The sequence below is a fragment of the Micrasema longulum genome, unplaced genomic scaffold (assembly GCF_059751315.1).
Source record: "Micrasema longulum isolate JH-2025_06_02 unplaced genomic scaffold, ASM5975131v1 h1tg000210l, whole genome shotgun sequence".
In the NCBI taxonomy this organism is placed as follows: domain Eukaryota; kingdom Metazoa; phylum Arthropoda; class Insecta; order Trichoptera; family Brachycentridae; genus Micrasema; species Micrasema longulum.
This window is the reverse complement of record NW_028277415.1, coordinates 860,368-1,004,546: the sequence shown is the minus strand read 5'-3', so window position 1 is coordinate 1,004,546 and position 144,179 is coordinate 860,368. Positions and strand designations below refer to the sequence as shown.

The following is a 144,179-nucleotide window of genomic DNA, read 5'->3' as shown; positions in this document are numbered from 1 at the left end:
TACTTACCGAAGAGAACTCGTCACGTCACGCGCGAAGTTATTTCAAAATTATAAAACTTAAAAAATCATAGCGCTAATAATACGATGCATAACGATATATATATTTTTTTAAATTTGGCAAGTTTTATAAGTCTATTAGCAAATAAAAAAATCTTAAAGAATCACTTAACACTTTTTTATTCAACTTATTTTATAAAATTTTGGAGGCACAATTCAATGCTTAACCATGCATTGAATGTTAGTAAATGGTCTATTTTGTAAAATTTACCGACTTTTCTATGCTTACCAGTTACGTCCTTAAATGCGGAGTGCGGTATGCGGTGGCAAGCTGTAGCATATGACATATTATATACATTTACTAAATAGATGATTTACGAAACTAGTTTAATTTAACCCATCACACCCTTAAAAAACATGCAAAAAAGTAGGTCATAAAAATAGATGTGCTTGATTACTTCAGTTAAGTTGCTAAAATAAGTTTTATTTGCTAAGCCTATATGGGATAGTATAGGGAGGAAAACCCCATTCTCATTTTACTCAATACAAAAAAGACCCATACTTTCCAGTCCTTATATACGTTGACTCTTGGATCTTTTATCATTCTCTTTACTAGTTTCTTGGCCATAGACACTGTATCATGAGACATTGCACCAGCTTCGGCCACATTAAACTGCGCAGCTTTATGAAACACGAGAGCGTCATTGAAGGAATAGCCGATTAAATTTGGATTAAAAACTTTTATTATGTTGGGTATCGTAAGGAAATCTCTCCACGTACCTTGGCCCCCTGTAATTCAAAAAAATAAATTACATAAATTATTGTAGTTGCAAAAAATATATGTTTTTAAATGGAAATGGGGGGATCTAGTCCCCGACACTAACCACGGGACCACAAACCAATTGAATCGGGTCCTGTGGCTACGGTCTCGGACTCACTGATCAAAGGTCCGAACCCCACTCTACCCTAACTTGATTACCATTTTATAATAATGAGTTTTAACTCAACTCGTTGATAATGGCCCTCAAAATAAAATATTTTGGTAAATCATAAGAACGCAAATATTTATTTTTAATAAAATAAATAAAAATGAAAGCTTTCATTTTGTTTTCTTTTCGGGAATCGAAACTGGGCCATAATTAATACTTTACTTCTGTACTATCTCTATCTACCTCGGTATGTTCAACCGACGTGTCATCTCGACATCCTACGATCGAATCCAACCATTGAATGACGCCGAAAATTTAGTTGATGTTCCTTACTTGATATTTTTTTTTAATAGTTCTCATTTATATTTTTAAAAAGGCATGAATTTAATTTTGTGATAAAAAGTGGCCCCTTCAAGGCGATTATAAACTCAAATCAATATTAATTTTTACGAAAAATGCTCGCTTGAATGTGATTTTTCTATAACTTAGCGGCCTCCGTGGTGTAGTGGTCAAGACGCTTGACTCACGCACGGAAGGTTCCGGATTCGATTCCCGGTGAGAACACAAAAATTAAAATGTGATTCTTCTCAAGCCTGGGTGTTCCGTGACGTAATTCACCACTGTAATTGGGCCTCCTGGCCTGTTGTGGTGCAAAAAAATAAATTATCAAATCATTAAATTATTAAATTAAAATTATTAATAACTTTTGACAATTTCCAAGGATTTTAAGAGAAAAACTGGCCACCTCAGAACGATTAAAAATTTAAAAAAATTGTTATTAAAGCAAAAACTGCTAGGCGGAACAAATTTTTAGTCACTTTTAATAAATTGAAACATGTACCGTGAGTTACTTGATTCCATATATATGATTGGCATACTAAATGGCATAATTTACGTTCCATCATTACTGGGACAAGTAAAATTCCATATTCCGACTCGTAGGTTGAGAAACAATGAAGTACTGTTCATCGATCAGCGTAGAACAAACCATGGCCTTAATTCTCCAATGACTCGTCCTTGTCGTATTGTTAACTCAAGACAAAATCTGGACTTTTTTAGTCTAATTTTACAGCGATTTAAATGAGCACTAAATGATCTTCTTACCCAGATCTATTCTTGATGTCCCTGGGCCCCGATTACAATGGGAAGTAACCATTTATCTTCAATTTTATCTACAAATTAAAATTCTTTGTGTAAAAAGTAGATGATGCATACATTATTTTCTTCTAAACATGTTCAATTACAGCTAACCGACGAAGATACTTTTAATGTTCATACAAATATACTAATTTTCATACACAAATATCGGTTTTTCTTTATAGACAGTCGAAGATAACTCTGTTAACTTCCCATTGTAATCGGGGCCCTGGTGTTTGTCAATGCTTCTTCTTTTTTATTTAAACGGTTTTTAACTATTATTTTATTGTATTACAATGTACAATGTATAAAAATGAGCTAATAAAATAAACATGAAGTTTTCCGAACACTCCAAAGACATTAGTTTTAATGTACTTACCAATAGACCAAGATGCTCCTCTGTTTTCAGTTCCAAGGTGCAAAATGTTAGACGCAGCGAGTCCATTCCCAGCTGTGATGGAGTCCCCTATGGCAGCAATGACGTCAATATCTCCTGGCCTCAGGGCGTGGACAGAAGTTGGTCGCTCTGTGGACCTTGCTCTTGGTAAGTTTTCTTCAAACACTTCATTCGACATCTGCCCGTCTCCAGAATAGTTCAGCCCGCTTTTCTCTAACCCAAAAAAGCGGCAAGGCAATTCGGTTGTTTCTGGTATAGCGTCTTGGAGTCTCTTTTATTTAAATTAATAGCAACATGTAACCACGTTATAAGTACCTAGATACTACAACAGCTAAAAAGCAATTATTTACTTTTAGTGGTTAAGTTATAGCACTAAAAATCAATGAGAAAGTTCAGCCCTACGGGGAGTAAGATATAAAAAATGTTTTCATACGCGCGGTAAAAATTAGAACACTAAATTGTACGGCAATCATCATCATTCCCTTTCCGTACCTAATGGTGCATAGAGCACTTCATTGGTACACCAATCACAGCGCATTTTGTTCATTTTTGTTCTATGAAAGTAAGATGATATCAGTTTTACGCTTCAGGTACCAGTCCAGGAACTATGAAATACTCTTTTAAATAAATATTTAATATTTACCATGTCTGGAATCGAACCCGAGACCTCTCGCATAGTAGGTAAATGCGCTGACTACTACGCCACGAGGCTTTGAATTGAGGAATTGCACGACGAAGTTTTTTGAAAATGAATTAAAATATCAATAAAATACAATAAAAAAAAAACGACCTACTTTAAATCAACAAATGATAAGAGAGTCGTGAAAGATTTCCGGTTTATGGTAAGTCAGCGAGCCAATCGGCAAAACTGACAGAGAAGAAGAGAACTTTGGAAGAAGGAGAAACGGAGTAATTTCAGAAACACAAAACTTTAAAAATATATTTTTTTTGATTTTTGTGTAGTGCTGATAATACAATACATGAAAATTAAAAAACAGAAATTTTGGCTTAGTTCAAAAATTTATTAACAAGTTAAAAAAATTAACAATTAGCAATCAGAAAATTATCATTTATTAAGTTGATTGCCCTTTTCATTTGTTATTATAATACCTTCTTTATTATATCCTAATAATGATTCAGATATTTAGCAATCCGGATGACTGGAGTTCAGAGAAATGGAAATACAGTTTTTTTATTTGTAATACTCACATCATATTTGGCTGCTTCTTGTAAAAGGTTTGGATCGTCAACTGTCCTTCCAGTCATGTTTGTATAGAACTCCCTGAGATATTGTGTCCAATTGAGAACTCTCCCATCACACATTTTAATGCTAACCATAATCCAAATGACAAACCATGACGAATAAGATATGTTTATCTGAAATAAATATTTATATTCAAAGTAAGCAAATATTCACATATTTTCAGTATCCTGATAGTTGTGACGTGGGAGGTGCGAGTATCAGGTACCTAAACATAAAGCTATTTTTCCACTCGTTTCTACCCCTATTTATTTAGATTTATACAAATAACATTAAAATAATTTATAAATAAACAATAACCATAATTTTTCCTTTCCTTTTTTGTTTAAATACATCGAACTCGTGACATTTCGAAGTACTCGTGTTGGCAATTTATTTGCGTAATTTTTTTATGAATTTTAGTACATGATTTCTATGGGTGGCGTTTTATCCGAAATAAATCAATTACTTTCATCATGTAAAAATCGTATTTTGTAGTGAAGTGAGGGGCTGTTTGCTGGAGGGTGTGATTCTATAAAATGCTGCGAACGCACAGTTGCATTCTACCGGTAGCACTACCAGCTAGTCCAACTCGTTAGCGTCCACGTCGCGAAACCTGGGCAAAGGTATCACACTCATAACAGTGGGATCACAGCAGATAACGGGAGTATGAAAGGCAAGTTTCTGGCGATTCAAAACTAACTAGCTAAGGGAAGGTAACCCCGAAAGAAAAATCCACCAGAAAAGGCAACGGGAAACCACTCTGGTCGTCTTTTCCCAGGAATCACAATGGCGTGTACATTCAATAAGCAGTTGTCCTGGCTGCGGAATATAAGAATAGCGCAGGACCAAAATGTTTTTGCCGTAGTGATCGCCAAAGTTGGAAAGCATCGCATGTAAAAACAACGGTGAAGTAAACATTTAAAAAACTTTTTTACGTTTAAGGTTATTTTTTACTATGTCTTTACATAAAGGTAAAGCCTATATTAGTTTTATCGATTCCCGTGGGTGCTATAATATATTCCAAAACTAAAATAATATGATGATGTACAAAAAATATGAAAGAAGCGTATCCTTGTCAGTTATTATGTAAATTACGACACACATCCTTATTTAAAAATACCGAAATGATAAAACATAAGACACTCAACACAAAGGCAACTCAGACAAATATAAACTTAAACGATTTTTGGTCAAAGGGGCTTTGAGTACTATGTTATTAAAACCTTTAACCTGGTTTCACCGTCTATTAAGACAATAAAGACGCAAGAAAACTTTCAAAGAGGCTATAAAAAATGGATAATAGAGGCGAGTATAATTAAGATGAATAATGTCATTCGACTATAAAATTAAAACTTTACATTAATTCAAACACGCATTTAAAAAATATACATAATTTTGAATCTATAAAAAAATGTCATAAAGTAGATGCTTACATAAATAATGAACGACTTACTGAAATTGAACATGTTAAATACTTAAGACTAACAATAGACAGACAATTGATATTGACAATTCATATCAACAATTTAATTAGCAAAGTGGCGACATTATCGAGTCTTTTTTTTTAAATCAAAAAATTTGTTCCAAAAACGGAAAAAATTCTAATGTATGAAGCCTATGTAAAAACTAAAATATGTTATACGCAACTACCATGGGAAACAGGATTTCAAAATGACATAAACAGACTAAAAAGACAAAAAAAAAATTATTAAAGTTAGTATATGACCTTCTCTATCGAACTGCAACAAGAGAACTTTTAAAACAAACTAAGCAATTATATAACTAAACTCTTACAACTAGAATCATGAAAATTTATCCATAAATTAGCCACTATTGTAATTGTAGACGAAGAACTAAAACTTGTAAAAATTGTAGTCAACATGGACTTTCTAAAACAAGACAAGGACAATCAAGACTAATAAACCAGAGACTGAAATTATACAATAAACTACCAGACAAAACTAAACAAAAGACTCGGACAAACTTTTCAAAAGATGTACTAAATATTATTTTGAACAACAGAGTATGAATAAAAAATGTTTATATTATTTTTGTAAAATGAATGTAATAATCCTTAAGGGTTTATAAATAAATTTTCAAATAAAAAAAAAAATTATAAATATTGTGTTATTTACTGCTTTGATATTTTAATAATAACTTACAAAATATACAGGAAATATAAAACAACGAATTTTAAAGCAAACCTTTTTTTATGTTATCAAGCAGTAAAAAAAATAAAGTGTATTCGGCACGGGTTATCCCAGTGAAGATTTATTATATTTTTACGTTTTATGCGTTTAAAAAATTGTAGCAATGAATGATATCAAAATGCTTTAAAAAAAATGTTGTAGTAATGTTTGAATAAATAAGTAATATTTACAAATAGGGTACTAACTTACCTTCATAATATAATATGTGTTCTGTAAGCAAGCCAATAAATTGGCTCCTGTTACCTTGGTTCAGATATGTTACGATTTATCCTTATTAAAACCGCAGTTTCCAATTTTTTCCAAGTTACGCCGGAACACACAACACCACACTTTTTTCCTTTACGTTTTTTTCACAAACTTTAAAAGCACGGCGTCTCGATACCTGTTATCTGTTTAGCAGGTGATATAAGAGTGATATAATTAAACGTGCACATTTTGTATACTTGACCTACAAGGGAGATAATTGTCCCATGTACGTTATGGGTCTTGTGTAAATTATGTACAATTATTTGCATTTTTATAATACTTACATGCATATATTACATTACTTAACAAACTTACGTGATTTCCATAATGCGACTCATTACACGTATTACAATTATTTACATATAAAATACCAAATTGCACATAAAAAAGTAATATAGAGGAATTTGCATTAAACAGTAAAATTTAATTCAGAAAACAATATTATTTATATTTATTTTTTCTACATGAATGAAATAACCCGTGTCGAGGCATTCATTTACATTATTTTGATATATTTTCTAGTACATAATAAAAAAATATAATATAATAAATAACACTGTTTGGATATAAACATAAATTATTAATAGCAGACATGCAACAATAATTCCGAGTTAAAATAGACTACTGTTTTGACTTTTTCGAGTCAGATTTCGGGACCCAAATTCAGAAGCTATTTTTTACCAAATAATTTGAATTTCTGTATATTTGTATTCATTTTAAAGCAAGAGGTAGAGTGATGTAAATTTTAAGAGCAATGTACATGTGGCTCCTCTGACCAAACGATGTTATCCATGTTAAGTGGCAGAAATGGTTGTCTCTTTTTTATCTTGTTTCATAGATTGTATAATATTTACTTCCACCATTTTTATGTGTGTGAACGAGAAGTGCCCAAATGTACAGTTGCCTGACGTCCAGAACACCTACTCGTTCAAACACCTCCGTTGTGGGTGTTCTGATAGGGACCCCGAGCAGAGCTTTGAGTACATACTTTTGTGCTATTTCCAAGGTATGCATAGCACTTTAGCTGGCTCCACCCCGTGCAATTATTCCGTAATCTATAATAGTTTGACACATTGAGTAGTATACCTGATTAAAAGTTTTTTTTCGGGAATATTTCTTACGGTATTAAATACATAAACAATTTGGTTAGTGAAAATTCTTGGTGGAAGCTAATTATAATTTATTATGGAAATAAAATTATACTCATACTTAAATTTGCGGTTTCAAGTTTCATTCGTTTTTTATTTATATATGTATATTTTTAATGTTTACCTATTTTTTTTTAAATTTTATGTATATACAATACAAACAGATTTTTTGAATTTTTTATTTATTTTTTATTTATTATTTTTTTATTTTTAAATACATATTATAAAGTAATGCCTAATAGGAGAAGGCCCGTGCTCAGGCAGACTAACATATATGTTTATTTATATATTACCATGTACATACACACACACGTGTGCACCCTTATAAACATTCATACAGGTGAAATGCTTATACATAGAGAGTATTTAAAAAAATACGTTTATTAATTGCAATTCAATAAAACGAAGGTTCAAACTTCCTAAAAAACAAAATAAGTAATTGAAACAATGATTCATATGAATAAAAATGAAATTTCTGATTCCCGGCGAGAACACTAAAATTTCGTGTGATTTTTCTCAAGTCTAGGTGTTCTGTGTTGTAATTTATCACTGTAAATGGGCCTCTAGGCTTATTGTGGTTTAAATAAATAAAAGAAATTGGCACTATACCAGGAAATATTGGTAAGGAAAAAGAAGTAAAGTTATGACGAGTGATGGAGGTTGAATGAAGGAAAATAGGAGAATAAAACAGCATTTGATTTGATGACGAGAAATAAAGAGCAAAAAAAAACAAAACGTCTATTCTCTGTTATTCTTAATCAAACTTGTGAGTTCTCTTATGTAGCTATTATATGAAGTGTTAAATATATTATTTTGGATATTTGTAAAACTTATTTTGTGGATCATTGTTATATTTTTGAGATAGGTATAAATAAAAAAGCTTTGTTTTATGAAAATATTTTTATTGACACAGCCAACTAGTTTTGTCTCACCCTTAAAAGTGAAAGTCTAACCCTACCTTAAACATAATTACCCCCTCCCTTACCTTATAAACACAATTACCAGGGGGTCCTCAATCCTTATCAACACCCACTAATCTGTTCACTGCTTCTTTTACATATTGTTTATGTTTAGTTATTATATAACCATAACCCTGAAGAGAGCAACGTGTAGTTGCTGAAAGTAATGTGTTGTGTAATAAATATACGAATATTTGTGGTTGTGTCAATAAAAAGTGGTTAATAAAACCAACATTTTTTTTTTTACATCCTAAAAAATAAGTTGAGTATATCTAGACCATTAAAATTCTTGTTAAATATTTTACATGTACGAGGGATGGTAAAATGTTTCCGATGGTTAGTTTAAATGTTAGGAATAAAGATATACACTATCATTATATTTATCGCGCATCAATGTTTAAAAAGAAAATCTTCTACAATGAGTTTTTATTCTCACATACTAAAATATGTTTAAATTGAAAAGATGTGAAGTTCCTATGAACATTTCCTTGCCATTTTACATTATTCAATTGGCTTAGCTCACTTTATACTATTAACGCTTATTTTATTAATGTTTTTGTATTGCAAGTTAATTATATGTGGTTTGTTTGCCAATAAACACCTTAATTCTGCGCTAAAACTGAAACATTGTTTCCCCAATAAAAGCTGGCTAGTTTGCTTTTTTTATTCAATGTTTTGATTTGTTTATTGTAATGTAAATAATTCATTTTTCTTTTGCTGTTTGGAGAAATAAAATGATTTAAAAAAATTTAAGGTGTATTTATCTATAATGTTAAATATGATTACCATATTATTTATATTTAAAGCATTAACTTTGTGGCCAAATATTTTACTAAATGTTATCAAATATTTGTATATAACCACGCACCTGTCTCTTCTCCCGCCCTTTACTAATAATAAAGATACAAATAGTTTCTTAAATAATTCAGGTGCTTACCAATGGAAATGCAATTCTTGTCCTTCTGTTTACGCTGGAAGAACATCAAGAAATTTTGATATTCTTGTCAAAAGAACATATGAAGTGTTTTCACAATAACAATTTCTCCGAATTCGCTAATCAATTTTAATCATGACTTTAATAATAATACTCTAGTTAATACGATCGGGTTGTGGTCCTGTGGCTAGTGTCTCGGACTCACGGACCAAAGGTCTGTGGTTCGAATCCCACTCTACCCCAACTTGATTCCATTTTCTAATAGTGAGTTATTTACAACTCGTTGAAAATGGCCCTCAAAATTAAATATTTGGGTAAATCATAAGAACGCAAATATTTCTTTTAAAAAAAAAAAAAATAATAATAATAATAAAGGGTTAAAAGTTAATAATAATATTCATAATCTAACCAGTACCTGTTTGTCCTAATCAATGCATGTGCTTATTAAAAATGCATGCCATTTCGGTTTTATATTTTTGTGCAACAACTATGATGAAAGTGTATGGTGGGTTTTGCATGTTGGTTTAATTGGTGTCCTGACAAAGAGACGGGCACCGTCTCGAAACCGATAGACGTAGAAAAGTCGGTAAGTGGTTATATACAAATATATATAATGTATTTTATATATTGTGTTCAATACAAGTATAAGTATTTTCCCATGAAAGTTAATTTTTAAACGACAAGTATATGGATTATGTGCCTCACCTACCTTAAGAATTTCAATATCACACAATTAAAATTCATGAGCTCCTTTAACCAAACTGGTTATTTCGTAAACTGTTACTTGATTTTATGGTAACTATCTTTGTACAATATTTACCGTGTTTATTATTATAATTTTAGCTGTATTTATTTATTTATTTATATGTGCGCCCAATGGGCATTTTTATGAACACATTTATAAATAGAAAATTATTATAACAAAATTAGAAAGACTCAATGGTTTATAGAACACTTTGTGGTAGTGGAAGCGGGAGAGAGGTGTTTATAATTTAATTTGATTCAGTGATCGTTTTAAAGAAGACAACTTGTTATCAAAGAAATCAAGACTGGTATGTTTGTTGGCAGACCTAAGAATTTTGAGCATAGGGAAATGAAAACCATAGTTAGTTCTATGGTTATCGGTATAAAAGAGTAAGTTTTGTCTAAGGTTTCTAGTTGGGATTTTTAATTTTATTAAGCCCAATAGTTCAGGCGCATCAAAGAATGAGTCGAGAATTTCAAATAGGACTATAAGGTCGGATTTATTTCGACGGTCTTGAAGAGAAGATATATTCAAAGTAGTTTCTTACTCATTATACGTATATAGGTCTCTGGATAAACCCAACCTCCAGCCTATTTTTCTTAAAAATCGATGTTGAACTGATTCAATATTCTTGATGTGAACATCATAATATTGAGACCAGATAACAGAAGAATACTATAGGTGCGGGCAAACTAGGGAACAGAAGCGAGTTTTAAGGGTATTGATATTTTTGAAGTCAGCTGTGCTTCTGTTAATAAACCCAAGAAGTTTTAAGGATTTATTGATAACATGTTCAATATGAATTGTAAAAGAAAGTTTAGTGTCAAGTATAATACCTAAATCTCGTATACTAGACACAGATGATAATATTTCATCGTTCAGGGAGTATTCGTATATGATTGGATTTTCCAGACGAAAAAATCTCATAACCTTGCACTTACTTAAGTTGAGATGTAAATTATTGGATGAGCACCAGGTGCTAAAAGACACTAAGTCAGATTGTAATAGTGAACAATCGGAAGGGCTGTCAATATGTTTGAGAATTTAAGTGTCATCAGCAAACAGCCAAATTGATGAAGTAGGAAAAGCACTTTTTATATCATTGATGAACAGATTAAATAGCAAAGGAGCAAGGTGAGCACCCTTTGGTACACCCGAAGATACATTAATGCTGTTTTAGATGGAATTATTTACCCTTATAAACTGTTTCTTTTCACTAAGATATGACTTAAAAAAAGATAACAATGGATTACGAATTCCAAACGAAGACAGTTTGGTCAACAGTATTTGGTGATCGACCTTGTCCAAAGCTTTAGAAAAATCGGTATAAATCACATCGAATTGTTTATTGTATAAAATTTTAACAGTTTGTACAATTCGGAATAACGAGGGTGGGTCAGAGAAAAAAATCCTTGCATTACGGGATGCCAGACAATTTTTAATAATAGGAGAATAGGTATTTGAACATTCTTTCTCTGTCACTCTCTCGCAAATTCCTCCCCGATACTGTGCGAAAAAAACAACTGCATGTCGGACTGATTATGCATAATTAAAATCGACGTTTCGTAGTCCCTGATCATATTTTATTGTGGTTAAAGGGTGTGAGAATTAACATATATTTTTTAATACCTTTTGCGTTTTTCAAAAATAGTTCCATATTTTTTTGCCGTATATTCGAAGACAAATCATAAAACTGGGCTCTTTTGAAGGTTTTTAGATGGTTCTAGTTCCCATAGTAAACTATTTTTTATACTGATGTAATAACTAATATTTACATATAAGTTTTTAATATACTTGGTACACTTCCACTTATTTATTTGACCAATTACCCCTTTACCCTCTAATGAGCATCTTCAGATTGGTGAATATTATACAGTGTGAGGATAATTGATATAAAACTAAATATTATCTTAAGTTTTATACATTTTTTCATCTTAAAAATGTTTTCCCTCTCTGTTGCAGCAAATCTAATTATATTATGTTCTTTATTTTATTTTTTACTAATAAATCAACTGTGTGATTGTTTGTTTAAATATTTTGTAACGCCACCTGTAGGCTAACAATTATTCAAATATTGTGTATCTAACCAGTCGTGAATATAAATATTGCATAAATACATAGATGTCACTATGCCTCATACCATTAACCTAACAGCATCGTCGAGTTTTTTTAACCACATCGTGGTTCAAAGCTACACAAGCTTTTTTATCAAGGCATACTAAACTAATGAATTATATCTTTATTTTATTTAAAACTTAAAGTACAAAGAATAAGTACTTTGGCGTTCTTATTGCTAACATCAATATCTTTCAGCCAACCAACAAACAGACTATTCAAAAGAAGAGTTGATCAAAATTTTGTACTAAAAAAACACCAATATATATCAAAAGACACAAACATAAAATAAAAATAACCTAATTAATTCAAACTAACGGCTGTTTTTCAATTGGGAGAGAAGGCTTGCACATATTAACTTTTTTGTAAAGTAGGTACATTGTTCTATACATATTAAAAGATGAGGAATGTGGAATTAAATAATGAGTTTGAAGAGAGAAGATGAACCAAAGATAAAAAAAGTGTTAAAAATATGTATTAAAAAAAAACGGTAAAATTTACAGTTTAGCTTAGGATATACTTTCGTAATTAAAAGAGCTTGTAACCACCAAATCTCTTCGTAATTCTTCTTATTATTATTTTGTTGTGTTTATTTACATTTTCCTTTGAATGCATTTGTGAAACAATTTTGGATCGACAGTTCAATAAAGATCTCACCCCTGATGAAAGGAGCTATAATGCCGGCAGTTTTTAGGGTAGTATAGTGGGTGAGTAAGCATCCACTACCCTCCATCTTATACCTCACCATTTATGTAAATGTAACTTTCATATTTTTATAACGTGGTCACCCTATACATATTAAACTCACTCCCCTCCCTTTATCCCCTCCCTCTTTTTTCAACTATTTCTCCAACAACAAAAAATATTCTAATAACCTAATCAGTGTATGTAAGGGATGCTTATTAAAATGCATAGCATGTTGGTTTTATAATTTTGCTCAACAACCATGGTGATGGTGTATAGTGGGTTTTGCATGTTTGTTTAATTGGTGTCCTGACGAAGAGACGGGTACGTCTCGAAACCGGTGGACATTTAAAAGTCAGTATGTGGTTATATATAAATATTTCATAACATTGAGTAAAAATTCTAACCACAAAGTTAATACTTAAAATAGATATTGATAAAATTTATATCTTAATAATTTATTTACATTTTTCTATATAACTTATCATCAGACTAGTATCAACGTAAAACTGATTGGCATACACTGCTGTAACAATTCAGTGCTCTATGGACCATAAGATGTAGCTAAAGGATTGCAATGATGATTATATACTCCTTCCTAGATTCGTTTTTAACTTGTCACCATTTAAAATAAAAATTTAACATTTTCAATGTTTTTGCTTCGTAAAAATTTAAAACACCTTTCTAAAAAAAAAAGAGTAATTATGAAGTAAGAAAACAAATACTGCATCAGTAAAAGATATTTATTTTAATGGCAATTTTTTAAGGTTAATTGTGCACTTACTATCTACAATAAATAATTTTGATTGAATTATTTTTTTGGTGATCAACATTAATTAATGGGCAAATTAACTAAGTTTTAGGACACCGACTTTTATATATAACTCTTCCGCTTAAACCTACATTTGACAGTTAATATGTTTTTGTGTGAATACAATATTACTTGCTATGTAACGTTAAAAATAATATTACTGATAAAAAAATATACATCGGCAAATATTTTGTGTATTAAAATAATAATTACGAGACATATATATTTTTTTATGTGTGCACTGATATCAATGTTTTTTTTATTTAATTTTCCTGAATTTCTCTTCCCTTTTAAATGATTTTTCTTCTTTATTTACATAAGTTTATCAAACAGATTTCTTTTTATAAATTGTTCATGTTAAAAAATCTTAAAGCTCATTAAAATCGAAAAAACCTTTATCTAAGGCCCATTCAAATCATCAATAACCTCTGCTTCATATGTCGGTAGTCAGATGGCAGAAGGGACCATCTGTATTTTTGTCTATGTTTTAATTTTCAAAAGTTTTGATTAATATTTCAGTACATACACGCAGAAAGAAAAAAAAATCAGCGTCATTTAGAATGGTGATTTATTATTAAAAAGCAAAACCAAAATATTTTAGTGGATTAAAGCTTTGAAATTCAGCTTTTCCTGGACATTTTTGAAAATTACAGATGGTCCCTTCTGCCATCTTAATACCGATGTGCGTTACAATAAATTATTGTATAAATCATTATAGTGTACTCGATAACATAAAATAAATTTGTATACTAATTTAGTTCACCGACTAACACATTAACATAGGGTTATTAAACATTTGAACGCACTGTACATAGTAAAATAAAATGTTAACCTATTAATTAATCTAAAAACTAAAAGTAATCCATCAGTCTCAGTATATTAAAATATCAAATACTCGATTTTAATTCACAGATATAAATCATCACCCTAACTTGTAAAGCTCGTAGATCCACAAATGGTAAAAATTAAATTCTGGCGTCTTCTGTTCAATTATCTTTATGTGTGTAAAGCTTGTAAATTAATTTTTTATTAATAAAACAATACATGTACATATGGCAAAAAAAATCGCTGCTAAAGTAAAAACTGTTTTTACCCCCCCCCCTGACAAAAGTTTAGAACTTAAGAGTTCTACATGTTAGGCTGACGAAATCTAATCCATTTAAAATAAAAGGATCTTTAAAATGAGGAAGTTCAGTTAATTGTATTTTTTTCAAATAATTTGTTAATAGACTATTAAACTAAGCCACGAAAATATATTTTTATAATTTTTGTGTATTATCAGCGCCATAATTTTTAAAAGTTTTATACCTATTTTTGAAATCACAACACGTGTGACGTCTCAAGTCATCTTCCCATTCTTCTCGGTAAGTTCAGCTAATTGGTCAGTTGAATTGCCGTAAACCGGAAATCTACCGCAGTTATCTTATCATTGGCTGATTCAAAAGATGTAGTAGTGTCATTAAAAGTAGTTCGTTTTTTTTCTAATTCATCAACTATACTTTATTTAATGCTCCTATTTTTACGGCGCGCAACAATACATTTTTAATATACGATTTCTTGTGGGGCTGAACTTTCTCATCCAGCCACATTTTTCTTTGATCTGACGCAATTCGGGATATAAATTGAAAAATTTTGGCATAGCTATGTCTAACTTGAAAAATCAAGCTTTTCCAGAAGAAATTTCTGGAAAACGTAATTAAATGGCAAGAACTGTATATAATTATTTATCGACACAAGAAAAATAAATAAAAGCGCACTGCTATTTCCAACTAACATATTTTTTCAATTTTCTGCCAATTAGTTTCATCGTGGAATAGAGTATGATATATTCGAAGAATTGGTGAATCCTTTGGCATTTTTCAACGTGTAAATGTAGGGGAATTCGGTTTTTGGACACACAAACTTCTTAAAAGCTTCATTCCAATTACGTTGTTTCTCTCCAGGTGGTTGAAGCATGTTGTTCCATAGCGCATTTGCGGCTAAAAATAAACAAAAAAATTATTTATTCTTTTGTGGCTGTGATGTCACACTAATCTACATACGATATAAGACGCAATATATCACTCTTTTTTTTAAATGATGAAGTTGTATTTTTTGTAATCTCCAAATGTAATAAAATTCGTATAACTGCTGGATTTTAATACAATAAATATTTGACCTTGCTACCCGAAAAATGATGTTCGCAAATACAGCAATTCATCTGTACTAGAGAGAGCACGAATATAGAACACATAACAAAGAAGACAGAGACCGTGTTCTGTAGCTAGTGTTGCGTGAAACAAATTCAGTCGGTTGTTAACAGTGATGGGACGCACGCGTGAATTATGAGCGGCGAATTTATAATTGTTATTTTTTGCTATAACAGGGATAAATTGTACATTTATTTTTATAAATTACGGAAAAGGATTTTATTAAACTGTATCTCTGTGTTTTTTCTTTCCAATGTCTGAGTTTTAGAATATTTCGTATTTTGCTTGTGGTAACACGATGTTACATCACCGCGCGCTAAGGAATTATTTATCACAGTCTTTCAAGAGTTAACAATGTTTTGAGCATATCCGAATTTTCGTAGACATGCTGGATAGGGAATTATTGAGGTCTAAATTTGTTGCATCAGAGGGGAAATTTTTTTTGAAAAGGGAATGTGGAAGTCTAGGCATTTACAGAACCCATGACCTGTCATTGACTGGTTTGAAGTGTTCACTTTACACACTGTGTAACATTTACCATTCTGCTTATATTTGCACATCTACATTCCTTCGATTCTTACATCTGTTGAAGTTTGTGAAGTTAAAGAGCTAAAATTTATTTTGATGCGAGTGAGATTCAGCGGAATAAATTATTTCACCTTCATACCAGCAACTCCTGAAAACATTGTTCAATTTTTATGTTTTTTCTTGGACTTATCAACAATGTTTTGAGTTTGTCTAAATTTTGTAGACATGAACTAGATTCAATCCCTTAGGAAGCTGTTAAAATTAACATATAACAACAGAAATCAATAACATTTTAAAGAAAATCATGTATAAGTCTAGCCCCATTTACAGGGCCTGTCATTTGCCGATTCATTCCTGCACATCCAAATGCGTCTTGCAGCTACGAAGCGCATAGGCAGTTCGTATTCTAATTAAAGTAAATTTAAATTATAGTAAGATAATAACTTGCAACTGCTTGCTTACTCGAACCCGAAATGTTCCTACATTAAGCAAACGTTTCAGTCATTGAGCCACGCGACCCATTTTATGGTTTTTATGATATACTTAGTTGCAAGTTTATCTAAGGATTAAATAAATATTTTGATGGATATACATAAATGTGCCAGAAAACAGGAATCAAGTAGTGGATGAATGTGGACATATTTTTTTATCAGAGACTACATAAATTACCGCGAAACCAACACACAATTTCTAAATATTAGTTCCTGACAAAAAAGTGCTTATAAAGTTTTATAAAATAGGTTTGTATATTTTAATTTCTGCTGAAATTTGCTATCAAAAATATTTCATTTTTAAACCTTGTCTTCAAATTGGTATTATTTTTATTGTAAGTTAGTTTTACGTTTTAAAAATAAGCATTTATTACCTTTATTAATAATGCATATGAATATTGTGATGATAAATAATGAAAGGAAATTTGAGATGTTTGAATTAATATTTTGAAAATTAGTTCAGTTAGAATAATTAAATATCAAAGAGTATGTTTGGGAAACATAAATAATATATATAACACTTACTCCATGAATACGCTTTTTGACTGAAATGAAAACAGTCTGTTGATAAAAATGAAAAATCGGTAACACCGTTTTTTAGTGGAAATGAAAGGTTTACATCAAATGGTTGAACAACCACAGCAAAATCGTCTCGATCATTAAACTCGGGAGCATTTTCCAGCTGAAAATAAAACATCGCATTTAGAAAATAAATTCATGTTTAACATGTTTGCTAAAAATTATTTCAAAACATCGTTTTTCGAGGCAAGCAACTAATTTTCAATTATTACGTCACAGGTCTAATGCAGGATGTCAGTAGACAATAATTGATTTCTAAACGCTACCAAACTTGTAGTGCAGTTTACCATAATGTTATGTTAAATAGGCTGAATGGTATGCAAAAATTTACGTAATGACCTACAGCTATTGCTAAGAATAGATAGTATCGAGTATTTTTTTGTTTCATCGTTATACCATACAAAATCGGGATTTCCGCAGGGCTCTAACTTGGGTCCATTAATGTTTATTGTTTTTTTTTGTAAAACGAAGAGAAAGAAAAGAGATTTTGTATCGAAAAAACTACTAAAATAATACATTGATTGCTATTTGCTATTTACATCTTTCAGCCCTGAATGAATTCCTGTGGATACATATATTTTTCTGCATTTACTAATGAAATAATTTGATTTTGTTTTGTATTTTTAATGTTTTTTTATCTTTTATACTTTAGAAATTATTAAAGGATTATTTTTATAAACAGTAGGTTTCAAACTGATAATAAATTAACTGAATTAATTTGGAATGTGTTATTATCTTACAATATTCATATGTTAATTCGATCAAATGAATTTAATTTTCCAAAAATATGTTTAAAACTTGCCTTACATGTTATATATAAAGACGACAGAAATTTGCTCAATAATAAATAAACCAGTCAAAAGCCATCTGTCAAAGCTGTTAACTTTTTTTTCTGTGTAATGTTGATTGCCGACGTGTACATAAAATATAGACAAACTTGGGGATGAATGAACAAGAGTAGAAAATCTTTGTATTCAATGGTTGAAAAGTCAATATTTAAGCAAATAAATAAATAAACAGAAATGTGTAATAAACGGTTATGATTTTAATATCAAACGAGTAATAAACTTTATGTCATATCTAAAAAGGCCCACTTATGAAGTATTGATTTCAATCATTTTATGGCATTAATACTGATCATACTAGAAATAAAAAATACGTTTCAGCGATTCAAATGTGTCTTTAAAAAATCAAATACGTTTTAATCAGTCATTGGTTTCCCAGTCATCAACATTTTTTTATATTTTTTCACGCCTGTTGCCCTTCAACTGAACGGAAGATTAAACTAATTTTTAATGACTAACTATGTATTTTAAATTCGAGATATTCCTGAGGTTTATGGTCGCCTTCAATTAAGGTACACATATATGGAAAAGCTAATAAAAGCAATCAAAATGTGATTACATTAAGATATAAACTATGCACAAATATTTCGAGTCTTTACTGTCAGAATGCATTAAGTCATTAAAACAAGTTACGATAGTCGCATTTAAAGTTTTTTTATTCTTTCAACGCATTATTTCTCCGACAATTTTTTTAAAGATTTAAAAGTGTAATTTTTTTTTTTTTCATGCACAAAATACACAATTTTATCATGGAGCACAATTATGATTTTTTATATCCCGACTTGTTAGAAAATTCCGCGTTAAGTCGGGACTCTTCTATATATAAATCAAAAACACTGATTATCATATTATACAATATACAAAATAATAATAGAAAAATATAAATGATAAAAAATTATACATGCCGAAAAATGGAATGCAGAATTGTTATATATTATATGGCAAAATGTAATTACTAATTTATAGTAATTTTATAATTTAATTCGGTAATTAATTGATAGTTAAAATAAATACAAAATAATACAATAAAGTAAAAATAGTAACACATCTACATATTTGGTAGAATATGTAATTTAATAAACATAATAATAAAGTAAAAAAATTTATTTACAAATAATTATTATCGCTATTAAGATGATAAACATATATACGTTTATGGATAATATAATGAAGACAGCATCGATATTATATATTTATTCCCGAAGCAATATTATACAGTGGTCGCTCGATAAAATCCAATTATGGATCTTCATCTTAAATATAGACGTTGTTTTGGAAAACTTAATATGTTCGTCTTGGACATAACATTCTTGGAGCTATGTAAATCTTTATTCTCATCATCATTCCTTTTCCACGCCTAATGGTGCACAGGGCACTGCATTGGTGCACCAATCGCAGCGTATCTTAGCAAACGTAAAAAAAAACACATTAAATAATAATGTTTTAATTAATTTCAATAAAACCACTTAATATTACACTCAGGCTTATTCATAGAAAGTCGGATAAAAAATCCGACCACCCTGGCAATACTAACAAAATGTCCACGTACTTTTATTTAACGATCTGACAGATGGTAAAATAATCGAATTATCAAATAATGTTACCTGTGAATTCGCTTCTTACACATTAAATGAAATCCTAATTTATTCCCTTTTAATTCCAGCAGTATTTTGACACTTGCAAACGACACAAAATGACATAATTCAAATCGGCAGTTGCGTACTAAGCGACGTTTACAGAGTACCTAATGACCAACACGTAAAACTACAAATTCGTGAGTAGTTTAGTCGAATTCAGTTTGATGCGCGTATGCGGTTTCTAAACTATTCTAATTCTATGACATGTATTATAGAATATATTATAATAATAATAATCTTTATTGGGCACTAAGAAAAAAATCACATTTACATAATAAAAATAATATTAATACAATCTCAGGTCTCATGCATACTTAAACTAAAAAATATTCATACATAATCCCTAAGATTATAATGTTCTCTGTACATTTCCAATATTATTCTTTTTTCTTGCATCTATCTATGTAGGTAAACCCGTACAAAGATAGATGCAAGCTGTATCATTATGGTGTGGTAACGGTAGGGTATCGCACCCGCTGGCAGCACAGCAAGAAGCAACAGCAAGGCGATTTACGGTCACTCGCTTAAATATTTTTGTATTCACTCGAATGACAGCGGACCACCCCGCTATCACCGCTCACTAAACCTCCCACAAGTACATAATCATATATACGTATCTGCATTTAAAAAATATATATTAATAAAACACTATATTTTAAGGTCATTGTGCCCATATATATTTTATTTATATCTAATATTTTCAAGTAAAATATTCCTTTCTGTACTTACGTCAATATCAATATTTTGCCATCTCCTCATTATGTCACTAATTTCTCCATATCTATGCTTATTTGGTTCTCCAAACAGACAAGGGCACTCTGCTAGGTGAGTCAACTCGCATAATGGCGGCTTCCCAGTAAAATCCTTAAGAATTTGAAGGTCTAAGCAAAAACAAAAACGCATCTTAGCATTATCCTTCTTAAAATAAATTACTAAGTAAAGCATTGTCAATTCGGATTTTTCACGCTGTATTTATATGAAGACGTAAAGATCGAGCCAGCGCATCCCGTAAAAATTAAATATATATTATTCATCAACGTTTGAGTTTGTCCAAACTTTTGTAGACAAGGACTGGATTCATTCCCCTAGGAAGCTGTTAATATTAACACACTACAACAGAGATGAATATTTTTTTTGAAAAGGAAATATAGAAGTCTAGACATTGTTAATAAATCCACTTGGTCCAAGAAGAAGTATAAAAATTGAAAAATGTTTTCAGGCGTTGCCTAGTATGTAGGTGAAATAATTCAATCATATTTATTTATTTATTTAATTGAGGGACTTATGCAGTCCATTCTGAATCTCACCCACAACAATAAGGATTTCGGCTGTTCAACTTCACAAACAGATGGAAGAATCGAAGGAATATTGATGTTAAAATAAAGGCAAAATGGTAAATGTTACACAGTGTGTAAAGTGGCCACTTAAATCAGCCAACGACAGGACATAAGCCCTGTGGATGCTTAAACTTCTGTTTTCCCTTCTCAAAAAAGTTATTCATCTTTGTTGCAATGTGTTAATTTATTATTCAGTAATAATCAATTCGTTAATGCCTAGGTTTTAACATGTATTTTTCGGTATATTTTTTTGTGTATTTTAAATAATGAGTTAACTGCTTCAAAATGAAAAATACGCTATAATTTTGCAATTATGTATTTTTTAATAGTACTGAGTATACACATTTTTTTTAGTTCCACTAAGGGTTGTATAAAGGATTAAAAAATGTATTTTTTTCAATCTACTCGTATTTTAACTATGCCATGGTTTAGAAACGGATGCGCCTTAAATTAAAGTAACAAGATTTCTCAAATCAATATAGATCATTGACAGTATTGGCACTAAAGGTTACTCTGTTTCTAACATGGGTAAAAGTAATTCCTCACGCGGTCTTTTCATTAAACTCTTTTCATGTTGCATTTTCTTATTTAGTTATTACCAAATGGTACATGATTAATCCCCTGCAGATATTTTTAATGTAATGATTATAATAAAGCAATACTGTGTGTTTTTTAAAGGTCCACTGGAAGTGGTAAACATAACACAAAACAATATTTCATTACTTTTATTTCACTGGGAATCAAACCCTAAACCCTTCATGTGTAATATACGCGTCTTAGCCTTACACTACAAGGGCCGCAACAAACATAATTTCTCTTCAGGAACAGTGTCATAATGACTTACACAGTCGGTATTATTAATTTAAAAAATTCTCAGACACCTTTAAATATTAAATTCTGCTATGGTTCTTATTTTACCTATACACTCTTGGTAATATAGATTTAAAATTTGAATTGTTTTCTTTAAATGCAGTATTTTCATTATTATTACTAATATTATCATACGTGGAGCTGGAACTAGGTTCACGAATGTTCTTGGAAGATTGTTTTTGAGAATCAAGAGCGCTTCAACAAGCTCCTGCCTGTGTCTCTCGGGAGCGTTTTGAGGATTTTTCAGATAGCAGACATCCAAGCAGAAATCGTTCGGTCCAATCATAACTGTAACAAGCTAAAAATAAAGTTTAAATACTGTTTTTTGCATAACCTTTTATTATTTGATCAAATACAAGCAATTCTTGCGTTAAAATGAACGCATCGTTCTTGAGAAAAAACTATCAATAAACTTTGGTTTAAGTATTTCAAATTTCATTTTTTAACAAATTTACGGACAAAGCCTATGTTAAATACCGACTCCTTCAATAAAACTTACATATTTTATTTTTATCGACAAGCATAATATTATTTATGTTGTATGCCTTTAAGTCTAAAAGCCTTCATCACTAAATAATCATGATGACTTAATGTGACTACGAAAAATACCTCATCTAATATGTTAATTAATCACTAACTGAAATTTTTGCTATAAATAAGTATGTACGGTATGTAACATAAATCAAGGATATAAAAGTTAATGCATCAAACGATCAATAAATGATTATTTAGTCATTAATACCTAATGTTAGATTTATAATATAGTACGTTCCCAGGGTATTGTTTCGACGCAATCTGTAAAACTTAACAAAAAGTAAAGGATACCGTGTAATATATTTATATTTTTCAACACTATCTAGTTATGTGCCTGTAATTTATTGAGTTTGAAAAGTTACCTTCCAATCCTTTTTAACGTTAACCCTCGGGTCTTTGGTTATTCTTTTCACCAGCTGTTTAGCCATGTAGACAATGTCTTGAGACATGGCACCGATTTCAGCTACATTGAATTGTGCTGATTTATGAAATCCATAACCATCACTCAGAGAGTACCCAATCAAATTTGGGTTAAAAACTTTGAATATGTTAGGGAGAGTCAGGTACTCTCTCCATGTTCCTTGGCCACCTGAAAAGAGTTCATTTAGATTTATAACTGCTGTATTTTTTTTTTTTATTATTTACATATAATAACATTTTTTTAATTTTTTTCAAACATTTTTTTTTACAGGTCTTACCAAGCCAATTAATATGACTTGTCGGTAAAGATCTTTAACATGAAAACATATGCTAACACTACATAGTTGTATAATAATAATTACTACTAACTTAAATATAAGGAGCGAAAAAAAAAAACATGTTATTTATGTTTTCAAATAATATTTAGAAAAATGCAAAGAAAAGTATATAATATCGTAATTATAAGATAAAAAATAAATTCAAAACCGGAATACAAAAATTTAAAACAAAAGCCTGCACACAATTAATAGGCATAAAGACTTTTAAAAAAAAAATCTTTACATATCTATATCCATAACTTTATCCAAATCTATATCTTTACCCGTACATGCACACATACATACACATACATATATATACACATATATAAATATCCATGACAATATTACATATTTATATTCCTGCCCTGTATATATATATATCTATATTTACAAATATTTAATTTTATTATAAATTTATTAAGTAGGAAACTTCTTGAAGATTTTAAAAATATTTCAGTTTGTTTTATGTAAATTAAAAGTTCGTCTTTGTTTGTCATTCTTAAATATATTGATTTGCCATATGTTGTTTTTTGGAGATGTTTCTTATTTTGCATAGTAGGTATTTATTTATTTAAAAAAAAATTGGGTACATTTGTTGCATTTTTTATTACATAATATGTCACTTTATTTATAAAAACAAAAAAAACCCACATACATAGTAAGTTTTGGTTGTGATATGTTGTTTAAGTTCATTGTTTGTCTCAACTCAAAACCGGAGTTTAGTTTCAAGGAGTTGGGTCTAATGGAGTCACTCCAGTTTGCATATTTTTCCATTTAAGTTACTTTCGTACTCAATAAGTAAATCTTATGTTTTGTCAATCTTATCTTTCTCGATATGAATTTCGAGTACTGAAATATTACTATCAACTCTTAAGCTAACTTTCCCGCATAAACCTCTTACAATTTTTTGAATTGAAGAAACTTGCTCATTATATTTAAAATAAGCGTTGTAAATAATTATGAAAATATCGTAACAAAATAACCTTCGACCTAGAACACCGCAAAACCTATCTTTTTAATACTGTATTCTAATATAAACTATTCATATTTGATACACAGAACTTTGGGCAGTTTGAAAACATACCTATGGACCAAGAAATTCCTCTGTTCTCTGATCCAACTTGTAGGATATTAGTAGCAGCTGCTCCATTTCCAGCAGTCAAAGAATCTCCCATCGCCGCTATGATGTCGATGTCTCCTGGTCTCAAAGCATGTACTGAAGATGGTCTCGTCGAAGATCTTGCTTGCGGCAAATCTTGGTCTAGTACTTCATTGGAAATCCCACTTCGCATTTTTCTATTTTTGGTACCATCTAAGCCAATGAATCGGCAAGGAAAATCGGTAGTCTGAGGGATCAGGGGTTGAATTTTCTAGAATACATTAATACACAGTTAACCATATACCATTATTAAGAATAATTACTTATAAATGAATAACAATTATCTTTCTCAACAGAAAATCAATTGCAGTGCCCCTGACGATTACAACACGGAGACACGTGAAAATTTGAAAATTTTAAAGCCTTTTAAAGTTTTACAGTGCTTTTTAAAAACCTACATCATCTTTAATAGCTTGTTGGAGAAGCCTTGGTTCATTAGACGTTCTTCCAATAATCTTCAAAGACCAGTTTCTAAACCAGTGAAATAAATCCAGATTTCTGCCATCGCAGTCTCTTGATGTGATGATAATAGTTAAAACTACTAGCCATTTCAAGCAATTTATGCTTACCTGAAAAATAAAATAAAAACTCATTTACAACTTCTCGCTATTTTCTTTTATAAAAAACACTTTTGCATCTTAAATGGATATATAAAAATACTTTTTATAGCCGTTTTATTACAAAAAGTGTCTACTTTATTAGGTTTCATCTTTTGAAAGAGTATGTAAACATTTATTTTACAAATAACTATAGGTTCACAGCACGACGCGTTGCGACGTTAGAGCAAAATAAAACAGATTAAAAATTATTTATTTTTCATTTATCTTATTCATTTTATATATTTAATAAAAAAAAATAATAAAAAAAACTTTTGCACCACAACAGGGCAGGTTGCCCAATTTCAGTAGTAAATTACATCACAGAAAACCCAGGCTTAAGAAAGATCACATTTGATTTTTGTGTTCTCACCGGGAATCGAACCCGAAACCTTCCATCTGTGAGTCAAGCGTCTTGACCACTACACCACAGAGGCCGCCTAATGATAACCTATAAAACGTTTCTGATGTACTTTTTTGAAGAATTATGGTACAGTGTTTTGTTAATACGTACATTAATGCGCAGGGCAATTTAGGTGTATGTAACATTATTTTTTTTTTCATTACCTAATGTCACATTTTTGTTGCCTTTATTGCGTTGTACACTAATGTATATAAAACTTTAAAAAAAAACAAAAAACAAAATATCAACCTGTAGACAAAAAAATATCGAGAGAATGACACCATAACGTCTGCAATACAATATACCAAATAAAAAATTCATTTAATTAAAAAAATAAATCAAAATGTAGTTATTATTCCGGGTAGTGAAATAAAAATGGGGTCATAAAGGTGATGTGTAATTTTACTGGAGTTATCCATAACGTGCAATAATAGTCCGGTTGTTACGTTTTTTACTTAACGTTTTAATGTAAAAAATGGCCGTGAGCAGGTGTCCATTTTCAGGCGGCCGGAAATAGGCTATAAATGCAACTTTATTATCATTAGCGTTGAATTTCCGACAAAAAAGACGGATGTCATAAAAAAATTGCCGTCGTTAAGAAGACAATCCCTTTTCTGAATCTATTGTGGATTTTCTTGTGTTTTAATACCCAGTAGTCTCCATGCAGTGTTGCTACTACATTGTTTTATTTATTCAAAAAAAATCAGCAACTTTGCATTTGAATTGTAAACAGATTTATGTCATTGCCAATCTTTCTGTTTTTTTAACATGAGCCAATCATTTATTTACGTTTTTAGTGCATTGATAATCATGAAAAATACCTGTTGCATTTTATTTTATATCACATGTGATTAAAAATCCTTAAATGCATTATCCCACCGAAGCAAGACAGCTCATTTCCTTTGTCTTCCCAGGTGCAGAACCAATTTACCTATTAAAATTAAGTTGTTGATGTAAGACTAATTAAACTACTAATTAGTCTTCCTTATAATGTTTACAAGGTTGAGCAGGATTGTTTATATGGAAAACTTTTTTTTTTTTAATTGCACAGTAAAGATTTTTTATTACGATTTCAATTTATTTATTTTATAAACGTTTATGTTCATTACAAAATATTTCAATGCATACATAACACGAAAAAATTAATACTAAAATTTAAATATACAAAAATGGTAAAATAAAAATACCCAGCAATTATAGAGAACGAATGCTATCCTCTCTAAACTTTTGTTCACTAATATGAAAGATGTCAATATCCGAAGAGATGTCAATATCCGAATAGATAGCCATGCATTCCCAGTATGAAGTCAGACGGGTACAACCACGGATAATATCCGCATATTGACGTAATGTATAGCTGTTAGGGGTTTATTTATGTAGTTCTGGTAACGTGAAGGTGTTATGACACTAAATGTGATGTCCGAAATTCACTCTGATAATTAGATGCTAGTTTTCTGAAATATTTATTCAACGATTTCAGACCGGATGTTTGTTGAAATGTGGTTCAAAAACACACAAACTTGAAGATTTATTTACTCCCGACTTGGAAAAAAAATTCCTCAGAACATGCAACTTTAACGCCTTCCCCCACCCTCTCTCACTACTTGTATTTAACTACATACATTTCTAGCTTCTTTCACTTTCATACATATTGTCATACATGCCCTTCGATTCTGTCTGCTTTTGAGATGACCAGACTTAAGATTTTGGTTTATCTGACCATGCCGCATCTTCCTTGGTCGTTCTCGTCTTACGTTACCGTTCATTTTTGCCCTTTATACTTGTTTTACCATTCTTTCATCGTCCATTCGTTCTACATGACCAAACCATCTCAGAGACCCTTTTTTAATGCTATCATTAAACCTAACTCAGATTTACACTCTCACCTGATTTCATCATTCGTAACCCTGTCACACATTGATTTCCCATACATTCGTCTAAGAGATCGCATTTTAACCGCGTTCACTCGGCTTTCATCCTTCCTCTAACAGTTCCATGTTTCACTTCCATACATAAGTGTTAGAACTAAAACTCCGTTGTGCACTGCCAGTTTAGCTTCGATTGACATATTTTTATTAGCGATTAATGTGCTTGGTGCGCGTTCATTTTGCTGCCCGCATTCCCTCTCCTTTTAACATCTGTTTCTACTCTCCCATATCTTGAAAACATCTTTCCGAGATACACAAATTCTTTTACTAAAGTTATTTAATATTAAATTATGAAATTTGCCACTGGACACCTTTTACTTACAGTAAATAAACGCAAAATATGTTTTTTTTCAGTTAAAATACTCTTAGCAATAAAAAAATAATGTTACTGGGCAATCAAAAATTTCGTTTACATACTAGTATAATATGTATTACTATTAATTATTATAAAAGGTTAAATCATAATAGTAATGACATGCTTAGCTATAACGCATACACATTTGACAGACAATATAAGATAATGTAAAAACATATATTAATTATGATTATCAATTTGATTAGATGAGTATTAAAAGGCGTTGACCTGGTTTTCTCATAATGTCAATCGACCTTGACTTCGACGCTGTCCCACACCATATGATGGATTGTGATTATTCTTTAATCCGATAACTTAAACAAAATAATTGACTATTGTAGTTCATCATCGTGGATTATTTAGCTTGTATCGTTGATTGGTTTAATTAACTTAAAACATTTATTTAAAAATAAATTATTTATTCGGCTATTTTAATTTTTTTATCATCTTGTCTCCGAGTAAATTATGAATAATTGTCGGAACTATCAATGTAGAGCCTTTTGCACAATTAGATATGGAATAAGTTCAATTAGTTCTGGTACCAACCCTAATGTATGGAAGCGAAGCATGGAGTTGGAAAAAAAGGGACGAAAGTAGACTGAATGCTGTTGAAATGCGATCCCTCAGGCGAATGTGCGGAAAAACAATGTATGATAGGTGCCCTAATGTCGAAATTAGAGCAGAATGCAATGCTGAGTTAAGCATTATCGACAAAATTAAGAAAGGTCTTTTGCGATGGTTCGGTCATGTGGAGCGAATGAATGATGAAAGAACGGCTAAAAAGATTTATGATGCGAATGTGTCTGGTTGTAGAAGTCGAGGAAGGCCGAGAAAGACATGGCATGATCAAGTACAACAAATTCTTGAAAGTGGTCATGTGAAAAGTCGGAATAATCGACGTGCGTGCATGAGAAGATGTATGAATGTGAAGGAAGCAAAGGAAGTGTGCCAGGACAGAGTGGTGTGGCGTTCTATCCTCTCTGCCTACCCCTCCGGGGAAATGGCGTGATGGTTAGTTAGTTAGATATGGAATAATGATGATCTTTTTTTAGAGGTTCTTTTTTAATCTCGTTTTCATTTTTAATAAAAATTCATCGCTGTTAATATACTCGCAGTGTTTTTGTTTTAGTAGGGATTGTAAAAAATACTTTAAATATTCATATTTCTAGTATTCTTATAAAAAAATATTTGAGAATATTTTACATAAAAAATAAATACCTATTCTTTAAAAAAATCTGGACCCTCTCCACCATAAGAGAGTACTTCAACTCACACGGTCCCCGAATCATCGAGCCACACTTCACAAGTCTTCTTGACACCAACGAGTTATAAAAAAATCTCAGTACTCGTGTATTACTAAAAACCCTGGCAGTACGCCAGACAAACTTCTACGAACTACTACAAACTGTTTTGATCTGATCATGAAATGTAAGGGAATTCACAAAAGTGATGAAGTCAACATAAGATTCTGGTCATTCATTTTATAGCGGATTAATGTTTAGTAATATATCATTGGCCCTAAATTTGATCTGAAGCGTAAGACTGATCACCATGCCTCCGTATATTTAATAATCAAGATACGCTGTTATTAGAGTACAAATGCATCTCCCTATTTAATACTGGGTGCAGTTTTTATATATTCAAACACACACAGCCATTTGGCAATAAGCCCGCCAATGTACAAATAACATTATGTACAAAAAGTTAAATAAAAAATATTAAAAAAAACAACCAGTTAGTACGAACTTATAAAATACAAAAACTTTAACCAAATTAACAAATAACAACAGAGATAAAAAATACCTCAAAGAAGGGAATATGGAAGCCTAGGCATTTACAGGGCCTTTGACATGAATTATTTCACATACTAGGCATTAAGGTATTCTCCTTCCCTGCTGTAATTTGCTAATCTTAATGACTCCCGAGGGGGTGAAATTCAGTCTTTTGTCTAAAAACATTTAGACAAACTCAAATATTGTAATAAAACCAACTGGTCAAAAAAGAGGTTTAAAAATTGGAAAATTGTTTTCGGGCGTTGCCTAGTATTTTAAATAATTCAGTCAGATGAATCTCTTCACAACAAAAAAAAGGTTTCAGCTCTTTTACTTCACTAAAATCAACAAATGGAAAAATTTAAGAAATATGGATGTTCAAATAAAGGCAAAATGGTTAATATTACACAGTGTGTAAAGTGGCCACTTAAACCAGCCAATGACAGGTCATAAACCCTGTTAATGCCTAGACTTCAATAAACCCTTCTTTAAGGTATTCTCCATCCCTGTTGTAATTTGTTAATCTTAATGACTCCCGAGGGGATGAAATCCAGTATTTTGTTTACAAACATTTGGAAAAACTCAAATATTGTAACTTTAACCAAAGGTCACTTCTTTAAAGGCCACGGACCACCAGACTTTTATATTTTAATATCAATGCTGTATCAAGTAAATTATGTATTATTTTGTTAAATTACCTACAATATTGCTACTTAAATGAACACTTGCAAATCAAGAGCCAAGGTTTTATGCGCTAAAAGCTCTAAGGTCTAAGTCAATGAGAATTACGACTGATTGCGCATATTAACTCATCCGGGCCTAAAGGGGTATCTACTAAGGTTCTCCGGGGGCATATTCTTTTGAACACCTTTTTTATTATTTATATCACTACAGAGATGTGTAGAATGTTTGTTTCAAGATTATGGATATTCGAGCGTTTACAGGGCTTATGACCTGTCATAGGTTGGGTTCAAGTGGCCACTTTTATGTAGAATTCTACAACATTCCCCATTCCGCTTATTAGCGAATATCCATATCGGTGACGTTTTTGGTTTTTGTATATATGTCATGAAACAAGGAAAGCTTTTGCTAGCGCGTTTGGAGCGCCATCTATGTATTTGATATTGAGGTTAAGTATTAAAGCAAATTACTTTATTTATGTAGCTAAGACTCTATCCGAGTTAAATTAATTACTAGTAATCGCCTGCAGATGACTCTGCAATTTATTTTTACTTAATTTTTGACCAGATCATGTTTACACAATATTATTTTTGGTATGTGTATATATATTTACATATTTATACACACACAATTCTGGGTTTTATCCCAAGGGGGAGTAGGTATATTATTATTTATATCCTACTCCCCCTTTATATATAAATAATAATATACCTACTCCCCCTTGGGATAAAACCCAGAATTGTGTGTGTATAAATATATAAATATATATACACATACCAAAAATAATATTGTGTAATACTTTTTTTGTTACATCGTAATGATTGAATTTTTTTCGTTATCTTACGTCATACGTTAAGAAAGTACACAAATTATTATAAAAGATTTTTTTAAACTTTTTGTACATAATGTTAATTGTATATTAGCGGGCTTATTTCCAAACGGCAAATTCTTCCAACTAATCAATTAAATAAAAGTTTTATTTTTATAATTCAAGTTACAAAACATATGCAATAGAAAATAAAAGCAAAAAATAAATTAAAATAGAAATAAATATATTTGTGGATAAATTATCTTTAATCAATACCATTTCTCAGTGGGAAAAGGGAAAAAAGAGGAAACAGGAAAGGAGTAGAGATAAAGGAAGAGAAAGGAGATGTTTCTTTAGACGTGATTTAAACAGAGACATGTAGTAACATCTTTGATGGTGGATGGGATATGATTCCTCAGTCGAGCCGCATGGACACTATATGAGTTAGAGAAGAATGAGGAATTGTGGATGGGTATTCAGAAAGTGCTTTGAGAATTAGAAAATCATGAACTGCAAACCATAAAAAACAACTTAGTGACAACGTAAAACAAATTAGTAAACCATGAACTGATAAGCGTTGAATTTTTTTACGGAGGTATATAGGAGCGTTAGGACTATGAAGTACAGTGAACAGAAGTGAGTGGGAGTGATAGTCTCTCCGCTGTCTAATTTTGAGCCATTTCAATTGCCTATGATAATCAGAAATGTGATCATATTTCTTTAGACCAAAAATAAACCTTATCCATGCATTCTGAACTCGTTCAAGTTTATGGAGTTGATCTTCTTTTCCCCGGTGCAAACAGCAAACATAACGATTCATCGCTCTACAGTTAATTAATATTTAATATGTTAGTCAGTTTGCACGAGTGCTTTTTGCTATCAAGTCGCCTTTTCTAGCCGTAACCACAATTAATTCAGATTTCATGCTTTACATGCTTTACATGCTTTCCCCCTTTTAATTTTTTTTTATTTACTTTTTTTCTTTTTTTAAAAATTATTTAATATTTTTTTTTACTATCGTATTTTTAAATTTGTTTTTATTCAGACTGTAAGAAATTGCTAGTAGCAATAAGCCCGCCATTGAAAAGTTTGAACGTTTGTTTTTTTATTTTTATGTTAGTTATCACATTGTACATGTATATATTATGGTTAGTAAAGATGTTGTATTTTTTTTATTTTGTATTACTTTTATTTTTAAGCAACTCCCCGATGTCATGCCCCCCTAATGCAAAGTGAAACTTTAGATCAGTGATGTTCAACGTGACACAGCAAGAGCAGCGCTATATCATATAATCTCCTCTCAGAACAGTATTTTATGAAAAAAAAAAAAATTACGCAGAAAACTTAAAATATTATGAAACAGTTTAATAAAGACTACCATAACAATCATAATTACAAATTGTAAATCGTATTATAGAATTTAAGCTGGGGTATTTTGGTACCCCCCTCGGGAACTCGCAATTTTTTTACACGCTTTGGTTCGGTAAGGTTAACAGCAGCGAAACGGTTCAGTTCGCAAAAAACTTGTTTAAAGCGACTGAGTTCCTGACTAAAATTAATAAATCTGTTTTTGGTTTGTTTGCAATAAGGGGACAATCACCTTTTCTTATATTTGTATTGAAATGCCTTTGGAAAATGTCAAGAGAAACAAGGTCAGTCAATCAAGTTTATAATACGTACGTAGTAACATGACCAAGCATAAAAAGTAATAAAACAGGAGTACTTATAAATCTATAACACATTGATAACGAACTCAAATTATTATTTTGGAACATTTATATACAGACAGACTTTTTACAGAATTTCCAGTCCTGGACATAAGCCAAATATACATAAAGACAATATTAAGACGCTTTCATCAAAAGCCTGCCAGACATAATGACGGACAAAAAATTTACAACACTAGGAAAAGACAAAAAAAATACATTTGCTACCAAAGAAAAAAAACCAATTACTTATAATTTTCTGGCCCCTAAGCTATACAACTTTTTAAGTATGGATATATCGGTAAGCAAAATGAAAATCAATGTTTTCAAAACTCCAGTCTATAAATGGATTACCAAAAGGACCAGACAGGAAGCTGAGGAATCTGTTTCATATATTATCAGAATATAATTTTAATTTCTTGAAGGTCCTTTCTCAATTTATTAATGAAGGTATGTTTTAAAATCTTTTTCAATATTTTTTTTTAATTTTTCATGTTTATTTTGAATTTTTACACAACAATTGATGTGAAAGTATGTACTATTATGTATAAAACAAATAATACACTGATACTCCGGAACGTCCTTGTGGGCCAGTGGAGTGGCTACATCCATAAATAAAAAGGAAATTATATTGATTGTACCTATTGTATAAACATTTTTTTGTAAACAATGTATTATAAATTGAATTAAATAAATAAATAAATATAGTGCAATTTTTTTTTAATCTCCTCGAAGGCGCTATACAATAAATATCCCGACTCGCCTCTCACCTACTCAGCGCATGGACGGTTTGTATTCTAGTTCCTCGTTTCCATCGAGGAAGTTCTTTTTTTTTGTCAATAGACTATCAAAATAAGCCAAAAAATTCTTATTTTTATTTTTATATATAGTATTTATATCGCTACTATTTTTTTAAGTTTTGTAATCACCAGTTCTCTTAGGTGAGTTGTCCTGATTGGTGGGTCTGCTTCCCGGAACCCAAAAATCTATTACAAGACTCTATTATTTGATTTGGAAGAACGTGTAATGTCATTTAAAGTAGTTTATTTTTTTTCATACATTCAATAAAAAAATTCGCCGTACAATTAAATGCTCTCATTTTCACCGCGTATAAAAAATATTTTTTTAAATCTTATTTCTCGTCACACAGAACTTACTCATTATTATAAAATTTAATGACAAATAGGATCTAGATTATTGTACGTTTTGCAGTTACAAAGCGCATGGACGGACGCGGACGGTAAGAAACCCAGCCCCCATTTACATTATTTTAAAATTGACTTTTTAGCGTTTTTATATATCTTTTAATCGTTTGCAAATAACAACCAGATAAAAACACACCTTGCAGCTACATAGCGCATAGACGGTTGGAATTCTCGACACTTTTTACGAAATTAAGGCATGAAATATTTTGATAGTTGATGAAATTTACACGTGGATCAGCTAGTCTATGCGGCTCAACGATAGAATTTACCCCATCCGATATCAACGTGTGTTTTTTCCTTTTATTTCCTCTTTCTTATTGTAGACTTGCATCGAATTAATTTGTTAATATACATATATTACTTGTTCTAATTTATTTTGTATTTTTTCGCGTACGTATTAAAACTAAATAAAAATATAGGCTGGTACCTATCGTTTATTTTATTGGTTGGTTATTATAATCATTAATCTCTGATTACGATTAAAAGTTTTTAAAACTACCAATTTGTCAACAGTGATAAAGAAATTTTCGGGAAATGTGTAAATTTAGGCATTTACTGTGCTTACGACCTGTAAATGAACCTGGCTGGTTTAAATGATCACTTCACTCGCTTTGAAGTTCACCATTCTCTCGAATGTTTGTGATTTCCACATCAACATAATTTTCTAATTGTATTTATCTTGTCAAAGTAGGCGTCCTTTCACATTATTTAACGTTTTTCCACAAACGACATCTGTTGACTTTTTGGTGAAGTTTTTTAAACAGAAATATTCACTATTTCTGATATCGATTGTTTTTTCAAATTAAGTTGCTTTCTGCTAAAGTGCGTTTGAGAGAATTATTATTTGGTTTTATAAATTTTATTCGAATTCTCATTTTAAATTTATATAATAATAATTGAGTGTCAAATTACACAAAGTAAATAAAATGGACGATAAGCATTTGCTACGTGCTTAAGGTTACTGTCAGGATAAGGACGTCCAAGGATAACGAATACACGAAGTCATTGCACCTTTTATTTTTACAAAATAAAACTGTTTAAAAACATAATATAAAATGAACAGTATAATGGTTTTCTGAATATTGCATTTCCTACATTATTTAGCCAATTTTTTTTTATTTATGCTAAAAATTTCAAATGGAATTAAAACTTATAAACAAACATGCATATAATTCATATTTGTGCCCATTTCTGTAAGATATCAAAGGTTACGTTGCTACCTGGAATTTACTTCTAATTAAACGATTGTATCAACGTAACTATAAGAGAATACGGAAATATCACATTTTACGAATACCGATAAAAATATATGAAAAGGCTTACGAATAATTAATAAATCAATATGGATATTGTGGAGAAATGTTTTTATACATAAATGTAAAAAAGAAATTTAATAAAAACATGTTGCTAGAAAAACGCGTCGTGTTTGGCCTTGGTTGTTGTGACGACAAGATTCGTGATAATGTTCTGAACAAATTTCAATGGCCAGGAACAAATAAACATGAATCGTGATGAATTAAGGGCGTGGCCAATGGAATGTCCGTTTTTGCGGGAATTTAAAATTACAAATTTAAAAATATTTTTTATTCCACTAATAATTAGCAAAAAAAATTTTTTTTACTGGACAATTTTTTAAAGACCTTTATTACTTTCAAATTTAATTTATTTTATTTATTTATTTTATTTTTAAAACAAATGATATTTCCTTACAGTACACCGCAGAAACATGTTTCAATAATTTATCACACTCTGTTTCATTGAAATATTACGTATTGTATTGCTTTCAACTTATTTTTAAATGTACCTACCCTTAAGATAATATTTTAATTTTATAAAAATCATCCTTACACTGTATAAAGTTTAACAGTCTGAAGATGCCCTTTAGAGGGTGAAAGCGCTTATTGGTCGAAAAAATAAGTGGAAGTGTACCAAGTATTTTTAATTAATAACTTATATGTTAGTTATTACATCATTACATTTACATAATCGTAGTTTAATATTCGTGGATTCAAAAATTAAATTAGCTTTCTCATACTTCCATCGGTTGTGCTGATATTGTGACATTTACATTACGTTATAATAATAAAAATACTTTTTACAATTTTTTTACCAGTGACCGGGTTTCGTCGTGACCGACATCGTCAGAAAAAATTATAAATAAAAGTGGAATAAAACTATAAAGTATTTTCATTATTATAATGAAAATGCAGTTCCACCAAGAAATGTCCGTAGAAAAACTCAATATATTTGTATTAGGCCTAATCTTTTTTGGTTTTTGCATGTATCTCCATAATATTTGATTATTATTTATCAAATCTAACTATGAATTTGATATGAAAAATGTGTTTAAATTAATTGACAATAAAACACGTTGCTGACTCTCTTGCAGAGGCACCTACATAATTCATCAAAATAAATTTGTAAGGAAGTTTTTTCAAGGGCGAAATACCTGAATTTTAATGAAAATAACATTTGTTAGACGTAATTTGACGCCCACTAATATTATTTCATATTATTAATAATTACGTTGAAATCCCATGACTTTGTCATAAATTATACGAGCCTTTCGTTTCTCAAAATACTTACCCGCTTTAGTTATATGTCCTTTTTTGTCAATCTTAAATTCGGTAGTTTTTTTAAGACACACTTTAAATACGTTTTATAGATATTCGTCGATACAATTCCACGTGCGTATACACGATGTTTCAGGGCCAGACCGCAATATCACCCATCATCCTTTTTTAAGAATATAGTTTGAAAATGGCGTTTATCTTTTGTTTTTCGAACTGGCATCCCTTTTACAAACACCTACTACTCTCCAATAAAAAAAACGGCTGGATAGGGGATAGATAGAGGTTTGCGGAAAGGATGCTAGTCAGAGAATTTGAGATTTTACTCCATTTTCAGGACATTAAAGTTTTTTTAAATCTTAACAAAAAAGTTCCTAGAAAAATATTAGTATTTTTAAAAATGTTCATTTGGAGGAATGTTTCTCTGAAGTTTTGCAGACTAGCCCTAAAACACTGTGTATATATATTTTCAATTACAGAGTAAATCAAATTACTTTTAACAATATTCTAAGTTTGTCCAAGTTTTTCTTGACAAGTCAACCCCTTGGGAGTTATCAATATTAATATATATTTTTTTTTAAATTTAAATCTTAAAGTAGGGCACACATATCATACATATTGTCATGTGTGTTCTAATAATAACATTACAAATATATTTAATTTATAAATTGTTTATCACATATGTCTTGACCATTATTTTAAATTTTGATATGTTTTTTTCTCCATAAATATTTTTTTCCATTTCGTAATACTTTTTAATTGCTTTAAATAAAATTGAAATATAATATTTATAATATTAATATTAATAGTAATATTTCAACAGAGAGAAGAGAATATAGAAGTATAGGCATTAACAGGGTTTATAACCTGTCATTAGCTGGTTTAATTAAACATAAACCCTGTAAATGTCTTGAGTTCTATACGCTATACAAAATGTTCTTCACCTCTGTTGTAATATATTTATTTTGATAACTCCCAAAGAGGATGGATCCTATTCCTGTCTACAAAAATTTGGGCAAACTTGAAATATTGTTAATAAAATCATCATCATCATTATTCACTGCATCAATATTGCAGCGTGTATTGATCATTTTTGTTACATAAAGGTAAGATGATCAGTCTTACGCTTCAGGTACCAGTCCAGGGACAATGAAATATTATTGTGTAAAAACACCCTTTAAAATAAATATTTCATATCAACCATGTCGGGAATTGAACCCAAGACCTGTTGCATGGTAAGCAAATGCGCTGACTATTACACCACGCCTTCATAAAACCAGCTGGTACAAAAAAAAAAAAAAAAGTTAAAAAGTTTCTTCTGGTGTTGCCTGAAATCATCCGCATCAACAAAGGTTACCTTCACAGCGATCAGTAGATAGAAGAATTGAAGGAATATAGATGTTCAAACATAGGCATAATGGCAAATATTACACAGGGCTGCAAGACGTCCTGTAATCTAGCTCCTATCTGTTATAATTTTTTATTGATCTTAATTAATAACGAGGAACTAGAGTCCCAACCGTCCATGCGCTCTGTAGCTGCAAGACGTACTGGGATATTTATTAATTGTACAGCGCTCTTGAGGGGATTTTCACAAAAATGGCGCTATATAAATTATCCAACTATATATATATATATATAGGGTGGAAAGTAGATGCCTAGACTTCTATATTCCTTTCGATAAAATGTTCTTCATCTCAGTTGGAAATACATTTTATTTTTTTGTATTTCGTTTATAAAATTTTCGATTCGCAGAACTAATGATCTGTAATTTGATATATTATGTGATATCTTTATATTTAATGGACATCTCAAAGTACATATATGCTTAGTTTTAAAATATTAAGAGTGGATAACATTATTTAATAATTCTTGGAATGGCACCTTAAGCCTTAGACTGATCATCTTACCTTCATGTTACCAAAATTGCTAAAAATAACCTGCAGTTACTGTATCAATGCAGTGCTTTGTACACCACTTGGTACTGAAAGATTTATTTCACTGTCCATGCGTAAGATTGATCATCGAGCTTCAATTTATCGAGTGATTAATATCAATTGTATATGCTGCAATTAGACTGATCATTAAATGCCCTATGCACCAATGGGTCCGAATAGATAAAGGACGATGACGATAAAGTTTTTAACAACTCAGTAACCTTATTTAAAACAAAAAAAAAATGTTTTCTACATATTAGGTGAATTTTCAATTATAATTTAACAAATACTGGGCAATTTTTTTTTAATTGTCTCAAAAAAACAAATATCTGATGCAGATATAATTTTTTCTCCTGAATTCAAATATGATATTGGTTTTTCTACATCGAAAAGGTTTCGAAGAAACCGGCGTTTATAATTGTTTCAAATATTTTAATATTCTTAACTGCTAGATATTCAAACATTTTGACTAACCTAGAAACTGTGAGAAACATTTTTGAATGCTTGCTAAGCTGCATTCTCCAGTGGATCCAATAGTTCTTCCACAAATAGTCCTTTGATTTTTGCATCACTTATTTTAAAAAACTTCTGTTAAAAGTTCAGAAAACAAGGAATATTGTCAATGGCTTTGACGGAACTCTGGGTGATGGAGAAATTCCGTATGCATATTTTAAAACAGGGTAAAAAAACTACATTAATTGCACCTGCGTTAGACAAAAATTGTGTTGACCAGTGCAATTAAAAAAATATCTGAGCACCTTTCTGTGAATGAATAAAACAGAAAATAAAACAAATCAGTACACTAATTTGATTCACTTATATACAATACATGTACACTGTTGATTTATATCTCAAACGGTTTCCTGTCAGATCAGAGTTTTGTATAAGGAAATAAAATGTATTGGTTCACAGTTCCGTACTTTATTATATCAATTGTTTTTAATTTATAGACAGTTCAATGCTACTAAAATAATAAATTCTTTATAAGAAGGACAAACATTGTTTTCGGTGAGAATTATTCGTAACAGCGTTTCGTGAATAATTGTCCCTTAAGACCAAAATTAATTCCTTTGGATTGGACTTGATGAAGTTGTATTTTTAGTAATCTCCAAATGGTCATTTTCCCACCTGGAAAGTAAAATTTGTATAACTATGCAGAATTTTAAAACAAAAAATATTCAACCTTGCTACATCACTTTATACAGCAATACATCTGTATTAGCGCTGAGGCACGAAGAAAGAACACATAACAAAGAAGACGGAGACCCTGTTCTATGGCCGTTGTTGTGTGAAACAAATTCAGTCAGTTATTGACAGTAATAGGGGGTGAATTGTGAGCGGCGAATTTATGTTTTTTTTTTGCTTTAACAGTGATAAATTGTGTGTTTATTTTTATTGATTAAAGAAAAAGATTTATGGACTGTATGTCTCGTGTTTTTTTTTTAATGTCTGAGCTCTAAAATATCCCGTCTTTTGCTTGTGGTAACACGATGTTACAACACCGCGCGCAAATGATTATTTACCACAGCCTTCAAAGAGTTTTTTAAATATTTTTAACGCCTAGTAGTTATCGAACTGATAAAAAATTAACTAAATTCATGAAAAGTAAGTTAACCTTTCTGAGCCTGAAGAAGAAAAAAAAACCCGAGTTCCTAAGGAGGGTACCTAGAATAAATAAGGCAAATTCCTTGAAAAAATGTTATGATTGTCTTGGTAATGTTTAGAAATCTGTTCCATTATATTTCAATTTTTCTGCAAAATTCTAACATCTTTTCAAACAATACTGTTGCGAGTGGATGCTGTATTACATCAAATTACTTTCGCTGTGATACATTGAACATCATTGATCTAAAGTCACACCACCCGTTAGCATGGCGGTACAGCAGGGAGTTGGAAGGGGGAATGCACGTAAATGTATTAACCAAAATCCGGAATTTTATGGTTACGGCTGGAAATATGCGCCCAAATAGCAAAAAGTACATGTGCAAACTGAGCAACATATTATTTATTTGCAAAACCACGAATTGTAATGTTTGATGTTTGCGAGGGAGAAAAAAAAAGAAAAGTGTAAATTATTTTTGAAAGAATTCGCCAGAATTTTTTTTTTTTTTTTTTTAATTTTATTATCTAGTTGGAAAATGCAAAAAATTAAATCAACTAAAAAAGTTATGGAAAAAGTTTGCTGCCTGGGGGATTTTCGATACGCCCCTTAAGGGAAGGGTCAATTTAACAATATATTTTATCTATTCGTATGAGTTTCATTTTAGTGAAATAAAATAAAAAGTTTTCTGCGAAATGCCGAATACAAATATAAGCAGAAAAAAAAAAAAAGGAATACAGAAATTAAAAATTACACTAACCACTTTTTAATTTCGGTAGGTACGTGAGAAAATAAATCTTAAATTTGGTGTACATTTAAATGAACAGCCGGGCTGAAAGGGTTCATAAATATTTGAATTTTATCTCTCAATTTTAACTTTTTAATTTTAATTCTTAACTTTTAATTTTAATTTAAATTTTAAACTTTTAATCTTACTTTTAACTTTTACCTTTGATTTTAATTTTTGATTTCAACTCTTAATTTATACTTATTCATATGTTCACTTACTACCTGCATCTAATTAATTATTGTTGGTTGTGAATTTTTACTAAGAAATATAAATGTTCATGGAAGCAGAGAGAGAGGGAGGAAAGTAGAGTTAGAGCTATACAATGTCTTCTCCCTTTTATGTAATTTTTGTTTAATATTTATATTTTTACTTTTTTGGATTTTTTTCCCCTCTCCTCCTGCATTCATAATAAATCAGTGTGAAATCTGTAATTAGTCTTAATTTTTTAATTGTTCTTTTGTACTTTGTATTTATATATATACGGTATAATTTCCTTAATAAATAAATAAAACTGATTTACGTCATGATTAAAAAAGCAATTTTTTTTAATTTTTTTGTTTTGTCCTCAAAACTATAGTATGACCCTTTAATCTATATTTGTTTCAAACAAATCTATCGAATGGAATAATTAAATATTTTATAACTGTATATTTATTTACATATATTATTACAACTGAGTCGGAGAAGATTTTAGAAAAGAGTCTAGGTATTTACCGGTCTTAGAGTTCTCATTGGCAGATTTTAGATGTCAATTACACACTACTTATAGCATTCACCATTCTGCCTATTTGAACATTTGCATTGCTTCAATTCTTACAAGTATTGATGTTTGTGATGTTAACAGCTGAAAAACTTAGTGATTAATTATTTCACCTGTATGTAAGGCAACAATTAAAAAAAACTTTTTTTCTTCTTGGACCAGTTGTTTTAATCAATAATATTTTGAGTGTGTTAAAATTTTCGTAGACGAAGAATGAATTTAACCTCCTACGGAGTTATCTAGATGATCAAAATTTATGAGAGTTGGAGAACATCTTTAAAAATAGGGCATGGATGTCTAGGCATTATGAACTGTCATTATCTGTTTTATGTTACTTTTATTTTATCTAAAAAAACAAAGTACCACTAGAAAGAAGCAATTAAGTAGTTAAGACGTTCGGCCGTCCAGGAAGGCCTTCGATGACGATCGTTCGGCTTCATACAGCGGAACTAAGGGACGCGGAATGCACGCGGGAGGAGGCGAGAGTGCTGGCTGGCGATAGGGTCTCCTGGAAGCGTATTGTGATGTCCACATGCTCCACTTCGGATGTGAAAAATAAGTTAAGAAATATAGTTTTAATCAAATGACGAAATAAAAATTATCGATGTCTTTTCAAAATTTAAACTAAAAGTAAAAATATTTCATAAAATAAATAAAACAGCTTTGTTTTTTACCACTAATTTTTATTTTTCACCGATCGGTTTCAAAGCAAACAAGCTTCTTTGTCAAGGTTTACGTAACTAATGAATTGATTACTTTTTATTTAATTTCTATCATGTTCACTAAATACTACACGTGGACCCAATAAATCAAGTGTTTTTTTCTTACACGGGTGGTAATTTGATATCATTATTTTTGAAGTAAGCCAGGAGAGGACTGAAAGAAATATTGTTTATTTGGTTATTAATTATTGTTTTCTTATTATGTTTCACCCGTGTCAGAAAAAAACACTTGATTCATTGGGTCCACGTGTAGTATTTAGTGAACATGATAGAAATAAAATAAAAAGGAATCAATTCATTAGTTACGTAAATCTTGACAAAGAAGCTTGTTTGCTTTGAAACCGGTCAGTGAAAAATAAAAATTAGTGGTTAAAAAAAAAGTTGTTTTATTTATTTTATTAAAATGAATAACCACAAACTTTGTGCTTCAAATTTAAACTTTATATATAAAGTAAAAATATTTGTTTATCAACCTCCTAAATTACATGTTGCTTTTTAACATTTAAATCATATTTAAGTTTTTTTTTTTTAAATTAAGGAAATGTGGTTTTTTCGTTTTTTTTAATGTATCTTTTTACAGTACTTAAAGTTATTTTGTTAAGTAACTTGAAAACCTTATTTTATAATTATCTTCACCGTGTTATAGTATGTATGTGGGTGAATGTGTGTGTGCGTGTGAATGAGATTGCGTGTGCGTGTATATGTGTGGATATTTATACATGCGTGCGCACGCATGCGCATTTGCATGCATATGTATGTGCAATTATTTTTTCAAGAATAATTTATTTACCTTTATTTATTTTTTGAAATATATGTGTATTTTGTACTTAAATTATTAATATTGTAATCCCACAGCAAGCACAAGGGGTTGCTTTTTTTTTGTGTGGTATTTATTTTCGTTTTTTTGTTTCTGTACTTTTGCTTTATTATGTATTTCTTTTTGTTAACTTGTAACTTTTTTATTATATTATATTAAATGAATGAATAAAATAATAAAATATATGGTCATGTCATATAGTCCGTCGGCGTGCATTACCGTCATTTTACATTTTGGACAAAAATGATTTTTACGTTTTAAGGAATTTTTAACACTTATTGGATGTTCCCTAATCATACGATATGCGTACGACCAATAGGAAGCGAACTTTTTAAAGAAGAGCAGTACCGAGGGTCGGAGTAAATAATTTGTTGGCATAGAATTATAATATACCAGAAGTCTCCTAGAATCAATTTTGCATACATCTGTAGGATTTAGGTTGTTGGGGGTTGGTTAGAGCTTCTACTCCAGTTAGAGATAGACAGAGAAGACACGAGGTTGCTGTTTAATGCGCATTCATTGCGTGGTGAATAAGATACAGCACTTGGTTGTGTAGCGCGAGCGTAGCGGCGATGATGGGTTGAAGAGACTGCACTTGAACTACATGCTGGAACTGAGGGACGTCGCACTGTGTTTTGACCCATACAAGCTACAAGATAAAAAGTCACTTTTGAATTCTTAAACGATGACGTCATGGGGGCATTACCAGATAGTTAGTGTGACGATTGTAAGCCTAATTGGGGTGATTAATGCTTAGGGTGATTCATACCAGAATATGAAAGTCGGATAATTGGTTTTTGAAAGCCTAATCACATTTATTTGCATTTTGGCGTCCGACGTGTAAAGGTTGTTTATCAAGTTTAAAGTTTTTTATTTCGATTTTTAAAAAAATGGAAGCTATTTAGGAAGGTATGTTGTATAGTTTTTTTTCTAATATTTTAATGTATTTCATTTAGGTATTTAAAAAAACAATAATTTAACTTATGTATTTTTCAGTAGTTATAAAAATATCAATTTCTAACTTCTCGAGAATTTATCTCGGAGAGTATATCAAAGTAGCAAAAAATTATTTTTATTTTTCAATAGACCAATTTATTGTTATTTCATTACAGTTTCGATATTTTACCGCACGAAGTTGCATCTATCTTATTTTGTTATTTTACAGGTACCAGATACGAGATTTCCAGGCAAGAATTGTACGTGATGTGGAAGAGTTTGACGAAGAAAGAAAGGCTTCAAGAAGTGTTAAATATTATTGTTAGTAAATTTGAAGTCGGTGAACTTGGTGCAAGTGGTGAAAAACTGATAAAAAATCAAATTAAGCTTATTTGTTTAAATATAAGCAGAAAATGGACCGAATCTGGCTGTAAACTAGATAGATTTGTTAAAAAAAAAATTGAGTGGCTCGACGGTAGTGAAAATATTTTGATATGTGAAAACTTTCGACAAAGTCCTTCAGTAGACATGAATGAACCATCTACGTCTACTGGAAGGCCCGCAAAGGATTTTGGGGTATGCAGTGATCAGTGCAAAAGGACAAAAGTGCGTAATTTAGTGAGTACGAAGACATCTGAAGAACTTTCGTTTGCCACGCAGGTATTTATTCGAGCATCAGAAAAACGCACAGTTGCCGATCTCCTAAAGAAAATTTTGAAAGCTACTCCCAATGAAGTAGCAAAAATACGTAGGGAACGTCAACAAGTGAACAAACAGCGGGCATTGTCAATTGAGGAAGCGCTAAGTTTATACGTTGACTGTAAATTATCTTCGCATTCCTACAAAGTTATGCGTAAAAATGCCATAAAAACCGGCCACAACATATATCCGGCATTTTATAGTTTAAGAAAAGCAAAAGAAGCATGATGCCTGAGCGAGGAATTTGTCAAAATAACGGAAACTAGTGCAGAAATCCAGCTACAAGCGATTTTAAATCATACGGTGGAACGATTGCTAAATGTAGAATCAGAAGTCTTAAAAGAAAGAGTTCCTTCAGGTTCTGTACTGACTCTTATATGCAAGTGCGGTGGAGATGGAAGCTCGGGACATAGTAATTATAAACAGAAATTTCACACAGAGCATGCAATAGATTAATTTTTATTTATTATGTCATTCGTTCCAATACAACTAAGGCTTAATGATGACCCTAATAAAGTAATTTGGCAAAATTTAAGCCCTTCCTCAACCTCTTATTGTCGTCCTATTAAATTTATTTTCGCCAAAGAAACTGATATTCTTACTAAGTCTGAAATCGAAAAACTTCAAGATGCAATTGAAAAACTTGAAAATTTAAATGTTAATATTGGAGGTGTAGTATTGTCCATAAAATTTAAAATGCTTTTAACAATGGTAGATGGTAAAATTTGCAACGTTTTGGCTAAAAATAAGTCAACCATGTCCTGTTATATTTGTGGCGCCAAACCCAGTGACATGAATTCTATTAGTATTAATAGAGTTTCTTGACAAGAATTTTATTCCTTTGGCTTATCTACATTACATGCTCTTATTATATTTCTCAAAATAAATCTATATGAAAATCACTTATAACAAATGTTTTATTTAAAGACCTTTAAGTTTTATCATCATCATACCATATCCGCTCCCTATGTGGAGCATATGGATTCCATAATCTGCCTCCGGCCAAGCGATCGACCTCCCGTACATCCTCCCAAGTTAAGTCCACGTACCGCAACTCTGACGCAAACTGCCCACAAATTGTCAACAGTGGACGACCAGGGCTGGTATTTCAAACAAAATTATAGCGCGGTATAGCGCGTTTTTACGTACTAAATATGCATTATAGCGCGCTATAATTTCGTTTGGAATACCAGCCCAGGACGCCGAGAACTTGATGCCTTGTAACATAGGCAAGCATGGTTAAGTCTCTCGGAAGGCATACGTAGTACATGGCCTTGCCAGCCAAAACGCCTTGGATGACAGTAGATACCAAGGGTTGCTGTGTCCGTTGCCTCACTTCTGTGTTCCTTACAATGTCAAACTTTTAAGTTTATTTAAACCCTTTGAGTTTTTATGTTTAACATAATAAAATCAGCTGTAAAATGGTTATTCTGACAAAACAAGTGAAGGCAGATTAGTTCTCTCGGGTGAAATCTTTATTTTATGCCTAAGTATCTAATATAATTTTCAATGATTTATTTTATAGGTTGACCGATTTATCAGTCAATAGAATTAAAGTAATAATTTCAATTATTTATGACCCTTAAATACATTATTGGATGCAGATATCAATTTCCAGAAAATTTATTTCGTTTATTAAATAACAAAATGTGACATATTTTTTATAAAACGAATTATTAATACATATTTAATAAAAAAAACATCTTTTTAGGATTAAATGAATCGCATACGTGAGTTAAAAGTACATTCAGAATTTTTAGTTTCTAGCTTGTATGAAACGAAACACTGTGCGTCGTCTCTTTATGGATTATGGACCCAACGCATCGCACTGTGTCCAATAGTCCAAATGCTCCCCACCCAATTTATTTTTCTTTAATTTTTTTGTCTATTGTTATAATCTAACAATATAATGTTCCTTTGAACTTTGTCTCAGTTTTTGGAATTGAGATTGTCATATTTCTTAGTTTTATTTTATTCATTAAATTTTCTATTTTTCATCTATGATTTTAATTTTGAGGGTTTTTATCTTTTTTGGATATACATAAGTAAATTTAAGAACAGATTTTAACAATCATGTAGATAATATTTTTAATTAAACAAAAACGTAAAATGTCAGCCTGTTGGCCTCGTGGTGTAATGGTTAGCGCGTTTGCCTACCATGCAGGTAGAGGTCTCGGGTTTGATTCCCGACATTGTTGACATGAAATATTTATTTAAAAAGGTTATTTTACACTAGAATATTACATAGTCACTAGATTGGTACCTGAAACGTAAAACTGATCATCTTACTTTCGTATAAAGTTACGTCTAGGCATAGTGGTTGAATAATAATGGGAATACCATCCTTATCATAGAGGTAGAATAAGGATTCTAAACCCACACTTATTTTACTGCCATACCTTGGCATAAATTTATACCAAGTTTATAAATTAGGCCCTTATAATAATAATGCGAATGAAATGGGGAATAAAATATATTTCAAATGTAATAATCTGTATAATTACATTTTGATTCCGACCTAGTACGTGAACATCGTCTATGCACCTGTGTACACACAATTTACATTCTTGTACAATCTCATGAAATAATGCTTTTAACGCAATTACAGTGGTATGTTCAATGCACCTATGTGCAGCTATGTAAAAGTAACGATCTGGGTAGCAAGCAGATAACATTGGTGCTAATGAATGTAAACGAAAGATTACGTTAAGTGCACTTCTGAGTCAATAAAAAAAAATCAAAGTATAAAAAATTCATTGCAATTATTACAGTGATTTATTTTTAACCTAGTTGACAAATTTTATGTATAAATTAAATTTATTTATAAATATTCAATTACATTACACTATTGTATCCGGGCGAATTAGGTATACAGCAGGGGCGAACCGTATATAGAAGCGATCATGCGCAGCTTACCATTATATTTGACTAACCATAATAATGTTTTATTGTAACTTTATTTACAGAAAAACAAATAAATAATTAACTATTATTTTAAATCATTTTCACCGTTTTCACCAAGAAACTAGCCGATTTTTCCAGCTTACTTTTCGTACAAAAAAGTATACTATACAATGAATGTATTAACCCCAGTGCGGGTTTTTTTTCCTAGATTAAACTTGCAGATTACACAAATTATTTGAAGATTCTTGATTTGGAAAACAGTATTTCAAACATTGTTTCTTGAGGACTATTTTTCTTTTAGATAGTAATTTTGACATAGGACCATAATTACTTTCATGCGGTATATTGCAGGACATTTAGCGCTCTACGCGGCCGTTTTTAGCACTTTTAATTACTAAAACAATTGCGGCCAGTTGACATTTCAACTGAATACCTAATAGCGACTGAATTCAAAGTGGTATTTTTTATTTATTTTTTAATGAATTATATATTAAAGTCATGGATAATTATCTATATAATATAATATATCACGAAGTTACGTCGTTTGAGTTGATTTCATGGATGAGAGTTGTTGTATCACACAGAACCACAGAAAAATATCAATTTATAGTATATATTACTTACATTATAGAGTAAAATTAAAAATGGATTAGTTGTTGTTTTATCACAATGGACAAAATGAAATTTTTCTTAAAACTTTTTTGGCGCAACCCATTTCGTTTATTTTGACGAAAACGCAACAAAAAGTATTCATATAGATATCTTGTATATTTCTTGATAAAACTCCATAGTTAATGATTAAGATAAAATTAAAAATAACAAAGAAAATTATAAACCTTTTAACAAATATTATAAAAGTTCAAAATGTTGTAAACAATTTACCAGTCCTGAAGATGTGAAAGCTAATTTTATTATTATAAAAAATATAATTTTATTTATATCTTTTTCTAAATCATTATTAAATAATGTTTCTGAAAAGACTTTTCAAATATTGTAGCTAACACCTAAAAAATATTTTTAGTGCTTGTTACAGTTAAGTTAAAAATGATTGAATATAAATCTTTCGAGCTCTAAGGTTGTAACGTAGTACATTTTTTAAATTATCAATTTTTTTTTTTAAATAAAATTTTTGGTAATTATTATATCATTATACATGGACAAATATGTTTAAGTACTTTGTCATATTTTTTTTGTGCTTGCGCTGGCAATACTTTTGGCGGTAGACTTTTCACGCCGTACGCTTCACTTCTAGAAACAGATCAAAATGGCGGACACGTAACACGACGTATATCGGCCGAGACAAGAGAGGGTTTGGGTAATCCGGTAAGAGCCTTAATAATGTGTAATTTTCATAATTAAAAACTAGTCTTGCGTCTATAATAATAACTTTTTGAATTCGACAGGGTCCCTTTCCATTATAATATATTTATTGAATACAACTGATATTTTATATGACCACGTGAGAAATTAATCTCTAAGCGTATCGAGCCGCCACTGTATGGAATGGCTGAACGCATTTTCATAACATATGCGTATTCCTTCAAGTCAAGGATACGATGTTTATCGGGTTATTAGACTCTTGATTTATTAATTCGGAAACTACCAACAGAATCTGTGTGAGAAATGCAGTTCATCGCCATATTGGTTCTTGACGAAAGTTTTGGTCTTGTGTTTTCAAATAATGGCATAGAAATAATACAAAGAACACGAGGAATCCACTTTTGTCCCTGTAAATCAAGACTCAGACTTTCTAACGAGATATTGGCGTTTTGTAAATTAATCTAAGAACCCGTATTATAGTAATTTTCCACTGGTATTTAAAAAAAATATATATTATTAAAATTGAATTGAATAAAAATGAATTAAATTATTTCCAATGATTTTAGGATATTAAATTGAGAAAGTGCTGCATAAGATTTTTACTTTTATTGTAAAAATCTAAAAGTATTTCAAATAGTTTGTAAATTGTAATAAGAAATCCTTGTTTAAGATTTTTACTTAAATTGTAAAAATCTAGAAATGTCATCAATAATCTTGGAAATTGAATTAATTAATATTGTGGTTTAAATCACCATACTTATATTCTTCGCATATTATTCGAATCAATAGGATATATTATATGGAAATGTCTGATTTGATATCAAGGAAGATTTTGTTTCCAGAGATATGTATTAAAAACGTTGGATTAAAATAGTATGAAGAATATAAATTTATGTCCTTTTGTAATTAATAAAGCAATAAGCTTTATCTACTGTACCTATATTGAAATGTTTCATTAAGAGGCAATCAGGGTTATTTAATGTTCATATAAATATTATTCAAATAAATTATATATTAGGGCTTTTCAAATTTGAATATAGCATTATGTTATCTATGTCTCTATCGAGATCTAGTGAGATTTTGTGAATATTAGAATAAAATAAGTTTGAATTTAAAAATGTGTTTCAATTCAAGGATTCGGGTGGTGCATAGGTCACTTCGGATGGAAAATATTTGTCTGGGTAAAAGGTTGTAATGGTCTCATGTTTTATTTGGCTCTGCTGGTCGGTGGATAAAAAGGTTCAGGTGGGTGCTTCGCCCCCCGGAACTTATTAACTACAGTGTTAAACTTAATTTTTACATTATATATGCCTTTATAATCTTATTTTTAGAGTACATAATGGGACATGTAAAAAACTTCAAGATTTAAAAGATAAAATATTAAGAAATGAAATAAAATTTTTGAAATCTTTATTACTGTGTAATTTTACCTGACATTAAACACCTTAAATTATCTAAAAGTGACACCATGATACAATTATTATTAAAAAAAAATCCTAAGTCAATTCGTGCATAAAAAATATAATTTTAATTTTTAAATAAATATATAAAATAGTAAAAATTAGAATACATACCATTTAATATTATTATACAACTTGATTGTTCAGTCATCGTAACTTGTTTTTCTCAATACGTCATTTATCTTCTAATAACCAATTAAAAATATTCGTGTTTCCGTAATAATATAATTGCAAATTATATTTAAGAATATTTTTAATATTATCTTTATGTTTACCCTTGTTTTGTGTTCATCGATCTTACTAAATAATTTATTTTTTCTTTACTGTTTCGCGAATGAATCTAGCAATCTAGCAATCTTTCTAAAAAATATTACTAACGTATATAAAAATGTTTTCTTTTAAATGACGTTGTTTGTGTATGTCATATGCTCCAACTAGACATCGAGCATAGAATGGTGGTGATATATTAATTATGTGGCCAGTTGAAAATATCAATAATACTTTTTAATACTTTTTTTTCTTAACCAAATTACGATGTTATTAAATGCGAATACCACGAAATTAAAATGACGTAACATTACTCTTATAGTTTAAAATATTCATATACACGTGCAACGTGGATGCTAATTAACATAATGTAAACAAAATGTCTTTGCAAATTATTAATGTATGAATTAACTTAATCAAATCCCAAATGTGTAAAAAACTATTAACTATTTTGCACGTACGTACGGCTTGAAAGAGACAAATTCCCTGACCATAATCAATATGTTAGTGTTTACACGATATTTTTTTTTTTTTTTTTTTAATTTATATTTATTATTTACGTACAATATTACAATTTTATTATTTTTTTAAAACATTTTTTTTTTACAGGACTCACCAAGCCTATTAATATGGCTTGTCGGTAAAGATCCTTTACATGAAAACATATAATAACACTACATAGTTGTATAGTTATAATTACTACTAACTTAAATATAAGGAGCGAAAAAAAAATATTTAATTTATTATTGGTAATTTATGTTTTCAAATAATATTTAGAAAAATGCAAAAAGTAGGTTTATGATATCGCAATTATAAGATAAAAAATAAATACAAAACCGAAATACCAAAATTTAATAATAAAGGTGTATTTGAACATGGCGAGTGAGAAACTATGACTTCGGCTGTTTTTTTTAAATATTTTTTTTAATTTATTTTATTAGGGAAATCAACAGTTCTACATACATATTTTTAGTAAACAAACAGATATAGTGTATAAACTCAGAACTAATAACAGATTTCCACATAGTATACAAAGTTAGTAAAGAAAATATATTACATATCAAATAAATACATACAATTTATACAAATAAAAATGTTATTTTCATGTACTCAATAATCAAAGATTTTTTTAATATTTATTTTAAGAACATTAAGTTACTGTAAATTGGGCGGGATAAGGACAAAAATGCTTGAAGAGAGGATAAGGAGGGGAGGGGAGATGTACATATTAAACCTATATAATTTTTAATTATTTACATGCTGATTATTTTTAAACACTTTTGATTAAAAATACTCATGTATTTAGTAGGTCTCTTATAAAAGATGTCGTCTTCCGAGAGATGAATCGAATAATATTTTTCATAAAAACATCAAATTAGTTGACAAAGACAGCCAAACCACTACAGAGAATAATCTATTTTTTTCATTTAAAATTTGATTTTTATTTATTTTTGCATACTTATGTTTGACGTACATAAAATATTGATTTGAAAAGTTGTTTAAACAGTAATGTTTCATTGTCTTTGGACTGGCGTCTGAAGCGTAAGACTTTAAATTCATTTTTGATTAAACAAATGTTTGAAATACGCTCATGATGATATTTTAATCTTAAATTTATTTTCCAATTAATTTAACCCTTGTTCGTGTGAATTTGACCATGATATATATTTAGAGGAAATAATTAATGTACTAATATGATAATCGATAATATATTCATACAATATAACCGCTGATATGTGATTAAGATTTAGTAAGACTTAACCTGTTTGCGCCTTTGCACGCCTTTGTATTGGCGTATTAAGTAAATTTGAAGTTCAAGGTGTGTCGAATGAATGAAATTATCTAGGAACTAAATTAAGCATTCCATTACAATATTCGATCGACTCCATTGATTGATTGTCTCGTAAAATAACGATCAGATATCTATGTATATACGACAGGCGCCGTGGCGCAATCGATTAGACGGCTAATTGTAAAACTAGTGTCTCGGGATTAATTACCACCAAACCAAAAAAAAAAATTTCTTGTTGTAACGTATTTTTCATAATTTTCATAATTTTCATCCATGTCCTTTATTTCCCCCCTGCTGACCAGCATGTAAAGATATCGTATGATTTCCTTACTTTTTTAATAGACTACAGCCTTAAGTAAAACAAGCTGTTTTATCAGCCTTCTCGGATTTACGGTACACCAATATTATAAATAATTTTGAAAAGCGTAAAAGATACTGACACATTGACACAAAATTTTATTTTTATACTCCTTATTAAAAAAATATATAATTCGATTTAGTCTGGGAAACGGGGCAGCGAAAGATCGAATTGACCATTTTAGTTTGGAATAATTACTTTTTTGCACAGTACCGGGGAGCCATTATTTCGCATCGAAACTATTCGTTAGACGTCTGTTTATTTATTTATTTTTAGTTCAAAAACAGTAAAATATATCACAATATAAATACAATTTATAAAATAAAAAATAATGAACACCAATAGTCACAAAAGAAAAATTAAAAATTGTATATATACCAAAATTTAGTTTTTATTATATGTTATTAAAGCAGTTTATTAGAATTTGTAAAAGATTAATTTTAATAATGTTTAAGTTAAGATAGATGCAATTCGTACAATCGAATATAATTTTACTAGATTATTAATAAAGTCTCGTAGTAGTAATAAGTTTTTTTTAAGTGTATATCAATAAATTATAGTAATTATAGTCACAATAAAATAAAATAAATAAAAAAACAATGCGTACTCTTATTTAGTGTATCCGTTTTTTAGTGTGTATGTTAGTTACGGTAAGTATATATATTATTTAGGATGTGTGAGGGTGTGTGTATATGTGTATGGGTGTGTGAGTACTGTGTGTATACGAGAATGTGAAGTGAATATAAGTGGACTTACTGATCAATGATTATTAAAAAAAAAACTGTTTTTTTTTTAAAACCTTAATGAGGAAACCTATCAACCACCTTATCGATCGATGTAAAATTGTTGAGATTTTTAAGAACGCTGTTGTTAAAAGTTAATTGTTGTTGTTAATTGTTGTTGTTGTTTAATTGTTAAAAGTCTGTTGTTAAACTAAAAATTTGGAAAGTTTCTGTTCTTTGCAATAAATCTAAAGGGCTTCTGTTTAAGCCGGGGCGAATGATTACACTCAGCAGTGCCAGACCCGATCAAGCGAAAAAAGGTAGATTCAGAAAAATAAATCGGTAGATTTTGGTAGATTCGGGAGAGGGGGTAGGAGGGGAGGAGGGGGCCAAAAATAAATTTGACAGTTGTTCGAAATTAAAGCGCTGTTTTGCTTGAGGCCGTTGCTTTAAATAGTTCAAAACATTTGGTAAATGAACAATTGAAAACCAAAAAGACTGCAATAAGTGAATCACCAAAATATAGTGATTTATAATATGTCTTCTTTTTCTTACAAAAAATGTAAATTACAATATTTCATTTCAATATTCATTTAAGAAAAGGAATATTTGAGTTGGTTCTTATAAAAAATAATAATATAATATATAGATTAAAATTCAAAATATTATTTGATTGAATAAATGACACGATTTTATCAAAATATATAGTATTTTCATTGTCAAACAAAGAAATAATTAACTTTCAGTGCAACTTAAAACTTAATAAAAACTGCTTACTGCTGAAGTACTGAACAAATTATTAAAACAATGATCAACTAAATTTAAATAGATATTTAACTGAAGATAAAACCATTTATATTTTTTTTTCATATGAAAAGTGATCCTTCTACATTTTACTTCATAAAATAGACATATTTACATTTCTCAATAATGTCGTAAAATTCTATGCCATGATTTATTTAACCACATTATATTCAACAATAAAAGCCAATTCCATAATTAATATATCATTAATTGTATACTTATGTACGATAGATAAGCAGTTTTTTTAAATAAGCAACTGATGGCAATCGAAGTGAGCAAACAAGCAATAAATTATTATAATATGAATTCGTTTTATTTGCATTGAAATTTTGTTCCTCGGAAAAAACAAGGAAATGTATAAAAATCGAAAGAATTTCAATCGAATTCGGTAGATCGGTAGATTGCTCCTAAAATCGGTAGATCTTCCGAAAAATCGGTAGATCTGACAACGCTGATTACACTGAGGAATTAACAGATCAATCAGTAGTAATACTAAGGTTGTCTTTTTAGTTTTGTGTACAGGGACAGAGAGGGCGCTACGAATTAAATGTACACTATTAAAAAGAAACCTTCATTTTTATTAAACCAAAATCCAAACATTTAGTGCTATATATATATAGTGTTGTAGGTACAGCAATTTGTCGAAGTTTACAAGTTATTCGAGCAATGGAGTTAAACCGAGAAAATTTGCACGCAATGACGTTTTACAAATTTCGAAGATAATTACCTCAACAATAATGCCTCTCCGAGTTGGTTTCTGCTTTCGGTATGGAGGAACCACATCAATCGACAATTTCACGTTGGTATGGCGAATCCAAACGTGGACAGCAGTCTTAGCGACGATCCAAGGTGCACCAAAAACGGCAGTTGCCTGGGAAGAACGGTTCTCTTCGCAAGCTCATCAAGAAAGATCGACATAAAACACATCGCAATATCGAACCATCATTGGGAATTTCAATGATGTTATTTTTTTTTTAAATACATTATCCCGTTGGATATTGCATCTGTTATCCAAATATCAGAAATAAACTACTGACAATTGGTGTCAAAAAAACTCTAGAACTCTTAAAATGTAAACAGTATTGTCACTGGTGATGAATCGCGGATTTGCTCATCTGAACACGAAAATTAACGCCAAACATCTGTTTGGATGTTTCAAGGTGAAGAAAAGCCGACAAAAGTCATTCGTTCTGGAAGTGTGTCCAAAAAGATGGTCGCAAGATTTGTCTCAAAAGCAGGGCATGCAGCAACAATACCTCTGCAAGATCAAAGAACTGTTACTGCTGATTGGTATACAATCATTTGTTTGCCGGAAGTCATCCTTGGGCCTCGAAAAACCAACCTCGATCGACGAATCATCCTCCACCAAGAAAATGCAAGTTCGCATACAGCTCGCAAGACCATTAAATTTTTAGAGGAACAAAACGTCGAATTGCTAAACCATCCTACGTCCAGTTCCGACCTAAATCTCATCGATTTTTTTACCTTTCCGAAAATTAAGAACGGACTTTGTTGTCAAAGGTTTCAGTCGCCAGATGAAGCAGTCGAAGCCCTCAAAAACACAATTTTGACAGTAATAACAAACTAGTGGAATAACTGCTTCCAAATTTGGTTTAAGCGCATGCTAAAATGTATTAATGTTTGTGAAGAATACTTTTAAAAACCAGAAAGTCTGTAAAAGTTATCAACTGTATTAGTCCAGCTCTATATGCAAAACTCAGTGATCTCGACAACCCTCGTAGTACTTCTGATAGAAGTGATGTTTCTACTAATTGACGCATAGCTTGTTTGGTGCAACTGAACCATCGTATCTTCTAGATATTCCTATATATTGTATAAGGACTGATAATTATTGTGACCTTGATTAGCAAAATTCATATAAAGACTAATAAAGTAGGTATGTAAGTATTTTATAAATAATCACCGATTAAATTAGCGTATCAAGTAAATAATAATGTACATAGAGATGAAATGATTTATTCAGAAGCCGCATCAAATTAATCTCATATGTTAAAATACTTAAATACTCGGACGATATATGAATGAGTAATATGGTGACATTGAAATATACATACGTATGAGAAACTGGTGAAAAAATTGGATACTGAGGAAGTTCAGTGCTACGGGGAATTGGATATAAAAAAATGTCATTGAAGGCAATGAACTAAAAAACAAAATTTAATGTAATATTCACAGACATAGTACGATAATAACAGACAATTTCACTTGCAGCATTTTAAACGAGACAACGACAATTGAAACTAATAAATCAAGGACTGAAATTATACAGTAAATTTCCCGACAAAACTAATCTAAAGACTCAGACAACCTTTTCAAAAGACGTTAAAAATGTTTTAATCAACTACAGAGCATGAATTAAAAATGCAAAATTAATTTAATAAACGAATGTAATAATCCGTAAGGGTTAGCAATTTATTTTTTTTAAATTTAATTATTTATACGTGATCAAAATAAAATCATTTGATGGTGCTGCAAAATTTATCGGAAATACATTAAAAGAAAAAAAAGTAACTACTTCACAACGTCAAATGTTAATGTGACCACTAGTTTGCAATAGACAATACATTTAAATGTTGCAATATAATTGTGACAATTGGCAACATTTTTGAGGTTTCCGGGTAAGCATGTTTTTTTTTACGTTGAACGTGCACAAATTATAACTGAACGGGGTTCAACTTTTAAATGTCAGAAACAAAACAAACTCTTTTTCGTTCCTACAAACTAACCAAAGCATGTCAAACGTTGTCGTAGAATGCTTGCAGCAGTTCGTACAATAAACTTCAGTTAAAACCATTTTTACTTTGTTTCTTGTCATCAGATGTGTGATTTGATCACTCACCGACCAGAACTCGTGGCGTCGCAGACGGAGTAATTTTAAAACCACATTTTAAAACCCTTGTATGTAATAAATTATGAGACATACATTTTTCTCCCCTTCATCTTATAATCATTATTTTTATATCTCTAAATTCGTGTGTAATGCATTTATGTAACATTATATTTTATTTGTTGCTTTACCGTAAGAAACCCCATGGTTTTATTTATTTATTTAAGATGACATGTGAGAAAACTAACTTTATTGTCTTTTCAGAGGTAAAACTTACTTGTGAAATGTCTTTAATGTTGATTATTTTCATGTTTTATTATCAGATTTGAAGATTCTACATAAAATAAACGGTATTTCCTTTTGAAAAACAATATAACTAAGAATTAAAATATGTTTTACCCATGAAAAATAAATTAGAAACGCAACCGTCTCATTAATGCGATAAAATATTTTATTTGTATTTGCAGCACTCGCAAATCTTTTACTTTATGACTAAATAGTCGGCCCCGTAGTGTAATGATCAGCGCATTTGCCTACCATGCAAGGGGTCTTGTGTTCGATTCCCGACATGGTTGAAAAGAAATATTTATTTTAAAAGGTGTTTTTACATTAGAATATTTCATAGTTCCTGGACTGGTACTTGACGCGTAAGACTGATCATCTTACCTTACAACGCTGCGATTGGTGTACCGATACAGTGTCCTATGCACAAGTAGGTGCGGAAAGCGAATGATGATGATGATGAAATATAATGTAAATCGATTATTTTATCGTGCATAAAAAACTAAGAAATAAAGTGGTTTGATAACCTTGAAATTAAACATACAAAAATTTATAAGGAAAAAGTGGATTGACGTATGTTTTAAATGAAAATAATTCATTTCCGTTTTGTTGTATTGTACAAAATATTAAAGAGGTTAAATATCTCTATTATCTTTCTCTCTTTTTTTAATGTAAAAAATCTTACACACCACTCACATATAAAACACATCATTATTATTCAAGCAACCTTCGTACAATGAAAAAGTTACTTACCATTATTTTGATTTTTTAAAATCCCAATATGCATATAAACTAACACCACTGAACTAAAAATATCTAAAAGAGTATTTTTTTTCTAATTTGAAAATAGTGGTACTAATCACATTCTTGGAAAATTTACCTATTTTTCAAATTTAAACACATTTAATTCGCAAATTCACCCCTCAGAGTTCAGCCAAGATTGCTACCTCTCTAGCAGGTGATACACGAATGATATAACACGCTAAACTTGACCCAGGCAAAAATCACTACCCAGACCATATCAAGTGTGTGCGTAAACATACTACCTACATCCATTTCATATAATATAGTCTGTTCGGTAGCGAAGTGCCACAATCAAAATAAATAAATGTAATAAGTCATAAGGACGTATCGCATGAGGTAATATCATACATGGTAAAAATAGTAAAAGTAATTGTTGAAATAAATAAAAATAGGACACAAAATGCCGAACTCTCTCGAAGTGGAAAGGAAGGTTAGTTAATGCCTGTCAATAGTCCAGCTTCTCCTAAATGAGTTTTCTGTGGTTTCGTCTTTTTAAAACAAATGTGGAGAAGTTCCTTAAGGAAGAAGGAACATACATTTTGCAGTAAATATAAGCCTTGTACATAACAAGCAAGGCAAAAAATAAGCAACTCGTATATATATATATATATATATATTTATATTATGTGTTTAATAAGTTTATGTTCCTTTAAACATATTTATTTAATTATAATATCAAAATTTTGAATTGGTCAACTATATAATAAAAATCCCTCTCCTCCACTCTATTTCCTCATCCCTTAACCTTCTTAAGAGCTCTTTTTTTTCTCATGTCTTATATAATATATTATTTTTCTCTTTACTGTGTAACGTGTTCTCTCTTTACATTTGTGAAAAACTTTAACTGGATGTATGTACTATTTTTTTATATTTTGTATTCTTATAAAACAACTGTTGTTTTTTCTTAATAAAAAAATAGTATTTTAAAAAATAATTAAAAAAAACAAAATGAATGTCCTTTTAAAACACAAATACATCTGTAAATAATTTATTTTGTTTATCTCACAAAAAACTTTTATTTTTTTATTTTCTCTATGAACGCCTTACCGGGCATAACCCGTATCGAGGCATTCGTTTATTATTACTTTTTTATTCTGTTAGTTGGTATTTATAATAATATATGCGCATATATACACACATAAACGTAAACATAGTCATGTATAAATAAATAGTAAAAGTAATAACAAAAAATCTAAAGAAGTTATACAAATAAGCACTGCACATAGGTACTGTGGAGATATTGAACCGAAAAGCATGCCACCGTCGCGGGCTATTTGGCTTCTCTATATTGGCCAGCTCTCGGTCCTCTAACATCCGAACAAATACCCATATACATATACAAAAATGTTTTATATTTTAGTCAAAACACTATGTGAATATAAATATAAATTATAAATAGCAGACACGCAACAATACGTTGGAGTTCAAATATACTCCTATTTTGGTCGGGTGACCATCTCAAGGCAGTTTTCGGTGAATTACTATTTGTGCATAGAATTACTGTCCCTTAAGTTTTCCATTAAAATACTTAAATGTAATTTCACATTTTATTATTTACTTTTTTTTCTTCCTCTTTTCTACATCTAATGTGGAGCATGTGGACGCTTGACGCCTCTAGGAGACCCTATTGCCTGCCAACACTCTCGTATCCTTCAACGTTATTTCCGAATCCCTTAGTTTCGCCGAATAAAGACAAAAAATTGTCATCAATGGCCTCCCAGGACGGTAGGATTCCGTAGGTGTAAAGAAGAAGCAACTTGGATTTAGGTTCTTTTGAGGCATGTGCAAGCCATGTTCACGACGAAAATACATATTATTGTTTAACGTTGTTGCTAGTGGATTAAGCGAATCATAGTATAAAACACAATAATTTGTAGATTTTTGAGTTGATTCGTCTTATTATATTTCTTTGCTCACTTTTTTCAATAAGTATTTTATATGTTTGGTAAAGTCTAAAAGTAATTGTTAGTATCAAACAAACAAGGTGAGGTGGTCGAATGTACACATTTTTATGACACGACAGTACATATCATAATATTGACCGAAAAGCAAGTTTTTTATTTAATCACTTGGAATTTATTAAGATCGATAGATGTTCTAGAAATATTTATGTTACTTGGATCTAAAAGGAAAGGGCTAATGTCGTAAATCGTAATATTACAGGAAAATAATTATTTAGCCATTTTGTGGCGTTTCAATGAACTCTTTGCCTTTTTCATAATGAATATGAATAAAAAAATATTACCACATATAAAGTGCATATAAAGTAGTTAATTATTTAAGTAAATATTTTAATTGACATCGATCATCATCAAAACGTTGTCAAGAAAAATATGAAATGTGACATTGGCCATTTCATATTATCCAATCTGTATTTATGAAATATTTCATTTTGTAAACAGTTTTTTTTTATAAAAGATTAGTAGTAAACTAAAGTAGAATCAGTTTTTTTTTTATTACACATATTTGCATTTGGATGCTGCCTGTTTGATCATAACATTAGTTTTGTATAAAATGACATCGAGAAATGTTCTTAAAGTTTTTGCTAAGTAAACGTACTTAAAATTCAGAAAAAAACACAGTCTTTGCGCATGTGTAACACGATGTGTTTTGGGCACAAAAGTGCCATGCAAATGGAATGAGAATCAACTTATTATGAAGTGAAATTATGAGAACGTACTATACCCACGGATGCGGTTGTCAGAACCGAGACATACCAGAAATCCTTGGGTGCTGCAGTAGTTAAATACACATTCTAGGTGATCACTACTTATTGTTGGTATCTACTTACTCCTGGCTGCACTGGCCAGGTAATGGGTAGATAATATATGTACTTGATGGGGAAGTAGGTGCAAGTACTGAGTATAACAGGAGAGTACACAGTAGTCTTCTCCGCGTTCGGAAGTATGAATAATATATGTGATAAGCTGCCAGAATTTTTCGAAACGCTTTCGTCAAGTAAATATCCTGAAAACGAAAGACTGAGTGTGCATACGTTCACTTTGTAGTGTAAAAGATTACGTTTTCACATACCGTTGTAGAGATCTTGAGTCCTGAATACGATTCATTCTAAGGTCGGCCCATTTTCGCTTTTTACCCTCGCGCTCAACACGCGGCGTTGAATGTGATGAAGAAAGGGATTCAAACTAAAGATATGAATTATAATAATAAAAACACTTTATAGTTTTATTCCACTTTATTATTTATTTTATTATTTATATAAATAAAAGTGGAATAAAACTATAAAGTATTTTTATTATTATAATTAAAATGCAGTTCCACCAAGAAATGTCAGTAGAAAAACTCAATATAAAAAGATATGAACTCTTTTTTTCTACGATTTATTTTGTTGCCCTTTAATAATAAGGAACATTTTTGTGTTTTTTTTTTAAATATTTTTCCTTTCCTTTTTTAATAACAATAAAAAAAAATGAGACATAATCTTTTACGGAATATTTTACATTTTCTTTCTTATGTTACACAAAAATTATAACTGTCCATTATTTATTATAGGAGCCAAAATTCATTAACATTTTCTTATATACCCACGAACAGGCCATGCCTTTGTGGGATTTTTTGTTTACTTTTTTACTATTAATATGTATTTCATTGCTATGTAATTATGCTTTATTTTTTGAATACTCTGTTTTATCACTTGTGTTTATTGTAAAAAAAAAAAAGAACAATAATAAAAACACTCTTAAGTAAAAACACTCCCTCCATATACTCGAAAACCGTGTTAAAGGCAAAGGTTTTCCTATTAGCTTCGTTAATTATTTTTTTAGTTGCTTTTTATAATTTCAACATCATGAACCACTATTGTAATTGAATAAAACTTTTATTGCCTTTTTCGCTGAGAGTGACCATATTGCAATTACACGAACAGTAGGGAAAATTGTGTTCAGTGACGATTGGCAAAGACGTTGGAACTTCTAAATGAAGTGGTTTTTTTTTTCATACTCAATTTCCTCGGCCAGAGCAGTTGTAGTCACAGTTTTAGGAGGGAATCCATCATCAGGATCCACCTTCATTTGCCACCGTCCACCACATTTGAAAAGCATCTATTTTTTTAACACAGGTTGGGAACCTTCGGTCTTATGTGACACCTTCAATAAAAGTAATTAATTAATTGTTTTATTTTGCGCTAAGTAAAACGTAATTATTACGGCAATTATGTAATTAGTAAGATTTGTAGTCCTGTGGTCATAAAGTGTTGTTTATATTGAAGGTCTGAGTTTAATTATAAATTGACAGTTGAATGTAAATTTTAAAATACTGTAATTGTCATAAAATTGACAGATATATACTTATAGATGAAGAAACTCTTTGAAATAGACAGGTAATAAACCTTATAAATGCCCAAACCTCAATATATATCCGTCATTCCTCCTTAAAACAGGTTTACCTAGAGAAGGGGACTCTTAAAAAGTATCTTTTTTTTTTTTTTAATCTACCTATAAAAGAATCTGTTAATCTTGAAATACGTTTTTTTAAAGAGAGAAATAACCCGCTTAACCTCTATTTAGAGGTTTGTCAGCAGGTGGGATAGAGGGGATATGGAAGGAGGTAATGGAAAATACACCACAACACCCAGACCAATTGAGAAAAAAATATTTCTTTGATTTTTTTCTGCAGCTGGCGGGAATCGAACCCGCGACGCCAGTTTTACAGTTAGCCGTCTTACCAACTGCACCACGGTGTCTGTTTTTTAAATCCGATATGATATAAGACAAACTCAAACTCAAAACATTTACGTAATTTATAATTTTAGGGGTGCAATTTTTAACCTCACGGGGGTAGGGAACGCTTTATTAGCGCGTAATTAGTATGTAAATTACGTGTAAGTGAAGCGATGTTTACCTTCGCGAAAACTTACAGAATACAAGCCCAGAAGGAGTAGCTAATAATTTTAGTTACAGGGCTAATTAATCACAATTTTTTTCTCAATATAACTGGTGAATTTGCTATTTTTAACAAAAATTACACGAAAAATATAACTAGGTACTAAATATTTTATGTTTTCTACATTAATAATTAGAAATTGTTCAAATGTTTAGATTTCAAAAATTTCAATTTTAAGACATAACTATTAGAGCAAAATTGACACAATTATTAATCAAATAATATTTTAAATGTGTTAAATTATTAAGTATTTCACTCTGCACACATTTTGCAAGAAGCAGCACTAAGCTTCCTCATAATTTATAACTGCCTTCTCCTTGCACATTTATTTCAAATAAGGAAAACATTTATAAAATATAAGGAACTTAGACAACAAACAAATATAGCGAATAACACACGGTTATTACATTGTTCAACTGAAGATATAAAACTTTAAAAAACTTGATTATGTTGAATAACCTCGGTCCCATAGAGAATACTAATGTTTTATGCTAATGAAACATTTGATTTTATTTCCTTATTTATTACATCTTTTAATCGCCTTAACTTATTTATTTTATTTGGACAGCACAATAAATAAATAAAAAATGATATAAATGTTTTCAATTTTAAAACTTGAGTTTTTTATTGAATTTTTTAAATCATTTAACCTTTTTTACTTTTAGGTACGGTATTATATATATGTTTACTAAAGTAGCTGATAGAAATTCGTCATGCTGGAATAAATATTTTATTCTTTATTCTTATAATGATTTAATCTGTCCGCTATGTTAGTTAAGCCATATGTATTCACCAATCTCTCGCGTAATTGTAATTGCAGTAGTTTATTCTGGCTATAAATTGCTATCCTTCCGACTTATTAGCCTTGTTAGTAATATTCAACTTAAAAATAATAATATCCGCGTCTCTTCTAAAATAACGAGAATATACTTACAATTAAAAACAAAGAAGAAAGGTAGAATTACAGTGTCTTGTTATGTTGTGATGTGTTGGGAGCTATCTGGCGCATATGGCTTCATTGGATATTGTATGGACATAATTACATCTCTCTGGTGTGGTGTATCGTGACATCGTGAAGCGCACGACACACCACAAGTTATCCGTAATGTAATTCTGTTCCTTCAATATCTTTAGAAGTGAAATGCGCCAGATAGCTCCCAACACGCAACAACACAACACGACACAATAATGTAATCCTACCATATAGCATTTGCCTAAATCGTTTATTTCTGTCTAGGAATTGTTTCATAATTATTTCCAGTGATATTATGCTAACTTGCTAATCGGCATTACGCTGGTAATATAAAATTAAGACAAGTGTAATAACTTGATGGTGGCTAAAGAAAATATGGTTATTGGAGAGAGAGAGTTCGATATAAAGAAGTACGTGCATGTTGCACGTGGCTCCACCCACTCCCATGTTACATGACTAGCATATAAGCGACATCTATAACAAGCTAATGTTACTACTTCACTATATTTCATAACATGTTTTAATTTGAAAAGGATTTTTTTTTAAAACAGTGAATCTTTTTTAAACATTCATAATCATGTATTTAGTAAAAAAATATTTAAAAAAAAATAAATGTATAGTTTAGTTGGGATTTTTTTGCTCTTTTTTAGCAAAGTAATTCAAATCAACTGAAATACCTCTAAATAGTATAACAACACAAAAATATTTCAAATATAGTTGAAAAGGTTAAGTGCTTTGCTAGATTATTTGGACATAGTACACTAATGCATTAAAATGATAAATATTATTGCGGAAGATTTTTTTTAAAGGAGTATTGCAGTTAAACTCCCCGCAAATCTTATTTTTTTTACTTTTTGCAAAGTTTATGAGCCCAATGGTTACATGTTTTAGGATTAAAGTTGTTATGCACATTATCACAAAATTTCAATTATTTATGGAGCTGAGACACTGTTAAGTTTATTTATTATATATTTTAATACATCTGTTTACCAAGAGAAAACCATAAGTTTTTAAGAGTAATCCTTTGTAGAATTGAAAAGGGGTGTTTTTTAAATACAATGAATAATATAAGTCAAAACTTCATTTTTTTAGTTATCCCTCTATAGAGCTGAGCTATCGAAACGATCATAATATTTTATTTTAAAATTTCCATAATATAAAGAACAACCTTTGTTGCTGATATTATTTTCTATGTCCAACTGTGGTACGTGCATCGTTTGTATCTACACTTTGTTAACTGGTCATGGCAAAATATTTTACATACAAGAAGACCTAGAATTCAAATAACCTTAATACATAATAATATTTATGAATGAAATATTATGTAGTTATAATAAGGAAATATATAAAAAGTAATATGGGGTCTTTGAAATACTGTCCAGTAGAAAATAAAGTTTGCTGGTTAGTAGCATAAAAAATATTTTTTAAATTTGTAATTTTGAATTTCCGCTAAAATGATTTCGTTGGCCACGCCCCTAATACGTCACGATTCATGTTCAATTTCAACTTTGTTCCAAACCATTCAAGTTTTTTTTTCAACATCGTCGCGATTCCTCACGTCACAACTATCAATGCCAAACACGTCGCGTTTATCCAGTGAATTTTTTTTATTTTTTTTATTTTTTAAAGTTATATATGAAAACATTTCTCCACAATATCCATATTGATTTTGAAAATAAAATGAATTATTTTTAATCTTTTTCATATATTTGTATCGGTATTCTTAGAACGTGAAATTTCCCTATTGTCTTGTCTGTGTCCAGGCGATTGAACAATACCGTTCTGTGTGTAAAATATAACTATTTGCGAATCCTGGACTAGTGCTTCCGACTCGATGACCACTCCCAGATAAAAATCCTGATAAACGAAATTTAGCGGAGATAAGTCCGCCACAAAGTGTAGTGGTTAACGTGTTCGCCCACCATGCTTGAGGTTCCGGACTCGATTCCTGGGAAAGTCGAGAAACAATTTTCATTTGAAATGTGGATTTACAATGAAATATTTGAATGAAAGAATGCAGTGCCTTTTGCACCATCAATTTCTCATAGGAAGTATGATGACAATGAATAATAGTTTTACATAAAAAAACCATAGTAACAAATCGTCGGGATCGTAGAATAACGACGGATGTGCGAAAAATGTGACATTGACTTTCTTTTATATTTGATACTAAAAAAGTTATAGAATTTTTTTTTCCAGGGTTGAAAATATATATATAGCTCAAGTAACAAATGAATTTTTTTTCACTTATCAAGTTGTGACATAAAGTGTAAACTTTAAACGGCCTTCACGTAAAGAAGAAGAAAATCACATGCGACGTTGTTCTACGATCCCGACTAAATGCCAAAATAAAGAAATATTTCTCTTTTTTGTAATTTTGTTTTCTTAGAAAACGACTAAACATTAAAAAAATTAATGAAAACTTCAATCATGTAAATCCTATTAATTGAGGTTTCAGCACATTCGTGAATTGACCATTAAGAATGAAATAAATATGGATATCTTAACATGGGTAGAGTATAAAGTGGCCACTATTACCAGCCAATAACCGATCATAAGCAAATGTAAATGTCTAAACATTTTTTTTTTCTTCTACATGGTAATCCAGTTCTAGTCTACAAAAAAATGGACATACTAAAAAATTTAGTGATTATTTTAAATAAAAATTTCCGTTTTGTCGACGTCAATGAAAATGTATATTAAATTAATTATTTTCTAAAAAAATAAAAAGCTTAAACCTTTATTGTTGTGGCGTGGCCCTAGTATGTGAAATAATTCAGTCAGATGAATCTCTTCACAACAATAAAGGTTTCAGCTCTTTAACTTCACTAAAATCAACAAATGAAAGAATTGAAGAAATATGGATGTTCAAACATATGCAAAATGGTGAATATTACACCGTGTGTAAAGCGGCCACTTAAACCAGCCAATGACAGGTCATAAGCCCTGTTAATGCCTAGACTTCCATATTCCCTTATTTTAGGTATTCTCTATCCCTGCTGTAATTTGTTAATCTTAATGACTCCCGAGGGGGTGAAATCCAGTCTTTTGTCTGTAAACATTTGGATAAACTCAAATATTGTAATTTTGTTTTATTTGTTTTATTTTGAAATATTGACTGTAATGAGTCTTCCGCGTTTAGTTTGAAGCAAATGTACACAATTTAAATAATTATGGAGTGAACATTTATACCATGGTGAATAAAATAGGTAATATTCATTGCAGCATTCTAAATGGCCATAATTTATATCGTTTGGAAGCCACAAGAATATAAATTTTGTCTTATTACCGGGTGCAGTGTATCAACAAGGTTAGGAACATTAAAAAACTGGTACTGTAAACAAGCATTGCAATGAAAAATACGTTTTGATAAAACACTTATTAAAAGAGCTTTTTTGATCAGTTATTTTTTTTTTTCATAAAAACATACAGCTTTACAATATTTTTTAGTGTCAGAGTAAAAACGCGCTACCGCTTATAGAGACACCCATAAACACACAAATTGATATTGGATTATCAATTACGAAATTAGCTTCAGATTGCAATAAAACAATGGGCCGTAGGTATTCAGGTCGAAAAACATACAGTTCTACAATATTTTTTAGTGTCAGAGTAAAAACGCGCTACCGCTTATAGAGACACCCATAAACACACAAATTGATATTGGATTATCAATTACGAAATTAGCTTCTGATTGCAATAAAACAATGGGCCGTAGGTATTCAGGTCAAAAATTGCTTCACTAAAATTAACAGATGGAAGAATTTAAGAAATATGGATGTTCAAACATAGGCAAAATGGTGAATGGTACACAGTGTGTAAAGTGGTCACTTAAACCAGCCAATGACAGGTCATAAGCCCTGTAAATGCCTTGACTTCCATATTCCCTTATTTAAGGTATTCTCCATCCCTGTTGTAATTTGATAGTCTTAATGACCCCCGAGGGGGTGAAATACAGTCTTTTGTCTATGAACATTTGGACAAACTCAAGTATTGATATATATTTGCATTTTTTAAATCTTTTAATGAAAACTATGTTTTTATTTCCATAAAAGGCAAAGTGTCTCCTTTGACACCTTTGATACTACTGCAACCAAACATACTTAAACTAATTATTGTGAATTTTTCATTATTATAATTTATGAGCAAAGCCAAACACATCTACAAATGCATCCGTTGCACGTCCAAGTCAAACCAAACAATAATGGCCGCCAGCAGAATGAAGTTGTCATAAGTTGTAAGTTGAAATTTGTTGAGAACATTATCACAAAACTTGACGTCACAACAACCAAGGCCAAACACCTCGCGTTATTCTAGCAACGTATTTTTATTAAATTTCTTTTTTACATTTATGTATGAAAACATTTCTCCACAAAATCCATATTGATTTTGAAAATACAATTAATTATTCTAAGTCCATTTTATATTTTTTTGTCGGCATTCGCGGTTATTGATATTTCCTATTACTTTACTACGAAATAGACTTATCTCCAGTCAGTTCCCTTTTTTTACCTGAGTGCTGCAATCGAGTCGAAAACACTCGTCCAGCGTTGTGCCTCTATTTCACACACTTGTATGTAAAATAAAAATAGTAAAATGAATTAATTTAAGTAGTACCATCATCCATCTACCAGGGGCGAATCGTGTATTGAAGCGATTATGCGTAGTTTACCATTATATTTGGCTATCCATAATAATGTTTTACGGAAACTTTATTTAATGAAAAAAAACAAATAATTAATGTTTCTTATAAATCATTGCCACCGTTATTACTTCTCTCCAAATATAAATAAAAATATTAATAAAGCGAGCTCAGCGCCAGCAATGAGCCAAGGAACTAGCCGATTACTCCAGCTTATTTCATCATACAAATAAGTGTACTATATTTTGAACATCTTACACTCAGTGGCGGGATTTTTTTCCTAGAGTAAACTTGAAGATTACACAAATTCTTCGAAGATTCTCTATTTGGAAAACAGTATTTCTCAAGGACTATTTTTCTTTGAGATGATACTTTTGACATATGACTTGCAACACATGTGGCGTTGGATGCGGCCGTTTTTGGCATTATTCATTTCTAGAACAAATCGGCCAGTTGATATTTCAGTCGTAATGAGAATACCAAATACTCACTGAATTCATTTAACTATTTTTTATAAACTTTTATACAAGTTATCTGTTAAATTAAAGGATAATATGGCTACACAATATAATATATCTCAAAGTTACGTCATTTGAGTTGATTTCATTGATGAGAGTTGTTATATCACACAGAACCACAGAAAAAATAGCAATTAATGGTATATGTATCACATACAATATTTATGTACCTACTATGTAGGTACAAATCCATAATATTTTTTTATAGCTTACCTGTAAATAAAATCACAGTTCGCCACTGCAATCTATGAGTATATAAAATATATACCCTTAACGCCTCGTGCTGTATTCCAGAATAATATGAAATCTAGATATTGCCAAGCTTTTTTAAAATTATATATACAGTCTAAGCCAATTACAACAGTTATATTAAGAAACATGTGAAAAGTAACTAAACAGAAAGAACATAAAACAATGTAGCAAAGGCAAACAAGGGCAATGAAATTATGCTAAAAAATAAATTCATAGACACGATAAACATGTAAGACTTTGAGCTAAGTCATGTCAATCCATCTTCTTTCCACACTGTTTTAGTAGTGAAGAGATCTACGAAAAGCCGGAAGATCTATATCAAAGAATTCCAAGCTGTGGCGTTTTATTGTCTGTTTTTAGTGTTCTTTTTACACACTTTGACATTTACCTTTTGCCTATGTTTACAAGTCTATGCTCTTTGATTCTTTCCTCTCATAATTTTACTAATGCACATATATACACTATTTGGACATGGTATACAAAATAAAATCCTTCCATAGCTAACATTAAATGTATTATAATTATACAATATGTGTATTTTATTTATTTATTTTTATTTTATTTTATTTAGAAAACATACAGTCATACAAAATCAGTATTAAAAACAACAATTTTTTGACATAAAAAGACCAATTAAGTTTTCATAAATTAAAAAGATATAAACATTAAATGTGACAAAAAATAAAAAATAAATAAGAATTTTAAGTGAAAAAAGGATAATTGTTGACATTTGCGTTTTCCATGGAGGTAATAAATTAAAATAAATAAAAATACCGAATGTACACTCCGAGCCATCCACGCACACACATGAACGCACATATAAAACATACACAAACATATACATTACATGCGGCACATAAACATAGCATAAACCACTCAAGATGTACATTCAGCAACTATCCCAAATAATCGACCCCATGAAGAAATTTTCTGTACAAATGCAACGTGCCGTTAAAAATGTCTACATCAATACTGAGTCCGTTATAATTTCTACAGGTACGTCTAATGAATGAATTCGAGGTATAATTGTTTTTACAAGTTGGTACATAAAAAAGGGAATTTAATCTAGTATAGCGAAGAGGACAACGGAAACCAATATTTTGTAAAAGATACGGCGAATCAACTATGTTATTGAGAATTTTGAAAAGAAAATTTAAATCATATCTAAGGCGCCTTTTTTGTAGTGATTCTATATTAAAATTGATCAAAGATGCGCCGTAATCATTTTCAATGTTACCAAAACGATATTCCAGGCTCCTTATAAATTTCTATAATGTATGTATATTCAATAATGTATGTAATGTATAAGTAAGTATGTAGATACATATACAGGGTGTTCTTTAAACCCTATCACATCCGAAACCACGATGATCAGTATGGACAAGAAAACATATTAGCATATCAAAACAATATTAAGACCAAAGATTTTTTTTTTAAATAATATATTTAAAAAAACAAATAGTTGCTTACTTCTGCAGGGGAGAAGTGAGGGGAGCGGGGTGCAGTATCAGACTCCCCCTTCTCCCCTTCTCGTTTCACCCCTGCAGAAGTAAGCAACCATTTGCTTTTTTTGACATTTTACTTTTTGTAAAATTTATTCGTTCTAAAAAAATATTTTAATGTGCCAATATGTATTCTTGCTCATACTGATCATCGTGGTTTCGGATGTGACAGGGTTTAATGAACACCCTGTATATGTACGTATATGCCTTTTTATATCGATTAATTTTATTATTTTTTTACACACAACTCTACTATTTCAATTCTAAATTATTTATTTCTTTATGATTTTTTATTTGTTACGCAGAAACAGAAACAACAACAAAAAAAAACGTAAAATTATTTTACTATAAAATTATTTATGTAAATTATTTACGTTAAATAAATGTATCAATAAAACCATCAATGTTACTTAATACTTCAATAACTGCATCCTTATAAATAAATATTGTTGTTGCAAAAAAATGTCTTAATCTAATGGAAGCATAAATTACACATGGACAAAGGCCTATATATGTATATAAAGATATAATATTTTACTATTAATATTGAAGATGCAGTGATCCAATTGTGGTCAAAGCGTTTGCCTACCATGCTAGGGGTCTCGCGTTTTATTTCTGAAACGACTGACTTATTTATGAAGGTGTTTTTACCCTTAAATATTTCATGGTTCCTGGGCTGTTCCTGTTGAAGCGTAAGAATGATCACCTTACCTTAATCTAAAAAAATGATCGACAAACGCTGCAGTTTCAATGCACTGCAGAGTTCCAATGTAGTGCTCTGTGCACCATTATGTGCGGAAAGGTAATGGTAATGGTTAAAACATGCAGGTGATAATTATTTTTTTATTAATAATTTTCATGAAAGGTACATGTTTTTTTAAAATTCTATACGTATCTACTTTTACACATCTAGTAAATGTTATCACTGTAACTCTTTAAAAAAAGGGACCAATTCCCGTGCTTGGAGAGTGACTTACACTGTTGTAGTTGTTTATTATAAGAGTTAATAAAAAATTAATAAGAGTACATAAGAAAAAAATAGAAACATAGGAAATATAAAGAAAAAACATAAAACAATAATATATTCATACTAATTAAAATTGAATGTAGTTTTTACACGTGTTCAAAAATTTATTTGTTGAAATGTTATTTTTAATAGTTTTTAGTTCATTGGGGAGATTATTACAATTTTTACACCTTTGAAGACAAAGCTGTTTTGACCATGACTTGTGTGGGATTTAGGAATTTTAATACGAGTATTATGTTGGTATCTGAGTGACTTATTCTTCTCAAATCCAATTATTTTTTATTTTTTATAAATTTGTATTATAGAAATTATTTTATAAAGAGTGTCTACTGTATGAACCTTAAATATTTTAAATATACTTTCCGTATTGAATATTGAGAGTTTCTTTAGAATTGCTTCAATAAATAATCTTTGTACTATTTTAATAGGGTTTAATATATTGACGTATTAAACAAAAAGTTATGTATATAATATTTATAATCCATTAAAATATTAAAAAGATACTGATGCAAACACTTACTATCTACTGATATTTTTTTTAACAATAGCACTAAAAATTTAAATTGCAATTTGTTTTTATGTGGGTATATTCTAAGTTTATTAGTTTTTAATATAATATTGGGTACCTACCGCAAGTCGTTATACCTAGCAAAATATTTAATATTATTTTATTCTAAAGCTTGTCAATAATTTAAAATATTTTGTTCGGTTTCTGTTTGAATTTATATATAATTATGGTTATTAAGTTATTATAAGATTATGTTTGTTGTATTTTGTTGTAATTTTTCTAGTTATTAAATTTACCTACCTATATTTTTTTACCGCAAGTATTTCTTTTCTGTTAAATAGGCACTATTGGGTTTTTGATGGGTGTTTGATGGATTTTTTCTGATAGTGACTATTTCAATTAATGTTGAAATTTTATTTGCTTAGTTCCATTTTTATTATTACAATTATTATTTTATATTATTCTTTTATATATTTTTTATTAACATATTACAACAGAGATGAAAAGGTAATATAGAAGTCTAGGCATCTACAGGGCTTATGACCTGTCAATGGCTGGTTTAGCTCCCCAGGGAGTTGAATCCAGTCCTTGTCTACAAAAATTTGGACAAACTCAAAATATTGTTGATATATTTTTTATGTTCTATTTTTTGTGTCCATTTTCTTATGCCTTTCTGTCTATGATTTTTAAATTTTTATTTTTGTTTGTAAATCCATGTTTAGTTCACAGACTCTTTATTTAATAAAGTATACACATTATCACAATAATAATACATTATAAAGTAATCGAAGTATTAAAATATATTTTGTCCCGATAAACTATTCAATAATAGTTTGTCATCGGGTGCTCAGACATTAGTTTTAATTAATAATCAAATAAAAAGAGTACAGACATAATACTGTATACGTATAAAATAATAAACATAAAAAAATATTGATGTCATCATATTTTGTTGGAAGTCCTTAATAAAAGGAAAAAAAAGAAGAAAACTTCTGTGTGCCGTTATTTATTCTGTGCCACAACAAAGAAAAATATTTTATTACACCATCTATCGAAATTATTTCTAACAAATTTGAAGGCAATCTTAAAGGTTTGGTAAAAAATAATAACGAGAGTTTTAAAATATGATTCAGAGTCGAAATTCTAGATGCTGCTGAAATGAGTATCATTTGTTAAAATCATCTTGGCCGTGTGAGATTTACATTCGTTGAAAATGGTAGGCATCTTAAAATCGCCCAACTCAATAGATATAAGACTTTATTACCTACTTTAGCACCTAAAAGTGCATCGGGCCATATCAGTTGAAGGTACCAACACTAAGTTTTGTAGCTTGGCTTTAAGTACGTACCAAAATCATATAAAAAATATCAATGATCGACTAGTCAACGAAATTACTAATATTTATAATTCAAAAAGATGTTGAAATCGACTTATTTTACATAAAATGACAACAATCTTCTTTTAAAAAAAACAATAAAAAAAAATTCAAATATATATTATTGAGTATTTTTATTTAAATTCGTTGGTTATATATTTTATGTTACTCATTTTGTAAGAAAACTATAAATTTTGTTACCGTGGATAAGAACAAAAATAGTATTTTGTTTAACTTTAAATGCCCTACCGACGATTTGTTGAACAATACTATTTAATTTCTTTTGATTACTTTTTATTCTTAATAACAAATATTTACATTATTGAATTAAATCATACAGTGTCACCCCTTACTTGTTCATTATTCATTTATTCATTTAAAAATACTATTTTGTCACTTTTTGGTCTATTAGGACATAATTTCATAGGATCTATATAAACATCATCCCAATCTTTATTTTTCAACCTTTGAGAATCTACTACAGAATTCTTAAAATTTTCTTCTTTAGAAAGTTCTAGAGCATCTATGTTCTCCACTATATCTTCGGATAGTGAATTCATAGAAACAGAAGAGTTCTTTCTACTTGCAGAATCGGATAATTGATCCTCTTTATTCAAATCAGCAATTTGTATAAATGGATTAACAGTTTTCATATTTGTTTCAATCACTTTGCTTACATTTTTTGTTTTATTATTATTCAATGCATCGTGATTGGCAACCAACGAATGGTCTTCATACCCGCTAGAAATAAATATTTTCGGATCTTTGATTTCAAGTGTCAATCTTTTTTCAGAGTCATCGCCGGCATTAAAATAAGTATTTGTTGAACTAATATGTCCATTGGTAAAAGTCGAATCTATATTGGTCATTACATTTTCACACTTGGTGACATGTATTTTTGGAATATCTTCTTCAAATGCAGGATTGATGGCCCATACATTTGAGTAATTTTTGTTATTATCTTGTAAGTTATTTTCTTCTTGAAAATAGTCGGAGAGATTTTCACAAGGCGAGTAAGGTGGAATCTGTAGACAACCGCGTGCATTGGGAGGCGCTTCATCGTACTCAAAATCGAGACTAATAAAACCATCTTCACTGGGAGAGTAAGCATTATTAAGAATAGTAAAGGAATTGCAACTATCATAATCCTCAACTACTGGTGGAGTTAACATATCCGGTTGTTGTATGTTCTCGCCAAAATCTACCCCACTATCCGTTACAGGTGTTTCAAATCGTCTTGCATCTGATTGGGCGTTATTATCATCTTCCAAATTATCATTATTATCGTATTCTCTGTTCGGTTGACTGTCAACCATAGTAGAGAATGTTTCTCTTCTCGCTCCGATGTTCTGAGATGTAACTCGTCTTCGTCTCGGCTCTGCTCTAAATCTATTATTTACAACGTTCTCCGTTTTCTTGTAAGTTGTAATTAGTAGTGTGTGGACCTTGAAAATAAAAACAGTGATTTAATATATATTTTTTTTACAAAGCATATTTCATGCTTAATCTCAAATAAATTTACCTCTTTATTGAGATAGCAATACAGTACAGCAACCATGATCCCTTGAAAGCCATCCATAATAAAAGTGAAAAAATAATACGCCTGCTCTGTGTCACAAGACGTCGTATTCGGTCTCCATGCTGTCAGCAAAAATTGAACTCCGAAAAGGGGCATCAAGAAAAGAGTCGCTTTTGTAGTACTCCTGAAAATAAACTATCGTTAATGTAAACCTCTACGAGCAAATCAAAGCTTAACTTTCGACCCGATTATTTTAAGGTTCATTACTTTTCAAACTCACAATTGATTCGAATTTTCCTTCCTCCGTAGTTTAGTTAAAAGAATTCGCAAAATATCAATCAAAAGTATAGTGTTGACGGCCAGCATGGCAATCCGTGGACCGTCCAAGACCCACTGGATACCAGGAGTTGAGTACACTATCCAGCAATGGTTATCATTATACACTGACATCAAAGACGCCCAAATTATTACTGGTATAACGGTTGACACTGTAAATATAAATACGCTTTGTTAGTTAATAGGTTGGTATGATTTAATTGCATAGTAGAAACATGATTGATCATTGAATTTGGATCTAACCTGCCGCTAGAGAATAGACGATCTTGTAGTTGAGCTCTTTTTTAAAGACTGCCACAATGGTCCTGTGAAGGAAGATGCCATCCACAAGCATGCAGGTGAAGGCGGCGCTGGAAGCAAGTTTCTCCATGGTGGCCAACATACGACAAGGAAACTCGTTTCTGGACATCACCGTGGAATCTGACGAGGACTGTAACTCGTCTAATACTACCTGAATAAAAAGATGAAGTAGATGCTTAAAAATAAATTGATTGAGCCTGTATATATTTTTAAACGAAACCTGCAGTTCTCTCACAGTGTACGAAATTAAAAACAATTTGATTGAAATACTAGATGTTTAAACGTATTTTTCTAAGAAAGAAGTATTGGAGTACATATAAGCATTTTCAGGGCTTATGGCCTGTCATTAGCAGGTTTAATTGATCATTTTACACTTAATTAATTAATTCTACTAATTTTTTAAAGAGGTAAAATATTTGTTCTGGAGAACTTGAAGTATTTATTTTTAAACCATTTTTTTGTAAAGTGTCTAAATTACTTTTGTGAACTTGAATTATTTCGGCCTAAGTACAAGAAAAATGATTGCAAAACAAACAACTTAGCTCAGTATCCCAGAACTATAAAACGATTTCCTCGTTTGCCATAAATATATTAAACACTTACAACACTCTTGGTAATGATAACCAACAAATTTCTGATCAAGATGGCCGCCAGTAAGTTGCGGTGAAGAGCTAGTCTGCGCGCACGAAGACGACGATAGGACGCGAGCACGATCACAGCGGGCACGCCCAGCACGATGGCCACGGCGAGGCACGCGATGTGCATGTTCACGCGTGCCACCAACCGCCCCGTAACACTGCATGTAGAATAGTCCGTTGTTTGGTTCCATTGCCCATCACTTAGGCACTGCTTTTTGCTAAAATCTGGAATCCGGCAAAAAAGAATGATTAAAAAAAGCGTGAAGATGATATATGAAAATCCGCAGAAGCTAATAGTAGATAACCTGAAGAAGCCACTTAAGGACCTGTAGTGGATATAATGCAGATGAAGTTTCTTCATTACCTAAAGAAGTGTGGATACTACTTATTGCAATACCATTATTTCCTTTAAGTATGCTTAGCATCACAAATTTCTGGCCTGAAGGAGAATAGCTTTGCCTGTGATAGCTTTTAAACTTCTGAACGAGTTAATTTATAATCCTAATATTTTTGAACGCTTAAAATGATGTGCACCGAGCAACTATTAGAGAGCTAGACAACGCAGACTATTTTGTTCTTCGTGAATGCAGGACTAATGAACCGTTGATTTATTTATGCTTTATTAATTTAGTTCATAACATGAAAAGAACTAATATAAACGTTCAATAACATTACAATTTTTATCAAACTTTCTCAAGAACATATTTTTTCAAATTAATGTTTATCGCAGGAGGCTAAACTAGCAGTTCACAACGAAGTTCTAGTACCAACTCTAATGTATGGAAGCGAAGTATGGAATTGGAAAAATGATTATTAAAGTAGGTCGAAATGTGATTCCTCAGGCGAATGTGTGGTAAAACGGTGTATGATAGGTGCACAAATGTCGAGATCCGTGAAGTGTGTATGGCTGAGACATGCATTATCGACAGAATCAAGAAAAGGGTGCTGCGTTGGTTTGGACATGTAGAGCGAATGGACAGCGAAAGGATCTACGATGCGGACGTTAATGGATGCAGAAAACGTGGAAGACCGAGAAAGACATGGCACGATCAAGTCCATCAAATACTTGAAGATTGACATGTCAAAAGTAGGAATAATCGGCGTGCGTGCATGAGAAGATGTATGAATGTAGAGGAAACGAGGTATGTATGCCAAGATAGAGTAATATGGCGTTCTATTCTCTCTACCTACCCCTACGGGGAGACGGCGTGATGGTTGGTTTATTTGTTTGTGAATTTTAAATTTAATATTTTCTTTTTCTTTTATTTCTTCGGGTTACTCGTCGTACAGCTTCAATCCCTTGTTCAATGAGTTTGGAGATTCTGTTTTTCTCCACATTGGAAATCCTCTCTTGTTTTTATCCCTAGTTGATGTCTGTGGAGAAGATGATTGGTGTTTCAAACAGCCTACCAGGAGAGGTGGATCTTTTTTATGTTAGAATTATCAGTTTTAAACTCTTTCTCTCGTATCGTAATGTGTATTGGTGATTTAGTAATCTTTTTATTGTTGTTATTGACTCTATGTTTGTAACTTTATTTTCTAGCATACTCTTCCTTTCACATTTTTTTAAATATTCATATTTTGTACATTGTAATTGGTAGGTGATAAATAATGATATACAGTTATTGCACGACGGAAGACAATTTGTTACCATGAAGTCATGATCATTATTTGTGTTGGCGAGTCTAAGAGTTCTTGGCACAAGGGAGTGAAAACCGTAATCATTTTGAAGGTTTCCATATTGAAAAGGTTGGTTCTGTCTTAAGTATTTATTATGTGTTATTTTAATTAATAACAATCTAGTTTAATAACTCAGAATCTGAAGCCGCTTCATAAAAATAATTAAATTACAGTGGCGATACAGATCTTGTAGGACCAGCATTAAAAAAAGTATAATGCAAATAATTGAATTATTTTGTAGTATTATATATATTTTTTTCTGATGATGCAACATATCCATAGTGAGGTTATTAATTTAAATGCCAAATACTCTTCAATGCATGAGATAATTAATTGATAAAAATATTTTTTTAATTCAAACACATAGCAACATAGATTTTTTATTGTATTTGGATAATATTGAAATGTTTTCAGTGATGCTGACATGTATACGAGTATTACATGTATTGTTATTTGTATTCAAGTTTCTTAGATTTTTAAATTTTGTGGGTATGTGAATTGTATATTTAAAAGTTCGGTAAGACTTGTTTACTTACGGTGGCAAGCCGGTCCAGCATTTGAGTAAGCAAACTCTGTACAAACTTCTCTGGAAACCTTTCCAGCTTCTTGGGGGTGGAAGCAAGTCCAAGCATCCCATACTGCGGGACATGTATTTAAAGCTGCAAAAAATATTGTGTTTTAAAAATAACATTAAAAATCTATTTTTGCAGCTTTATCGCTCGGAGCCCTATGTTTGACTTTTAGTGACATGTGAGTTTTCATAAAACTGGATGTTATGTGTTATCGTTTAATACTTTTATGTGGTCTCCAAAAGTGACGCAGGTATTTTCAAAGAATTTTAAATTACTCAAAAATATGTTTGGAAAATGTACCTAATACAAAGCACACTCAGTTTCTGGAGAATACATTTATGATCAAAGTATGTCACATAGTTATTGGAAATAATTATAACCATAATAAGGCACATTTCAGGTAATCACAAAAATCCGCAAGGCACATAATGTGGATCGATTTTTATTGTATTATTTTTCTGTTGGATGGCAAGCAAACGCAGTAGCAAGTATGCCATAAGTCTAACTCATATTAGGGGATTCTTACCTGAAAGAAGTAAATAAATAAATAAAAATAATTAAATGAAAATGAAATAACCCTAATTTTACCGTGTCCTGTGGATTTTTAAGACTCTGAGAATACGCTCTGTCATTTTATAAAATGGTTAAACCGTCTTTGCGCTCTGTAGCTGCAAAAGATGCTGGGATATTTTTTTTATTGTACAGCGCCTTTGAGGTGATTTTTACACAAATGTCACTTCATAAATTATCAAACTTTATAAATATATATATATTTATATATATTGTATGTATATATCAAAACATTAGAAATACTACAGGAATGCTTACAAAATGTATTTCAGTACTCAATACGAAATTTTCGTTATTCAAACATTGTACAGGGCATAATAAACATACTTGCAGTTGTTAAAACATCATCCTTCTGACTATAGTTGGACATGATAACAAAATATTATATTCCTTCATCGATTTTGAGTATCTTTATCTCTCAAAAAAATATTATTCAAATAATCATATTACAACTCACTCGGTTGAGAATGAAGCATTACATCTTTGCAACAATTTCTCGAAGCCTTCGTGCATCTGATCCACCTCTTTACGATTTCCTCAGACACAAATAATTTTCTCAACTCATTAAGAATTACGGGGCTCTTCTCATCAAGCTGAAAACATTTCAACCCAGAGGGTTGTTCCTGAAATATAAACATTCGACTTGAAAATTGACACAGCTGTCCACATTTAACTTATTTTATTATTTATGTAACCAATATTATGAGGAAGCCTCTAATTGGACTTAATGAAATGTATTTATAATATCTATCTTTGATTGAATAATCTTCTATTGGCTTTCCAATCCCTAACATCACTGCAACCTGTATAGATCTGTTGCAACGGGACAATGTTTATATTATTACTATTTTATATAAATACTAGCTGACCCGACAGACGTTGTCCTGCCCAAACGTTGGCTTGCCTTGGAAAAGGACTTTTTATTGATAAGTAGGTACCTAGGTACTTGTTTGTGATTAAATTCTAAAACTAAAAATTGTTAATATTCAAATATTACATTTAAGTAGCTACTTGTTTATGGTTGAATTCCAAAACAAAATACATATTTTTTTCAAATATGGGATTCTTTTTGCAAACGTTAAACTCCGGTCTTCTCACCAAGAGAGGGGTGTACTTATGTGGAAATACGATTTTTAAAAGTGTTTTCAAATTTAATATTATTTTAGTATTACCAAAAATCCAGTAAAAAGAAATAAATGGATGGCAATTATAAAAAATTTAAGGAAAGAATCTGATTGAGATTCACAAAAAACAAATGCTGTTTGTAAACATTCAAAAACAAACTTTTTTATACACAAAAAAACAACATTTTTCATTTTTTTGTTAATGCATTCTCCTTGAATGCAACCCTGGTAGATCGATGAATAAAACATTTATGCTCTTTACTTCTTTTTTACACATTAGATTGAAGATTTTAATATTTACGAACACGCACAGCACAAAGATCTATATTTCTCTGAAAACCACACGTAAATCGGTTAAACCATTTAGAAGGAGTTCTGTGAAATCACACATACAGAGGAATTATAAATATAAAGATTAAACTCTACAACGATTTATTTTACAAGTACGTTTTTTTATTTTAAAGAAATATTTGCGTTCTTCTGATTTACCCAAATATTCCATTTTGAGGCTCATTTTCAACGAGTTGTAAATAACTCACTATTAAAAAATAGGCATAAGGTTGGGGTAGAGTGGGATTCGAACCACGGATCTTTGAGCTGTGAGTTCGAGACAATAGCCACGGGACCACAACCCGATTCGGAACAAAACCTTTTATAATAAACTCAATATTTACTCACAATAATGAAGCAAGGAGCTTTGTCTGTATCATTTGAGTTGTAAGAACAAGTTGTGATGTTGGGTTTGGCCTGAGGTTTGAGGAGATTGGGTTGCGTGTATTGAAAACATCCGTAGTTCACCCACCACTGGTACACCTGCTCACTATAATATTTCCCACGGAAGTTGCAAGATTTCTCCGATCTCGGACTAGTTTTGGTCTCATTGTGCTGAAATTAAAAACTGCATATTAATATCAATAGGAGTGGAATTAAGATCCCGCGGTAGTATCGGGGACTTGATTTTGGTGTAGTTTTCTACGACTATAGATTTGTAGTTTTAAGTCAATAGTTTTTGTCCGCCTCGAGGTCTCATGGTCAGGGCATTTAACTACCATGGAAGAGATCTCGTGTGTAATTCCTGAAATGGTCGAAGCGCCGACCTTTTACGACCAATGCGCCTTATCGCTTCCTCCACTCATACCACTTAGTCGCAATCATCGAGCTATTCGAGCTATTCGAGGATCAGTGTCTCTCTAAACTAAAGACGAACTGGGTGTGCTTGGAAGTTTTTGCTATTCATTGATATTTGTAAATTTTCGTTGATCGTAAATTTTACGACACGCGCCTTAAAGTGTAAGTATATTAAAAAAAACTATTTTTTTGCACTTGTTTCTCATTTATATCGTTTCTTTTAAAGCTAACTGTATTATTTTTATTTTAGACGTGTTCTATTATGGAGATGATGAGACTTACTTTCCATAGAGTGACAGGGAGTTTTTATATTTGAACATATTTAGACTTTTGTTTCGTTTTTTTAATAATGCCATTAATAATATATTTTAAATATGTACTCAGAAGCCATTTTTAGAGATGCGCTAAATGAACTAACAAACGGCATTAGCATAAATGGACAAATTAAAAACAATATCCGATACGCGGATGATATTGTCCTTCTAGCAGATAGTATGGAATGCCTGCAACTATGTATTATTGAACAAAGTTCACACGGCAAGTTTGAATAAAGGGCTAGAGATGAATATTTCCAAGACTAAATGAATGGTTATTCGGAACAAGCCACAAACTTTCCCAATTACTAAAACTTGGAGCGCAGGTTATTGAGCAAGTTCATCAATATAAATATTTAGAATGCTGGCTGAATGATAAATAATGGGATCACTCGCAAGAGATCAAAGTCAGAATAGAGATGGCGCGAGACTGCTTTTTCAGGATGCGTGACCTTGCAGAAGAGATTTTTATTTAGACCTCCGAATGCGCATTGCTCGAAGTTACGTCTTCTCAGTACTTTTACTTACTTTTTCTTACGGCGTCGAAACGTGGACACTCACCCAAAACACTTCAAAAAAGATCGAATCCTTTGAAATGTGGTGCTACAGGAAGATATTTAAAATCTCCTGGGTGGATAGAGTCCGAAACGATGATATTCTCCGACGGATGGAAAAAGATAAAGAGGTACTGAAGACCATAAAGAAAAGAAAACTTGAGTACTTTGGGCATGTGATGAGAGGCGAAAAATATAAAATTTTACAAATCATTCCACAGGAAATGATTGAAGGAAGACACAGTGCAGGTAGAAGGCGCATCTCTTGGCTTAAGAACTTGCGCGACTGGTTATGTTGCAGCACTTAGTCCTTGTTCAAAGCAGCTGCCAATAAAGTAAGAATTGCAACGATGATTTCCAACCTCCATTGGGGGAGGGGAACCATAAGAAGAAGAATGAATAATATTTCATAACCCTAAAGTAATTCCTTAACATTTATATAAAGAAAAACCATTTACATGGGGAAAATTTGATGCCGTAAAATTTACCACAAGCGCCCGCATAAGGAAAACAAATCAGCGCACCCGCTGGAAGGTTGAACTATAATATTTCACTGTCCCTGGACTGGCGCCTGGAGCATAAGACATAAATTTAGTTACAAACAGAAATGATGCGTTGGGAATCAAGTATACTACTACTACTTATAAGTGCCCAATGCTCTATTAGCGGAATGGGAATGATGATCATGATGAGTTGTGTAGTTCTTACCTAACATTAAAAAAAAACTGTAACTTTAAAAAATATTGTTTTACTACGAAAAGAAACAATTTAACGGTTTAATTTGAAAAAATACAATGTAAATATAAATATTTTGTTAAGTAAAAGTATTTTCTTTCCATTTAAAAATAGTAATAATAAAAAAACATAAAAAAACAAACTTTATTAAAAATCTACATTATATCTACTTCGGTGACCGCGCATTTCAGGTCGCAGGCCCAACGGCATGAAAAGTGCGAAACTGTGAGAGTGAAGTGATGTTTTTGAAGTGAAATTAATAATACATTCATATTAATTAACATTTAATGCAGTTTTTACACGTGTAAAAGAAAATTCTTTAGATTTACTTTAAATTTATTTATTGATATTTTATTTTTAATTGTTTTTAGTTCATTGGGGAGATTATGATAATTTTTTACACATTTAAAGACAAAGCTATTTTGACCATGACTTGTGTGGAATTTAGGAATTTTAATATTATGTTGGTATCTGAGTGACATATTCATCTCAAATTCTTTTTTTTTTCTTCTTTATAAATTTGTATAATGATATTTTTTTATAAAGAGTGTCTATTGTATGAACCTTAAATATGTTACATAGACTTTCCGTATTAAATGTTGAGGGTTTCTTTAAAATTACTTTTATAATTAAGTATTGTTCTTGTTCTAGAAATCTCTTGAAAAAAACCGTAGCATGTGATAACAACGTAAACTGTTTAACTTAAATTACAATTCAAAAAGATAAAATTAAAAATATTAATTTATATAATCACATTGTAAAGCGCCCTTCAGGTATTATAATACGAGAATTGCGCTACATAAGTTTTCTAAAATAATAATAATAATTTGGGGCGAGGATGAGGTAAAAGTGAAAAAGAAATTTGTAAAAGAAATGAAAAGATGGAAGAATTCAAAAAGTGACATTTTAATCGTAATAAATATAACAAGGGGATTTGATGAAAGCTCTCTTTGACATTGTAGATTATTCTACAACCGAGCAGAGGCAATAAGTATTACGGATATGTACAAAAACGAAACACATAATTATGCCGTTTCCCCGTAAGGGTAGGCAGAGAGGATAGAACGCCACATCATTATATCTTCGCATACAGATCTCGTTTCCTCTACATTATCTTCTCATGCGCACGCGCCGAGTATTCTGACTTTTGACATGTCCATCTTCAAGTATTTGTTGGATTTGGTCATCCCATGTTTTTTTTGGTCTTCCTCTATTTCTACATCCATCAACATTCGCATTGCATCCTTTTGCTGTCCTTTCTCTCTACATGTCCAAACCAACGCAGAACTCATTTCTTGATTTTGTCGATAATGCTTATTCCAGCCTTACATAATGTACGGATCTCCACAGTTATGCATCTATCGTTCATAGTTTTACCACACATTCTCCTGAGAGATCGCATTTCGAAAGCATTCAGCCTACTTTCATCCCTGTTTTCCCAAGTCCATACTTTGCTCCCATACATCAGGGTCGGGACCACGACTCCATTGTGAACTGCTAATTTTGCCTCTTGCGACAAACATTTATTTGCCCGGGTTGATTTAAGTCCACCGTTCACTCTGTTCCCGGCACTCACCCTCCTTTCAATATCATTTTATCCCTAGTAAACATACTTTCCAGATACACAAATTCCTCAACTTGTTTTAGTATAACCCCATTCACGGTGATTTAACATTTAGTCATATTTTCATGCATGCTTCCCTTGCATTCATCATAGACCTTTGTTACCAAGAATTTTGCAGTTCTTCTTTGTTATTAGCAAGACGCACGGCATCATCAGCAGACAAAAGACTGTTGTCTTGTTCCGGACAATCACGTGATTGGGTAAAGTTGAAATGTATCTAATTTTAAGCTTTTGAATGTTCTTATATAGTTATATAATTCAAGGTACTTAAGTAAATATTAAAAATAATCTTATGAACTATAGCATGTACATTAATCAAACATAATTAATGAAGCTTTATTGTTATATATCTCTAGATAATTGTTTTGGAAATTATATTAATAATATTATTAATATCTTCACCACTATTAAACATATTAAAATAGACTGTTATTTTTCACTGTGTCCCTTTATGTACACGTTTGCATGATGCATTATTAACAGATGAATTATTTTACAATTGCATTTATATTTTTAGAAATTCTTAAAAATATAAGTATAGTACTAAATTATAATATTTTTTTTCATAATATTTCAATCATGTATCAAAATTAAAAAGAACACCAACGTATGATTATTTTATGAATATAATTTACACAATAATAATCTTAAAATATAAAACTTTAAAGTTCCATTATTATTTCACAATACATACATGTTTGTCAATAAATTCTTATTTTGTTATATTTTTTTCCGTAATTCAAATATAAATACCTAAATTCCCCATTACTTATTAAACACTTAGCCTTGCCCTTAACTATTGGTTTTTTCCTACAATTATGATTAATGTACATGCTGTAGTTCATAATATGGTTTTTATTTTTTACTTAAGTACCTTGAATTATATAACTATATAATGACATTCAATCCATCTAATATTCGAATTCGTTTGAAAGTGCCTTAACACGGCGAAAATTTTTCACGAAATTTTTGTTTTTATATTTGTAAAAATAAAATAAATTGTTCAGTAGACTCAAATCAGTGTTTGATTTATTACACGAGTATTTTAAGTTTTTTACATTGTATACCATTATTTTATTGCGCTTGCTTGTCTTTAATACATAGTTTTATGTTTATTTTGTTCAGTTTCTTGTACATATGTTTATTTATATAATTGTTGTAATTGTCTTAGGCCGTATAAATAATAAAATGATAAATTACCTCACATTGGTAATTGACTCGATGGTTTGAATTCTGAAGAGTCTCCACATCAAGAGACGGAATGCCCCACCCGTGTAAACTTTCGTCATAGTAAGCATAAATCTGGAAAAGAGAAAACCCATGTTATTAATATTTTTTTGCTTTTTAATTTTTTCAATAAGTGAAATGATCTTCAATCCCCTTGGAAGATTTTTACCCGGGTCGTGGTTGTACTATACAAATCCACACTACAACCATAATGCAAATTAAAGGTGGATTGATTTATTTAGTACTTGAGAGAGTTTTATTCCCGACATTATTTTTCACTTTTTTTGTTTTTTATATTACATGTTCACTAAATTGTTTAGTTTTAATTATTCTATTATTTCATAATATGAACTACGTTATTATTGTGCACTGCTGTGATTATTTCTGTAAAATGTTTTTTTGTAAAAGGTTCTTTGAACAGTTAATGTATAAAGAAATAAATAAATAATTATCATGAAATAAACATTTAAAATTGTTGCAACAGAGAGGGAAAACATTTTTGAGAAGGGAATATGGTAGTCTGGCTGGAATATGGCTTATCACCTGTCATTGACTGGTTTAGGTGGCCACTTTACACACTGTGTAACATTCACCATTCTGCCTATGTTTAAACATCCACATTTCCTCAACTCTTCAATCTGTTGACTTTTGTGAAGTAAAAGAGCTGAAACCTTTATCATGTGGGTGAGATTCATCCGGCTGAACCAATTCACCTACTAGGCAACGCCTGAACCCAATGACAGGTCATAAGCCCTTTAGACTTCCATATTCCCTTCTCAAAAATGTTTCATTCTCTGTTGCAATAATTTTAAATATGAACAGCTCCCTAGGGAGAAAATCCGGCCAGTCTGCAAGTATTTGGACATACTCAAAGCATTGTTTAAATAAACATTTTTAAAATGTGTTTTTACACTGAAATATTTCTTAGTCCCTAAAGCATACAATTGATCATCTTACTTTCAGGTAATATTTTTTTTATCGAGTTACGCTTTAATTGATATACTAACACAGAGCCGTTTCCACAACCAGGGGTGATATTTCAAACGCTCTCGTGGCCGTAGAATACACTTTCATCTCGTGTATTTACATACAAAATACACGAGATAAAATTATTTTCTACGGCCGAGAGAGCGGTTCAGAATAGCACCGCGCAGGTGCAAAAAGGGATTATGACTCTCAGGGGAAAATCCTGCAAAAGGAAATCGAACGGAAATAGTTTATTTCATGGTGATCTGGTTAATCCGTTTGGCAATATTTAAAAAATATACATATATATTTACTTAATTCACAGGCAAACAAATATTTAATAGCACATAAGACAAAGTCAATTTTTGTCATATATGTATTATAAAGATAAAGGCAATTAGGGTCAAAGCACCAATGAATGACCGTTTAAGGTTCAGCTTGTAGTGAAATCCACATTTAAGGTATAAATTTCATTATTTAAGCGTACAAAATAAAATAAAATAATAAAAAACACATTAATTTTTCTAAGTATTTTAACTTTTTTATTAAAAAACGAGTATTACAATTATAATTAATATTACTCTAAAAAAATAGCAGAATCATCAGTGAATGACCGCTACTACCCCAGTAAAAATATAGTCAGATTTAGTTACATTATAACATTATAAAACACCCTAGCACATTAGAATGTGGATATATTCAAATAATTGCATAAGAAATAGCATCAAATAAAACACTTACCACACCTTTCCTGATAATAAAACTATCAATCTCAGAACATTAACGGGAAGACGCACTATTACCTTTTGACAACTCACAGTTCAAAACTGATAGATTTGTTTCTTACCAAAAGATGTGTCCGCCTACTGCTTTTGTCATAGTTTCTAGTGTTAAAAGTTTTTTGAATGGACACATGTAACAATTCTTAGTATATTGTGTTTTATTAACCAATGGTCATTTACTGGGGGGTGGTTATTTACGGGTGCTTTGACCCTATATATAGTAATATAAAACTTGAAAAAAAAGGATGAAATAAAAAGGAAAAACAAATAAATATATTGGAAAAACTAAATGGAATCCTGGTTTATTACAGAAAAAAATTATTAAATATTAATGTTTATTTTTTATTGATTGTTAAAATTGTTGAATTTCCAACCAAAATCATTCAGATCCTGGTTTTCGTTAGAGATGATATGCTATAGAAATGAATTTTGACGAATGGTTATTTGAACATTGTCTTTCTGTTACTCTCTCACAGATGCCTCCCCAATACAGTGCGAATAAGACAACTGCATGACCAACGGACCGATTTTGACAAACAGAAATTGACAAAGTTTACGTTTCGCTGTCCCGTTTTCCGCACTTCAAAACTGGACCGATTTTGATGTTTTTATTATATTTAGTAAAATTTTCAGTGTCGGTATTTTTTCCGTTTTCAACAATGATTCATCATATTTAAATACCGTACGTCTGAAGCCGGCGGATAAAACAGTGAGATTTTGGGGTTTTCGGATGGTCCTAGCTCCCATAAGAAACAATTGATCAAAAATCCAAAACAATAAAGACACGCCAATGGTAAATATCTATAATATTCTTCTTCGAAAGTCCGTGGCCTTGGTGTTGTACTTGATAGTAAACTTACATTTAGCAAACAAATCGAAAATACCGTAGAAAAAGCTTCCAAAATGTTACGGTTTGTCATACGATCAACCAAACCTTTCTCAAGAACTGACTTATTATGAAAACTTTTTTTTTATATATATACGTAGTGTCCTAGAGTTTGGTTCGCCGATTTGGAATCCTCAATATAATACTTACAAAAATCGTATTGAACATATTCAAAACTATTTTCTTAGACAATTAGATTTCAAAAATAATGTTTCATTTTCAAGTAAGACTGAGTCCGCCAATTTTTACAAGGCATAAAATCTCGCAACTCTGCGTACCATATTGGATATGAGCTTTTTCTACAAAATTGTGAATAACCTAATTGATAGCCCAGAAATTGTTAGAGGCATTTCATATCGAGTCCCTGTCCGTAGAACTCGTCAATCTGTACTCTTCGATGTTCCTAACTCAATGACTAATTATTTGAAAAATATCACTCTTCGAAGAATACAGATTACCTATAATGACAGTTTAAGCGACATCGACGTATTACATTGTAAATACCATATTTTTATCAGATCTTTAAAGACATTATAAATTTATCTCCTTTTTGACTTTTAACTTTTAATTTGACTTTTAATTTTAACTTTCAATTTTAACTTTTTAATTTTAATTCTTAATTTAAACTTTTAACTTTACCTTTAATTTTTAAAAATTATTTCAATTTTAACTTTTACTTTTGATTTTAATTTTAACTTTTGATTTCAACTCTTAATTTATACTTATTCATATGTACATCTACTACCTGCATCTAATTAATTATTGTCGGTTGTAAAATTTTACGGAGAAATATTAATGTTCATGGAATCAGAGAGAGAGAGAGGAAAGTAAAGCTGGAGCTTTACAATGTCTTATCCCTTTCATGGACTTTTTATTTAATATTCATATTTTTACTTTTTTAGAATTCAATTAATTTTCCCCTCTCCTCCTGCATTCATAATAAATTAGTGTGAAACATGTAATTGGTATTACTTTTTTAAATTGTTCTTTCGTACCTTGTATTTATATAAAGACTGTTTGATTTCCTTAATAAATAAATAATTCAATTGGATTTTTTTTTTTTAATCTTTGCAATGCTGCTATAATCCAGGGAGAAAATGCGAATTAAAATAATAATAAAAAAAAACTACGTTTGAATGAAGAAAAGTAAGACCGCGTTACCTCTTAATAAGTCTGATCATTCTGGGTGGAGGAGCCTAGAAACCATAATATTGATTAGTGTTTTAGTCACCGAGGAACAGAATGTCATGATTTCTGATTCTACCTAAAGCAATATAAAGAGGTATTTGCTAAAGAATAGTTGGAAGATAAAATAAATCATGTCTTAAAGATGGAGATTAGATAATTAAACGAATACTTATTTATTTATAAAATGCGTTCTTCTGATTTACCAAAACATATCAATTTTGGGGGCATTTTCTTTTGTCGTAAATAACCGTCTTTTCGAAGTCACGGTGAATTTTCAATTATAAGAAAAAAATGCAGGAAACGAAAACCAAATAGTAAGAAAACAAAAAAAATATATTCGGACATAGCTTTTATTACAAATTAAACATTATGTTACACGGTGTGTAACGTGGCCACTTTAACTAGCCAATGACAGATCATGAGCCCTGTAAAAGCTTATGCTTCCATATTTTCTAATCTTAAATGTTCACCATCTTTTTTGTCATTTGTTTAACAAATTGAATATATTATATATAAGTTCAAGAACAAAATGTATAGCTAAAATTACCCTCAAAGTTAATTTGATTTAATGTGTAAATCTATTAATACGATACCAAGACTGCGATAACAATGGGCAGTTGAGGACGTCATACCTTCACCATGGCAATATAGTTAAAGATAAGTTCTCCCGAAAGTATACGAAGATACACTACCGACGCTCTATCTTCAAGTTTTAAAATAGGTACATCTGTATTTACCGACGGGTCTTGTACCACAAGTTAAGGACAAAAATTTTGTTCCATCGATCAATTTTTAATTTAATTACAATTTATTCCATTTTTAATCGTTCTGATGTTGTCAGTTTTTCTTTTTTATTTAGAATACGACAGAGAAATAAGTAAATTTTGAAGTCTAATTAAATTCTGACATAACTATCAGTTTCGAGTCCGAGCGGCTAGAAATGCATAGATAATGTGTCCTATCAACATAATATAGTAGCATCGAACTGTATAATATTTTTTCCACCCCTTTTACTATCTACCCGAGTGGACGTATCGATATGTCAAAAGATCCGGCTTTGTAATACCTCGGTAGATAAATATAATCAAAAGTTAAGCATACTGTCTTTATAATTTTCAAAAGTCATTTAAAAATCACGTTTGAGCGAGCATTTTTTGGTTTCATTGGGATTTATTTGAGTTTATAATCACTTTGAAGTGGACGCTTTTTATCACAGAAGCCTATTTAAAGTATTTTAATCAAGTAAGGAACGCGGAGTAAGGTTTCAGCGCCACTTATTAGTTCAATTCGATCATATGACGTGGCATACCGAGTTAGATAGAGATAGTACAGAAGTTATATCTACCGTATCGGTAAATACCGATGAAGATAGTGTTTGTAATTGCCTCCCAGACCTTTTGAGATCCCAGAGATTTTGCAGATTATAGAAATGCGGTGTCGCAGCCGCGTCACGTAGTAGCTATACGTACAAAAAGTAATGTATTGAAATAATCCAATCGCTTCCACAACCTAGAAGAATCGCAATTTGCGCAAGCGCGGATTGTAAAGCGAAATCTCCATCGTCACTTTTTGCTAGCGCTAGATAAGCCAGTAATCAAACCAGTATGCGCATGACCGCGGAGATGAATAGGTGTGTTTGGTAGGGGGCATCGCCATATTATTTAGATTTTTTTATAGCGGCAATTTTCAAACTCCACAGTTTATCGCAGTTATGAATAACATTATTATATTTATATTTTTGTATAGTAATTTAAACGTTAGGTATTATGACAGATAATTAATTGATAAAATTTATTATTAACATTGATTTATTGGCATTTTTTTTGTAAACAAGAACTGGATTTAACCTCCTAGTTAATATAAACATATTACAACAGAGATGAAGAACATTTAAAAGAAGAGAATATAGAAGTCTAGGCATCCACAGGACCTGTCATTGGCTGGTACAACATTCTGCCCATATTTCAACATATATTTTCCTTTTCTGTAATGTTTTTCATCTCTGTTAAAATATGTTAATATCAAATTAAATTATTCGCCTGATATATGCATTTAATTTTTTTTTAATTTTTATTTTGTTGATTTAATTAACAGATTTAGAAATGTGATACGATCTCTCAGACGAATCTGTGATAAAAATGTTTTCAGTACGTTAACAAATGTAGAGATTTCTGTGTTGGTCACAGCGAATAAGGTGCGAAAGAACGGCTAAGGGGTTTAACAATTCAAATAATAATGGTTGCAGAAAACGAGGAAGATTAAGAAAGACATGGCATGACCAAATTCAACAAATACTTGAAAATGGACATGTCAAAAGTCAGAATAATCGTCGAGCATGCATGAGAAGATGTATAAATGTAGGGGAAGCGAGGTCTGTATCTAAAGAAATAACAATATGGCAATAACCCCGCAGAGTAGGCATATATAATCTATTATATATGCCTACTCCGCGGGGTAACGGCGTGATCACTTGTTTTGGAAACACCAACAGCATATATTTTTAAACGTTTTCAATAAAATTGGGAAATCAAATATCGAATGTTGTTAAATTTCTCAATTTTTTATTTTAATATTCTTTCAAAAATGTTCCTAAACAAAATCAGCTAATATCAGTCAACCGTGAATTTAATTTAGGTTTATCAGACACATTGACGTAAACATAATAATAATTATTAATTAATTGCTTGTTATGTATGTGAAATGTGAAGCTTTATTAATTTTATTTATTCAATAATATGCTGTCGTTGAGGGACATATGCTGTGGAAAAATTTTAAGGCTATCATTATTTTAATCAGTCACGTGGACTTTTTGCTTGCTTTTAAAATTTTTTTAAAAATGATTTGTACTCTAGATAATCGCATATTTTTACAAAGAAATATGGAAGTCAACGCATTTACAAGCTTTCATTGGCTGTTTTATTTTTCTTATTCTTATTAAAAATTAGACGAAATTGCACTTTTAAAATAATATTGTTCAAATAATAGAGAAATTGATAATTTAGTATTTTTAAAGGCAACTTAATACCGTTAGTTTATCAGTATCATTTTAAAAATATTTTTGTCTAGAAAATAACTCAACGACATTGACACTATAATATATGTCGAATTTGTCAATTGTTCAAACTAAATTATTAAGTATATTTAAAAACGTAAGTTTCTCCAAGCACAGGAGCTTCAACCTATTTAAAAGGAAAATATAGCACAACACCCGGATTAATTGAGAAAAAATATTTCTTGGATTTTTTTCTTGCAACTTGCGGAAACCGAACCCGCGACGCTAGTTTTATTGTTTTCCGTCTACCAACTGTGCCACGACGCCTTCTGACGCAACTGATTTGCGTTGTAATTACTTATAAGTATATGTTTTTATTTCCTTAAAAGTTATTCAATTGAGCTGGTCAATTAAGTTATTAGCAAGCCTAAGGATTCTGGGAAAAGACTAGCAAAGATAGTACACGTGATAGTCATTTTGTTTTGGTTTCGGAATGGTATATTTAAACTTCTTAGTCGGCCTCGTGGTGTAATGGTCAGCGTGATTGCCTACCATGCAAGAGGTCTCGGGTTCGATTCCCGACATGGTTAACATGAAATATTGACTTAAAAGGGTGTTTTCACGCTAGAATATTTCATAGTCACTAGACTGGTACCTGAAGCGTAAGACTGATCATTTTACCTTTATGCAACAAAAATGATCAAAATACGCTCTAATGGTGTAACAATACAGTGTCCTATGGTCCAGTTCACCATTAGGTGCGGAAAGGGAAATATGTTGATAATATTTAAACTTCAGAAGTTTCGAGGAATCTAATTTAGACTAAAAGATCTTTTTTTTTTAAAACGATCTTGTATCTCTCAACATAAGTAAAGGTTTTAACTTTTTTTTTTAATTTTCAACTTATTTACTATTTCTTTTTTACCTCGTGTATTTGATTTAATTTTCTTTTTAAATCTTTGAGAAGAAATAAATCTTAATTTTGGTATTAAGCAAAAAAATTCATGCCAATTTCAAAGATTTCTATCAGTTCAAAAACAAAATGATATAAAAAAAAAGTTCATCTCAAAATAACCTTAACTTTTGCACAAGCAACTGTTTATTTTTGTAAGGCAACCATTTCCTTTGGGTTTTCAAACCAGACAAGATCGTAGAAAGGTAATAATGAAACTATTTAAATTGATAATAAAAAACTCATAATTTCCATCTATATTACAACAGCTTTAATCTGGTTAGAATTTTTGCAATATCTACCGCTCATTTTAGTATAAGGGTTATCGCTTCAGTGAAAACAACCATGTCGCTAAATTTTTTAAAACGCAAAAGATTAATCATAACATTTTATTCGACCAGTTCAGTTTCATACAATTGATATCACGTGTCAATTAAACATATCGTTAAGCAAAAATAATGTAAATATTATAATATATGTATGTTACTCATGATATATTTAAGTTAGGTGTGTCTGCGTGTGATTTATCCGGCGTCTTTTCGCGTATTCAGCGCATTTTTGTATATATTTATCTTAGTTTTGTGATGAAAAGAAAAATATTAAAGGAAATAAAAAAGAAGAAGATATTTTCCTATGTGTCAAAGCTATTTTTATTTGCAATATCACCAATATTCTGCATTTTAACTATTTTTTTAAATAATATTATCCTAAAGATGAAACATTTTCTCCTTTTTTTTCAGATGCGCATTATTTTTTTAAACTTTTATGTTACTATTTATGCCACACTAGTCGACATAGGACACAAGAATTGATATATCTCTGTTCTTTTTTAAAATGATGAATTCGTATTTTTCGTAATCTTCAAATGGACATTTTCACACCGGATTTGGAAAGTAAAATTTGTATAACTATGCTGGATGTTAAAACAAAAAATATTTAACCTGCTACGCGAAGAATGAATGTTCGCTAATTCAGCAACACATCTATACAGATACCTTATACAAGAGAGAGCACGAAGATATAAGTCATAACGAGGAAGACAGAGACGCCGTTCTGCGGCGGGTGTTGTCTAAAACAGATTCAGTCTTCAGTCGGTTGATGACAGTGATGGGGTACGCATGCGCATAATATGAGCGGCGTATTTGTGATTTTGAATTTATTTTGATATAACAGAGCTACAGTAGGGCCAATTCAATAGGTCACATTAGACACTTCATCAAAATTCAAGAACATAACCTTGTAAGGGCGGTAATAAAATATTATTTATTTTTTCGAATTTAGAACTGCACAATTGATTAACCTTTTTCAATTTCGATTACATATTTATTGTAATAATGACAAAAGAAGGTAATTTAACGATTTACTAACACTAATAAACCATTCTAAACATAAAAAACTTTTTCTGTTCTAAACGTCGTTACAATGTTGCATCAGTGAACCCTTTTTATTTTTAAACACTAGGGATGTTACCCAGAAAAATCGAATGTTGATAATTTTGTTAAATTATGTGCTTATCTTAATTTGTTCCTTAAATTTACGATAGAAAATAATAATGGGATAAGGATTAGACTTATGATTTTAAAAATAAAATTACAGTACCTATAAGTACTTTTTTAAAGTGACTGAATTCAATTTACATTTATCATGGTTAAAGTCCGAATCGATTCATTCACTTTAATCGATGTTTTTAAGCAAGTCACCTCACTATGAAGCTAAAACCGACAAATGTCAAATGTGACCTATTAAATTATATGTTTATTCGCAGAAATTATGGAAAAGGAATTATTAAACAGTGTGTCTCTATGTTTCTTTTTTTTCAAATGTCTGAACTTTAGAATATTCCGTCTTTTACTAGTGGTAACACGATGTTACATCACCGCGCGCAAAGAGATTATTTACCACAATCGTTTAAAAGTTTACAAAATCCATTTACCGCAAGTCTTTATATGAATTAAAAATATAGTTTGATGGTTAAATAGTATTGTGAATCTCACAAAACATTAAAAAAGGTGACAATTAAAACTGGGTCTTATTTGACCTACCACCGCCACGCGTGTATTTTTTTTTTTTGACCCAGCAGGATTTAAAATTAAACTTTCTTTTAAAAATGATAAAAGGTAATAATAACATGCAAAGTTAAAAATACAAATAACAGTTTAAAACAGAGAACTTAATCTAAGGAGTATATTGCGATATTTCAAAGAGCAATCAAACTCGATTTACAACTGACAAGACTAAAACAAAATGTATAATCCTTTTTCTCATACGTATTACCATACTCATTTTTACAATAAACTCAACCCCAGCGTGCCCCAACTTGGTATTCATTTTCTAATATTGAGTTATTTACAACTCGTTGAAAATGGCCACTCAAATGGAAATATTTGGGTAAATTAAAACAACGTTAATATTTATTCTTATTTATATACAATTAAATAAGAATGAGATCTACGGCTGGTATGTCGATCAGGTACATGTAAACACAATAGACACCAATTCTAGTAAATTTAATTGATGAGTTATTTGCTTAATGAAGAAATAATACGTCTATTAAAATTCCTTTATCAGAAAGTTTAATAAGATTGCGGAAACATTAGGTTTTTAATTAATCTATTTTTAAAATGTACACGCTCTAGTAAATCAGATAATCAGAATGAATAATTCAACAGTATGACCAAACTGGTGAAATATATTATATTATATTACAGTTTGCAATAAAAATATAACTGTTTATACCTCAGATTAATAATGCGTAACCTAGAGAGAAGCCCTATCACTATGTTTCATAAAACGCAAGCGATGTTGGTGTGCTGATTAGCCACTATTTTGCTTTGTTTGACAACAAACACATAACGGTTTTGTCGGATGCTTTTGCCGGTGTGCTTGGCTTCGTTTGTAAATAACTTGAATATTCACGTTATTATAAATAAAAATCCACTATGGTGAATTTCAGTATGTTTGGTTGCAGCTGTAGGAGCGTCAAAGGTGTTTAAGGAGTCAGTTTTCACAGACAATCGATTCCGAATATTTTCCAATGATTTACATTGATTTTTGGCATTTATTGCCCCGACACGTGTATTTTGTTGCTCAAAAACTTTCCTTATATCAACATATTTACCCTAAATATTTTTTTTTCACAATTAAAATGATAAATTTGTGAATTAAAGTATATTTACTGTTGATAATGACAGTTGATTATGGACAATATGTCAGGGCCGTACTAAGCATCCATATAGAGTTTTTATCGAGTAGAGGTCGATAAAAATTTTACTCAAAAATAGCAACGTTAACCTTGAAATCGCATCCAAAATGACGTGTCCAAATTTCAGGCCGCTACGATTCGCCATTTCGGAGATGTGATGGACAAACAAACAAACTCAACACAGAACTTTAGTTCCATGGAGTTGGGATGTATGTCTCAATAAATGTAACATAAGTATATTGTGAATAAAATTAATAAATAAATAAAAAAATAAACACACACATGTATTTTCGTGAAAAATAAATTGTGTGAAATATAAATTGGAATAACCTTGCAATAATAAATATACAGGTACATATTTAAAAGTATTTATAATGCAAATTAATATCCATTTGGCAATTCTCGACTTGAGTACAGCCCATTGTTTTGCTGCGAACTGTAGCTAACTTAATACCCAATAGTCATAGAATGTTTTTACTACGTTTGGGCTCCTCTATAGCTTGGCGCATTATTATTCTGAGGTTTATACCCATTGTAATTATATGTATTTGCATACGTTATTTTTATATTTAAAATGGACCGAGTAACCGTCAACACAATAAATTAAATAAAAACTTTAACTCTTTTCATTAGTGGTATCTCATTGTTTGACTTTATTATAAATTCATTATTATATAGTTTATTTAAATTCACCAAACTAAATCAAGTTGTAAACATATTGTAAAGCGTATTTCTCTTTCAATGTTTGACTCATTACAACTGGGGAAGTGAAACGGCTTCACGCAAATCTTCATATCATATTAACAAGATATAGTTTGCTTCCGGTCGGATTGACGTAAGTAAGATATACATATTAGATAAGGCTGTGCGTCCAATAGCAAACAGGAATATAAGATAAGGCAAATAATACATTTGAATATAAAATAATAATACCATTGAACTATTTTATAAAAACATGTTTTTAGGTCTAGCGCGAATATCTTTTCAAAATAAGTATTTCCAACTACACTAATCGTACACACTAGACATGCATAAATAATACGAATGTTATAGGAATATTATAATTTGATAAAATCGTAAATTATAAAAAAAGAACATACCTTATCAAAATGACAGAAGAGTCCTAGAAAAAGTAAAAAGTGTCTCATCCTTCAGGTATCTTTAAGTCAATCACTTTGATAGCACATTTTTACACTTTTCACCTTTATTCACACAAAACATAAGCGCATTTTGTCTAGCCTTTGAAAAACATTTATTATACAAATATGTTGAATTATTTTTCGTTGTATAAATGTAGGTACTTTTAAAACCAATAGAGCTTTCTTAAATCTATATGAGGAAAAGAAGATTCAAAACATGTATTAAAACATGAAATTTTCTGTATTAATTTGCATAATAAATTACAATATCTTCAATGTAGTTTAATAAAAATAAATTAATTAAATATCTACGGACAATGCGTTATATTTTAAATGTACAGAGTTTTTTATTTATTTCAGGTCCCAACTAGCTTGGAATTTCTTGTGTTTAAGCCAGACCTTTATTATTACGTGTGTTTTTTCATTGGACGATACTTATTAAATAAACAAATACTGTCAATATCAATACTCATGAATTAATTTTTTTGGTAAAGTACTTAAAATAATACAAATTGAAACATAAATATGTATTACAAAATGACAAATAAATATTTACATATTGTGTAATTTAATAAAAATTAAGAGTCGTAATCAACACCGACCAAAAATTATGTCATAGATAAACGGTTCTCATAATATTAACAGGTCTACATTTTATTCACATGTTCACCATTTTCTTATAAATTTATTATGTACAACTACAAATGTAAATTATAACTAAGAGACGTCTTCATGGTAAGGTCCAATATATTTTTTAAAAACTTTGAGCCTAATACCGTGAAATGCCTCTGAAAAAAAGACAGTTCTACTTTGAGGTACCCTAAAGTTGATATATAAATATATGAGGCTTTATTATTTAGAAATCTAGACGACAGATAGAACCCCCGAACATAAAACTATCTGACAGTTAGCGAATTGGTTGACTCAAATAGAATAGATAGGTGGTAGTTTTAGCATTTTTTTTAAAGATGCGTTTGCCAAAGGCTTCAAAATTTACTCCAAACAACCACCCCATACAATTATTTCACAATACACAACCGATTGGAACAGTGCAAAATATTATGTCACTCTGTAATCTAAAATATAACTTAATGCGTAGAGCACGTGTATCAATTTCGTAAGTTTTTTGTATATCAAAATAATATAGGATTCCCATCTTAGATGGCAGCCAATATTACACATAATATTACGTATCTTGCTAGGCAGGCTTAGATAACGATAAAAACCTAAGAACAAATAATTTTATAGCTTTGCTATTAAATTCCAAAGTATGACAGTTGGGTACAATAAAAAAATCCATGCGGAACACAATAAAACAAATACTTTGGAATAAGCCTTTGAAAATAAAAATATTTAATTTATTTTTTAAATGATTTCAGGGCAGGGTCAGTTTCTATTAGAGATGCAAGGCGGTAAAATTACCGCGGTATTTTACGAGAATTTTACCAGATTTTGGTAAAATACGATATTTTTTGGTAAGAAACGAATTTGACGTACTAATTTTTATTTTTCAAAGATATTACAAATACAAGTAGTTTTGTTTTAGGACACTTTACATGACTGCTCAAACCAGGTTTAGATCCATCGGGTGGATGTCGAGATTTATTATAAGTATGGGACGTTCAAACGTTCAAGGTCATTCAGTATGTACTTTTTTCACTTTTTTTTTATAAAAAAGGTTATGTTTTGAAACATAACAGGATCGGTGGACATAGGGTCCTTAGTAAAACCTTGAACGACCACCGCTCCGATCCTTGAAGGTTTTATAGAAAAAAAATAATACAAAAGTAAGAAAATAAAATTAACTTAAAAATCGTAAAAAAAATACTTTTTCTTTAGACCAATATTTTCCAAAATACACGTTTGAACATCAAATACATTTGATCAAAATAGCGGAGAAGCTTTATTTACACTAACTTTTAGCTAATTCACAAAAAACTGATTTTCAGCACCATTTTTTCAAAATCGCGGCATGAGCGGTGGTCGTTTTAAGGTCACAAACTTAAGGTTGTACTAAGGACCCTATGTTCATCGATCATGTTAAGATTCAAAACAAAATAACCTTTTTTATAAAAAAAAGTGAAAAAAAGTACATACTGAATGACCTTGAACGTTTGAACGTCCCATACTTATAATAAATCTCGACAACCACCCTATGGATCTAAACCTGGTTTTCGCAGTCATGTAAAGTGTCCTAAAACAAAGCTACTCGTATTTGTAATATCTTTGAAAAATAAAAATTAGTACGTCAAATTCGTTTCTTACCGAAAATTACTGTAAAATACCGTAAAGTACGGTATTTTACCGCGCCTTTTGGTAAAATTACGTAATTTTACATCCATAGTTTCTATTCCTTTCAAAATATAAAATGATATCTGCGACTTGTTTCGAAATGAAAATAATAGGTTCTAAGAAAGGTATTTTTAAATGTCAATAAATAAAATTGTTATTTTGAATATTTAAACGATGAATTGCGTATAAGTCGGTAGGTTCAATGCATTTTTATTTACATCTTATAACAACTATCTCTTATCTCAGGCCTGGGCAAACTGCAGCCCGATTAGCATTTTTGTGCGGCCCGCGAGCTGTAATTGCATTTTAAAAAAAAACCCTGCCTTTTAAATACAAAAAATATACCTAAATAGTGTCGAATTTATCGACTTATAAACATGGATTCTATATAGAGAGCAGTCACAGAAAATATACATACGTAGCAGGGGAATGGAGGGTTGGTGTTATTATTTATTTGTTCATTATATACGCCCAGGCTGATTTGTAGGTCTAATATATATGCATCTAATTAATAGTTTTCTTGAAAAAAAGTTTTATGCATTTTCGTTGGGAATAATCGATAATACAAATAATTTAATGCTAACATTGTTTTAATTAGTTATATTTAATATTTGGTGCTCAGTACTTTTGCTTGCTACGTAAGTATATTATTACAGCGAACATTAATTTATATTAGCATATTTCATACATTTTTTCAGGTGCGTTCCATCCATACATACTGCGGATGCGGTGAATCCCATGAATATTTAAAACTAAGAATATGTTATATTAAAAATTACAAATATGAAAAGAAATCATAATATATTCCTAAAATTATCGCAGAAAATGTTCGAGCGCACGCAATTTACAACTTCAAACAATATTTTCAGTACACATACCTAAACACGTATGCATATTTCCTATATCAAGGTACCTTGGCCTTGAAGGTTGATAGTATTCGTTTGATATGCTGGAATCTGGATACTACTCTTCTATGTGATTCCAGTCTTATTACTAATGTTCCGATTTCCACGCACGCGCAATAAAGTTCATAACCTTGTCGTATTGTTGAGACTCGCAGAGATAAGAGCGTCCAACTTGAGTAATGCAAAGAAAAAAATACTCTTATAACGTATTTCATAAAGGTTTAGGTAGCGTGTTATTGAAATTTAACCAAAATTTTAGACGCGCCTGCTCCTGTGCACCGTCATTTTATTTATCATGATCAACTGTAAATTATTATGATTAAAATGAAAAACCTACATAGAATCAAGCGCATTTTGCACATGTGATTCTATGCAATATTTATTTTTTATAAATTTCTACCTAATTATTTATTTATTTATCAATATACACGGCACGTAGTGCCTTTTACTTTTCAAAAAATACATATTGTGTAGAAATAAACACGTAAAATAATATACAGTAGATAAACGAGGAAAAAAAAGCATAAAAAGTTGAAATGTACATATTATATCACAATGGTTTCATTCAATGAACACGCTAACATATTGTGTAAAAAATAAAAATCATTATAAGGAATAAAAAAAGCATTAAAAGGAATATGAAAATTAAAAAGTACGAAAAATTCATTTGTTTTTTCATAAAGTTATTTTTTTAAAAAGGACAGGTAGGTATGTATTTATATTTATATTATCATAATTACATTGAACAAAAAAAATACAAAATTACAAAATCTAAGTTTACGAGAAAAAAGTTTTTTTTTTCAAGTTAAAAATATGAATCCAAAAAACATATAATACATGTTCACAAAAATATACAAAAACAAAAAAAAAAGTAAAGAGAAAGCAATTATTTAAAAAAAAATATAATCTAGGAACATAACTGTAACTTGACAAATGTAAGTTACAGTTCACCATCTTTGACATAATTTTTAAAAATTCATTTATATAAACTATACTTTATAAAAAACCTCAGAATAGTTATTGCCGAGTACGTGAAGTCGATTCAGAATAGCACTATGCGAGTATACCGTTCGCGAATTGTTGCAACTAAACGGAGGTACTTGACGAGTCATTCGTCCAGGTACCTTGAAGTTAACACTTTGATCACTGGCCAAATACACATAGAATTTACCCTGGGCCCGGCCCATTTTTGTGAAATTACATGTTTTTTGAAGGGTTTTTTAAAAGTGTTATAATTATGAAAATACTAAATAAATTGAAACTTTTCATATTTATTTGAAACAATTTAATAAGTCGTTTTTGTATGATAGTTTTGCCAACATTGGCCTTTATGGAGAGCCACATAGCAATGTTCGCACATATACAGGGTCTCACTCCTTTTTTGTGCTTTGTATCCCGTAGCCGTGTAAATACGTAATTGTAATAACCACGCGTTGTGTCCCGGTCATGTGTTTTCACGTAGTTTACCAACAGCAAAAAAGTACTAATAGAAGTCACTAGATATAAAAAAAATGCACTTTTTTGGACAGCTGGTAAACCACGAGAAAACACGAGAACGGGACACAACGCGTGATTATATAATCACGTGTTTACACGGCTCCAGGATACAAAGTGTTAATGAGCGCTAATAGATCTGGGCAGTCCCGTGTAGAGTTGACAATCTTAAATAAATTCAATAAATCTATAATTTTTCTTTACCTTTATGTACTATCACACTCATTATATGTAAATCCATAATTATTTTTTGTCAGAATCCCTACTGATAATATTCACCGCACACGCCTGCATTTTTTTTGAAAACACCTAACTGTTTTTGTAACCTTGCAATGTTGTATCAAATTAATGTTCTAGTTTTAGAAATATGTTTCTGTGGTCCCACGAATTTCGCATTGCCTTGTATAAATTAGTCATTACGAGCGAGCCAGTGCATTTTCCGCGTTAGATATGTATGTATATAAATAATAGTAAGTAGTACAACCTACACAATCCGCACAGCGCGCTCGTCACACGTCACATGACCTCGTGCTTCTACTAGCAGAAAGCATTCGACGAGATAGTATTTGTTGACTCTCCGTGTCCACATCGTAACATGTCATTGTGACTTTTGGCCCTAAGTAATCAGTTCATAGAAACACAATTTGCAAAAAACTAGCAAAAATATTTTTATCAACAAGCGAATCGAGCTGTTGCCAATTGAATTTATTTTTTATTGAAAATAACGGATCGTAGTCCTTATACACTTTTTGTTGTTTTTCTACGACGTGCTATTACAATTTGTCATATTGACGTTTAAATAACTATATTTATTTATTTATACTTTTACATTGTTTGTATTCTTTTTTTATACAGAATTATGTTCCCTCACTGGGGTGTCCCGTGCCGAAGGAAACATTTTACAAAATGTGAAATATGCCTTAAATTAGTTGTTCAAGAAAGTTAATATAATAATAAATAATAAAAAAAACCTAATTAATCTAATCAACCTATTATCTTTAACATAATAAACATAAATAAACAAAATAAATATAAACTAAAATAATCATAAAAAACACAACCAATTTATATAGGCCAAATTTCATAAACAGTACACACATTTTACCTAATTGGCTTGATCCACTCATCGATTCGTGCGCAACCCACCTCCACTATTCATTTCCTAATAGCAATAATAATATGCTATTTGTATATAAGCTTCCTATATTATGTACTTATTTTTTTACTAAATCTTATAAAATATTTGTGTATAACCACATACTGACTTTTCTAAGTCTACTGGTTTCGAAATGTACCCGTCTCTTCGTCAGAACACCGATTAAACCAACATGCAAAACCCACTATACATCTTCACCATATTTGTTGCATAAAAATATAGAGCCAACATGCCAGGCATTCTAATGGGCAACCCTTACATGCACTGATTTTTTTTGTATTCGTGATAAAGAACACGCGAGGTGTCTTCACAAAATCAATTTTAATCATGACTTTAATAAAGATATGGAAGTTGAATCTTACATTCAAATGATAAAGGATTAAAAGTAAATAATACTGAAATAATAAAATAAATGAAACAACTTTGTTTTTAACCACTAATTTTTATTTTTCACCGACCGGTTTCAATAGATCGGGTTGTAGTCCCGTGGCTAGTGTCTCGGACTCACTGACCAAAGGTCCGTGGTTCGAATCCCACTCTACCCTAACTTGATTCCATTTTCTAATAGTGAGTTATTTACTACTCGTTGAAAATGGCTCTCAAAATTAAATATTTGGATAAATCATAAGAACACAAATATTTTTTATTTAAAAATATTTTTTTTAAATTTAAAAAGCAAAAAAGCTTCTTTGTCAAAGTTTACGTAAGTTGTTTTATTTATTTTATTATAATGAATAACCACAAATTTAGTGCTTCAAATATAAATTCATAAATTTAGTGCTTCAAATATAAATTCATAAATTTAGTGCTTCAAATATAAAAACAACTTAATACTGAAATATTTCACATGAGAAAAGCTTTAAAAAGTAATGTTCCTTCGATCGATAATCAAACAACCTTTCAATACAGCCGTTTGTACGATGTTCCATTGTAATGGTCACCCTTTACCTATTAAACTCACGTCCTTCTCTTCATTCGCTCCTTCTTTTTTCAACTATTTCTCCCCCATGATAAACTATTTCCATAACCTAATCAGCACATGCACGGGATGCCTATTAAAATGCATGGCATGTTGGTTTTATATTTTGTGTAACAACTATGGTGAAGGTGTATAGTGGGTTTTGAATGTTGGTTTAATTGGTGTCCTGACAAAGAGACGGATATATTTCGAAACTGATAAACACATAAAAGTCGGTAAGTGGTTATATACGAACATTTAATAAGATTAGTGAAATGTTCGACCACGGGGTTAATGTTTTAAATACTCGTATTAATACTGTCTATTTTTAATTGCCTATAATCTCCTTAATTATTCATTTGTAATCAATCAATTATTCCAATCTACCACTGTATTAAATCAATGATTGTCTAATTATTTTTTAATCTGTGAATTACCAAAAATATCAAATGATATATGATTTTCAATAAAGGGGGGAAAATGACAAAACATTATGTGATTGTGTCGTGGACTCACGTTTTATAAGTCCGAGGTAATTAAGAAGGTTTAATTTAAGAATAAGCAAACATATTGGGCACTGTCTATTCTCACTAGGTATAGTAAATACCCGTTCTGAGGTAGACAGCATTTTTTATTTAAAGTATATAAAGATGTCTTAAGATAATGAATACAAAATTGAATAATTACAAAAAAATATAGAACTAAAAAATCAAAACTGTCAAAGTATGTGTAACTGAAAAAAATTATGAAAATGAAAAAATGTGAGAAACAAACAAAATTGTTTTTGATTCCTATTTGCTGCGTTTTCCACGAATCAAAATGTGAAATTTGAAATCCGTTTGGCTAAAAGTGTCGCCTTGAGTGTAAATTCGCGGATCGTCGCTGGACCTCCAGATCCAAAGCCACACCGGTACACCATAATCTCGGATTCCCATTTTTCTAACACAAAAGCAAATATCCTAAAAATTGAAATGTATGAACACAATAATTTCATTAACAAGGATTGTTCAATCGGGTGATTGCGAAATAATTGTTTTTTTTTTCATGACATCCGAGTAGGTGAGTGGGAGTTAATCGCTTTATCTTGAAGTGCAGTGTACAATTAATTATTAAAGACAGATGCAATATATCAACTTACTACCACAGTTGGCAATAGTTATTTATTTAAATGAATCGATTGCGCATATTGCCTACAAAGACCTACCTCAACTGGATAACCGTTAAGCCCATTTTACATACGTGTGTTATATCGTCCCAATCCACACGACACGGTTAAGTAATTTTCGTGTATTTATTATTTTATTTTTGGGTTTTATTAATTTCGTTTTTACTCCCAGGTTATTTTTTTAAAAGGAAATCGAGAAAAGATTAGTCGGCCTGATTATTGCGTTTACCGTGTACTGTTTATGAAGTACTGTTTATGGTGCACTGATTATTGCTATTATTTATTTATTATGAAAATCATAGTCTTTCAAATCAAGGTACAAGAAATCAATTAAAAAAGTAAGAGCAAGTACAGAATTCACATTAATTTATTATGAATACAGAAGGAGAGGGAAAAAAATTATTTTCAAAAAAATATATATTATGAAAATTAAATAAAAAGTGCCTACATAAAAGAGAGAAGACATGTGGTTCAATCACATATAACTATCGACGTGCTAATAATCGACGTGATAACAATTTCTCGCCATGATTTTTTATCGTATTAGCGATTACAATGGAACATTCGTGAACACCTAATATAATTAAATGTCAAAATATTTACGTTTCGCGACGTATAATCCTGCTGCGCAATCACATATTTGAATTTCACCCGTGTAAATATTCCAAAACTGCTATTGTTATTCATTTATTTATTATTTATCATGCTATTTATTGAATTTAGTCGGCGGTTGGCGAGCCAAATGTCAAGAAGAGCAGTCGCCATAATTAAAATTAAAATTTAACTTTTTTGTATTAGATACTTCTTACGATTTTGCAAATGTAATATATTGCATTATTTTTTATAGTAAACGCTGATATTTTGCCAATGAACTGTGGTTATTTACGAGGAAAACAAATAACAAACCGACACGAGCGTTGACTTAGAGATTACTCACGCGTTGACTACGATAACTTAAGCATGTTCATTGTGATCGCTCAAATGCTTAGCATGTTTTCAAGCACGTCGATAGTTATTTGTGATTGAGCTAATGGTATAGTTCCAACTCTACCTTCCTCCCCTCTCTCTCTGCTTCCATGAACATTTACATTTATCACTAAAAAAATTACAACGAACAATAATTCATAAGATACACAGATAGTAGATGGATGAAAAGTTTTAAGTTAAGCGGGAGATACATTTGAAATGACTTAAACGGATCTGATAAAACTATGGTCTTTACAGTGTGATATGTCGATGTCACCAAAACTGTCATTATAGGTAGTCTGTGTTCTTCTAAGAGTGCTATTCTTAATATAATTAGTCTGAGAGCACAAAATGTCGAAGAGTTGTACAAACAGGGACACGATATGAAATGCTTCTAACGATTTCTGGGCTTTCGATTAGGTTATTAACAATTTAATAAAGGAAGCTCATACCGAGATTTTGAATTTTATGAACATTAGCGGACTCAGACCCGCTGAAAACGCATTATTAAAAAAAAAAACTAATTGTTTAAGAAAACAGTTTTGAATGTGTTCAATTGCGATTTTTATAAATATTACAATGAGGATTCCAAATCGGAGAACCAAACTCTAGAACACTACGTACATACGAAAAAACAGTACCTGGCATTAAAGAAATAAAATTATTACAATATGTGCCTTTAAAATCAATCCACCTTATGTTATTTGCTATTTTATCGCGCCCGGTGGATTTGTACTATGGTGTAAAAACGGCCTTCGTCTAAACTAGCTAGGTATCATTGTCAACATCATTCTCTTTCCGCACCTATGCGCACCGAATTGGTACATCAATCGTAGTGTAACGTAATCATTTTTGTTACACGACGATAACATGATCAATCTTACACTTCAGATGCCAGTCCAGGGACTATAAGATATTCTAGTGTAAAAACACCTATTTAAATAAATATTTCATGTCAACCATGTCGGGAATCGAACCCGAGACCTCTTGCATGGTAGGCACACTCGCTGACCACTACACTACGAAGCCGGCTAGGCGATCAAGCTAGGTATAGAGATTCCCCGCTAAGAGGAAGAAGAAAATATAATTTTATGGGGTGTGATGTAATGTAAGTATCTATTGTGATTGTGTACCTCCAATTTATTGGATCAAGTGAGAGCATCGGATGTAGGTAATAGGTAATGTATTAAACATTTAAGATTGTAAGCGAAAATTCTTGATGTAAGTTTTTTTAGAAATTTATTATAAGTATAAGGAAGTGTGAATCATGCAAATTGCAGGACCCACGCTCTAGATCCTCGAGCCCTCATGTGATTGCAAGTCAACTCTCTACGTCACCTACTGCGCAACCTTCTCATCCGGCGCCCCCAACGATACAGGCCCCACAAATAGTGTCTTCGGCTCTTGAGGAAAGATTGAGCGAATTGATGAAATCGATGTTCGAGAAATCAATTGACTCCTTGATGTTGAAAATAAAGAAAGTAATTAAAGACGAAGTTAGCGCTGCACTTGATTCATTTGCTTTCGATATTAATAACAAAATTACAGAACTTGAAGGTAAACTTTTGCAATCCCAGGTACGTATTGCCGATCTGGAAAACCAATTCGGTGATCATCAACAGTGGCTTCGAGTAAATAATGTAGAGATATCCGGAGTTCCGGAATTGAGCAATGTTTCACCCCCTGATATCATGATGAGGATTGCTAAGCTCGCTGGAGTGTCTCTGAAGCCTGATGATATCGAGTTTGCACATCGCGTGCAATCTTTTAAACCAGAGGCCGGACGTCCGAAAACCATAATTGCAAAATTAAAAAACCGTCAGCTCAAGGACAATATATTATCTGGTATTCGGAAACACAAAAATTTCTCATCTGCGAACATTGACCTACCCGGTGAACCTAGGAAGATTTTTGTTCACGACCATCTGACTCCATCTAACAAGAAACTTTTTAAAGACTGTAAATTGTTGTGTAATTCTTTAAAGTTCAATTATATATGGGTGAGAAACTGTAACATTTATGTAAGAAAATCCGACGGTTCACCACGAATCCATATTAGAAACGAATCGGATTTTCTAAAACTAAAATTATCAAAACTCGCCGTATAGTGTTATATAATATATTGTATCACTATTTTATCTTTTTTTACATACAACTTTTTACGATACTTCCATTTGCACAATTGTTCTACACACACTTGCACAATCTACCACATACATTTTTATTATTATTAAAAAATCAAATATTCAATATTTCACACTATTTTATTGCCAGAAAACTGTATCCTTATAGTGTACTATCATTTGCACACTTGTCCTGTACACACTTGCACATTCTACTGCACACAATTTTATTATTGAAAAAACAAATATTCTATATCTCGCACTTTTTTATTGTCTTTAACTGAATCATCATAGTTATGCGCCTTTACCAAGGAGTTTAGTCACATTATTTATGGAATTATCTAAAGGTATATATTTTTCTCAGTTATATTATGTTTATGAAAGGCGATAAATTACAAATTCTTTATCAAAATATAAGGGGAATTCGCTCTAAATTATCTCTTTTTTATCAGAATGTCTTAAGTAACTGTTATGATGTAATTATAATCACGGAGACTTGGCTACGCGAAGGAATCCTCGATTCCGAAATTTGCGACAGCAGGTACGATATTTTTCGCCGCGATCGTGATCGCGTGGAAAGTGGTAAGCTCGACGGTGGGGGTGTGATGATACTGGTACATCGGAGCCTCGGTGCACGGGCGCGTCCCGAGTGGTCGCGAGTGGGTTCGGAGTGCTTGTGGGTTACCATTCCTTCGGAGTCCTTGCGCTCCCGCATGGGTTCGGCTGCGTCTTCTTCAGCTTCTCGCAACTTACATATTTGCTCTTCGTATGTCCCTCCTGACAGCATCAACTATGTAAACAAGGGTAAGAACCAAGTTTTCCTATCTCAACATATATTGCGTTTAACTTCAATATTTGAAAGTGTTTTTGAACTTGGTGGCGATGATTATTATTTTGTTGCGGGTGATTTTAATCTATCCAATATTCAATGGATTTCTTTTGACTCCCCGGTTTATATCCATAAAGGGTCAGCCGAGTTACAGGAATCAGCCAGGAACTTGATCGAATTACTCATAAAAAATAACTTTCGTCAATACAATTTGAATAAGAACTCTAAAAATAATATTCTCGACCTTGTTTTTAGTAATTTTGCATCGGAAGTAAGTCGCTCTAATTCTCCTTTAGTAAAGGAAGATGTTTTCCACCCCTCGTTAGAAATTTTCATTAATGATATTTTTACTGTCCCTCTTAAGGAAAACAGTTTACCAATTAGAAGGTTTCGGAAAGGAAACTACGATCTGATTAATGAAAAGTTTTTACAAATTAACTGGATTCAACAATTCCTCGGCTTATCGTTGGAAGATACCGTCTCCAGGTTTTATGATTTAATTAATGATTTGATCGTAACACACATTCCTCTCGACACACGTAGTCGCAAACGTTCATATCCTACTTGGTTTAGTGATTCTTTGTTAAAATTAATTAAAGAAAAAAAGAAAGTTCATGCCAAATGGAAAAAGTTTGGTAACCTTCTCGATTACGATGAGTTTGCTCTGTTGCGTCATCGACAAAAAATACTTCAGGAAGATTGTTTTCAAAAATATGTTGTATCTTTACAAAATAACATCAAATCCAACCCCAAGCAACTCTGGTCATATATAAAAGAACGTCGAGGTGGCTCTGCTTACCCTAAATCCTTCGAGTATAAAGATCAGAAATATAACAGTGGTCAGTCTATTTGTCAAAGATTCAATGATTTCTTCAGTTCGGTCTTCAGCAAACCTTGCACTTCATATTCTGTAGAAAATCTTGCACCACCATATTGTGATGACGGTAGTTTAATAGATAAAATTGAAACTACTGAAAGGGAGGTACACAAGTTCTTGTCTACACTCGACGTAAATGGAGGTGCTGGAAGTGACGGAGTACCTCCATATTTTATTGTAAAATGTGCAAAATCATTATGTATCCCTCTCAATAAAATAATTAATTTATCTCTCAAGCAAGGATATTTTCCCCTGAAATGGAAAGAAGCTCATATCTTACCAATACACAAAAAAAGTTCAAAAAATAAAATTTCTAATTATAGAGGTATTTCCATACTCAATACTTTCAGCAAAGTGTGCGAAAAAATAGTTTATTCTCGGATTTATCCAATCATAGTAAAAGGAATACCTCCCCAACAACATGGGTTTCTGAAAGGCAAATCTACTATCTCCAATTTGATAGAATTTATAGATTATGTTTTTCATTGTATGGACAAACTTGAGCAGGTTGATGTAATTTATACAGACTTCGAAAAAGCTTTCGACCGAGTGGATCATATCATTCTTATGAGAAAACTTTTAAACTTGGGTGTAAAAGGAGACGTTCACAGATGGATCTTATCTTATCTCAGCAATAGAAGCCAAGCTGTTGTTCTTGGTGGTTTTCGATCTGAGTTTGCTGATATTTCCTCCGGAGTACCCCAGGGTTCACATTTGGGACCATTGTTTTACAATGCGTATCTCTATGATATTTATGTTGTATTTATGAACGCAAGATTTTTGATGTACGCAGATGATAAAAAAATATACTTCAAAGTTAAGAATCCCCTTGACTGTCTTAAACTTCAAGATGATCTAAACCGTTTGACAGAATACTATTTGAAAAATCGTATTAACGTCAATGTATCAAAGTGTTTGCTTATTTCTTTTTCGCGAGGTCGACATCCAATCCCATATCATTATATATTATCAAACCAACCTGTTCAGAGAGTTGATACCGTACGCGATCTGGGTGTTATTCTTGATAGCAAACTTACATTTGAGAATCACTTCGATGACATACTGACCCGTGCACATAGAAACCTTGGTTTTGTACTTCGTACATGTCAGGTATTTAATGATATCGCGTGTATTAAAATGGTCTACTTTGCTCATGTTCGCAGTTTGCTCGAGTATGCCTCTTCTGTTTGGTCTCCACAATATGTCACACATAAAGAAAAGTTTGAGAAAATTCAATGGACATTTCTTAGACATCTTAACTGGAGATGCAGGTATACCGATCTCAATTATATGTCTTCCTGCAAAAAACACCACTTGCTTACTTTAGAAGATCGCCGTCTACTGTTGGACATGGGGGTGCTTCATGACATACTCAGTGGACGCCTTGATAGTCCGGCTCTTTTGTCAGAGTTATCATTAAATGTCCCCGGCTACCGCACCCGTCACACGTCGAGCTCTCTATTTCATGTGCCAGCAGTTCGTACGAACTATGCCCAAAACTCTCCACTTATACGTTTTGCTAGTGAATATAATTTGAACTTTCCCCTTATTGATCCATTTGATTGTAAAAAAATAACATTTAAAATGCGCGTCTTAAAACATTCTTTTTTGTCTTATACTTAGTTTCAATAATAAAGTTTTATTTTATTTTATTAAATTTTATCTCTATTTCTTAATATTTTATATATATTTATATTTTCGATACCTGACACCCTCTTTCCAATATAACACCCACACACCCACCCTCTCACTCACTTACACTCACACAAACACACTAGTATGTATTGTACGTGTATTTAATGTATTTCTGTGGATATCTGTCATTGGTTTTATTCTCTGTATATGTTATTTGTTATATTTGTATTACATGTATTACTGTTGATATCCCCAATAAATAAAATTAAAATTAAAAATAAAGAAAATGCGAGTGATACTTTCATCCACAAATTTACAAAAACCATTGACCGACTTCATCGATTTCGCGACATCTTCGAGGCAGGTATGTTTACTATAAAATTCAATGTATTTATACAAAAAAATTAAAGGGCTATTATTATTATTATTATTATTATGTGTAGTCCTGACGCAAACTGCCGACGAACAGTCAGCAGTGGACGTCCAGGACGTTGAGAACCTGATGCCTTGGTAGGTCCAATGTCTTGCAGAGCACCAGCTGGCACAGCGCGGGTTTAAACTGTGTAACTCGGTTGTCACCGGAGTTTTTTGCGTCCGCTCTCTTATTACTTCATTCCTCACAAAGTCAAACCACCGCACACCCAAGATTCTGAGGCACCTATTCTCAAAACTAAGAATTTTGCTGTTTTGGACCCTAGTGAAGTACCACGATTCGCATCCGTAGAGGTGAATAGGTGTTATGCAGGCGTAATATAGGCGGCCTTTGGTTTTTACTGAGTAAATATCTGATTTCCAGATAGTCTTCTTACTGTTAAATGTGGCGCCTGCTATTCCTAGCCCCACTCCCAGTTATTTTTTAAAGCTGCCATTTTCCGTACCATATACTACCAAGTATTTGAAACTCTCGACCCTTCCGATGACTTGGTTTGACAGAGTCGGAAGGTTTTGGGCATCAAGGCATGAAGTATTACACAGTACATGGGTTTTTGCAATATTGGTTTTTAAACCCATGCATGCGGAGTACCTATTTAAGCTATCTACAGTGGCCTGAAGACCCCTGACAGAATCGTCAATTATAACCGCATCATCGGCATACTCTAGGTCGCAGAGTTTTCGGGAGAAGGAGATGGATATTCCTCGATCTAGTGGAATTGACTTTCTTAAGATGAAGTCCACTAGGATTATAAAAAGGAACGGTGCAAGGACGCAACCTTGACGAACTCCAGTGGTGACATTAAACCAATATGTGACAACATCGTTGATTCTGATTCGGCATTCGCCATTTGAGTAAAGGGCTTTGATAAGTTAGACTAATTTCATAGGAACCCCACATGCTTCAAGTATTTTCCAGAGTATGGGTCTGTGCGGACTGTCAAACGCTTTTTCGTAATCTACGAGGCACATAGCCAAGGAACTATTAAGGTCCTTGTTCTCCTGTAGAATACAGCGTATGTTGTGGATATAATCTGCGCATGACCTAACAGATAGGAAACGTGCCTGGTTGTCCCTCAATACTCGCATAATGGGTCCTCGAACTCTATATATTATGAATGAACTTTTTCCGGTACTCTATTTTGCGTGATGCCACGATATAAGTTATCACAGTTTAATGAATCGACGCATTACGCAAAAGTAAAAGTAAGTGTAAAGGATACAGAATCGAAAATTAATATTATTCAATTTGGTTTTTCCAAATTTGTGAGTTAAAGTATCACTCGTCTTTTATTTCGATAATAAAAGGAACTATCTTTATAAATCGGGTGCGTCAACTATTATCGAATATTTAAAATAAAGTGGATAAATATCGTGCACCTATCTAAATAATAATTAAGTCTTTAAATGATTTACTACTCGACGTTTTGATGAAATAACCAATGCATATTATAAATTAAGATATGAATACGAACTTAATTATATTACGTCTTAGAGTCCAAAATAACATGGACTCATAGAATTAAGAATAGTCCAGACGTAGAATCATATTTGAATACATCGGACTGTGTCCAATAAGTCCTCCACTATCCCCTACTTTTGCCGCGCGCATTCGTGAGGTCGCAGCGTAGTGTTGGTTGATGGGAAAATAAAATCATAACACAATGTTAGGTAAAAAAAAAAGAAGAAATCTGTTAATTTCTCAAAAATTTTATAATGCACGCGGAAATATTGATTGACACAACAGAGTAAATAAGTAAAGGGTCATTTAATAAGAGTAATTGAATAAATGAACTTTAAACTCAAAATATATAACAAATTTTATTTTACATAGAACGGATATTTTTATATCATGTTAAATAATATTTGATGTTTTAAAGATAATGTCGGTCAAATGTCCACGATGTTTAATCCGAGATCCAATTTTCATTAGTTTTCTCATTAGATGAGCAAAGTAGGGTAAAAAAGTTTACTACCCTGGCAACACTAACGAAATTTTCATTTTGTTTCTTCGACAATCTGACAGATGGAAAAATAATTCAATTTTTAAATAATGCATTTGTTAAATGCACATTCATTTACTAATTACACATTAAATGTAATTGCATCCTGTTTATTTAAGATCCTAGCAGTACTTTTACACTTTAAAAGGACACAACACGGCATAGTTGAATTCAAATCAAGCGTTGCGTGTTGAGCGACGTCTACAAAGAAACTAATGGGTCAAAACGTACACCTACTCATTTATGAGTAGTTGAGTCGCCTTCTGTTTGATGTGCTTATGCGGTTTCTGGACTATTCTTAATTCTATGCATGGACTGTTCCATTTTTCAGTATATTTACTTTGAATCATTTTTTAATTATATAGAATTCTTGTTTAAAATGGCTTTTATGGAATTAATAATAAATTTATAAAACAGAAGATTTGTTGAATTTCGCAAACCTAAATGCGTCATTCAAATTTTAATCGCACAAATACCACATAACAAAAAACATCCACATGAAACAAGCGTCAATCATTTGATATGATGTTTAATCATGGATAAAATATACAACATGTACTCGGCATGGAACGTTCCAGATAGGATACATAAAAAACCATGTGACGCAGCAACTTCCTAAATAAATTCATAAAGAATTAAAGATTTTGGTTACAATGAAAGTTTATACTCGTGTTTATACGATAAACGTTTTGAGTGAATTTTTAGTGAGTATTTAATATACATAAATAATACTTTTTTTTATTATTTAAGATATATTTCAGTTATGTGAGAGTTCAATATCACAATAATGAGGAAGTCCGGGGACTTTTTTTGTTTTTTTTTTATTTATTAATAGACTATTTAACTAAGCCAATTACTTTTTAAAATATATATATATCGAGTTATCAGCGCTATGGTTTTTTTAAGTTTTGAATTTCTGAAATAACTCCGCGTGTGACGTCAAATGTTGTTCTGTGTCAATTCATTCCGATTGGTTCGTTTACGGTAAACCAACCGGATATGCTCAACAGCTCTCATATCATTGGTTCGTTCATATGAACCGCGCGAAAGAAAACATTTTTTGTATCCAATTTCCCGTTGGGCTGAAGTTCCTCATTATAGGTATATATCCTTAAATAAATGAATTGAAATATACAGGGTGGGTCTTAACTGTATTCGCGGTTTGTTTCGTTATTTTTTTAATAATACGTGGAGCGGGCGCGGTGCGAGAGGTAGCGTCAGATGCGCTATTTGGTGGCAATTTTAGTCGCCACAGAGCCATTCACGGGAAAGCAGCGCGCATTTTGATTATTCCGTGACGATTTCGAGACGAATGTACCGGGCTCACTTCGGTTTACGAGACATTAGACAAGCACCAAGCGCAAAGTCTATTCGGAAATGGATCAAAATGTTTGCGAAAACCGGCTAAGCATTAAGGGAAGATCCTAAGCCCACCATCTACCCGCATCTGTTATGGGGGACTCTCTGTCAGCTGCGCATAGAGGAAAGTTATTATAAATATTCCTAAGGAGTACAAACTCTATGCAAATTAAGGAGAGGGAAGCAGGACGTATGAACAAAGGCCAACACGTCGTCCCTACCCCTCAGGATCCCCTCAATGCCGCCTTTGTTTTTTTTTATTCAAAAAATATGTATGTGCACGAACAATTTACATAAATAAACGTATCCAAATATACAAAAACAATTTCTCAAAATTATAGTGTAACATAACAAACATATCTTACACAACAAACATAAGTAAAAACACGGATATTTACAATAAGAGACTTCCTGGGTGGTCAGAGGCAAAGGATCCGAATACCACCCCCGTAAGGGGAGGACAAAACAAAAAAACGTGTGCATTCCGCTCGGAAGGAAGCACAGTTTCAACTGAATGAGCATCCCACAGGAACAGTTACCGGATGAGCAGTATGAATAAGAGGATATCAGAAGTAAGGAAAAATCCGCAAGAATCGACTTGCAAGAGAAGCTAAGCCTTAAACAACAAGAGAACTACTTCACGAAGAATTTTACGCCACGATTTACATCTCAAAGCCTTTGAAATTTAACTGAAAGAGTTGAAGCCGAATAATACTGATCTTCGACCATTTGAAAGAGATGTTCCCCGGGAAACTCATTTGGAAACACATTTGAAACACACAAATACATGAAACTCATCCCCGGGAGACATTGCGTGGCCCCCACGGACCCCGGATCTCGGCCCGTGTGATTATTTTTCTGGGGGGAACTAAAAATCAAGAGCCTATGAAGACAATCCAGCAACAACAAATCAACAACATTTTGAGTTTGTCCAAACTTATCTAGACAAGGACTGGATTTAACTCCCTACTCCCTAGTTAACACTAACATATTACAACAGAGATGAAGAACATTTTAGAGAAGGTAATATAGGATTCAAGGCATCTACAGGGCTTATAACCCGTCATTGGCTGGTTAAAGTGGCCACTTTACACACTGTGTAACATTCACAATTCTGCCCATATTTGAACATCTATATCCCTTAAATTCTTTCATCTGTTGATGTTCTCTGTAGATGCCTAGACTTCTATATTACCTTCTCTAAAATGTTCTTCATCTCTGTTGTAATATGTTAACAACAAATCCGTTCAAACAAAACATTGTATGAGATATTAACGCCATCCCACGGGCAACTTGTCAACGTGTTTTTTTGAGAATTTACGAATCCGCCTTAAACAATGTCAACAAGCTGGCGAAACTCACTTGGACAGTATAATTTTTAAAACTAAGATATTACTAAAATTTCCAACTATTTTAATTTCTGAAAATATAAATAAAAAATTTCTACAATTATTTAATTTTTGGTCATTGAAACGAGGTATACAGTTTTTTTTTTTTTTTTAGTATATTTGGACCCCCCGGTCATGTACAAGGCTAAGGTACTCGGAAAAAAAAAAAGTTTTTTTTTGTCTTGGAAATGGGATGTTCGATCACTGATTTTGGTTTATTACCTTTATAAGTCCAATCACCATTGTTGCAAAGTTCAAGAACAATGGCGCGTGATAACTTCATTTTACTACAACAGGGATATCTGTTAAGGATATTCTATCTTTCCTGCATTCTGCTTCAAGATTATGGCGTTGCAAACTGAAAATGGGCACTGAAATAACAGATGTTCTATACTCTGTGAAGAAATATCATCGCATGGACAATAGTCATCATTCCTTAATTTAAACCTATATAGATAACTTTTCATAGCTCCGTGTCCGGTAAAAATTTGGGTCGTTTCGAAAGTACTTTGGTGATGATGACGGAAGTTTGCTGCATCAGCCAGCGTTGGGAAAAACATTTTAGTGATTTTACCTGCAGAAGAAGCGCGGTAATGATCCTCCCAACGCTGCTGCGTATTTTGTTTTATACGGCGTTTAGCAAAGCTAAGGGGAAATTCTGAGGAGAAAGGTGCCGTTCTTTTACAAGTTGCGGCTCTTGCTCGTTCATCCGCTCTCTCATTTCCTACGATACCAGCATGTCCTCTTATCCAGCATATTTGAATGTTCATCCCTCTTATTTTTAGATGCTAAATTTTACTCTGAATATCTACAATGAATGGATTTACCGACCGAGTATCTGTTATAGCTTGAACGCCCGAACGACAATCTGATAATATTTTTTGCAATAACCCATCTCTCTGGTGGTTTCTTTAATAACCATTCGAGAGCTTCTCGTATTGCGAGTAGTTCAGCCTGGAAAACTGAGCAGAAATTATCTAATTTAAATGTTCTGCCTGGTAATTCTTTATCACTCTCAAAAGGAACGAATGCCGCTCCCAGTTTTCCGTCGAGCAGGCTACCATCCGTAAAGATTCTAATTTCGTTGGGAGCATAAGGAGGTACATCTTTGTCAAGTAAAATAATATTTTTGGGAGGTATACAGTTAAGGCCGACCCTGTATATGGTCAGAAGGAAGCATTGGTTGTGTAAGTTCATGGCGTATTTATAATATTAATTAATATTATCTTATTTATAACAAATACTTATTATCATTTTAATTTTAAGCAAGCAGCACAAATCTGACACGCTTAAATATATTGAACGAAAGTTAGTTGCTGGCGTATTTTAACTTTTCAAAACAACCCTATCTATTTATGTCAATGTTTTCTAGAAAACACATTTCTTCGGAAACGATTAATCATTTTGTATCACTTCCTTTGATGGCCATTTAATTTTAAAGACTTATCGAGACATCGAATGTCAATGAAAAAAATATTCATTAAACACGTTAAAAAAATATTACTGTCTCGATGCGCCCTTGACTTATATGGGAGTGTTTATCTCTTTCGATAAAAAATACAATAATAAGAAATAGCGTTCGATAAAGGACATTTTTTTACTAATGTATGTTAAATATACCAGCTTAGAAATCTTCAAAAAGATATACGTATATAAACGTATGTAAATATTTGTACATGACCGCTTAACGACTTTTCAATGCGTACCCATATCTTTTTCAGGGCACTTATTGCACGGGTTATTAAATCGGGTTGTGGTCCCATGGCTAGTGTCGTGGACTCGTAGATCAGAGATCCGAGGATCACCCCTCACTCGACCACAACTCTATTTCCATTTTCTAATTGTGAGTTATTTACAACTCGTCGAAAACGGCCACCAAAATTGAAATATTTGGGTAAATCGTAAGAACGCAAAAATTTAAGAAAATAAAAAAAAACATAAAAAAGTCGGTAAGTAGCCGCATACAAATGTTGTCTAACATTTATTGTTCTGTTTAACCACAAAATTAATGCTTTAAATAATTATAACATTTTAAATTAATGACTGAAATACATGGATCAGTAAATTTCAACTAATTGAGAAATTTCTCAGAAATCTGAATAAAATTGTAAACAATATTTTGTAGCCAACTTGTGATTTTTTTCAAATACTTATTTTATTTCATCGTTCAATTTTCTGTTTTGAAATTATTCAAGGAGCATGCGCAATAGGGAGTGTTATTTTTTTCAACTTTCGAATTCAGAAACGTAATGAGTCTAAAAATTCGCGTTTTTTAAAAAAAGAACACAGTTTTCCACCAATTTTCAAGAGAAAATGTATTTGGCTCGCTAAAACGCCGCTTAGTTTTGAGAATAGGCAAAAATATGCATTTTAAAAATATTTTTTCAACAACTTTTCTGTGCAAATATTATGGTTTTTTTAGCAAACATCGTGTTTATAATAATGCAAACCATTTGAAAATGCATTTATATATTTATATCACAATAATAATTTATTTTACATTTTTTTTAAACTTTTAAAATTCTTTCTTCCCTCTTTCTTTCCTACCCCCTACACCTCTTCATGACCCTCTTTCCATCCTCATTTGCGCAATAACGTACGCGAACCTCATCAAGTCAACGTTCACAGAACAGTAGATTCGAGAGATCTATTCAATCTCTGATCCATCCATGGCTTAATAAAAATAATTTAAATATGGCAAAAATTCTCCATTTCCGTGGTGTCGTGCGTGAGAATCAAACAAATTATGTTATTTCTTGAAATAGAAGGTACTAAAATTTATTGATAAATTAGAAAACACTGAATAAAAGTGTTGAGTACATATATAACAAAGTACAGCGTTTTTCTTCAAACTCTTTGATGTTGCGCCGTGTAAATTCACAATTTTTGCCATGTATAGATCTGTTCCACTAGTAAGACGGTATTTTCTCGAAGACCAACAAACCATCCAAAAAATTATAATTGGTGGTATTTATTAACTCATCACAACTATTATCTGCAATTGAAGTGAGTGGAAAAAAATAATCAAATAATTTATCAAACTCTTCAATTTTTTGCATCTTTCTGATAGTTCTTCAGGTGACAGGGGAAAAATATTGCGAATAAATGAAGATTACGTTTCATCAACTTGCGGTCATGTATATGAATGCAAAATCAAAACCCAATAAATTGCGATATACGAGTACTTTATCAGATTAGTGATAGTTAAAGGTTTTCATACTAAGTAGCAGCTGCAATTGCATCCACTTCCCTACAACCTGTTAACTTTGTTTCAAGAAATAATACTTCTTGTATATTAGACCACAAAAACGGACGCCTTGATAGTCCGGCTCTTTTGTCGGAGTTATCATTAAATGTCCCCGGCTACCGCACCCGTCACACGTCGAGCTCTCTATTTCATGTGCCAGCAGTTCGTACGAACTATGCCCAGAACTCTCCACTTATACGTTTTGCTAGTGAATATAATTTGAACTTTCCCCTTATTGATCCATTTGATTGTAAAAAAAGAACATTTAAAATGCGCGTCTTAAAACATACTTTTTTGTCTTATACTTAGTTTCAATAATAAAGTCTTATTTTATCTTATTTTATTAAATTTTATCTCTAATTCTTAAGATCTTATATATATTTATATTTTCGACACTTGACACCCTCATTCCAATATAACACCCACTCACCCACCCTCTCACTCACTTACACTCACACAAACACACTAGTATGTATTGTACGTGTATTTAATGTATTTCTGTGGAGATCTGTCATTGGTTTTATTCTCTGTATATGTTATTTGTTATATTTTTGTTACATGTATTACTGTTGATATCCCCAATAAATAAAAAAAAGCTTATAGGAGAAAGATTAAAAGCCAGAAATGCTTTGATAAAAAAACTTAATTATCCAAACATCAAAGGATTATTTTGATTACGACGGACTCAAAGATATCTTTGTTTTGTAAAAAAAATAGAGTTAAAATATTATTGACGAAAAAAAAAGAAGAGTTCAGTTAGTGCAAGAACCTGGGTCAGTTTATTTTGGCCATGTTTCTCCTTCAGAAGGCACTACTAGAATATTCGAGAAAGCTATATTTGAATTTTTAGATGATAAAAATCAAAATATTGACAAATTAGTTGCTGTTGCAATTTTATTTATTTAACTTTTTGTACATAATGTTATTTGCACATTGGCGGGCTTATTGCCAAATGGCAATTTCTTCCAACCAACCAATGAAATAATAGATTTTATAATTCAAGTTACAGAACATATTAAATAGAAAATAAAGATTAAAAAGCTAAAGATATATAAAAATATAAATTAACCTATTTGTTTGTAATTTTCCTTAAATAGAAACCATTACTCAATGGGAAAAACGAAAAAAGAGGAAGGAGGAAAGGAGGAGAGACTAAGGAAGAGAAAGGAGATGCTTCTTCAGACGTGATTTAAACAGAGATAATGTAGTAGCCTCTTTGATGGTGGATGGGAGATGATTCCACAGTCGAGCCGCATGGACACTATATGAGTTAGAGAAGAAAGAGGAATTGTGGATGGGTATTAAGAGAGTGCTTTGAGAATTATTCACGCAGATATATAGAAGCGTTAGGACTATGAAATACATTGAACAGAAAGTAGAGGGAGTGATAGTCTCTAGCAGTAATTTTGTCCATCTTGAGAATCTTTTACTATCAAAGATAACCGACAACGACTGCAAAATAAGAAAACTTTGTAAACGAAGAATCATACAATCTCGTTCTTTTAATTTCTTCCGGAATAACAAGAGCATTTTCTACTCCCAAATTAAACTTTAAAAGCGATAATTATCATGGTTTAATTGACCGGCATGATACAGACATCGTTTTGATAGAACTACCGCATTTGCGAGCCATAACGTCAGAAGGGTAAGTGCAACAAGTAAACTGAGACAATATAAAGGTGTTGGAGTTTTTGAAAATTCCTTGCCACACACTTTCAGTGGAAAGATGCGATGTCTTGGGGAAAACAACAGAAAAAAGAGTGATGGCGACGTTTAATTTAATACGAGCAGGCAACAGTCGGCTAGTTGATCGTTGACCTTTTTCCTGTGGATGAAATTCACCCACTGGATAAATGTTGAGGGGTGAGCTAGCGCGGGGTCTAATTGCAGAAAAATGCGACATAAATTTTCACATACATAACTCAACACGAATAACGATTAATGGCCAATTTTCTTCATCGAGCCTGACAGCTTTCTTAAAAACCCCTTTCCTAGACCCGTTTTCCACTCGTTCCTTTCGTGTAATCATAAAATAGATTTCAAGATAAAATTTGTATGTACATTCATTAAAAATAAAATTACTGTGATTTATAAAATTGGCCAATATTACAAAAAGTTTTCAAATGAACAAAAAAATATATTATTCCTTTATAATATGTAAAGAACTATTTAAATATGTCCATATAATTTAATTATAATCGTATTAATGATAATTCAGTGTAAGTCCCTCTCCAAGCACAAGAACTTGATTATTTTTTTTAGATAGGAAAATAATTAAAAAACATAATATTATGCGTATATATGTATTTAAGCTGTAATAATGGTAATGCAATCATTGTAATAAAGTGCATTCAATTAATAACACACGCTGACACAGAATTTTCTATTTTATTTATTTGGATCGTTACACCTTAATCGGTACATTTCAAAAATATATACAAAATCAAAAATTAATCATATTTTTCATTTAAATTTGGCAAATTAAGTGCGACAGAGAAGAAACCATTTTGAGAATGGTATATGGAAGTCTAGGTATTTACAGGGCGTATTATCTGTCATTGGCTGGTTTAAGTTACTTAAATGTTGAATTTTAAAGTATTTTCCGACGTAGCCTGGTAAGTGAAAATGTTCAGCCAGATGAAACTCACCCACATGTATAAAGGTTTCAGCTCTTTTACTTCGCTAAAGTCAACTTATGAAAGAATTGAGGAAAAGTTGATTTTTAAACATAGGCAGAATGGTGAATGTTACACGGCGTGTAAAGTAGCAAATTAAACCAGCCGACGACAAGTCATAAGCCGTGTAAATGCTTAGACTTTCATATTCCATTCGCAAAAATGTTTTTCCTATCTGTTGCGATAAATTTTGATCTTACTTACTCCCTAGAGTGAAATCCAGTCTGTCTACAAACATTTTGATATTCTCAAATCATTATTGCCTATTTGAATGTAATTCCTGATAATATAATACTTATTTTGTGTCGTATCGATTTATAAACATTATTTTATTATTGTGGTGGAATAATTTGCGAATTTCTAAGATAAAAATATTTCATCACTTCTTGATAAAAAAATATTAAGATTTTTCAGAAAAACATTAAAATCATTATCAAATACCGAACCTAAGAGCAGGATAGCGTTATCTGCTCTTCTTCAATAACAATATTTGGTCAAAAAATGAATAATCTCACTATGACAATACGTGTTGGAAAAAAAATATAAAAAATGAGCATCATAATACTATTATATAATTGAAAAATAAAGAGCATCACAAACTATGGGTTTCAGGCTTGCGCTCCCACTTTGGCGCCGCCCAAACTGACAAAACCATTCTGGGATTGTCAATAACGATGTTAACTATAGTTTATAGCAAAACAATGGGCTCGGCCCAATGCAAAACAATGGGCCGAGAATCGCAAGCATAGCAACGAAACCGTCCGTTACACGTTTGTTGTTTAATCAAAAACCAAACCATAAACTTGCTACGATTTTATTTTTTAGCAATAGCGCGTTAAAACGACTTAAACCTCTGAATAATATTCAAAGGTTTGAGACGTTTTAAACAGTGACATTTCTATTTAAATTTATTTCAACAGAGAAGGAAAACATTTTTGAGAAGGGAATATGGAAGTCTAGGCATTTTCAGGGCTTATGACCTCTCATTGGCTGGTTTAAGTGGCCACTCTACACACTGTGTAACTTTTTATTTCACCTACACACTAGGCAACGCCTGAAACAACAACAGTACAACAGTGTAATCTATTGATCTTAATGACTCCCGAGAGGGTGAAATCCAGTATTTTGTCTACAAACATTTGGAAAAACTCAAATAATGTAATAAAACCGACTGGTCCAAGATGATGTTTAAAAATTGGAAAATTGTTCTCAGGCGTTGCCCAGTATGTGAAATAATTCAGTCAGATGAATCTCTTCATAACAATAAAGGTTTCAGCTGTTTAACTTCACTAAAATTAACAAATAGAAGAATTGAAGAAATATGGATGTTCAAACATAGGCAAAATGGTAAATGTTACATAGTGTGTAAAGCGGCCACTTAAACTAGCCAATGACAGGTCATAAGCCATGTAAATGCCTTGACTTCCATATTCCCATATTTAAGGTATTCTCCATCCCTGTTGTAATTTGTTAATCTTAATGACTCCCGAGGGGGTGAAATCCAGTCTTTTCTCTACGAACATTTGAACAAACTCACCTAGAGATAAGTTTAAAGAAATTAATATATTGACAGCCACATGTCAATATATTTTTAAAAAATTGATCTATGTACATAAAAATATAAATGATTTTGAGAGGAACAGAGATTTCCATAGATTAAACACGAGAAATGAAGATATGCTTGTTATGCCCACTACTAGAGTGCAAATAAAAGAATAATTATTTTGCCTCAAACTGCATACGATTCTACATCAAGGTACTTCTTGAAATTCAGGCTTTGCATACATTTTTTTTAATTTTCAAGTACGGGCTGTTTAGAAAGATCTACCATAGTGTCGAAGAGTATTTGCAGGACAAAACAGCTGGGCATTAAATTCGTGTTTATTGATTTTAGTTTTTTTATATAAATTGTAAACTTATAATATAAGAAATCAAAGACTGATTTGAGTCTACTGAACATATTGTTTTATTTTTACAAATATAAAAACAAAAATTTCGTGACAATCGTTCCGCCTTGTTAGGGCATTTTAAAATGAATGTGAAGATTATATGAATTAAATATCCTTATATAGTTATATAATTCAAGTTACTTAAGTAACTAATGAAAATAATCTTATGAACTATAGCATGTACATCAATCATAATTGCGGAAAAAACCAATGGCCAATGGTAATGGGGAATTTAGGTATTTATATTTGAATTTCGGAAAAATTTATAACAAAGTAAGTATTTATTGACATACATGTATGTATTGTAAGATAATTAATAAAGCTTTATAGTTTTATATCTGTAGATAATATTGTGGAAAATATATCATTAATATTGGGTTGGGTTGGGATTGGGTTGTGGTCCTGTGGCTAGTGTCTCGGACTCACGGACCAAAGGTCTGTGGTTCGAATCCCACTTTACCCCAACTTGATTCCATTTTCTAATAGTGAGTTATTTACAACTCGTTGAAAATGGCCCTCAAAATTAAATATTTGGGTAAATCATAAGAACGCAAATATTTCTTTTTTTAAAAAAAAAAAAAAAAAAAAAAAAATACTTCATGGGTTGGTGTTCACTATAATTTTAATACACGATTGAAATATTATGACGAAATTTATAAAAACATAAATGAATTTTTATATAATATTTATATTTTAAGAATTTCTGAAATTAAATGCAATTGTAAAATGATTTATCTATTAATAATAAACAATTGTCACGAATTTTTTGTTTATATATTTGTAAAAATAAAAGAAAGTGTTCAGTAGACTCAGATCAGTGTTGGATTTCTTAAATTATAAGATTAAATATGGAGTTCTACAAAATAAACACCAAATAAATCAATACTACGATTTAAATTGTGTTGTTGATTTGAATTTATTCTTTTGTTGGGTTTTATTGACTAATTGTTAAGTTGTATTGTATAACTGTAATTTATTGACGTTTATAAGTAATGAATCAATGAATCTTATGTAAAGAATATACTTACTAAACTACGACTAAAATAAAACTACACTATATAACCGCTCCAGGGCTAATATTCCGAACACAATTATAGCGCGTTTTTATATCCTAAATACGCATACGCTTTCGCGGACGTACTATCTCGTGAATTTACATACAAAATATGCGAGAAAAATGGTTTTCTCGTGCTGCGAGAGTGGTTCAGTATAGCGCCCCAGGGGGACTATGAAGAACTTCAGCCCTACGGAAATTTGGATACAATGTTTTCTTATGCGCGGTAAAAATTAATGTATTAAATTATACGGCACAGTTTCTTGAAAATGTGCGAATTTTTTTTTTTTATAAAAACGAACTTCTTTGAACGACGCCACTAGTTTTTATGAATCAACCAATGATAAGAGAGTCATAGAAGATTTCCGGTTTACTTACTGTCAACGGACCAATCGGCAGAAGTGACCGAGAAGAAGCGGAAGAGACCTTGAGATGATACACGCGGATAAATTTCAGAAATACAAAACTTTAAAAAATCATCGCGCTAATAATACTATAATAGTGTAATCGTCTATTAACAAAAAAAAAATTATTAAAAACTACTGAACTTCCTCATGACAAACGATATCTTTATCTGTAGATATCGAAACGGGATAAAGTAAAATCAACATTTGTGTACGTAAATGTGTATTTTTGTAATAAAAGTATCTTCGTCGTTGACCTGTAGCCTTATTCCATATCTAATTTCTTTCGTAAATTTATTCTTATCGTATGAGAGGGAACGAGAGCGAAATACGATTTTGATTGCGTCGTAGAGAGATGGATATATATATTTTTTTTTTTTTTTAAATACCTTTATTTGAGCATAAATAAACAATACATTCAGTAGAAAAATGAAACACTTAAGGTTGAACTTGCCAAAAAAGAGTCTAGCTCTTGTGTTTGGCAAGTTTACAAAATAACATAAAAATAAAACATAAGATGCAAAACAAAATAATAAAATAAATAAAAAATTAAACAATTTTAAAAATTGAGAAAATATAACACTAAAAAAAAATAAAAAAAATATAAATATATATATAAAAAATATATTAAATAAAAACACAGAATTTGTAAACATGGGCACATATTAAACATACATCTCTTTTTTTTAAATACAGTTAATGTTAATGTCAAGATGTCAAGAGTTATGTCAAGAAGCTTTTCTTTAATCTATCCTTAAATTTTTCGTAATTTATTTCTTGACGTAGATTTTGAGGTAAATTATTGAAAAGCTTCCGTCCTACGTAAGTATAATGATGTTTGGCCGTGGTAGTTTTGATTATCGGTAGAGCGAGGCATCCTGTTCTCAACCTTCCCGTAATACGGTCCGATGGGAGGCTATCCTTATGCACCTGGAGCATACGGAACGAACGAACTTACGAAACGAAATTGTGACATAATAATCCTGCTGTCATTGAACATGTTTAAAAAAATGCATATATTAAATAATATTGAATTGGTGTAAGGCTTTATAGATTTAAAAAATCACTAAGAAAAACCGAATCTTGTCTTGAGGTAGCAAGTTTATTTTTTTTTGTCCTAGCTTTAATTTTATTTAGTTGTATTTTATTTTATAAGTGCCTGTATTTATCATAAAAATTGTTTTTACCAGTGTTAAAATGGACTGCATAAGTCCGTCAAATAAATAGATAAATATATTTTTTACAGAAAACGTAATTTTACTCTGTAGATAAAATCGAAGATAAATCTTAACTTACCATTGTAATACGCGCCCTGAAGCATTTAATTTGAATACCAGAAAAGGGTGTCTCGGACAACAAACATTCGTGTATAAAATTATTTAAATTTTATTTTTTAGTTATTGTTTCATTTTTTATAATTTACCCGAATATTTCAATTAACTCACTACCAGCAAATGGAAATTAATGTGTGGTAGAGCGGGGTTCAAACCTCGGACCTTTGATCCGTAAGTCCACGACACTAGCCACGAAACGACAACAATTTCGACCGACGATTTCACCCGTTATGTTCGTTGTTTTTTATTTAAAAAATGAGCAGCATTTTATCAATGTAGATATTAGCTTATTTATTTGAAATTGCACAAAAAATGGCGTGTCGGAAGTGATTATTATTGCAGTTTGAAGTGTTTGTTTCGCAACAAAAATATTTTGAAACAATTAGCGGTGAAAACATAAACTAACAGTATTAAGTAATATTTTATTTTAAACGTGTTTAGTGTTGTGATAATTTTTCCGTATTGTGTAGTGTAAAACACAAATTCATGCACAAGTTCTTTCGTCATAAATTTTATCTAATATGTGGGTACATGAGAGTTTAAAAATCTGCATTTCTGGGTATAACTACGCTTCAATTGTTTTATACATTAAAGTTTTAATAAACCCAAACAGTAAACTACCTATAAGCAGAATGGTGAATATAACACAGTGTGTTAAGTGCCAAAAATCACTTTACTTAGCCGATGACAGATCACAAGCACCCTAACTTTTTGGTTGAATTTTCAGAATAAAATAGTGCGTCTTATGGTCCGAAAAATATTGCAGTCAAGAATAACCATGGAGATCTATGTTATATATCCAATCTGCCAGGAATTTAACCTGGTACTTCAAGCGTGGTAGGCGATCTCGCCAAACACTTCAGTATTTAAATCCAGTATTATCTATACTTATCTGCACTCGATACTTTTTTCCTGGAGTTTAAGATGTGTTCTATTGGCACGTGAAGTGCAAGAATGATCAGCTAACTCTTATGTAACAAGAATAGTAAAATTGCGCTGCATTTACCAGTTCAGTGCCCTATGCATCACAGAACGCGCATTAGGAAATAATGAGCACGATGACATTATTACATTTTTCTTTATAAAAAAAACAATTTATTATTATAATTAATTATTAGTTATACAGTTGTTAATACATTGTATGTAAGCAGACAGTGGTGTGGCGTTTTATCCTCTCTGTCTATCTTTTCGGGGAAATGACGTGATGGTTTATTTTTTTGCTGCGAACTAATAAATAAGTACCTATTGTACGAAATAAAAGTCTAGTCGGGCTGTAAAATTAACACCTGCAACCCAAGATAAGGCATAGGTCAGTTTTACAGATTTAGCTAAGTGTGTAATATCTAAATTAAAATTATTTTAATGACTGGAAATAAATTAAATCATTAAAACTGTAATTCCCAAATTATCCAAAAACATTTTTTTTTCTCGTTGTTTTGCAATAACTGCATACCAACATTTTTGTTTATTTAAAAATATCAACATAAAATCATATCTGCGAATACCTACGATTGCAAAATAAGGCTCTAACAACTGATTATGTTTATTGTCATCATAATACTTCTACAAAAGCCTTTTACCTACCCTACCGCTTATTTTTTTTTGTGTATTCGTGCATCTTTTCTATATATTTAAAATTAAAAATCAGTGACAAACTGTTGATTTCGAACGTATTTTTTTATAAAAATATAATTTTCAGATGCTAGTTTATTAATGATAAAATATTACAGTTTGATACGACCCTTTAAATAATCGTTTCATGTTGACAATCCTAGGAATTCAACTCGGGTTTCTATCCAATAGCGAAAAGTTCATATAAGCGATTATGCACAGCTTACTATTATATTTTACTGGCGGTATTAATTTTTTATACGAATAGTGTTCATGGAAAAAGAAAAACACTATCGCCAGCGATTGTATTTCACTCGAAACATAAATACAAGTATCGATAAAGCCTATCCAGACCGTTTCTAGTAGAATAAAGAACTAGCCGATTACAGCAACTTATTTCTCCGTGTAAAAAAGTCACTTTATTTTATGTATTGAACATTTCAATATTATTTAAAGACTCCTTTTTTGAAAAAAAATACTATATTCTCTTTACAGAATGCGGTTAACATATGACCACCAGTTATTTCATTCGCTTGATTTAATGTAGAAAGCGGCATCCTTGACGTATCAAAAAAAATATACCGGCATTTTAAATTTTAAATTTTGAACATTTTCACATTAGTTTTATATCTTGATAACTAAGCAAAAAGACTCACCATATACTTTTGCATTTAATGCTACTTACCGTTTTAAACGACAGTCATATATTCAGTCATCTGATAAGACAAAGTCGTGTCAAAAAGAGTAATAAATGTATCGATAGGTTTTATCGCTTAAAAAAATATTTTAAAAAAGTACTTTGTCCTCAGCAGAAGCAAAATGATGATATTGTATCAGACTTGCTGTTTTATATTGCTTGTGTAGGTACAAATTAACGAACACTTAGCGAACTGTAGCTTCTCTAAAAAAAGTCACTCCTCGCAGTGGCCTCAATCATGATAGGCGAACTCGTCAACCACTACACTACGAGGTGGACTTTTGTGCAATCGATTTTCTTTTAAAGGATTTTTAAGTAAGAGTAGCCATAAAGTTTAAATTTTACACGGAGAACTGAATTTTTTATCAGCCCGGAGACTTGCGAATCACAATAATCATCATCATTATTCCATTTCTGCACCTAATAGTGTATAGGGCAGTGCATTGATACACCAATCAGAGAGCATATCAATAATTTTTATTACCTGAAGGTAAGATGGTCAGTCCTACGCTTTGTGCGTCAATCCAGGGACTTTGAAATATTCTGGTGTAAAAAAATATTTTAAATAAATATTTTATGTCAAACATGCCGGGAATCGAGCCCATGGCCTCTTGCGTGGTAGGCAAGCACGGTGACTACTACACCACAAAGCCGATATCACAATAATGTCACTTCATTATTAACTCACCCATATATACTTACCAAATCTCTGTTTTGGTCTGGTATATTAAATTTTCTCTAACATTACGCATTGTACATGTACCTACTAACTTAAATCAATGAGTAATTTAAAATTCTTGCTTCTTGAACATTGTATTTATTGGAAAACATTCAATGTAAAAGATTTTTAAAAAGGAGAGCAAGAGATATTAATAATTTGGATTGAAAAACTGGCCACTATTCGATCACGCAAATGTCATGCAAATCGTTTCTTTATTTGGAGGATCTTTTAAAAATGAATTTACTATATATTTTGATTAAATCTCTTTCACTGCTTTTATTATGTTTGGTTAAAGGTTCATTGAACCGTATATAATTTGATAAATTAAAAATGTGTAAATAAATATGATTTCAGTAAATGTTTTTTTATCAAGAAAACCATAGAATTTTTTCGATTTCTTTTTTGTATCGCGATTTTGTAAGAACAACCTTATGATTGTGATATAGTTTTTCATATCTCTTAATTATTTTAGATGTTCTGCATACATGCCCGTATGTATCGTAAATATTTAATAATTAAAAAAACGGTTCTTAAAAATAAAATTATCATTATGTGAAATGCACAATTGAGGGAACCATTGCATCTTTCGAAAGAAGAATCCTCATGTCTCCTGTGAGAGAAAACAACCATTTGCGTTGTCGCTACAATAGGGAGCTATATAAAATCAACGGAGCGCCCGATGGAATCAACTCCATCAAGATGGGGCGCTTGAGATGGGCTGGCCATATAATTAGAATGGATGATGAAAGCCCTATTAAACGCCTAACTTTCTCTGCGCCACAAGGACGACGAAGACCAGGAATACGACAATGTTGGAAGTAAGGAACTGGAGAGGAAGGGCAGCAAACCGGCAAGAGTGGAGGAGACTCCTGGATTCAGCCAAGATCTACTCAGAACTGTAGAGATGATGATGATTATGAAATGTACAAAGAAAATCTTCATTTTGACAAATTGGTATTCACGACAAAAATAAATATCACTTATTCTCCTAGACATTCTGTAATCTTTATCTACAGATAAAAATATGCAGTGATTTTCGGGAGCAAATTAAAAGATTGTTTAATCGCTACTAATTTATCAAAAATATTTATCTTGAAAAATAAATTACTGTTCTAATCGTCCAAAAACTCATGATATTTAGGAAACATAGAATTATTTATCGTTTTATAATATCAGTTTCTTCATATTATCCTAACATTTCTGTTAATCTACGTCATAGATTTAATATTTTTCTACAGGTGGTTACTTCATAAGGTACGTACTTTAGTCCAGGGTTCAAAGGATTTATATCGCGATACACATATACATATAGATATTTATCGCTGATCAATGATCTTAATAATTTCTCTACCACAATTTTTTTCTGTTTTTCTAATAGTAAGTTATTTACAACTAGTGAAAATGGCCACATTAATCGAAATATTTTGGTAAATCGTAAGATCTCAAATGATAAAATAAAAACTGTTTCACACTTTATAATTTTCCTTGTTTAATAAAGATTACATAAATATAGCTTATTATCTAATTAAACGGCATTTTAAACATATTTCCTTCAAGTAATAGTTATTCAAAATAAAGATCACTTTTACATACAATATGATATTTTCAAGCCCCGCTGTACAAGCAATGCGGTTTAAAAGTTAATCTTCAACTGTATTATTTAAGAGAAATTATACATTTGAAGATTAACTTCTATTATTTAGGCAGAAACGAATTCACATAGACGAAGAATTTTTAACAAACAAAAAAATACCTGTTTAATTTGAACGAGAGAAAATATGGTGGATGCTAGAGTAATTGGACTTGCTAAATGAACATTCTTCTCAATCTAAATCTAAAGGCCAATAATAAAAATATATAACTGTTGTAATTGGCTTATGCCGCATGGTTAATAAATAATAATTAATGAATGTAATGCGTTTGTTTAACGAAAAAACACAATAAAAGTGTCCATTTTATGGAGGATATAAACTCTTACTATTATTAAGCACCCACCATTTAAATAAAACAATGGAAAGTAAAGGGATTGATAATATTTTGTTCAACGATTATGAAAGCATTAATTAACGGTATGTCGCTTCGGTCGGTACGAAATTTAGAGATGAAAAATTGTACATATCTTGCAATGAAAATATAATGAAAAGTGGGATATCGTCGTTGCGCCGGAAATATCTTTAAAATATAAAATATTTTTAACTTCTCATTAAGATTAAACGATTTTTTTCAACAAAATATAGTTAAATATTTTGTCAACAAATACTTTTCCTTTTTGTCGCCAGTACAAATGTATTTAAAAATAACGTCCAACATTAAAAGATACATTATTTAAATTATCTCCTTAAAAAAAAACGAAATGTCACTTAACATATTATATTGCCGGCGTAACAGCGATATACGAGTACATGCAGGATTAAGAAAACTCTTATGAAAATAATAATATATAATTATAGTTAAGTATCGAGAATATATTTATTTTTAATAATGTAATTACGTATTTGCTTTGTAAAATTACCTATACAAAGTAAACACCCAGTTACATATCGTGCGGTAATAATTAGTACATCTTAGATAATTTCAAAATCTGTATTTTTGAGTTAATCACTAAAAACGCTTATTTGTATCATCCTTTATAAAAAACCTGGCTACTGTGACTAAGGCAAGAGTTCTTATTTAGCTAAATCTCCCCCTCCAAACCCAGATCCGTAAAGTATCGGGCTATTAGGTGGGGGCAAGCTCTTTAATATCCTCAAGGCCTCGATTATGATAGGAAGATAAGGACGCCATACCTTCAACATGACTAACATGACTATAAATTCTCTCAAGCGATTACGAAGAAACCCCACCTTCAAGTTTTGGGTAGGTACATCGATATGAAACAAGGAGAAGCGTGCGTCACGGTACACATATCTACGCACTAAAATGACATAGCTTCAGTATGACGTCATATTTGAAGATAACATTCTTCCGACCGATTATAAGAAGATACACTACCGATCCTCCCACCATCAAGGTTTAATGTAAGTGCTTCGGTTTGTACCGACGGGTCTAGAACCCCTCGATACGTTTATTTACCCATTAACGTGACAAAAATTTTGTTCCGCCGAGCAATTTTTCCTTCGATTACAATTTATTGGAATTTTTAATCGTTCTTAGGCTAAAACTTTTTTTCTTAAAAGCCTATTAAAAATATGAGAAAGAAATAAGTAAATTTTGAAGTCGAATTAAATTCCGCCATAACTGTTAGTTTTGAAAAACAGCGGCTAGATGCTGCCCTATTAACATACAAAAGCATCTAACAGTAAAATTTTAATACTGTAAAAAAAAGAGTTACTATATTTTTACGATCGGTTTTAGTATCTTTCTGAGTGTACGTATCGAAGCCTTAAAAGAGCTGACTTTTTAATCAATTGTTAGATAAATACAAATGATCATTAAGCATACCGTATTGGTAATTGTCAAAAGTCATATAAAAATGATGTTCAAGCGAGAATTTGTAATCGCTTTGTGGGCACTGGGGCACTTTGTGGGCCTAGTGGGAAATTTTTATCACTGAAGCCTATTTAAAATATAAATGAGAACAATTTTGAATGTTTATTAAGTAAGGAACGCGGAATAAATTTTCGGGGTCATTCGTTGGCCCTATTCAATCATATGATGTCGAGATGACAAGTCGTTAGAACACACCGAGGTAGATACAAATAGTACAGAAGTTAAGTATACCGTCTCGATATGTACATATGAAGATAGCGTTCATAATCGAGGCCCAGGTTTAACCAGTGGTCCCCCGAGGATAAGGCTTCTTTTATGATGTAAAGCATCACATTTACAAGAACTGTGAATATGTGTTTTCTCATCTGTACTGCAGAACTTACATCTACAAGTTTTGGAAATGTTCATTCTAGCAAGGTGTTTGTTCGATCTGCAGTGCCCTGTAAGGGGTCTAGTGATAACCCTGGCTTGTTTTCGGCTGAGATTTATAAGGCAAACCTTTGCTAGTACCCTTTATTTATGTGGCAGACAGAGATGTGTTTATAGTGGTTAACTCAAAAATGCTAATTTTGAAGTTGCCACAGTCGTGGTCTACGTTCAAGGCGCACGGAAGGAAGGCTGCCGTGTGTTGTGGCGCTGTCCGGTTGAGTTTATATAAAATTTGACTAGTCGGTATACGCGAACCTTTTATATTCTTGAAATTTAGGCCCCAATTTTTATCGAAACTCAATCGGGCAGAGTCTAAATTCATAACTGCATTCCTTCCGTGCGCTTTGACAATATTTGTAGAAATTACCCCACTATTATATAACATGGAAAATCACAAAGTTAGTGCATCAAATATTAATTTCATTTTAATAATTAATAATTTGTTGAAATAGGTTCAAGCGACAAAAAAGCTAGGTATATTAAGCAAGTGATAAAAAATAATCATTTCATGGCTAGGTTCTCACACACGCAATCTCGCTTTTGCTTTGACGTGTTCAATGTAAAAAAACATGTTTTTAAAATGCAACTAAAAACAATAAATCACTAAAGAATTTTTCACGGCCACTGCTATCAATATGTGCCGACTATATTGGGTCATCCCGTATAGGTTAGATTCGTTCCGACGTTTCGGTTACCCTTGCAGGAGCCTTCTGAATTTACCCTGAAGATGGCTCCTGCATCAACAGCAGTCGAAACGTCACCTACACGAGATCACCCAAAAACTACGATACATACTTTGTTAATTTATATACCACTTTATTCCGTGTCACACAATGGAAAATGGATTATAACAGACTAGTCCGATGTAACAAATGTTGCACTAAATACTGTAATTAAAACACTTCACCATAACGACTGACTTTGCAATACGCGTTTCTTAACACCTCGATGTTTCTAATTTAATTACTTTAAAATTTATTTATAAATAGGAACTTTTTACAGCAAGACGTTATATTGCACTTGTAAACAATTGACGATTGACGCGACACCGTCTTCCGGCAGTATTACCTAGTCTTCGTCGATAAGATAAAAAATGTAATCAATATTGCTATAATTTTTATAACACTGAATTCCTACTTAGTTTGCCATATATAATGCCAACACAGCAGAAACTATGGCTTGCATGCACCAATGTCCCGATTGTGACGTATTGTAAACTCGAGACAAGATCTGGACTTTTTTGGTGTAAGTCTTTATAGATTTAAAAATTCACTAAGATAGACCGGATCTTGTCTTGAGGTAGTAATTTTTTTTTTGTACTAGCTTTAATTTTATTTAATTGTATTTTATTTTATTAGCGCCTGTATTTATTATAAGAAATTAGAATGGACTGCATAAGTCCGTCAAATAAATGAATAAATAAAATAAATTAATAAACATATGTATATTGCGAACAAATCGCACCTTTATAAGAATAGTAACACTACCAACAATATGTTGAGTTTGTCCAAATTTTTGTAGACAAGGACTGGATTCAACTCCCTGGAGATCTGTTAACATTAACATATTACAACAGAGATGAAGAACATTTCACCTACACACTAGGCGACGCCAGATTTTTTTTTTTTTTTTAATTTCTAAACTTCTTCGTGGACCAGGTGGATTTATCAGCAATATTTTGAGTTTGTCCAAATTTTTGTAGACAAGGACTGGATTCAACTCCCTGGGGAGCTGTTAACATTAACATTTTACAACAGAGATGAAAATTTTCAGGAGTTGCCTGAAATAATTCAATTAGATGAATCTCACTCGCATAAATAAAGGTTTCAGCTCTTTAACTTCACAAACATCAACAGATGAAATAATTTAAGGTAAATAGATGTTCAAATATGGGCAGAATGGTGAATGTTACACATTGTGTAAAGTGGCCACTTAAACCAGCCAATGACAGGTCATAAAGCCCTGTAGATGCCTAGACTTCTATATTGACTTCTCTAAAATTTTCTTCATCTCTGTTGTAATATGTTAATAGTAACGCTACCACATTGCTTTTTCTTATTTTTCATCACAACAGGTCAAGAGGCCTATTTCATTAATGATTTACGGAACAAAATACCCAGGCTTGAGAAAAGGCACTTTTTTGTGTTCTCACCGGGAATCGAAACCGGAACCTTACGTGCGTGAGTCAAATGTCTTAGACATTACACCACGAAGGCGTTTTGTTTGTTGGTTTTATAAAAGATATCATTTACAGTATAAACAATATGAGCATTCATTCAGTTAACACGATTTGAGATCTAAGAATAACTCTTGACTCAAGCTTTAAATTTTTCACTTATTTTGAAAATATTAAAGAAAGCCCTAAAGATGTTAGGATTTATATTCAGAATATGTAAATCTGTATCATCGATAATTTGTTTATAAAATTCATTAGTTCGTAGTAATTTGGAATTCGGATCTGTAGTCTGGGCACCACATTACATAACTGACATTAATTTAATTGAACATGTGCAAAAACAAATTCTTCGTATCCCAACATTGAAATGTAACCTGGGTAGAAATTCAGTCTTATGATCAGCGCCTTGAACATTTTGGACTAGATAATTTGGAATTTAGCAGACAGATTTTAGACTAGATATAGCTTTATAAAATAATTTATTGTAATGTCGATTCTACATTTTGTTTAGAGAATGTACATCTGAATGTCCCCATTCGGCGATTGAGATCGTACACAACATTTTATCTTCCAAACTTCAATAATAATATGGCGCACTTTAATGCATTATCGCGTATTTTAAGATTGTATAATAATGTAGAAAGTAATGCCGATATTGATATCTTTAACGATACATTAAATAATTATTGGAAAACTGCAACGTAATTTAAAAAATCAAATCACTTATTATAGTTAGGTAAAATAATTTGTAATAACCTGTTAGTAATAATTTATTGTAATAACTTTTATTACAATCATTGAATTCAATTAAGCTAGCCAATTTAAAAAAATATCTATTAAAATATTTTGTGCTGTGTTCACATATAATTGATGAACAATATCTAAAATAACAATTTGTGATATATTATACCAATTTCATAGGTATTGTTTATTGTTTGTGAACCAAAATAAATCAAATAAAATAAAATAAATAAGTGACCGACGGAAGTTTCGGTTTCGGGCAGTTTCGACCGCGGTTTTGGTTTGCTTTTAAACCTGCGGTCGGGATGTGTCGGATTATGGCTCGTGACTCTAAGCTCTCGTGAGCTCTAAGATATTTCATATTTATATTTTTGTAATTCGTTTATACGAGTAGTTAATAAGTTTCTATAGCGTACATTAAAAAAACTGTCACATATATACAAGGTGTTCTTTAAACCCTGTCACATCCGAAACCACGATGATCAGAATACGCAAGAAGACATATTGGCACATTAAAATATTTTTTTAGAACGAATAAAATTTTGAAAAATAAAATATCAAAAAAAGCAAATGGTTTCTTACTTCTGCAGGGTAGAAACGAGGAGGGGGGAGGGGGGAGTCTGACACTGAGAAGTAAGTAACCATTTATTTTTTTAAACATTTTATTTTTAATTTTTTTCTTTGTTCTAAATGTTTTTTATTTTATTTATTTTTATGTTATTTATTTCGAATACAAACAGATGTAAAGGTTAATTTTTTATTTATTTTTTAAACTATATAAAATGTATACATAGTAGGGCCTGCCGTCCAATTATATGTATTCACTAAATAATACTGTAATAAAGCGACGACGGCTTGAAGTTTAAATTATATAAATAATAAATATACTATATATTAAAATAAGATAAATATGGACAAAACAAGAAGATAGTGGAAAGGAAAAGAAGGAAATGATAAGGAGTGGTAAAGGATGATTGAAGGAAAGTGAGAGTGGAAAATTGCATTTGATTTAATGATTAAATGAATTATGGATGAAGAGCATGAATCAAGCGTATTTATTCTCTTCTGTACATATTGCATGGAGTGTTAAATATATCAAGACTATTAATTTTTTTGTTAAATGTTTCACAATTTGTTAAATGTTTTTAAAAATATGCTAATATGTCTTCTTGCCCATACTGATCATCGTGGTTTCGGATGTGACAGTTGTAATTTATTGAACACTTATTTTGATGACAGCGAAAGCCAATGGGTAAAAATTAAAAATTAAAATGCTACTTTAGAAAATAAAATAATTTGTCATGCGAGTAAAGGATAAATCTTTTCTTGGTAAGCTCATAGCGAAAACATATCATTTTTTAATATCGTATTTTTTCTAACAAATATGGATTGTTTATAAATATTTATCATATTACGGGTATCTGTTCATTATATTCCCTATTCTTGACATAAATATTGATTTGCATATGCTAAAGAATCAGAACGATCCAACATCGAAATTTTTTCGTAATATTAACATGGCCAATTATGACAATATGTGTACTTTTTTTTCGGAAGTGAACTGGACATTTTTAAAGAAAAATAATTTAGAAGATACAAATTGTTAGCTTTTATAATATTTTAAATACTGCTATAGAATCTCACGTGCCAATCTCAAAAGTAAGAACATTATCATTCCCTATATGGTATGATAAAAATTTAATTAATTTAATATACATGAAGAAATCTGCACACAAAACTTACAAAGAATCCAGATCTTGGTCAGGTTTTGATAAATTTAATGTTTTAAGAAAAGACTGCAATAAAAAAAAAAAAAAATTGTTACAACATTACATAAAAACTATTGAGGATTCTTTAAAAAATAATGTTAAAAAAAATTTTGATTTTTCAAAATCCCTCAAAAATAACACCACAAATTTACCTTATTTTATGTATTATTCCGTAAAAACTAGTAGTAACTTAACAGATATAGTTAATCTATTTAGTGACTTTTTCAAGAATGTCTATGATGATACAACTAATAATAATACCAACAACACTAACTATGTAACCAACTTAAGCAGTAATATAAATATACAATTATCTCATATTCAAATTGAGATGATTGACATAAGAAACAGTATTCAAAAACTAGTTTCTAAGTGTAGTTATGGTCCTGACAAAATACCTACAATACTGTTAAAAAGGTGTGTTGACTTCCTTGCATATCCCTTGTATATAATCTACAATAAGTCGCTATGTGAGGGACATTTTCCCCAGTGTTGGAAGTCTGCTTTCTTAACACCTATACATAAAAGTGGGGATAAATGTGATTTCACAAATTATAGACCGATTTGTAAACAATCTGCAATACCAAAGCTCTTCGAAAAAATAATTTTGCAAAAAATGTCTTCAATTGTCAATCAAATAATAATTCCAAATCAACACAGTTTTATGCCTTCAAAATCAACACTGACTAAACTTATAATATATGAAAATGTTATTATGAACTCTTTTAATTTACGTAAACAAGTGGATTCAGTGTATACAGATTTCTCTAAAGCGTTTGATAAGGTGAACCATAGAATCATGATTGATAAGTTATCCAAGTTGGGTTTCTGTGGATCGATTTTTAAATGGTTTCATAGTTACCTAACTGGTAGATCATTGGCAGTAAAAATTTGTGACACCACATCCAGTACCATTGAGGTGACTAGTGGAGTCCCGCAAGGATCCCATTTGGGTCCGATACTTTTTAACATTTTTATCAACAATATTGTTGACATATTTAATGGTGTCGAAGTTTTGTTGTTTGCTGACGACATGAAAAATTTTAGAGTGATTAACAGTATTGATGATTGTATTACTATCCAACATTACTTAAATAAACTATTTTCGTAGTGCTCAACAAATAAACTCCAACTAAATGTAAAGAAATGCCAAATCATGAGATTTCACAGGAATAAGTTTCCAATGATGTTTAATTATTCTATTGGCAATTTCAAACTTGTATCCGTTTCCGAAATACGTGATTTAGGTGCTATTTTTGATACCAAATTATCATTTATTGGTCACATTAATAGCATTAGTAATAGATTTCTAAGAATGTTGGGTTTCATTATCAGAACCACTAAAGATTTCAAAGATATTGGTGCACTTAAAATAATGTACACGTCACTTGTAAGAAGCATTTTGGAGTACAACTCTACAATCTGGGCTCATCATTATTCTAGGCACCAATGTTGTATTGAAAAGGTCCAAAATAAGTTTTTACGATTTATAAATTTTAAATTAGATGTTGGTATTGAATTTTTAAATTATAATTTGTTACTATTTATTTTGAAATTATTAAGACAAAGCGATAGAAGAGTTATAACTGATTTATTAAATTTGTATGAAATAATCCATTCTATGTATTATTTCAACAAAAATATGTAATTTTAATGTACCGAAAAGGACAACTCGGCAAAGCTACCAATACTTTGGCAACAATACTTGGACATCAAATAGTAAAAATGCAGTCATCAATAGACTTCACTCTCTAGGCAATAAGTACCAGGACGTTGGTGACTCATTTCACATGAAATTTAGTACATATAGAACGGCTCTTCTTCTTTATTTCATTGGTAATAGTTCTAGGTAACTATTTGTTACTATTGTTAAAAAATTGTTTTAAACTTCTTTGTAAGTGTTTTTTTTTTCTTTTTTCGTTTCTTTTCTTGAATTAATTTATAAGTAAAAAATATTTCTCTTTATCATTTTTTATACATCATTATATAGTTTTATACATAAACATATACCTACGATTTACCTAAATATTAGTTTTGAATAATAATACATACATATATATATTTTTAATGTTATTCAATATTGTTTTCTAAGTTTTTTTTTTAACTGGTTCGAAGTATTTCTAATACCAAATTATCTTTTTTTTATCGATAATTCTATAACTGGTAATATTTTATTATTTTATATAGTTTATATTTCTTAGACTTTCTTAATTTGTTAATTATTAATATTGTGTTAAATGCTCTGTATTACTTATGCTTACATGTATGTATATTTAATTGTGTTTGTAACTAATATGTAAAAGGCACTAAGTGGCGTTTATTTCAATAAAATAAAAAAAAATATTATCAAATTTTTCCCAATAGTGATTTTAAAAACTCGCATGCTGTGAACAGTTTTAAAATATAAGAAAATGTAATGTTATTTCGTTTTTATTGTACGCTTCAACTTTTCTTTAAAATACTTATATGCATTCTTATGATGTATCTAAATATGAATTTCAATTTAAAGTTAATTTTTTAAATGTGAAATAGCTTACTATTAGAAAATTACAATTAAGTTGACGTAGAGCAGGGTTTGAATCACTGACCACAGATCCGTCACTAGCCGCGAGACCACAAGTGCACTCATCTTTTGGTGTGTTTTTATTGTGTTTATGACTCGTTGGAACACGTGGAGTAGCCCTGATTATGAATAGGTGTACTGAGAGGGGTTACATCCACAGTACAGAGGAATAATAAATATATAAATATATTTTATATTATTTTGTGTGTAAATAGGATTTTTTTCTTAAAATACCGAACAAAGATATTATTGTTATGAATATGAGACAATATTTCGATTAATTCAATATGTATTTTTCAAATAGTTTTTACTTAACGGTAGTTTCATTCAGTGTCAAACGGTGATTTTTTATTTGTAAGCTACAGTTATAAAAAAATCTCAGTACTCGTGTATTACCAAAAACCCTAGCAGTACGCAAGACGAATTCCAACATCTTCAACGAACTACAATAAACTGTTTCGATCTGATCATGAAATGTCAGGGAATTGTTCTGCCTGTGTTTACACATCCACATTTCTTCAGCTCTTCCATCTGTTGACCTTTTAGAAGTAAAAGAGCCGAAAACCTTTATCATGTGGGTGAGATTCATCCGGCTGAACCAATTCACCTAATCCACATAATATTTATAAATTATTAAACCATCGAATCAACAAGTACCATTTAAAGATAAGCCGGCAAATATGGCCCGATTGATTGCTTTCCTTTTTGGATTATTAATTCTTGTAAAAATGTAGCGGAAAAAAACATTGCTTATTAACACCTCACATGATGAGGTAATGTCTAACGTAATTTTTGCGGAAGAAAACGGCTTGTAAATAACAAATAACTATAGTATTACAAAATATGACAACGAGTTTGAAATTTTTGATAAGATTTCGGTCAAATATTTAGATCAAGTTCTTACCTACATTTTAACTAGGTACCGTTTGCCGTTGATATATAAATATTATGTATAAGTATAAACACCATAAAAACATCATAACTTACTTAGGAAAAATATTTTTAATAAGGTTTCAAAAGTAGGTATAAACTATTTTACTTTTCTATTTTTTTTTCTTTATAGTCAAACTTCTTACCAAGTTCTCTCCTTTTTCTTTCCAATAAAAATACACGTTTTAAATTACTTTTTTTTCCTCTTTTTCCGTTGAGTAATAATCTTGATTTAAGGTAATTTATAAACAAATACGTTTATATTAACATATTTTATTTTTAGTTTTAGTTTATATAACTTTGTAAATGTACTGTATGTTTCCTAAATAAAAGAAAATAAATAAATAAAATATTACAACAGAGATGAAGAA

The 144,179-nt window shown here is 31.0% G+C and overlaps 3 protein-coding genes across 9 annotated transcripts in view; all 3 read right to left on the bottom strand.

The window, feature by feature from the left end:
* LOC148283724 (phospholipase B1, membrane-associated-like) overlaps nucleotides 1–3,726 on the bottom strand; it is a 5,637-nt gene extending 1,911 nt beyond the window's left edge. The window contains exons 1-3 of the mRNA XM_088243375.1: nucleotides 3,666–3,726; nucleotides 2,443–2,673; nucleotides 560–786 (exon numbers count right to left, since the gene is read on the bottom strand). Coding sequence (XP_088099501.1) covers nucleotides 560–786; nucleotides 2,443–2,673; nucleotides 3,666–3,726 — 519 coding nt within the window. The remainder of the gene's footprint in view (nucleotides 1–559; nucleotides 787–2,442; nucleotides 2,674–3,665) is intronic.
* An 11,047-nt stretch (nucleotides 3,727–14,773) lies between these two features.
* Nucleotides 14,774–58,477, bottom strand: LOC148283723 (phospholipase B1, membrane-associated-like). The gene is made up of 8 exons (XM_088243415.1): nucleotides 58,260–58,477; nucleotides 24,863–25,033; nucleotides 24,390–24,675; nucleotides 22,928–23,154; nucleotides 22,167–22,329; nucleotides 20,554–20,705; nucleotides 17,289–17,445; nucleotides 14,774–15,534 (listed from the first exon to the last, which is right to left on the bottom strand). Exons 1-8 carry the CDS (start codon nucleotides 58,260–58,262, stop codon nucleotides 15,359–15,361), a joined length of 1,335 nt encoding a protein of 444 aa, XP_088099541.1. The 5' UTR covers nucleotides 58,263–58,477; the 3' UTR covers nucleotides 14,774–15,358.
* A 13,055-nt stretch (nucleotides 58,478–71,532) lies between these two features.
* LOC148283722 (calcitonin gene-related peptide type 1 receptor-like) lies at nucleotides 71,533–136,646 on the bottom strand. Of its 7 annotated transcripts, none has more exons than XM_088243406.1 (11): nucleotides 136,425–136,646; nucleotides 98,399–98,627; nucleotides 86,304–86,405; nucleotides 81,427–81,633; nucleotides 80,082–80,247; nucleotides 79,019–79,141; nucleotides 76,768–77,027; nucleotides 76,108–76,315; nucleotides 75,809–76,016; nucleotides 75,532–75,712; nucleotides 71,533–75,454 (listed from the first exon to the last, which is right to left on the bottom strand). In XM_088243406.1, the coding sequence occupies exons 2-11, from the start codon at nucleotides 98,444–98,446 to the stop codon at nucleotides 74,378–74,380; spliced, it is 2,580 nt and encodes an 859-aa protein (XP_088099532.1). In that variant the 5' UTR covers nucleotides 98,447–98,627; nucleotides 136,425–136,646; the 3' UTR covers nucleotides 71,533–74,377. The 7 variants fall into 7 exon arrangements, with proteins under 7 accessions (XP_088099532.1, XP_088099537.1, XP_088099534.1 ...); XM_088243411.1 differs by having other exon boundaries at nucleotides 98,399–98,537; XM_088243408.1 differs by lacking the exon at nucleotides 136,425–136,646 and adding an exon at nucleotides 128,645–128,893 and having other exon boundaries at nucleotides 98,399–98,537.
* Nucleotides 136,647–144,179: the final 7,533 nt, after the last annotated feature.

Bases quoted from the DNA above. Each gene is read 5' to 3' on its own strand.
- LOC148283723 (XM_088243415.1), bottom strand. The intron at 23,155-24,389 runs GTATGTTTTCAA...AACTCTTTTCAG, and splicing joins AGGAATTTCTTGGTCCATAG to GTGGCCAAGGAACATGGAGA. The intron at 15,535-17,288 runs GTAAGTGTTATA...GTTTATTTTTAG, and splicing joins TCAAAAAGCGTATTCATGGA to CCGCAAATGCGCTATGGAAC.
- LOC148283722 (XM_088243406.1), bottom strand. From the start codon at position 98,446: ATGAGACACTTTTTACTTTTTCTAGGACTCTTCTGTCATTTTGATAAG. The intron at 77,028-79,018 runs GTAAGTAAACAA...GCCGGATTCCAG, and splicing joins TGCTGGACCGGCTTGCCACC to ATTTTAGCAAAAAGCAGTGC. The intron at 75,455-75,531 runs GTAAATTTATTT...TTTATTTTCAAG, and splicing joins ATTGCTATCTCAATAAAGAG to GTCCACACACTACTAATTAC.